At 34.5% G+C, this 144,179-nt stretch overlaps 5 protein-coding genes and 1 pseudogene across 9 annotated transcripts; 3 read left to right on the plus strand and 3 right to left on the minus strand.

Moving 5' to 3' along the window:
* The first annotated feature begins 29,141 nt into the window (after window positions 1–29,141).
* On the plus strand, window positions 29,142–30,156 carry LOC115955076 (dynein light chain 2, cytoplasmic). The gene is made up of 2 exons (XM_031073126.1): window positions 29,142–29,409; window positions 29,843–30,156. The coding sequence occupies exons 1-2, from the start codon at window positions 29,272–29,274 to the stop codon at window positions 30,032–30,034; spliced, it is 330 nt and encodes a 109-aa protein (XP_030928986.1). The 5' UTR covers window positions 29,142–29,271; the 3' UTR covers window positions 30,035–30,156.
* Window positions 30,157–49,752: 19,596 nt separating this feature from the next.
* LOC115956522 lies at window positions 49,753–55,254 on the plus strand (annotated as a pseudogene).
* A 3,872-nt stretch (window positions 55,255–59,126) lies between these two features.
* LOC115957360 (cyclic nucleotide-gated ion channel 4) lies at window positions 59,127–68,397 on the minus strand. Its single transcript, XM_031075585.1, has 7 exons — window positions 67,828–68,397; window positions 66,372–66,587; window positions 64,316–64,629; window positions 63,737–63,845; window positions 62,324–62,560; window positions 60,030–60,116; window positions 59,127–59,871 (listed from the first exon to the last, which is right to left on the minus strand). The coding sequence occupies exons 1-7, from the start codon at window positions 68,395–68,397 to the stop codon at window positions 59,356–59,358; spliced, it is 2,049 nt and encodes a 682-aa protein (XP_030931445.1). The 3' UTR covers window positions 59,127–59,355.
* A 25,208-nt stretch (window positions 68,398–93,605) lies between these two features.
* Window positions 93,606–94,079, minus strand: LOC115956523. Its single transcript, XM_031074873.1, has one exon. It carries the CDS (start codon window positions 94,077–94,079, stop codon window positions 93,606–93,608), a length of 474 nt encoding a protein of 157 aa, XP_030930733.1.
* Window positions 94,080–114,023: 19,944 nt separating this feature from the next.
* LOC115956524 (transcription factor ORG2-like) lies at window positions 114,024–116,482 on the minus strand. The gene is made up of 3 exons (XM_031074874.1): window positions 116,184–116,482; window positions 115,105–115,462; window positions 114,024–114,149 (listed from the first exon to the last, which is right to left on the minus strand). Exons 1-3 carry the CDS (start codon window positions 116,480–116,482, stop codon window positions 114,024–114,026), a joined length of 783 nt encoding a protein of 260 aa, XP_030930734.1.
* Window positions 116,483–117,831: 1,349 nt separating this feature from the next.
* LOC115955651 (double-strand break repair protein MRE11) lies at window positions 117,832–133,873 on the plus strand. Of its 5 annotated transcripts, none has more exons than XM_031073870.1 (23): window positions 117,832–118,134; window positions 118,458–118,535; window positions 119,878–120,013; window positions 120,526–120,683; window positions 121,267–121,357; window positions 122,563–122,682; window positions 122,765–122,833; window positions 122,926–123,017; window positions 123,181–123,283; window positions 123,384–123,491; window positions 123,593–123,655; window positions 123,723–123,794; window positions 123,925–124,002; window positions 125,122–125,184; window positions 125,281–125,341; window positions 128,523–128,605; window positions 128,918–129,031; window positions 129,446–129,523; window positions 130,215–130,286; window positions 130,443–130,690; window positions 131,949–132,066; window positions 132,503–132,697; window positions 133,324–133,873. In XM_031073870.1, exons 2-23 carry the CDS (start codon window positions 118,519–118,521, stop codon window positions 133,354–133,356), a joined length of 2,172 nt encoding a protein of 723 aa, XP_030929730.1. In that variant the 5' UTR covers window positions 117,832–118,134; window positions 118,458–118,518; the 3' UTR covers window positions 133,357–133,873. The 5 variants fall into 5 exon arrangements, 4 of the variants coding, with proteins under 4 accessions (XP_030929730.1, XP_030929729.1, XP_030929731.1 ...); XM_031073869.1 differs by having other exon boundaries at window positions 117,832–118,082; XM_031073871.1 differs by having other exon boundaries at window positions 117,832–117,979.
* The last annotated feature ends 10,306 nt before the right edge of the window (window positions 133,874–144,179 follow it).

Below are 144,179 nucleotides of genomic sequence, written 5' to 3' on the forward strand. Positions count from 1 at the left end.
AGCTATGGCAGCATCAGTAGGAGAAAAAAGGAAGAGACCAGATGGGAAGGTGTTTGAGGAACCACCGGTGATCCCATGTACAGCTGAAGAGTTAAGCCATGTCTTAGATAAATGGATCGGAGATGGGGTTGTTAGGCCATTCACTGTGTCCAGGCCACCAACTGAAGAAGAAAGGAAGAACCCTTTATTTTGCAGAATCCATAATTATGTCAAGCACTCCACCAAGGATTGCTGGACCCTTCGCAGACTCTTCCACAAAAAGTTGAGGAAAGGAACCCTGGAACTCACTCAGAAGGAGCCAAAAGTGTAGAGGAACCCCTTACCTAACCACAAAGGGAAAAGGGTGGTAGCAGTAGTAGTACATGGGAACCCGGCAGAAGCAGGAGAATCTGAAGGATCCTTCCACCCGAGCACGGTCAGGACCCTCCAGAAGAATCCCAAGTTCAGGTCACTATTCAATCAATTAGGATTCAGACTAGAAGCAAGAAGAGTGGCCACAGAATCTCTCATGAGCATAGCAGCAGATTCAGGGATGGAATGCTTTACAGCAGAGTCACATGCTAGTCGAGCTTTCCTGGAGACAACCAATGCAATAACCTTCACTGATAAAGACATGGAGATTGAGCACCCAGACTACTGTAGACCCCTTTATCTAATGGCCACCATAAACGGCGTTCAAGTAAGAAGAGCACTGGTGGACATGGGGGCATCGCTCAATCTCATAGCCTTCAGTACCTTGGAAGCTGTGGGCTTAGTTGACAGAAGGATCTTGGGGGCTCTCATGGAAATAACAGGATTTGGAGGATCGATGGAATCAACAGAAGGATACGTACAGCTAGCCTTAAGGGTAGGACCAATAGTAGCCTTGACAAGGTTTCATGTGATTAATACAGAAGTTTCTTATCATGTGTTGCTGGGACGCCCGTAGCTTCATAAATATCGCCTTATTCCATCCACGTTCCATCAATGCATTAAAGGGAGACTGAATGGGAGGCCCATAAGGATCCCTGCCAACCATAATCCTTTCAGCCAGGGAGAAGTGAACTTTGCAGAAACGATGTTCTATGATGAATTGGAGCCAGATGCTGAGAGCCCCGCCCCAGGGACCCCAGGGGCACCCATCCTAGAAGAAGAAGAAGGAGGAAGGGGCACCCGTGACCTGAGGAACCTTCTGGAAAGAAAAAGACAAAAAAGGAAGCCCAATTCTTCAGGATCCCGAGAATGTGTGGTGGTGCGGGAACCCAGAGGGTGGCTAATCTACCGTTTGTGAAGGTGCGCGGGACCCGAATGCATTATGCAGGAAGGTCCCGGACCGCCAAGCTGCATGATGGCCAAGAAGAAATTCCAGAAGAACCAGTTAAGGAGGCCCAGATTCAGCCTGAGGAAGAATTAAAGGAAATAGACTTGGGAACAGAACCGGGATCCCGAAAGCCTGTCTTCATTAGCAGTCAATTGGTGGCACAAGAAAGGGAACAACTGGTAACCTTGCTCCAAAAATACAAAGATGTGTTCGCATGGACCTATGATGAGATGCCTGGTTTAGACTTAGGATTGGTAGTCCATTCTCTTAATGTGGACCCAAGGATGAGGCTAGTAATTCAACCAGCTAGGGTCTTCCACACTGAGGTAGAAGCTCAGATAGTTCAAGAGGTCAAAAAATTGCTAACAGTTGGTTTTATCAAACCCATCCAACACCCAAAATGGCTTTCCAACATTGTACCTGTGAAGAAGAAAAATGGTCAGATCCGTTGCTGTGTCGACTTTCGCAACTTGAATAAGGCTTGTCCTAAAGATGAATTCCCCTTGCCCAATATCGACCTCCTTGTAGATTCAGCTGCAGGAAGCTCAATGTTCTCATTTATGGATAGGTATAGTGGGTACAACCAAATCCGCATGGCTGCCAAAGATGCAGAGAAGACGGCATTCAGAACTCCAATTGGGAACTTTTACTACACTGTAATGCCCTTTGGCCTAAAAAATGCGGGGGCTACGTATCAGCGGACCATGATAGCCATTTTCCATGACATGATGCACGAAGAAATGGAAGATTATGTAGATGACATTGTGGTCAAGTCAAAGACCAGAACATGACATTTCCAAGCACTTGAGCAAGTCTTTGAAAGATGCAGGAAGTATAAGTTACGTATAAACCCCATGAAATGCGCCTTTGGAGTGTCTGCTGGAAAGTTCCTTGGGTTTCTAGTACATCACAAAGGTATAAGTATGGATCCAGCCAAGGCCACAGCTATCGCCACAATGAGAAGACCAACTACTGTTAGGGAACTTAAAAGCTTCCTGGGAAGGGTCTCCTATATTAGGAGATTTGTGCCTGGTTTGGCCTCAGCTACAGCAGGTCTATCCAAGCTGCTGAAAAAAGGGAATGAATTTACCAGGGGGACGAAGTAGCAGGAAGCTTTTCAAAGAATTCAGGGCATCATGAATCATTTGCCCACCCTCCAGGCACCAGTACGTGGGCGGCCTCTACTGCTATACTTAGCATCAAACTCCTAGGCAATAGGAGCACTGCTGGCACAAGAAGACGACTAAGGAAATGAGCAGCCTGTATATTATTTGAGCAGGACATTCAAGGATACCGAGACCAGGTACCCCATAATAGAGAAAGCCTGCCTAGTGATCATTTACGCGTCCCAAAGGCTAAATAGGTACTTCTCAACTCACCAAATCCTTTTGGTAACCAAGTCCCACCCTATAAAAGCACTCCTGCACCAGCCCCTTCTCACGGGAAGAATAGCACAATGGCTAGTTTTGCTCTCTCAATATGATATAGGTATAAGGACTCCTAAGGCTGTCAAAAGCCAAGTCATAGCAGATTTGCTAGCTCAATTCCCAAGAAAGGAGGAAGGCCCGTTGAGCGAAGAAATCCCTAGTGAGGTAGCAGTAATGGAGATCCCAGGGAAGAAATGGACCATAAGGTTTGACGGGTCGGCTACAGCAGCTTCAAATGGGGTAGGAATCGTACTAAGTTGTGAAAATGGGGATGTCATACCCTTGTCTTTTAAGCTTGGTTTCTCGTGCTCTAATAATGCAGCTGAATATGAGGCATACTTAACCTAGTTGACTATAGCACTCAGCATAGGAGTGAAACATATGAGAGTGTTGGGAGATTCCAATCTTGTAGTCTCCCAAGTGAAAGGTGACTTCGCATTACGGGAACAAAGCTTAGCAGCCTACAGAACTTGGGCACAAAGGCTGGAGCTGGAATTTCAGACCTTTAGCATAGAGTACACTCAAAGAAGTGAAAACAGGTTTACTGATGCGCTCACCACCCTGGGATCCCAAATACCATTTAATGGGAGAGATACGTTGATAAAAATAGGAAGGCAGGAACATTCTATTGTAAGGATCCTCCAAGGGATGTACCCCGGAGAGTTCAAACAGTGGGATTGGAGGAACGAAGTCAAAGAAAAGATGAAAGAGGCAGGACCTAGAGGGAACATCAAAGAACTAATGGATTACACTCAGATAGAAGGGGAATTGTATAAAAAGCTGCCAGGAGGAATATTGTCCAGATGTATCACCGAGAAGGAAGGAAAGTCGAAACTAGAAGAATTACACACCCAAGCATGTGGAGTTGTAGAAAAGGTCAGCCTATATAGAAGGATGCAACGCATGGGGTATTACTGGCCAAATATGGACAAGGAAGCAGCAATTATACAGGAGAAAGGTCAGGAGTGTCGTTTGGCAATTGATAAAGAAGAAAACTACGCGGTGTTTATTGCAAAAGATTGGCGGGTTCCTTTCATAGGATACCTGGCTCAGGGGATCCTACCAACCGAAAAAAAAACTGGCCTACAAGCTCAAGAAGCTAGCAGGCAGATATTTCCTGCAAAACGACATCTTATTCAAAAAGGGATACCGTGGGGATCCCCTAAGGTGCCTAGGACCAAAGGAAGCTAGAGAAGTAGTTAGGGAAGTACATTCTGGAGATTGTGGAAGTCACCCAGGAAAGAGAAGGCTGTATAAGCAATTACTTTTGTTGGGATATTACTGGCCAACGATGAAAAGAGACTCTGAGGAGCTGGTCAAAACATGTCATGCTTGCCAAGTCCTGGGAGATGCAATTCACACCCACCCAAATGTTCTACAGGATATGACGACACCATGGCCTTTTCACACTTGGGGGCTTGATCTCATAGGGCCTATAAACCCTCCATCCAACAGTTACATATGGATCCTAGCAGCCACCGAGTACTTTACAAAATGGATAGAGGCCGTCCCTTTGAAAAAAGCCACTGGAGCAGCCGTAGCAAATTTCATTCGAAACCACATCATTACAAGGTTCGGGATCCTCAGAAGATTGATCAGTGACAACGGAACCCCATTCATAAACAAAGATATGAAGGGGTTAACTGAAGCATACCATATCAAGCATGGGAGATCTACCCCATACTACCCACAAGGAAACGGCCAAGCTGAAGCTACTAATAGGGTAATGTTGAAGATCCTTAAGAAAATGAAGCATGAGTATGGAGGGAAATGGAGTGATCATCTGGCAGATATACTTTGGGCATGTAGGAGCTCTGTAAAGACAACCACATGATTCTCCCCATTCTCCCTGGTCTATGGAACAGAAGCCATCAGCCCCGTAGAGTTAGTCATTCCTACACCAAGGGTAGTTCTAGAGGAAAATCAAGGAGAAAGTGAGGATACAAACAATGAAAGGAGGCTAGTAGATCTGGAAGGGTAGAAGAAGAAAGAGAGATGGCCAAGAAAAGAAGCCAGAGGTACCAGCAAAGAATGACTAAAGCATATGCATAAGCAGTACGCCCAAGAATGTTCACTGAAGGGCAATTAGTACTAAGGATCGCGGAACACGTGAGGAGGAACTTGCCAGGGCCTTCCAAGTTCACCCCAAAATTGGAAGGACCCTACATCATTAGTGCAGCTTATGAGAGCGGGTATTATTACCTTACCAAAGAAGATGGGACAGTCCTGACAGAACCCATAAACGGGAAATGGCTGAAACAATACTATGCATAAGGATGAGGGGATCCCGGTACCTCAGGATCCTTTTACTAGCTTGACAATCTGCTAAGTGTTTTTATTTTTATCTTTTTATTTCAGCCTTTATCATGAATTCTGGTCTAAAATGATTTTGTTCAGGAACCTATGATAGATTGACACTTTGTGGTCAATACTGCACTAAATGATTTTCCTTGTTCCTTAAAAATAACCATATTTTAATGAAGTTCCTTTTTTTTCTTCAATGTTTAAGTTTTTCTTTAAATACCGCAAAGTCCAAGTTTGGATAGATTTAAGGAAGGATACCTGAGTCAAAAAAAGAAAAAAGAAAAAGGTATGTAATACCCTTTACATATGGCCTAGGATTCACCTCACAGATAATTTCAGATACCCCATAGAGAGTTCCAAGTGCATAGGTCTAGGATCACAAGTAAAAGTAAAATACCCAAGATACCTAGCCTAGCACTTGGCAAAAGAGGGGAACCTGTCAAAGTTCATGAACTGGGACCGTATCTCAAAATATATATATATATATATATATATATATATAGGAAAAGATACCAGTGTACCCAGTTCAGTACTTGCACAATAGATCACCGGGTACCTGGACCAAAACTTACAGTGAAGCCTGTGGAAACCATGGTCCAGGACTCAGGAAAGAAAAGAGAAAAGTCATATATCAAAAAGAAGAGGAAAGAAAAGACAATATATTAAAGAGAAAGGCAGATTCACATACTAAGAAATTAGAAGCAGTTTTGAAACACCAAAAAAAAAAAGAAAAGAAAGAGGAAAGCAATGTTCAAAAAAAAAAACTTATACAACCCCAAATTGTTTATATAAATCTAAAGTAAGCTAAGGAATGAGTCCGGCCAACAGGGAGGCATCCGGAGGAATAACAGGCACAGTCGAAGCAGAAAGGAACCAGAAGAACCTTCGCCCTCAGAAGGACTGGGGGTACGCTCTCTCCTCTTTCGGGAAGAAGAAGAAGCCATTGGAACAACACGTACAATGAGAAGAGAAGAGATTGAAAGTGCGAAAAGGGGGAAGACCAGAGTAACAGAGAAGAAGAGAAAAAGAAAGAGAAACCCAAAGAATGAAAGACTCAGAGAAGCAAAGTGATAAGATGAAACGGCTACAATAAAGGTGCAAATAGCAGTTGGGGAAGACAGTGTATGGAAAGATGCGCCAGTTGCCAAAAAATTTAATTTGAAGAAGGAATCAATCAGCGGTTATTAATGAGAAGTAACGGGAAACGAGAAAAGTGGTAGAGGAATTTTACCTCAAATACTCAGCTACCACGTCCTGTGCAAAGAGGAAGCTGCAAAAAAAATAATAATAAGGGAACGCAACACACAAAAAGGAGGTGACCAAAAGCAGCAGAAAAGGGCCGGGATCCCAAGTAAAAAGGAAGGGAACCCAATAGAAGTTAAAAAAGGGAGATCCTACGAAAATTTTAGAAAACCTGAATCACTCACGCGTGGGATTCAGGCAACCCACGAGCTCAGGGGGCTAAATGTTGAGGTCTAAAAAGGATCATAGTGAAGGAGGCCCAAAAGGAAAAATCAAGCTAAGCCCAAAGTAGCAGATGCAGGAGACCTATGAAGGAATAAAAAGGCCCAGGGGATCTTGAAGCCCAGACGAAGAAGCATCCAAAAGAAAAAGAGAACCACGGCAAGGGATAAGAAGTAAGGATTCTCAAGAACCATCAAGAGGAGCGGATCCTTTCAGGCACAAAGACAAAGGAAGACTAGGACAGCTCGAAAGAAAAAGACAGAAGAAGAAAATAAGAAACAAAAGCAAAAGAATACAAGCGCCAGTAGAACCCAGCGACCTCTCATGGCACAGACAGAAAAAATCTCGGGGAACCAGAACAGGGAAGCACAAAAAAAAAGAATGATAACAAGCGGCTTTCAAGTTGGCAGAACAGGATTCCACCCAGATGGGAAAGAAAAGGGAAAAGTGGAAACTGCCAAAAACGGGGATGCCGAGGAGGGCATACCTCAGCACATCCCAAAGAAGATGGCCAACCAGGAACTTTCAAAAGAATCAGAGCTGAAAGAAGGAAAGAATGAGAAAAAACAGAAAGGGGACTTACCGAGTGATAGGTACAGGATGTGCTCTGTTTGCAAAAAGGTAAAACAGGGGAACCAACGGTTCCCCGGGAAGAGCAAAACTCCATTATAAAAGAAAGGGATGGGTTGCGAAGAAATGGCAGCGAAAAAAAGAGAGAAGCACAAAAAAGAAGAGATTTTCTAGATAAAAAAATTATCAGTAAATCTATGGTGAAGAGAAAGAAAAATACTAAGGGAAAACGAACATTGCTTCCCGGTATCTTGTAAAAGCCACTATTGCACATACTCGGATTCAAAGAGTATCAAACTTTGCAAGTTTTGAAGGCTGAAATAGCCACTCAAGACTATAATTTTTGAGCTTGATTGAACCTTGTATCACGTTCTAGTGAGCTTTCTGTAACTTAACAGACAATGTATTAATGAAATATGCCTCATTAATCCCAGGATCCCCTTAATGTTAATTTTGTATCACTTTGCTAATCCTGCTTCTTTCCTTTTGAATTTACCTTGTTGTTTTTTTTTTTGGCATTCTTCAATACGAATATCCTTGCTTGTCATTTTTTTTTTTATTGTCAGGAGCATCCCCTGTTTATCACTTGATTCTTAAACAGCTTGTTAGCTGCGGTGAGTCAAGGCCCAGTTCACCAAACCTTTTATTTAGGCTCGGGATCCTTGGGCCTAAGTGTCACAAAAAAAGGCACTCTCACAAGGTCAAGCCAGTGTGAGGTCTGCTCCTAGTGTTGCCTCTTCCTTGGAATCAGAAAGCTCAGAAGGTGAGTGCGAGCTGCTTCCACTGTGTTTCCTTTTTCTTTCTTTCTTTCTCTACCCTCTTTTCTTTTCCTTCTTCCATGGCGAAGCCCCTTGCATCTCTTCCTTCCTTTAGCCGTTTTGCCATTGGTTCTTCACCCTTTCTTCAACTTGCTTTATGTTCTTTCCCAGAATCTTCGGGGAAATCAGGGAATCAGGAAGAAGAGGCTCTGCCTCAAGAAGCCGGTACTGGTTTGTTTTTCCTTTTTTTTTTTTTTTTTTTTTTTTTTTTTTTTTTTTTTTTTTAAGACTAAATCTGTTCTTCCTTTTCCTTTTCTTTTACGAATATTAATACAGGCTTTAAAGATTCTGAGCCTGTTATCCCTGAAGGAATTGTGAGATCCGTTCGAATTGCTAATCTTCAGTCAAAGCAAAAGGCCGCAAGTCCTCCAGTCTCTGTAGGTGGTGACACAGCGATGGGGGACGCCTCGGGAGTGGCTACCTCAAATCTTGATTCAAGGCTTTCCTCCTTCCTAGCTCGCTTTGAACTCTTGGAGTTTAACAGCCTTCCTACCAGCCACTTCTATTCTTTTGGGCCTTCTTATGGCAACTTCCTGCGTTTCTCTGTTCCTGCTGAAGGCCTGCCACTGTTAGAGAGTCTACTCAAGAGTCACGGGAATTTCACCAGTGGCTTCAGGGGAGGCGTTTTTCTGGGTAATATTTTAATAGAGTTGTTATGCGCTGTGCTGGTTTCCCTGAGGAATTCTTCTGTGGACTCTTTGTCTGAAGAAAGGCTTTTGGAGTGGAGAAGGGTGGTCCAAGACCTTCTAGAGGCCAAGTTCAATTTATCTTTTTTGTTGGATCATTTGCGCCTGTTGGTTCATATGCTATTTTAGAGGCAATCCTCCAAGAGCATAGACGTTGAGATAGCTGCTGCTGAGGAAACTTTGGCTCGTGCTCACAAGGTTTTACAAGATTTGAAGGTCAAGTGACAAAGGATTCTTTCTACTTCAACTGTGCCTGTCATTCCTCCGGATGGCTCCTTGTTGGCTGGCCTCATTCCTTAGCTTACTTTAGATTTATATAAACAAATTTGGGGTTGTATAAGTTTTTTTTTTTGAACATTGCTCTCCTTTTTTTTTTTGCTTGTGTTTCAAAACTGCTTCTAATTTCTTAGTATGTGAATCTGCCTTTCTCTTTGATATGTTGCCTTCTTTTTCTTTTTCTTTTTGATATATGACTTTTCTCTTTTCTTTCCTGAGTCTTGGACCATGGTTCCTACAGGCTTTACTGTAAGTTCTGGTTCAAGTACCCGGTGGTCTATTGTGCAAGTACTGAACTGGGTACACTGGTATCTTTTCCCTTATATATATATATATATATATATATTTTTTTTTTTTGAGATACGGTCCTAGTTCATGAACTTTGACAGGTTCCCCTCTTTCACTAAGTGGTAGGCTAGGTATCTTGGGTATTTTACTTTTGCCTGTGATCCTGACCTATGCACTTGGAACTGTCTGTGGGGTATCTGAAATCATCTGTGAGGTGAATCCTGGGCCATATGTAAAAGGGTATTACATACCTTTTTTTTTTTTTTTTTTTTTGACTCAGGTATCCTTCCTTAAATCTATCCAAACTTGGACTTTGCAGTGTTAAAAGAAAGACTTAAATATTGAAGAAAAAGGAATTTCATTAAGTATGGTCATCTTTTAAGGAACAAAGAAAATCATTTAGTGTAGTATTGACCACAGAGTGTCAATCTATCATAAGTTCCTAAATAAAATCATTTAGACCAGAATTCATGACAAAAGCTGAAGGAAATAAAAAAAGATAAAAATAAAAAAAACACTTAGCGGGTTGTGAAGCTGGTAAAAGGATCCTGATGTGCCGGGATCCCTTCGTCCTTATGCATAGTATTGTTTCAGCCATTTCCCGTTTATGGGTTCTGTCAGGACTGTCCCATCTTCCTTGGTAAGGTAATAATACCCACTCTCATGGGCTGCACTAATGATGTAGGGTCCTTCCCACTTTGGGGTGAACTTGGAGGGCCCTGGTAGGTTCCTCCTTACGTGCTCCGCCATCCTTAGTACCAATTGCCCTTTAGTTAACATTCTTGGGCGTACTGTTTGTGCATATGCTCTAGTCATTCTTTGCTGGTACCTCTGGCTTCTTTTCTTGGCTAGCTCTCTTTCTTCTTCTACCCCTTCCAGATCTGCCAGCCTCCTTTCATTATTTGTGTTCTCACTCTCTTCTTGGCTTTCTTCCAGAACTACCCTTGGTGTAGGAATGACTAACTCCACGGGGTAGATAGCTTCTGTTCCATAGACTAAGGAAAATGGGGAGAATCCTATGGCTGTCTTTATAGAGCTCCTACATGCCCAGAGTACATCTGCCAGATGATCACTCCATTTCCCTCCATACTCATGCTTCATCTTCTTAAGGATCTTCAACATTACCCTATTGGTAGCTTCAGCTTGGCCGTTTCCTTGTGGGTAGTATGGGGTAGACCTCCCATGCTTGATGTGATATGCTTCAGTTAACCCCTTCATGTCTTTGTTTATGAATGGGGTTCCATTGTCATTGATCAATCTTCTGGGGATCCCAAACCTTGTAATGATATGGTTTCGAATGAAATTTGCTACGACTGCTCCAGTGGCGTTTTTCAAAGGGATGGACTCTACCCATTTTTTAAAGTACTCGGTAGCTACCAGGATCCATATGTAACCGTTGGATGGAGGGTTTATAAGCCCTATGAGATCAAGCCCCCAAGTGTGAAAAGGCCATGGTGTCTCATATCCTGTAGAACATTTGGGTGAGTGTGAATTGCATCTCCCAGGACTTGGCAGGCATGGCATGTTTTGACTAGCTCCTTAGAGTCCATTTTCATCGTTGGCCAATAATATCCCAACAACAGTAATTGCTTATACAGCCTTCTTTTCCCCGGGTGACTTCCACAATCTCCGGAATGAACTTACCTGACTACTTCTCTAGCTTTCTTTGGCCCCAGGCACTTTAAGGGATCCGCACTGTATCCCTTTTTGAATAAGATGTCGTCCTACAGGAAATATCTGTCCGCTAGTTTCTTGAGCTTGTGGGCTAGTGTTCTATCAGTTGGCAGGATCCCCTGAGCCAGGTATCCTATGAAAGGAACCCGTCAATCTTCTGCAATAAACACAGCGTAGCTTTCTTCTTTATCTATTGCCAACCGACACTCCTGACATTTCTCCTGTATAATTGCTGCCTCCTTGTCCATATTTGTCCAGTAATACCCCATGCGTTGCATCCTCCTATATAGGTTGACCTTTTCTGCAACTCCACAAGCTTGGGTATGTAATTCTTCTAGCTTCAACTTTCCTTCCTTCTCGGTGATACATCTGGACAATATTCCACCTGGCAGTCTTCTATACAATTCCCTTTCTATCTTAGTGTAATCCATTAGTTCTTTGATGTTCCCTCTGGGCCCTGCCTCTTTCATCTTTTCTTTGACTTCGTTCCTCCAATCCCACTGTTTGGACTCTCCAGGGTACATCCCTTGGAGGATCCTTACAATAGAATGTTCCTGCCTTCCTATTTTTATTAGCGTGTCTCTCCCTTTAAATGGTATTTGGGATCCCAGAGTGGCGAGCGCATCTGCAAACCTGTTTTCACTTCTTTGAGTGTACTCTATGCTAAAGGTCTGAAATTCCAGCTTCAGCCTTTGTGCCCAAGTTCTGTAGGCTGCTAAGCTCTATTCCCGCAACGCAAAGTTACCTTTCACTTGGAAGACTACAAGATTGGAATCTCCTAACACTCTCATGTGTTTCACTCCTATGCTGAGTGCTATAGTCAGCCCGGTTAAGTATGCCTCATATTCAGCTGCATTATTAGAACACGAGAAACCAAGCTTGAAAGACAAGGGTATGATGTCCCCATTTTCACAACTTAATACAATTCCTACCCCATTTGAAGTTGCTATAGCCGACCTGTCAAACCTCATGGTCCATTTCTTTCCTGGGATCTCTGTTACTACTACCTCGCCGGGGATTTCTTCGCTCAGCGGGCCTTTCTCCTTTCTTGGGAACTGAGTTAGCAAATCTTCTATGGCCTGGCTTTTGACAGCCTTAGGAATTCTGATGCCTATGTCATATTGAGAGAGCAAGACTAGCCATTGTGCTATTCTTCCCGTGAGAAGGGGTTGGTGCAGGAGTACTTTTATGGGGTGAGACTTGGTCACCAAAAGGATTTGGTGAGCTGAGAAGTACCTCTTTAGCCTTTGGGATGCGTAGATGAGTACTAGGCAAACTTTCTCTATTCTGGGGTACCTGGTCTCGGTATCCTTGAGTGTTCTGCTTACATAGTAAATAGGCTGCTCATTCCCCTGGTCATCTTCTTGTGCTAGCAAAGCTCCTATTGCCTGGAAATTTGATGCTAAGTATAATAGCAGAGGTCGCCTACATACTGGTGCCTAGAGGGTGGGCAAATGATTCATGATGCCCTGAATTCTTTGGAAAGCCTCCTGCTGCTCCGCTCCCCATGTAAATTCAGTCCATTTTTTCAACAGTTTGGATAGACCTACCGTAGCTGAGGCCAAACCAGGCACAAATCTCCTAATATAGGAGACCCTTCCCATGAAGCTTTTGAGTTCCCTAACAGTAGTTGGTCTTCTCATTATGGCGATAGCTATGGTTTTGGCTGGATCCACACTTATGCCTTTGTGATGTACCAGAAACCCAAGGAACTTTCCAGCAGACACTCCGAAGGCGCATTTCATGGGGTTCATACGTAACTTGTACTTCTTACATCTTTCAAAGACTTGCTCAAGTACTTGGAAATGTTCTGTTCTGGTCTTTGATTTGACCACAATGTCATCTACATAATCTTCCATCTCCTCATGTATCATGTCATGGAAAATAGCTGTCATGGTCCGCTGATACGTAGCCCCCGCATTTTTGAGGCCAAAGGGCATTACGGTGTAGTAAAAATTCCCAATTGGAGTTCTGAATGCCATCTTCTCTGCATCTTTGGCAGCCATGCGGATTTGGTTGTACCCACTGTACCCATCCATAAATGAGAACATTGAGCTTCTTGCAGCTGAATCTACAAGGAGGTCGATATTGGGCAAGGGGAATTCATCTTTAGGGCATGCCTTATTCAAGTTGCGAAAGTCCACACAGCAACGGATCTGACCATTTTTCTTCTTCACAGGTACAATGTTGGAAAGCTATTTTGGGTGTTGGATGGGTTTGATTAAACCAGCTGTTAGCAACTTTTTGACCTCTTGAACTATTTGAGCTTCTACCTCGGTGTGGAAGACCCTAGCCGGTTGAACTACTGGCCTCATCCCTGAGTCCACATTAAGAGAATGGACTACCAATCCTGGGTCTAAATCAGGCATCTCATCATAGGTCCATGCAAACACATCTTTGTATTTTTGAAGTAAGGTTACCAGTTGTTCCCTTTCTTGTGCCACCAGTAGACTGCTAATGAAGACAGGCTTTCAGGATCCTGGTTCGGTTCCCAAATCTATTTCCTTTAATTCTTCCTCAGGCTGAATCTGGGCTTCCTTAATTGGTTCTTCTGGAATTTCTTCTTGGGCCATCATGTAGCTTGGTGGTCCGGGACCTTCCTGCATAATGCATTCAGGTCCCGCGCACCTTCACAAATGGTAGATTAGCCTCCCTCCGGGTTCCCGTACCACCACACATTCTCGGGATCCTGAAGAGTTGGGCTCTCTCTTTTGTCTTTTTCTTTCCAGAAGGTTCCTCAGGTCACAGGTGCCCCTCCCTCCTTCTTCTTCTTCTAGGATGGGTGCCCTTGGGGTCCCGGGGGCGGGGCTCTCATCATCTGGCTCCAATTCATCATAGAACATTGTTTCTGCAAAGTTCACTTCTCCCTGGCTGAAAGGATTACGGTTGGCAGGCATTCTTACGAGCCTCCCATTTAGTCTCCCCTTAATGCATTGATGGAACGTAGATGGAATAAGGCGATGTTTATGAAGCCACGGGTGTCCCAGCAACACATGGTAAGAAACTTCTGCATTAATCACGTGAAACCTTGTCAGGGCTACTATTGGCCCTACCCTTAAGGCTAGCTGCACGTATCCTTCTATTGATTCCACCAATCCTCCAAATCCTATTATTTCCATGGGAGCCCCCAGGATCCTTCTGTCAATTAAACCCACAGCTTCCAGGGTACTCAAGGCTATGAGATTGAATGATGCCCCCGTGTCCACTAGTGCTCTTTTGATTTGGACGCTGTTTATGGTGGCCATTAGATAAAGGGGTCTACGGTGGTCTGGGTGCTCAATCTCCATGTCTTCATCGGTGAAGGTTATTGCATTGGTTGTCTCCAGGAAAGCTCGACTAGCATGTGACTCTACTATAAAGCATTCCATTCCTGAATCTGCTGCTATACTCATGAGAGACTCTGTGCCTACCCTTTTTGCTTCTGGTCCAAATCCCAATTGGTTGAATAGTGACCTGAACATGGGATTCTTCTGGAGGGTCCTGACTGTGCTCGAGTGGAAGGATCCTTCGGATTCTCCTGCTTCTGCCAGGTTCCCATGTATTACTACTGCTACCACCCCTTTCCCTTTGTGGTTAGGTAAGGGGTTTCTCTGCACTTCTGGCTTCTTCTGAGTAAGTTCCAGGGTTCCTTCCCTCAACTTTTTGTGGAAGAGTCTACGAAAGGTCCAGCAATCCTTGGTAGAATGCTTGACATAATTATGGATTCTGCAAAATAAAGGGTTCTTCCTTTCTTCTTCGGTTGGTGGCCTGGATACAGTGAATGGCCTAACAACTCCATCTCTGATCCATTTGTCTAAGACATGGCTTAATTCTTCAGCTGTACATGGGATCACCGGTGGTTCCTCGAACACCTTCCCATCTGGCCTTTTCCTTTTTTCTCCTACTGATGCTGTCATAGCTTGGGACACGGGCATTCTTTTTGTCCTCATAGTTTGTGCCGTCCTTTTGGTTCTCTATAACAGGTCAGCAAACTGCGTGATACACAGATTTTCAAGGTTGAGCCTGTAATCAAAAAGCATGTTGGCTACACAGGTTTCCACGAGCTCCTTTTCTTCGTGGTCCCCATAGCAATCTAGGGACACATCTTCAAATCTTTTAATGAATTGGACGGGGTCGTCTCCAGGTCTCTACCTTACCATCTGAAAGTTCTGGAAAGTGATATTGTCTTCACCAGGATAATATTTGGGATCTTGTCTTCACCAGGATAATATTTGGCGCATAATTTTTCCATCATGTCATCCCAGGTTTTGATGGACCCGGGTTTCAACGTAGTGTACCAAGTGTATGCCCTATCCACTAAGGATTTGGCAAATTACCTTAGACACAATTCTCTGTCGCTTGCATAGGGGCCCATAGTGTGGATGAACCTACTCACATGTTCCACAGCACTTCCAGTTCTTCCATTGAAAGGATGGAACTTTGAGGGTTCGTACCCCTTAGGGTATGGTTTTCCAAGGAGTTCTGGAGGGAACAGGGGATCCGGAGAGAATTGCTTGGGGATCCCTGAGAGTTTTTCCCTTTCTTACTCCAGGAGGGCATTGACATCTGCCAGTATTAAGTACTAAGGGTTGGCTCTTCCTCCCACTGCTGACCCTCCTTCTGGTTGCATTCCATCTTGGTGACCAGTAGGGGGAATATTGTCCCTGATTTCTTGTGTCCTGCCTTCTTTGAGAAGATGAACTTCTTGTTCCAGATCCTTCAACATTGCTGTCATCCTGGCCATGAGGTCCGGTTTCTGCCTTGTGTGTTTTTGTCCTGACACAACCTCCTGTTCTACTAGGGGTATCCCGCCTCTTTGCCTAGAAGCTACCTTGTTCTCTCCTACGGGCTCAGAGGCCGTAGGTGGCACATTAGTTCCTTTGCTGTTTCTTTGTCTTGGAGGCATACTCTGTGAAGGGATTGCTTCTGCCCTCTTCTTTGCCCAGTCCCCAGTGGAGTCCCCAAAATGTGAGAGTGCCTTTTTTTTTTGACACTCAGGCCCAAGGATCCCGGGCCTAATAAGAGGTTTGGTGAATCGGGCCTTGACTCACCGCAGCTAACAAGTTGTTTAAGAATCAAGTGATGCACAGGGGATGCTTCCTACAATACAAGTAAAATGACAAGTAAGGATATTCGTATGGAGAGGCATGCCAAAACAACAAGATAAATTTCGAAAAGAAAAACAGGATCAACAAAGAGGTACAAAATAATGTTAAAGGGATCCTGGGATTACTGAGACATATTTCATTAATATGTTCTTTGTTAAGTTACAGAAAGCTCACTAGGACGTGATACAAGGTTCAATCAAGCTCAAAAATTACAGTTTTGAATGGCTATTTCAGCCTTCAAAACTTGCAAAGTTTGATTTTCTTTGAATCCGAGTATGTGCAATAGTGGCTTTTACAGGATACCGGGAAGCAATATTCATTTTTCCCTTAGTGTTTTCTTTCTCTTCACCACAACTTTACTGATAGTTTTTTTCTCTAGAAAATCTCTTCTTTTTCTCTCTTTTTCGCTGCCCCTTTTCTTCGCAACTTACCCCTTCCTTTTATAATGAAGTTCTGGCCTTCCCGGAGAACCATTGGTTCCCCTGTTTTGCCTTCTTGTGAACAAAGCCTGTTCCGTGCCTATCACTCGGTAAGTCCCATTTCCCGTTTTTCGCATTCTTTCCTTCTTTCAGCTTTGATTCTTTTGAAAGTCCCTGGTTGGCTACCTTCTTCGAGATGTGCTGAGGTATGCCCTTCTCGGCCTCACCGTTTGGCAGTTCCACTTTCCCCTTTTTTTTCCCATTTGGGCGGAATCCTATTCTGCCAACTTGAAAGCCGCCTGTTACCATTCTCTTTTTTGTGTTTCTCTGTTCTGGTTCCCCGAGACTCTTTCTGCTTGTGCCATGAGAGGTCACTGGGTTTTTTTGGCGCTTGTGTTCTTTTGCTTTGTTTCTTATTTTCTTTTTCTGTCCTTTTCTTTCGAGCTATCCTAGTCTTTCTTTTGACTGTGTGCTTGGAAGGATTCGCGCCTCTTGATGGTTGTTGAGGATCCTGACTACTTAACCTCTTGCCGTGGGTTTCTTTTTCTTCTCGATACTTCTTTGTCTGGGCTTCAAGCCTCCTGGGCCTCTTTATTCCTTCGTGGTCCCCTTGCACCTGCTTCTTTGGACTTAGCTTGTTCTTTTCCTTTTGGGCCTGGCTCACTCTTTTTGGGCCTCCCTTACTATGATCCTTTTTAGACCTCAACAGAAGCTTATTCCTAGAGACTTGAATCCCGGTTCTTGCCCCCAACACACCACAAGCATTTATACTTGTGGAGTGACCACCGCACCAAGGGTGCACGGTGGTAGTGTTATGATTTTTTTTTTTTTTTTTTTTTACAAGATAGAATTTCTATATTAACATAATCTAAGTATATATGTGTGTGAAACTCCCTGCTAGAGATTTGAACTCCCGCCTTTGCCCTCCACCTTATGGAGTGACCAAAGCACTTAAGATGTACGGTGGTAGTGTTGTAAATTGTTAAGTAGACGTGCAAGACAATTCTTTTGGTGATAGACTAATGGTTGAATAAATGACACTCTCTTTTTGGTGATAGACTGATAGCTAGTTGAATAAATGGCAATCTCATTTATAGGGCTTGCATTAAATGTTCTATGGAGTAATGTCCAAAGTTCATTTAACAAAAATATCTAGCAAGATTCATTGATAATTTGATATAGATTTACTTTCAATATTAGAAAATGCTAATTTACAATTTTGCCCATACTTTAATATGGATCAAGATTATCTACAGTTACAAAGGAGAGAAACTGCCCATTTGAGGCAAAATTTGCCAAATAGTAGCTTTCCAGAAAAAATTTTGCTACATAGGATGCAGATGAAATATTTTAATAAGTTGGACTGCTTTTGGAACTCGAGTTCCAACCCATTCCCTCTTTAGATGAATTCTGACATGGATTAAAGAAAAAAAAAAAAAAAAAGGTGGAACTCGAGTCTAAGAAACTCGAGTTCCATTTGTACAAAACTCGAGTTCCGTGTGAAAAATCTTGGAACTCGAGTTTTAGAGACTCGAGTTCCATTTAAAAAAAAAAAAAATAGTCTAACTAACTAAAATGTTTGACGCACATACTATTCACCAAAAAATTTTCTAAAATCAATCTAAATAGCAAATTTTGCCGCCCATTTGAAGTTACTTTATAAGCCTCTTTTTTTTTTTTTTTTTTTTTTTTTTTTTTTTTTTTTTTTTTTAGATGTACAACTAGCCCATATCCTGCGCATTGTGTGGTGCATTTTGATAAATATTGTTTGTAAGAAATTATTTATGACCCATTCATGAAAACTATTATTGTTAGTCATAGATAATCTTTGAAGTTTTCTAGTAAAACTAAATACATTGGAGGAAAAATTCCTCTAATTCATGCAACCAATAAATAAATGTCACTAGATCACAGTTCACATTGTCACCTACAAACTTGTTGGTTCCTATGTGTCTTTCTTGTGTGATTTATACTTTATATATAGAATCTATAGTGTTAAATTTCTACATTTCTTATGCCACAAAAGTCTCTATCTCCACTATATCAACACCTACAATTTTTATGTTAATGAAAGTAGTTTTTCTTTAATTTCAAAATTGATATGATAGACAAAATTAAGGCACACTAACATTTTAATTGAAGAAAATTTTGATTTTCTAAGATCGTAAATATAATAGGGTGAAAATTGAAAGAAGGATTTCTCAATCAATTATTTATAAAATTGCTAGAATTTCATAATACAACAATAGAAAAAATAATGCCATAGTTACGCAATAATAGTACAATTTAACTTCCAAATTTTTATTGAACTAAAAACAAGCAAAATACCAAAAATACTACAAATCTTTACCAAGTATATGAATCATATGAAAAACCAAAAATCTCAATTGGCACATAATATGAAAAAAAATCAACCTAAACACATTACAATGATACATCAGTAAAAATGTATACATAAAATCTAAACAAAATATTTAAGATGAACATAATATTTTGAAAATTAACATACCTTTCAAAAAGAGAACCAAAGATATTGTGAGAGAAATTATGGTAGTTTAATTTTTAAGTCTAAAGAAAATTGGGATTTTATATTGGATAAATGTGGAGACAAATAATCATATTATCCAATTCATTGAATTCGACTCTTGCAATTTTGCATTGAAGTTAGTTTACGCAAAAAATTGAAAAGTTTTATTAACCCGTACATTTCCCATGACTTATTAGATCCATCTGTATCTATCCAAAGCATTTAAAGTTATAAATGTACTCTCTTTGTCCCAGTTTGTTTATCTTCTATTCCATTTTGGAATGTCTCAAAATATTGTCATGTTTTTAAAAATAAAAATTATTAATTTACTATTGTTCCTAGTATACTCCTATTTTATTTTCAAAACTATTTGAAAAGAAAACTAACAAATATTTAAAAAATCAATCTAATTGGGGCAACTTTTTAGTTGCCTCATTAAGAATAAATCTTTTTAAAAAAAAGCTGATAAATTTATTTAAGGGTAGTTTTGCAAACTTGTACATTTTTATAAGGCTGACAAGACAATAAATTATGTTTTCTTAAAAGGTTTGACTTTTCAAATATGATAAACAAATTGGGACGGAGGGAGTATACAAATTCTTTGAATTTTATTAATTAATACATTGAAGTAAATGCATCTACCATTATTAAATAGTTTGACATAAATCCTAAATTTGGATGAGGTGGAAGCTTAATAAAAAGAATGTCATACAATGTGTCACTTGGCAAAATCTCATGCTTTCTCACATGCGGTCTTTGCTTTTATATATATAATCTTATTGATTTTGTTTGTAAATAATTATTTATGACCCATTCATGAATACTATTATTGTTAATCATAATTAATCTTTGAAGTTTTCTAGTAAACCTAAATACATTACGGGGAAAAAATTCCTCTAATTCGTGCAATCGACAAATGTCACCAAATCACAGTTTACATTGTCACCTACAAACCTATTGATTCCTAGGTGTCTTTCTTATATGATTTATGATTTATATATCGATTCTATAGTGTTAATTTCTACATTTCTTATGCCACTAAAGTCTCTATCTCTGTTATATCAACACCTACATTTTTTATGTTAGTGAAAGTAGTTTTTCCTTAATTTCAAAATTGATATGAGAGGTAAATTTAGGGCACATGAACATTTTAATTGAAGAAAATTTTGATTTTCTAAGATCGTAATTATAATAGGTTGAAAATTGAAAGAATGATATCTTAATCAATTAGCTATAAAAATTGCTAGAGTTTCATGATACAACAACAGAAAAAATAATGCCATAGTGATGCAGTAATATCATAATTTAACCTCCAAATTTTAATTAAACTAAAAGCAACCAAAATACCAAAAATATGTCAAATCCTTAACAAGTATATGCATCATACGGAAAACCAAAAATCTTGATTGGCACATAATATGAAAAATTAGCCTAAACACATTACAATGCTACATCTGTAAAAATGTATGCATAACATCCAAATGAAATATTTAAGATGAACATAATATTTTGGAAATAAACATATCTTTCAGAAAGGGAACTAAAGATATTATGAAAGAAATTATGGAAGTTTAATTTTTAATTCTAAAGGAAATTGGGATTTAAATGTGGAGACAAATAATCATATTACTCAATTCATTGAATCCGACTCTTACAATTCTGCATTGAAGTTAGTGTATGTAGAAAATTGAAAAGTTTTCTTAATTCGTACATTTCCCATGATTTTTTTATTTTTTTTATTTTTAATACAAGATAGAAATTTTACTCTAACCTAATCTAAGTGTATATGTGTGTGAAGCTCCCTCTTGGAGACTTGAACCTCAACCCTTACCCCTAACACCCCATAAGCACTTATACTTATAAAATGATTACCGCACTTAGAATACGCGGTGATATTTCTCATAACTTTTTAGATTCATCCGTATCTATCCAAAGCATTTAAAGTCATAAATGTATACAAATTCTTTGAATTTTATTAATTAATACATTGAAAATGCGTCTACCATTATTAAATAGTTTGACATAAATGCTAAATTTGGATGAGGTGGAATCCTAAATGAGAAGGAGTGGTATACAATGTGCTACTTGACAGAATCTTTTACTCTCTCGCATAAGTTCTCTGCTTTTATAATATATATATATATATATATATTGAGTTTTTTAAACCTCACATTTTCTTACTTTTTTAAAGTAGAAATATAATTTAGCACGCGTTCAACAAAATGCTAAATAAGTTGTTTTCAAACGGAGACTAAATCTAACAAGTAAAGCCTTTTTTTCCCTAAAAAAAATTGTAAAACTTTTTCAAAGCTCACCTTTACTTTATAATCAAATATTACTATCAATTTTACTCATTGTTGTTTTAGATATAATTGTGTCTTTATTGGTGGTAATTTTTGTTTAAATTGCAAAATATATGGTCTTAATTTATATCTTAGTCTTCTCAATCCATGCTTTTGCATGATGATTCAATAACTCAAGGCAAAAGTTTATTCCTTTCATTCTAAACTAGGTTGTAACTCATGCATTCATGCAGAAATATTCAATGGTAATGATTTTGAAGTAGTTTTATATAGGGGAGTGAGAGTGAGGTGGTCATCTCGAATATCACATTGAGTATTATAAATGGGCCACTTGGTACCAAAAAGAAAAATAAACTGAACACAAGGTGTAAAATATTTGACGCTAATTAGAAATAATTTGGATACAATTTAGATTATGATTGTGCTTCAAGTTCAACTTTAATATAATATAAATGATAAAGGAAAGTAGAATACTCAATTTCTTTCCGGTCATTCTAAACACAATAAAACAAAAACAAAAAAATCTTTACATCCAATTTTGGAGAAAGTAAAGTTGGTAAATTTCAAGTATATTTATATTTTTAATTGGTCTTACAAGCAATAGGATTTAGTAGGAAAACTTCAAATTTGATATTTATTATGTTTCGTATTATCTTCTTTTCCTAGTTGTATCAAGAAAAATTCCTAACTACATTCTCAAGGCAAAACTTGTTGCATCATGCTTTTAGAAATTAAAGTGAAGCACATAGAAAAATGACGATGTTCTTGATAAAAGTTAAAATTACTTGTGAATATCTAGTAATATTGCCCTTAAGATTTTATTGTTTGATGCTTGAGATTAGATTATTTTTGGTGTTGCTACAACATTTCTGTGATTATATAACCTGTATTACGATATTAACATACCTTTCAAAAAAGGAACCAAAGATATTATGAGAAAAATTATGAAAGTTTAATTTTTAAGCACAAAAATTGAGATTTATATTGGACAAATGTGGAAACAAATAATCATATTACCCAATTCATTGAATTTGACTTTTGCAATTCTGCATTGAAATTAATTTATGCAAAAAATTGCAAAGTTTTCTTAATTGAAATTAGTTTATGCAGAAAATTAGTCTCTGTTAGTGTTTTTTTTTTTTAAACTTGAATCAGTGCAATTTAACATTTAAGTTTAATTTCTTAATTTTGGTTAAATTTGGTGATAACAAAGAAACAAAATATTTTCTTTTTATTATAATAGACAATACATGTGTGCAAGGCACTTACTACTCTCACTTACGGAAAAGAAAGATGATTTTAATGGTCATGTTTAACATGGCCTGATCCGCCCCTAGATGGACCAGAAGGCAAGGCTCCAACGTCCTTTAAAACGGCAGGTGAGGGCAATGTTTTGTGACTTTTGTCCATGGATAGTTCATTCTCTTTCTCCAACATGAATGGCTATCCAGCTTCTGGAGTGGCCGCAATGCACATTAAAATCATAATTGTGAAGAAAACTTTTGTCTGAAGGCAAGCCATGTCAAATGCTGATATGAATTGTTAAGTGAGTTTCGCTTACCTCCAGTACTTTTTTAATTGAATGTATCCTTTTGTTTTAAATATAAAATAATAAGTGATAGTGAGTTTTAATTTCCACGTTTTATTTAATTAGTGAATAATGTAACAATTTCTTATTAAAATAAAAAGAGATTTCAGTAAAAATAAAAATAAAAAAAATAAAAATTAAGTCAAACTCTTGTTAAGTAGATGAGACAACTCTTTTGGTGTTTAGACTGATAGTTGAATATATGACACTCTCCTTCCGGTGATAGACTGATAGCTAGTTGAATAAATGACACTCTCATTTAGAGGGCTTTTATTAAATGTTTTAGAGAGGTGTTACGTCTATAATATTTTCACAATAAATTATAGGTGGTTAGTTGTTATTGGTTTAAATTTAAACCTAACACTAAGATTACTTTTTTGCTCCAACAATAATATTCAGTAACAACCTAATACTTAAGATTTGTTATAAAAATATTGTGAAAATATTGAGGAGTTATCATTTTTTAATGTTCTATGGAGTAATGTCCAAAGTTCATTTAACAAAAATATCTGACAAGATCTATTCATAATTTGATATAGATTTACTTTCTATATTAGAAAATGGTAATTTACAATTTTGCCCATACTTTAATGTGGATCAAGATTCTCTACGGTTACAGAGGAGAGTAACTGCACATTTGATGTTGCAGTTTTTTTTCCTTTAGCCTGCACATTGTGCCATGTATTTTGATAAATTTTGTTTGTAAAAAATTATTTATGACCCATTCACGAATATTATTATTGTTAGTCACAGATAATCTTTAAATTTTTCTAGTAAAACTAAATACATTAGAGGAATAAAAATTCTTTTAATTCATGCAACCAACAAGATCACAATTCACATTGTCACTTACAAACCTGTTGGTTCTTAGGTGTCTTTCTTATATAATTTATACTTTATATTTAGAATCTATAGTGTTAATTTCTACATTTCTTATGCCAAGTCTCTCTCCACTATATCAACACCTACAATTTTTATATTAATGAAAGTAATTTTTCTTTAATTTCAAAATTGATATGAGAGATAAAATTAAGGCACATTAACATTTTAATTGAAGAAAAGTTTGATTTTCTAAGATCGTAATTATAATAGGGTGAAAATTGAAAGAAGGATTTCTCAATCAATTAGCTATAAAACTACTAGAATTTCATGATACAACGGTAAAAAAAATAATGTCATAATGACGTAATAATATCACAATTTAACCTCCAAATTTTAATTGAACTAAAAACAACCAAAACACCAAAAATACTACAAATCCTTACCAAGCATATGCATCATATGAAAAACCAAAAATCTCAATTGACACATAATATGAAAAAATCAGCTTAAACACATTACAATGATACATCAGTAAAAATGTATACATAAAATCTAAACAAAATATTTAAGATGAACATAATATTTTGGAAATTAACATACCTTACAAAAAGGGAACCAAAAATATTGTGAGAGATTTTATGGAAGTTTAATTTTTAAATCTAAAGGAAACTGAGATTTATATTGGACAAATGTGGAAACAAATAATCATATTACTCAATTTATTGAATTCGACACTTGCAATTCTACATTAAAGTTAGTTTACGCAGAAAATTGAAAAGTTTTCTTAATTCGTACATTTCTCATGACTTTTTAGATCCATCCATATCTATTCAAAGCATTTAAAATTATAAATATATACAAATTCTTTGAATTTTATTAATTAATACATTGAAATAAATGCATCTACCATTATTAAATAGTTCGACATAAATGCTAAATACGGATGAGGTGGAAACCTAAACGAAAAAGAGTGTCATACAATGCATCACTTGGTAGAACATCTTACTCTTTCGCGTGACGTCCCTGTTTATATATATATATTGAGTTTTTAAAACATTACCTTTTCTCATTCGTACCTATCCAAAGTATTTAAAGTTATAAATGTATCCAAATTCTTTGAATTTTATTAATTAATACATTGAAATAAATGCATCTATCATTATTAAATAGTTTGACATAAATGCTAAATTTGGATAGGGTGGAAACCTAAATGAAAAAGAGTGTCATACAATGTGCCACTTGGCAGAATATTTACTCTCTCGTATGAGGTCTTTGCTTATATATATAGTTTTTAAAATCTCACTTTTTCTTACTTTTCAAAGTAGAAATGTACTTTAACACACGTTCAACAAAAAACTAAATAAGTTGTTCTCAAACGAAGACTAAGTCTAACAAGTAAAGCCTTATTTTGCCCTAAAAAAAAATTGTAAAACTTTTTCAAAGCTTGCCTTTACTTTATAATCAAAGATTACTATCAATTTTAATCACTGTTGTTTTAGATATAATTGTATCTTTATTGGTGGTAATTTTTGTTTAAATTGCAAAATATATGGTCTTAATTTATATCTCAGTCTTCTTAATCCATGCTTTTGCTTGATGATTCAATAACTCATGGCAAAAGTTTATTTCTTTCGTTCTTAAACTAGGTTGTAACTAATGCATTTATGCAGAAATATTCAATGGTAGTGATTTTGAAGTAGCTTTATATAGGGGAGTGAGTGTGAGGTGGTCATCTCGACTTTCATACTGAGTATTATAACTGGGTCACTTGGTACTAAAATTAAGAAAAATAAATTGGACACAAGGTTTAAAATATTTGACACTAATTAGAAATAATTTGGATCCAATTTAGATTATGATTGTGCTTCAAGTTCAACTTTAATATAATATATATGATAAAGGAAAGTAGAATACTCAATTTCTTTCCAGCCTTTCTAAACACAATTTAAAAAAAAAAAAAAAAATCTTTACATCCAATTTTGGAAAAGTAAAGTTGGTAAATTTCAAGTATATTTATATTTTTAATTGGTCTTGCAAGAAATAGGATTTAGGAAAACTTCAAAATTTGATATATATATATATATTAATTATGTTTCGTATTATCTTCTTTTCCTAGTTGTATCTCGACTTTCATACTGAGTATTATAAATGGGTCACTTGGTACTAAAATTAAGAAAAATAAATTGGACACAAGGTTTAAAATATTTGACACTAATTAGAAATAATTTGGATCCAATTTAGATTATGATTGTGCTTCAAGTTCAACTTTAATATAATATATATGATAAAGGAAAGTAGAATACTCAATTTCTTTCCAGCCTTTCTAAACACAATTTAAAAAAAAAAAAAAAAATCTTTACATCCAATTTTGGAAAAGTAAAGTTGGTAAATTTCAAGTATATTTATATTTTTAATTGGTCTTGCAAGAAATAGGATTTAGGAAAACTTCAAAATTTGATATATATATATATATATATATATATTAATTATGTTTCGTATTATCTTCTTTTCCTAGTTGTATCAACAAAAATTCCTAGCTAGATTCTCAAGGTAAAACTTGTTGCAGCATGCTTTTAGAAATTAAAGTGAAAAGCACATAGAAAAATGACGATGTTCTTGATAAAAGTTAAAATTACTTGTTAATATCTAGTAATATTGCCTTCAAGATTATATTGTTTGATGCTTGAGATTAGATTATTTTTGGTGTTGCTACAACATTTCTATGATTATATTACCAATTGTATTACGATATTAACATAACTTTCAGAAAGGGAACCAAAGATATTATGAGAAAAATTATGAAAGTTTAAATTTGAAGTCCAAAGGAAATTGAGATTTATATTGGACAAATGTGGAGATAAATAATCATATTACTTAATTCATTGAATCTGACTTTTGCAATTTTATATTGAAATTAGTTTATTCAGAAAATTGAAAAGTTTTCTTAATTGAAATTAGTTTATGCAGAAAATTAGTCTCTGTTAGTGTTTTTTTTAACCCGAATCAGTGCAATTTAACATTTAATTTTAATTCCTTAATTTTGGTTAAATTTGATGATAACATTGAAACAAATATTTTCTTTATTCTTATAATAGACACATTACATGTGTGCAAGGCACCTAATACTCTCACTTATGGAAAAGAAAGATGTCATGTTTACCATGGCCTATTACGCCACCAGATGGAACAGAAGGCAAGACTCCAACGTCCTTTAAATTAAACGCCAGGTGAGGGCAATGTTTTGTGACTTTTATCCAGGGATAGTTCATTCTCTTTCTCCAACATGAATGGCTTTCTAGCTTTTGAAGTGGCTGCAATGCACATTAATATCATAATTGCGAAGAAAACTTTTGTAGGAAGGCAAGCCATGTCAAATGGTGTTATGCATTAATACCCCCGCGTTTTGTAGTGGCAGCAATCTTGTCTAAAAAATTAATTTGAAATACACTAACAAGAGTTACAAGACACACTTTTGTTTTCAATTTGCCAGCCTAAAACCTAGGCTCAATAGAATATTAACATGTTATTAGATCCATTATTTGATTCTGTAATTAACATATTGATTATATGCGTTACTTGATTATATCCATGCATGCTTAATTATGTTCTTCCACAAGAAATTACATGCTTACCCATATTTATCCATCTTAGTCATTTTCTATTTCCTGATTTTATCTTACGATGCTTCCATAAATAACATTCTGTGAACAATTCGACAGACATTTGGTCCCTTGATTGACTGAAAATTGCAAACTTATATAGGTAACATGTTTTGATTGAAGTCAATTGCCTTGGAATTCATACCCTAGTTTTCATTACATATAAAAGCTATGTTATTACAAGACTTCTAAAGGCAAAAATAGGCAGAATTCGTGCACTGAAAGAAAATCTAAGCCTTCAGTTGTTGAACCTATGAGTTCAGAAACAGAAAGCATTTTTTTTAGATGGACTTTGTTGTCATACGCATGGTCATGTTTGAAACCATAGAGCCATCAACCCTAATGTGGTTTTGTGGTTATCAAACCTTCAAGGAGGGTCCTTGGAGTTTATTAGAGGTTCTCGTCATGAACAAGAATGGGTCATTTTGTGAAGGGTCCTTGTACGAGGATTCAGATGTTCCGAAACAGGTTTGGATTGTAGCAATAAGCTGACTGATTAGTTGTATAGTCTAGGGTCAAGTGTTTTGAACTATATTATAATTTTTCTTCATATAGTAGATTGCCTTGTTTGGGATGTCACTCTAGGGATGTTCTCCATTGGTTTTTTAATTCGTTACCATATTTGTATGTCAATTACTGTTTATTACGTAATTTACAAATTTGGTACTTGTTGTAATTATGGTTAAATCATCATAATTCAAATAACTAAATAGGCCTAATTGGAAATCAATAGATTAATCTACTGCATAATTAAGTAACTAGGGGGTCTAAACAAGATTTTTCAATTGTCATTAAGGGTTTGAAATTTAAATTACAACAAGGAATCCTTCTCTTTTGACTAAATTAGTTCCAGGATTCTCGATCCTAATTGAGGTTTAAACACTCCCCCGAAGGCCTCATCTGGATGTATACTCTCAAGGAGTCATGTTGCTTCTTAGTCTAAATATGCATGGCCAGGGCAAGCATACATTTCATTGTAAGCGGCCCAGCTTCCATTCCTACTGTTTATCTGTACAAATTAGTTTTGCCCCTTTGAGCTTATTGGTTCTTGCTTACGCAGATTTATCTTTGTTAGTTTATGATTATTAGTCGCATGACAAACATTGACTCATAGTGGGTGCTATCTTGAATTTTCGGCCAAGAAGGTCATGAGTCTCAAAACTTCCAGATTGGTCTCGAGGAAAATAAACGACAGTAGAACTCGACAAAAAAAATATCAGGGGGCAATCATATAATTTTATCTTGCTGGTTTACACATGGCAAAATCTTGCTGACAAGCCACAAAGAATGAACCACGTGTCCAAGATAAGTAGGACCAAAAACAATCCTGGTAATCATTAATGCCTTGGCCTCGAGCAAGCTCTTCCTGCACCTTTAGCACTACCCCACGTGCTGCTCACACCTTCATGAGCAAGCCAGATCATCAAAACAATAAATTTATGGACACAATTTTTCAAAAAAAAAAATTTCGAGTAAAAGAAAAAATGGTTAGAGGGGCAACTATTATAGTTTCGTTAACTGAGCGTGACCATAGAAATATTATATCGCTCTTAGACTAAAATCTTACAACACAACCGCTAATAGGCTAAGTGAACAATTTACAGATCGGATGCAAGGAGCAGCATGTTAAGTGAGGGAACTCGGACTCATGCTTTGATGTATTTGATGCCCAATAAAAAAAATGTTAGTATTAACAATAAATACACATGATAGACACATGTGAAAGTGGTATTTTTGTCACAACTCACCAACTCTTACTCTAACAAGTGGGGAAAAAATTGTCTCCACTACATTTCTCTTATCAAAATGGTCAAGTCGGCTCACTGGCATAATTGTACAGCATCTTTTGGTAACCACAAAGAAGAGATCAAACACGTGGCTGACCTACTAGCACCAGGCCTATAATTCCAAGTTTTCAATAAAATCTCTACCACTCTCATCTTACCCTCATCCACAAACTAGTCTAAAAAATTTAGCTTTTTTGCTCTACTTTTCTCCCGATACCAACAGCAGCTCGAGCGTTTTCCAGAAAACCAAGTAGATCTCTCATTTGTTAGCCATGTTAGAAGGAAAAGCAGTGATTGGAGAGACTGATATGCTCCAAACCATGCAGCAAGATGCCCTTGACCTAGCATCAAAAGCGCTTGACATTTTCGATGTTACTGAGGCTACTGAGATTGCCCGCTTCATTAAAAAGGTAGAGTATCAATTTTAGGTCATCAAAATGTTCATATTTCATGACATGGATTTGGAACTCGCTAGCTTGTATGACAAAATCCTAGTCAAAAGATAAATGAAGTGCCAAAAAGGCTTTCTTTTTTCCTTTTTATATATATATACTTCCAACTCATGAGACCCCCCAAAAAAACCTCACTAATCATCATATGATTAATTGAATTTAGGATCTTCTGGTTTATATCATGCTTGAGACTAATCACCCAAGTGCCCATATTATTTCCAAAAAGGCTTTATATTTACCTTCAAACTGACATATTTATGCTATATATCAACTAATATCTAGCTGAACCAAGACTAGTGCAACTTCCCAAATGGTCTAGTGCAACTATGCAAGTGAAACTTTGGCTTGGCTATATTCTGGTCGACTGATTTGGCTTGTATCATCATTGCAGGAATTTGATACGACATACGGACCTGGGTGGCAATGCATTGTAGGGACAGATTTTGGTTCGTTTGTGACCCATTGCTCTGGCTGTTTCATCTATTTTTGCATAGGCAGCCTTGCAATATTGCTCTTCAAGGGCTCTGCGGCTCCAGAAGCTGAGACGAACCAGTTTGCAGCCTTGGATGCAGTGAAAGCGTGATAGTTTTCTTTTCTATTACTGCTCTTCTTGTTACCATATCTAAGTTGTGTAGTCTTGAAAGATCTTTTACAACCAAAAAAAAAGTTCTGAAGTCAATTATCTTTATTTTCATATTTCAAACATTTATTTTGGTGTTGGAACATGTTGATGCCTTGCACCAAGCTCTCTTTGGTATATGATGGACAGAACATGAAGAATAGCTAAAGCCTAATTAATGGTGATAATATACTCAATGATAATGTAAAGCATTGTTCACAAATTCTGGTTAATAAACGACACACATAAAAGTGAAGTTCCATCAAAGAGGATAAAAAATGGAAAACCAATTAATCTTTGATTTACCGATATAACACAAGAATTTAAAAAATTATTGAACATATCACTTTTACTGTATGAGTAGCTTCACAAGCAGAGATTTAGGCTGTTTGGATTGAGGGAGAAGGAGAGAGAGTAGAGGGGAGTAGAGTAGAGTTAGTTAAAAATAGGCTAATTTTGGACTAAATTTGTTTTACTCTACTCTATTCTTCATCTCTCTCCATCAATCTAAACGGTGTTTGGGCGAAAATGCAGAAGGTGGAAGGGGTTTATCTCCAATGTCTGGCAAAGGATCACCCTCGTGCAAAGGATCACTCTTGCGCTTTATAATCTATACCACTTTTCTTTCTCTTTCTATTAGACAGTAGGCCAAATCAATCTGAAAATGGCTTTAAAAATGTAGTATTAATTAACGGCTTTTCTTTCCTATGAGTTGTAGTTTATTTTTCTAGGCCTCTTGTGGGTTGTTCCTAAAGTGATTATATATTGTTGACCTAATTTAGATTATGAAATTTCATTTCATTTACAAAATAAGTTAATCACAACAAGAGTTATTATGTGAGTTCATGAATTGTAAGATACACCTATGAGTTGTAGTTTACTTTTCTAGGCCTCTTATGGGTTGTTCCTAAAGTGCTAATATATTGTTGACCTAATTTAGATTATGAAATTTCATTTCATATACAAAATAAGTTAATCACAACAAGAGTTATTATGTGGATTCATGAATCGTAAGATACATAAGTATGTATTGTATGATATATAAACATGTAGGTTTAAAATAGATTTTTCTTTTGGTTAAAATTTATGGTTTTATTTAAGTTAAACAAGTTGTTAGAGTTGTTTTTAACAAAAAATTATTGGTCTACTTAATTGAGTCCGATAAAATAACATTTCCATTAGTTTTATTTTTCTCTTTCTTTTTCTCCTACAAAATTTGGACTATAATATACTTGACACTTCACTTTCATACTTTGCAAATTTATTTTCTATTCGATGAATAATATACACACACATGAGCATATTTTTTATATTGTTTCTATTTAGATATTTTGTATGTGTGGACATAACAAACTGTAATTAAGCTTAATGATCCCATACACCTATCCCCATTCAATTTAGGAGATACTGAACCAATTTATTCTTCTATTTTGTGTTGTATTTAGTAAAATTTCATGGACAATAATAGTGAATTAATATTATGTATGTAATATGCAATAATGATTTTTAAAATTATATACATAATAGCAGTGTAATAAGAAACTTGGTGTAATAAATATAGTGAAAATTATGAGGAAAAATTATTTTAGTACCTCTAAATGTCCTAGTCGAACTAATATTCTATATATTTAATAACCCAGTTAACATCAATAGCACCACCACAATTAGAGACGAAGCTATTGTTGGACGCGGGGGGGGGGGGGGATTGGCCCCCTAGATTTAAAAAAAAAAAATTAGTACATATATATAATATTATTTTTAGCAATTTGTTTCAATAAAATTGCACTTTGCCCCTCTCAACAATATTATTGATATTTTTAAAAGCAATAAAAAAAAATTAGCCTAATAACAAAAATTAAGCCAAAACAACACCCCAAAACATACAAGCAAAAAAATCAAAGCCCCAAAATTTTTTTTTTTTTGGTAGAAAGGGAAATTCATTCGAACACTAAGCAACCAACAAAGTATGAGGGCAACACTTGTTAACGTTGCCCTGTTAACATACAGTCCAGAATAGTCAAAAAAATAAAACAGATTGAAGTTCTAGAGGGGAATCTTCATGAAATTAAAATCTACTAATTGCTACACTCCCATTCTGGCTAACTTATTAGCGCATCTATTCGCCTCCCTGTAACAGGGCCTAACCTTGAATTGGGGAATTTGTGCCACCATCTGCCTGCAGTAATCACGAATGGCAGAGATAGTAGCATTAGATTGGTTCGGGTTAGTTAGATGATAACGCCTTAAAAATGTATACTTGTTATATATTTATATGGGCGTTATTTCCTTATTATTATGCTTAATTTGTATAATTAAGCCATGATTTGCATTAGTCCCTATTATTTATCTTTACATAATTTCTTGAATAAAATGCTATTTATTGTGTGTAATTTTCTACTTTCAGGAAATTATGTGAGAAATATGAGTTTACAGAAATTTGTGAGAGAATGGAGGCCAAACTAGAATTAAAGTGGAGTTAAAGGACCATGCTTAAATGTCTAAGGAGGTGCAGCTGGAGTGCTTGGATCGTCTACCATAATTGGAAGCTTCAAATAAGAAAAGAAATCAAAGAAGCAGAATCTGAAAAGGAAAAATCTAATTTGAGCACTGATCAGTATTTTGGGCGTATCTCTCTCCTCAAAAATCCAATTGAACAAGGCTAGATGGGTTGGAACCGTGACTTAAATATCTACAACTTTTCAGTTTTGAGTTTTCTGGAATTCTCAATTTTTGAAGGCCGAAATTAACTCACAAGTTACCGCTGTAAACCTGGATGGAAATTAAAATAGTAAATGTTTTATTTTTTTTGGACACTTAGACATTAGGGATTTTGAAGGGAGGCTGGTAGAACAAATTTTGGTAGAGAAAACCTTGTATTTTTCTTTCTCTAATGGCAGCCTAAACTCTTTGCTAGGGTTAGGGGTTATGTTTCTTCTATACGGTATGAATATTCAATGTGATTCTTTCTAGGATTTTATCTACAACATATTTGATTGTTCAATTAGATTTCTTTTGATGTATTAGTTATTCCATGCTTTCAATAAGTTCAATCATGTTTTTCTTATTGTTTAGATGAATTTCTAATAGTTTTAAATAGAAATCAAGATTTAAAGTGAATGGGTCTTTCTGAAAACTTTTCTAACCGCATTATCAATCGAGATTATCATGCGTTCTTGAATTGTCTCAGTTCAACCGAATCATAAGTTTTTAATTGTATAAGAACAATCAATTATGAAATAGATATTTTCTTAGATCATAAAAAATTTCATATTGATATAGGGAAACACCCTGATGCCCTAGTATTTACATTATTGATTTAAATCAGTTTTTATTATTATTCTTGTCAACAATTACCAGACAAAAATTATTTTTCATCTTCACCAAAAGTTTTTTTTTAATTACATTGCCTTTGAATTTACCCTGCTCCTTGTGGTTCGACCTCGGTATTCCGAGAATTATATTGCAACGATCTCCTGCACTTGGGAGTGAGCAAGCATTAAAACATCAAAAATACTTTTTGCATCCAACTCCAACTCAACATCAGGAAAATTCCTATGAAGGCAAATAGATAAACCATCCTCTCACAGCCCATAACTCAGCCATAAAACTAGAGGCAATCTTAATTTTCCTGGAGAACCCAAACAACCAGTTCCCATTTTCATCACGGAGGATGCCACCACAGCCCGCTAGACCTAGATTTCCTGAAGATGAATCGTCTAGGTTTAGTTTAACCCACCCCCTATTAGGCTTCTCTCACCTAATGGATTTAATGACCCGCCTAGGTTCTACTCTTGGATTGAGACCGAAGTGAATGAATTCTCGAGCTCTCTGGATTATTTTGAGGTGAATGTTAGGAGGTGTGGACTTGTTTTGGAATATGAACAAGTTTCTCCTTTGCCATATTATCCAAATGGCAAAGAGGAAGATGGTATTCCAGTGGTGGGGATGGTCCACTTTAGCACTCTTAATCATCCACGGAGTAATCTCTCCTATGAAGAAGTCAGCGTCATTCCTTGTTATGCCCAGATTGAACCAAACTTCTTTTACTATCTTACAATCCCAAAGTGCATGAGTAATGGTTTCCACCTCCACTCCATACAAAGGACATAGTAGGTTCGTACTCATCCCCCTTTCCACGAGGTAGGACTTAACCCTAATACTATTAAGCATGCATTTCTAAACAAAGAATTTAATTTTAGGTAAAGCTTTTGACTTCCAAATCCAATCCCCATTGAAGTGGCAAGGCTCATTATCAGTGGCCAGATCATATGCACTTTTGAGATAAAAAATTCCTCGAGGATTATGGGACCAGGATAACTTATCCGCAGAAGGGGCAGCAATAGCATAGGGAGTTGCTTAGATTGTCATTTTCATACTCACAGGTAACTCCATAGAAATTTTTGTCCAGTCCCAGTTACCATCAGCTAAGACGTCCTTGACCCTTAATCTTTCTGTCTCAAGCGTTAAGGGACCTTGGATGGCACTTCTCAACGGACCCATATCTGACCACTTATCACTCCAGAAGCTCAGGTTGCTGTCTTTCCCGAGGGACCATCTAGCTCCTTTTAAAAAGGTGGCCTTTCCTTTCTTAATGCCTTTCCACACCTGAGAGCAGGGAAGTTTATTCGGGTTGGTGGAATTAATCCTTCTTGAACTACAGTATTTACTCCTCAAGACTCGAGTCCACAATGCATCTTGCTCCGTATGCATCCTTCAATTCAATTTAGCCAGCAGTGCAGTATTCCTGCCTTTAGCTATTTGAAACCCCAAACCACCTTTCTTAGACTTGGTGATTTTCTGCCATCCGGTCCTGTGAATTTTTTTACCCAACTCAGTAGATCCCCGTAGAAAGTTCCTATTCACTCTATCTATGCCACTCAAAATTCTCCCCGGAAAGGGGGCACACTAGATGACGTATACAGGTATGGTGGAGAGAGAGGATTGAATAAGGACAGCCCTACCTACCATTGACAATAAGTTAGCTTTCCAGCCCACAAGTTTTTGCTTCATTCTATCAAGGATAAAGTTAAGGTCCTGAGTGGAGGATCCGGGGTGCTAAATGGGAATACCTAGGTACTTACCAAATGAATGAGTAGATTGGAACCTAAGAATGTCACAAAGGGACTCTCTAGTATCTCTGTCTATGTTTGGGGAGAAATAGACCCTTGATTTTGCTTCACTCATTGATTGACCAGATTTTTTGCAGAACTCATCATTTACATCCCTGATGGTGGAGCAATTTACCTGGTTTACTTTGGCAAAAAGCACCAAATCATTTGCAAAGAACGTATGGGAGAAAGACAAGCCACTTTTTGTTGACTTTACAAGGGTCTAGAACTTCTCAGCACATTTGTTATCAATGAGTTCCCCTAGCCAATCCATACACAGAATAAAGTGATAGGGTGAGAGCAGATTTCCCTGCCTGAAGCCTCTTGAAGGGATAATAGGTTTCATGGCACCTCCATTAAATAAAATAGCAGTAGACACTAAAGATATGCAACTCATAATTATGTCAATAAGGTTAGGAGAAAGATTGATATGGAAGAGACGTTCCCTGATCAAGCTCCATTCTAGCTTGTCATAAGCTTTCTCAAGATCGATCTTTATCGCCATAAAGCCTTCTCTCCCTTTGGCTTTATAGATGGAGAGAACTAGCTCTTAGATAGTTATGGCATTGTCAGTCCCCCTCCTTCCTGGAACAAAAGCAGTTTGCATTAGGGAGATAAGGTTCCCTAACAAAGGTCTGATCCTGTTGACAATGACCTTAGACACAACCGTGTATTTAGTGTTGCACAAGTTGATAAGACGGTAATTACCAAGAGTTTCCGAACCTTGGATTTTTGGAAAGAGAGTCAAATAGGTTTTATTCAGATATTCTGGAATTTTCTTGGCAATGAAGACTTTTTTGACTTCCTTGTTTACTAAAGCACCCACTGTCGATCAAAACCGTTGAAAAAACCTGGCATGAAGACCATTCGGATCGGGAGCTTTGAAAGCTTTCATTGATTGAAGTGCCATTGTTATTAATCATCTGTAACGGATTGGTTCAAGTCTGCACAAACTGCTTCAGATAAGCTAGCTTGCCATTGTGAAAGGGGAGAATCCAACCGAGGGAAGCAATCCTTTGAAGAAGAGAACAGGTCCTCGAAGCCTTTCCCAATGACATTCATGATTTCCCCTTCTTCAAACACCCACTAACCCACATTATTCTTGATGGCATCAATCCGTTCCTCTTTCTCCTCATAAGAGTAGAGACATGAAAGAAAGATGTGTTTTTCTCCCCTTCCACTAGTCAGTTTATCTGAGACTTCAAAGCCCAGATATCTCTCTCCTGATTAAGTATGAAATCTAGCTCTAGCCACAACATTTTTTTTTAGCTCAATTAAGTGAACATTTGACCTAATGACCATGGCCTTTTGGACGCCATTAAGCCTGGCCATTATCCTCTTTTTCTTCATGAATACGTTCCCAAATTGGTTTTTATTCCAAATGGATTTGTCCTTAACAAACTTATCAATAGCTTCTCCTAAGTGGGTTGAGTGGCTCCAAGCTTGGAACACAATACTGGGGAAGGAAAAATCAGCTAGCCAATAGCTTTGGAACTTGAAAGGGTGAGGGAGATGGAGTTGGTTTATAGGCTTCGACTCAAGTAGAACCAGACAGTGATCAGAGTGGCAATGGGTGAGGTGGGATATGCTTGCTTCTAGATACATCATGCACCAATCTGGGTTTACAAAGAACCTATCTATCCTCTCTAGAATTAAGGCGCCAACCTCTCTCTTGTTTGTCCAGGTGAATCTAGGTCCCGAGAGACCTAGATCAATCATGTTGCAACTGTCGAGACATTCTTTAAACTCCAATGATCTAGAGTTACTAACTGCTTTGCCATTGTACTTATCCTCATTTGAGAGAGCCTCGTCAAAATCCCTAGCAATTACCCAGGGCATAATATGAAGCTCAGCAAACATACACAGGTTATTCCATAACACACGCCTTTCGGTTGCGAGGAGGTTCGCTATATGGAGTACGGACAAGAGTGGTTCCGATGACCAATGCAGCCATAGGAAAAACAAAGTCTCTGGATACCTTCATAATTGATGACTTGTTCTAGCTCACAAATCAAAATAGAAGTTATGAGAGGTTGTTCACATTGAGTTGAACACACAATCTTGCATATCTTCCCCATTCCTCTACCGTCGTGTGAGTATCAATTCTTACGACAGTGCCAATGGTTGAACCAATTTACTTAAGATTTTGAGCCTCATAATACTCAATTGGAAGTTCATTCAATCTAATCCATACCGCATTGGAAGTTACACTTGCAGAGGAAGGCTTGAAATTTGGTTCCCATGGTCTAATAGACAAGAAGTTCTCTCCTATAAACCATGGGCCTTTTTACAAGACAGCAGCGTGATCTTTCGTTAAGGAGAAATGGTCTAGATAAAATTCCTTACCCAGGTCTACATAATCTAAAGATCCCACAGGCTTCCATAGTGATTGGAGACAAGCCTAGATAAAGTTGTAGCTCATCGATCTTCCATAAATTTTCATAATGAGAGCTTTTGCCCATGGAGCTCTAATATGTTGCTTGTCCTTCCTATGATTCCAGCTCTATCCCCATGATATCCTTATCCGAAAAGTCTCCTCGTATTTCTTTAGCTTCTTCAGATGAATAGTGGGCCAAGTGATTAGCAATTGCTCTCCCCTTCATAGACTTCTAAGTCACATATTTAATATCGAACTCTAACAGAAGAAAAACCCATTTAGCTGTCTTCCCATCTTGCGTAGGCTTTTCTATTAGATATTTTAAAGGATCAATTCTTGCAATCAACAAGACTTTGAAAGCAAGCATGTAATGTATGAGTTTGCAGGTTGCCCATACAAGTGCTACACATGTCTTCTCAAGTGGTGAATACTTCTCTTCATAAGGCAACATCTTCTTGCTGATGTAGTAAATTGCATTCTCCTTCCTAGATTCCTCTAGATATTGAGCAAGCAAAGCCCCCATTGTTGTATCTGTAGTTGTGAGATACAACAATAATGGCTTTTCAGGTACCGGTGGAACTACTATTGGTGGCTTCATTAGATAATTCTTAATCTTCTCAAAAGCTTCTTGACATTGTTCATTCCATACTGTTGGAACTTCTTTCTTGAGTAGTCAGAAGAGTGGCTCACATGTCATGGTGAGCTAGGCTATGAACCTACTAATGTATTATATCCTCCCTAAAAAACCTCGAATCTCCTTCTCAGTCCTTGGAGGCTTCATCTTTACAATTGCCTTGATTTTTTCAAGATCTACTTTAATTCCCCTTTGACTTACTATAAACCCCAATAGTTTTTTGAATGTTACACCAAAAGTGCACTTCTTTAGATTCAACCGCAACTTATAGAATTGGATTCTTTAAAAGAACTTCTGTAAGGCTGGTATGTGCCCTTCACGGTCTTTAAACTTCACTATCATGCCGTCAACATAAACTTCTGCTTCTTTGTGGATTAAATCATGCAATAGAGTAATGGCTGCAAGTTGGAAAGTAGCACTAGCATTCTTAAGGCCAAACGACATGACCTTATAGCAATACGTCCCCTATGGAGTAATGAAGGAGGTTTTCTCCATATCTTCTAGAGCTATCTTTATCTTATTGTATTCCAAAAAACCATCCATAAATGATAGCAAGGCATGTCCTACTGTGTTATCAACTAAGATATAAATATGAGATAAAGGAAAATCATCTTTCGGGCTAGCCTTATTAAGATCTCGGAAGTTTACACACATTCTAAATTTCCCATCCTTCTTCAGCACCGAACCACATTAGATAACTATTCTGGGTAGTTGGCTACCCTCAGAAATCCCACATTGCACTGTTTCTCAACGTCTTCCTTATTCTTGAGAGTCCATTTGGGCTTCATTCATCTCAACTTTTACTTGACCAGCTTCATGGTTGGATCTGTTGGAATGTAGTGATGCACTATATTTGTGTCAATCCCAGGCACGTCTTCATATGACCATGCAAATACCTCCTTGAATTCTGTCAGTAGGGCAACTAATGCATCCTTCTCAAAGGATGTTAGGGTATTTTCTACTTGTATCATCTTAGGTTCATCATCAGTTCCCAGGTTAACAGATTAGGTTTCTTCTTTTATAGGTTCCACATACCTTTGTTTTAATTCCTTATTATTAAGAGTTTTTTTACCAATTTCCAAAATAAAAACATTCAGAGCCAACAAATAAGCAAAATCAGAAATCACATTATAAGGAAAAGAGTTCTTAACAGACTCTATAGAAATACGATCACAAACAAACTCAACAGGAACAATAATACTAGCAAAAATAGACTCAATAGGGGTAGAAACAATGTTTTGGCAAGATTCATTAGCTCGACGGTCTTGATCTTCTCGGTAGGAGTGATTGGCCCAACGATCTTGATCTTCTCCATAGAGTCTTCCATGGGGTGGGCAGCTCCCTCCCATGCCCAATTCTTCAGCTCGGTTATGGCTTCAACAATGGCGAGTGGCTCCCAACGAGTTCCTTCTCCCCTCAGCATTAGTACCATGAGGTCTTCATCCACATAATTTGTGCCTTCAATATCAATCTCTATATCTATGGGCTTGTCAGTCACATAAGCATCCAGGTGCTCTATACTATCCATCCACTCACCAAATAGATCTTGCCTTCCTTTGTTGCTCAGGTGGATGTATTAGGGGTGGTATTCTGACTCATTCCCTTCCATCTTCTTTTCTTCACCTTAAAGACTCTACAGTGTTAAGTTTCTGAAACTATGGATCATTAACTTTCTGTCTAGAGTGACCGATCTAGCATCTATGTCGTCTTCTTCCTCAGTGTATAGGGTTAATGAACCTAGTTCTGAATTGTGAAATGACCCTAACTTAGGAATCTCTCTACCATGCTTGTCATATTGCGGGCTTGACCTTGAGCTACCATTAGCAATGCAGCTCCAATCTAAGGGCCGCCCGTAAGGGTAATCATCGTAGTCTATATTGTCGGCCTCTTCAACCTTCTCTCTTATAGCTTCCAGCACATTTTCTAGCTCATACTCTTCACTTTTAATGCCATTCTCCATGTCTATATGTTCAACTTCAGCATCATCCTCCATATCTCCGTCATAGTAGTCTAAGTCATCATCAGAGTGGTCTTCATAAAAAGGCCCTATATCTTCATCTTTTCTATCACTAGGGGGTTCACCCTAATCATTGCCACTATATTGGCTATCATAGCCTTCACTATTGTTGCTTTCACTATCAATGTTGCTATCATCCTTGCTATCTCCATCGTCACTGCTGCTACTATCACTACTACTATCACTAGGGGCTTCTTGTCCTTCTTCATCTTCATCACTTGTTCTTGCTTCATATGGACTCTTCAATGCATGTTGACAAGCCTCCCAGTATTCTTCTTCTTCTATATTGCAAATGGCATCTCCTAGAAGCGTAGTCATTGCATCAAGGTCCCTGTAATTAGCCCAATCAGTAGGGACCCAATTTGTGTCTTCCTTGTTCAGCTCTAGAAGCATGTTGTTGTAATTTAATAATAGCTCAAATCCAGGCACCATTATTCTTGACTCAGGATCAAATCTCGATTCAGGGAATCCCCAGTAGTGTTAACTATCTCCAGTTTTTACAAACTTCCTGTTTAAAGTAGGAGTATAGGGCTTTAAGGGCTCTGGGGAACAAGGAAGTCCCTTGGCTTTGGCCTTGGCATGGGCCATTCTTCTCACGTATCATCAGTAGGCTTATAACTTAGCCCGAAAGGTGGTGTGGCAATGGGAATTATTGGGACTTGAGTGGTTGCCTTCTTCATAGTCTTCCCTAAGTTCTTCCCCAGAAGGTAATTCATTCTCCTCATCATTGCCACCACGTTGTTGTTGCTGTATGGAGCAAAGTCCATGGGGATCTTCTCCACTTCTTCTTCTCTTCTTCCAAAACTAGGCTTCTCAATTTCAAATCCATTTAAGGTCAATGGCTTCTTCTCAGAATCAATGCCAAAAATGGGCTTCGGTATGGTCAAAGTATCGCCATATATGGTAACTATGGCTCCTTCATGCAAAAACCAAACATTTTGGTATAAGGATGAAGGTACGGCCTCTGTGTTATGGATCCATGTTCGCCCAAGGAGCATTATTGAAGCACGAAACTATGTTTAGGACTTGAAATTCCACCTTCTTGACTATTGGCCCTATGCCTATAGTGAGCTCTAGTGTTACGGTTCCTAAGACCTCTCTTCTACTATTGTCATACACCCCCACATGCTGATTAGTTGGCACAAAATCTTCAATACTTAGGCCCAAGCAACTTGCAATCTTTAAAGAACACACATTTAAGGCATTTCCATCATCAATTAGAACCATTGGAATCCTCTTGCCAATGGCATCTACAGTAATGTGCAATGGGTCATTGTAGTGCTTCCTCTTCTTCGTCAAATTTTTGTCAAAGTAGGAAATTGTGAATTTCCTACTTATAGACCTAATCATAGCATTCAAATCTTGAGAAGTAGTGGTTGTAAGGACTTGGATTTGATTGAGAAGGTCAACTAGATTCTGGTGGTGCATGTATAAGGCCATGAGTAAACCCCATAAAGATATATTGGCTTGTATCTTCTATAGTTGCTTGAGGACCTCATCCTCTTCAGTGGGTGTTTGTTGCATAGATTTATTCAAGGCTTCTATCAGGTTGTCTATCTCCAAATGTGGGGATTTGAAGTGTCTCCCCCCTTGTGATGTGGGCAATTTTTTTTGGGTCATTTAGATCGGTATCTTGAGGTTTGAAGTGTCTTCCCCCATATGTGGATGTCGGGTCATTTGATTGGGGTTTGAAGTGTCTCCCCTCATTTGTGGATGTTGGGTAATTTGTGGCTTCTTTACATCTTCACTCCATATATCATACCATGCAATGGACACCATACCTATCAACTCTTCCCATGTCATCATAAAGTATTCAAGTAGGTCATAAATCAACTCAGATGGGTCCTCTTCACTTTCCTCTTTAGTCATCAAGCAATTAATCCTTGGTCCTCTCCCAAAATTATGGTTGGGCAAAGGATTATTAATGACGCTAGGCCTTGTAAGCAATGCAATCACCTTATTGTCTATCAGATCTTAAATTGCATGATGAAGGCCAAAACACTTGTCAGTATCCTGGCCAGGGCTTCGGTGGTAGGCACATCTCTTAGCCCATCAAATCTTATAGGCAGTGGGTTTGGGATTGGTCTTGGGTCTAAAGGTTTTAGTAACCCCTTTGCTTTTAGTTTTTCAAACACAACTCACGAGCATGTCACTCATGAAATTCCCTCCTAGTCCTTGGAGGTGGCCCTTGTGATATTGGTACTAGGGCAATAGGAGCAATAAGTTGGTAAGGATCATTTTTGTATATATTAGAAACTTCTACAATTTTAGAACTAGATCCTAAATTCTTTTTGAACCTTGGTGGGTCCTTATTCTTTATAGTGCCATTATTTATTGCATCCTTAATTTGGGTTCTAGCAGTAATCAAAGTTTTAAAATTAGGAAAATACTGGGAAAACAAATATTTATGTTATGAAGGTAGAGAAAGATTCTTTCAACTCTTGCTTCATGGTATCCAAATCTCTCCTTGTCACATCCACTTCTACGATGTACTTGTATTGATTGTGAAACTTGCAGTAGATGTCCTCCCAACTCCTTGCTCTAGCATCATCTAGGTTAAGGAACCACCTAAGAGTGGTCCCAATCAGAGTGTTTTGGAACATTTGAGCATGTAGTTCTTTAGTTGCCCTTAGGGGCTGCATGGCCCTCATATACATCTTCCAATGGGACTTTGGGCAGCCAGTCCCATCGAACTTGTCCATGGTTGGCATCTTGAACTTGGGAGGCAATCTCACATCAAGGAAAAGTGAGAGTGATTGGTAGTTCATGAGGTCTTCCATCTTGTGAGCTCTCTTGATCATCTCTTCCATCTTGTTTATTCTCTCATTGATCTTCTTCTCGCTCTCCATGATTGGAGGATTATGGTCAGTCTTGTTCTCCTCTTGGCCACTCTTTAGGTTCTAAAATCGTTGCACCATAAGGTTCATGTCCTCTCTCAGGTGGATTTGACTAGCCACCATGGTGTTTAGTAGCTCTTGAGTGTTCATGGGTTCTTCAGTGTTCGGATGTTCTCCCCCTATCTACATCAATCAACCAACCAACCAAACACACACAACATGCAATGCAATTTTAACATGGATAGGCCTAAGGGTAGGGTCTAAGTCATTACATTGTAGGGTGGGTTTGTTGTTTCACTGTTTCCCATAGCTAAGATGTTACACCCCCCCCCCCCAACTTGTAATGTAATGAACATTACGTTGGTCCAAATGGCATGGTCTATCCTTTATAGTCAACAAGAAATGATCCAGTGACTTTGGGCTATAAGTTGGTGAGTTCACCACTGGGTACCCGAATCTAATGAAGACCGGTGATCCATGGTTACTACCACCATATGTTAAGATGAGTGCATACATATTTTTTGTTTTGATGGCACACACTATGACAGTTAGGGAAAGCTCTTAACAATCAACATGGCAACACAAACAAAAAAATATCGTACAAACATCTCAAGACATAAATAAACAAACAAACAATAATATCATGCAAAAGACAAGGGTATATAGTTGGTCCCTTAAAATCTAACACGAAGCTTAGCCCTCGACATCCCAATGGAGTTGCCACTATGAGAGACCGTAAATTGGGGGCTCTTAAAAAAATATTTGGGTTCTTTTAAGGGCACCTCTTTTTTTGGGTAAATGGTGTGGAGTCGCCACTTATTTTTTATACCAAAAAAATAAGAAAAAACAAATACAAATTACATGTTCAAAATACTTCGAATGTCATTGATTGAATAAAGAAAAATACAATTTTGGTAAATTAACCTTACAAGGCTTTAGGTCCTAGTTACAATCTATGCAGAAGAATACATAGATTTGGTCCTAGTTACAATCTACCAAAATTAAAAGACAAAACACTAATCTACCTAGCCAAAAATCCAAAGCTCGGGGGCTATGTTATGGAATTGGAAGGTATTAGGCACCCATTCCGCCCAAACAGAGTCTAGTCTTCTAGACTCTAATGACTAACATACCCTTTTTGAATGATGTTGAATGATATGTTGAACACACATGATAGACACATAAGAAAAATTAACTTAAATAAATTTGCCTAATGAATGATATCCTCTTTTAAATATATATATATATATATATAGAGAGAGAGAGAGAGAGAGAGAGAGATTTGTTTTGAAAATTAAAAAATAAGACTTGGTTTGTAAAAAAAATCAGATCTATTTTTGTGAAGGGTTAAAAAAAAAAAATTTATCAAGAAAAATCAGATCTGTTTTGTGTAAAATTTAAAAAATAAGATTTGATTTGTTGAAATTAGATCTGTTTTTGTAAAAAGAAAAAAAAAATGAAATTTTGTTAAAAAGAATCAGATTTGTTCTCGTAAAAAAAAAAAATGATTGATATTAGGTTGCTAGAAACAAATAAAAAAGGCTTTTGAAAGAGAATCCACTCATAAGACAAATTTATTATGCATGCATCACATATTAAAAAAAAGACTGACCTAACTTTCAATCCCTTCTTTAAAATTTCAAAATCCACAATTCTATGACAAAGAGAACTTTTTAGAAAAAGAAAGGAAAAAAAAAAAAAAAACTAGATCTGTATTTGATGAAAATAAAGATCAGTTTTTTGAGTTTAGAAAAATGAAAGCTGTATTTAATGAAAATACAGATCAGTTTTAGGTTTAGAAAAATCAAATCTATATTTAATGAAAATAAAGATCTGTTTTGGGTTTTAGAAAAAATCAGACCTGTATTTAATGAAAATATAGACCAGTTTTGAGTTTTTTTTTTTTTTTTAATTTTTAATAGTCATTACAAATTTTGAAGTCAAAGAGAAAGAATTGAAATAAACAATCATCTAAAGCACCTAAGCATGGCAATTATATATTAAGAACAATTTATAATAAAACATGCTAATCATATTCATGCATCAAACACAAAAACATGCTAATTAATAAAAAAAGAAAAGAAAGAAAAACAGAATACCTCTTGCATGAGCATGCTCTTTTAATGAAAGAATATTTTAGAAATCAAAGAAGTTTATTCACTTCTTTGAGGTCTAAAATACTTTACTTACAAAAAAGAAGTTCCTAAAACAAAAGCCTCTAGAACATCTTTAACGTAAGGGGAGCAGAAAAGTCAGAAAAAAAGAGCCCCTATTTCTGATTTGTTTCCCCTGTTTATAGAGGTTGGGATGCTAAATGAGATCATATATGAATTGGAAGGCGTCCTTATCTCTAAAAAGTTGAAAAAGATAGGCTTTATCTCAATCAGGAAGTCCCTAGGCTGAGCCGAAAATTTGGGCCAATCGGCACTTGGGAAGTGCCGAATGGCCCTCTTGGGAGCCAGGTCTGCGTTTGAGTTTTGGTCCAATTTGAACTCCCTTTTTGAGGATTTTTTAGCCGAGAATCATACCTAAATGCATTTTTAATCTTTATTCTAAAAATTAATCCATTTTTCTTGAAATTCAAGTCTTTAAAATGATAATTATCTTGTAGATAAATATTCCAAAAAGACTTGATTATCCACAACTTCTTTATTATCTGATTATCCACTTTATTCTAATGCAAGCAGGCCTGTTTTTTACACTAACCAACAACCAATTACAAAATTATTTAATTAATTTTAATTATCTAACCAATCAGAATTAATTTGTATTAATCATGTGTGATCGGCTCCACCCAAACAAAATGCATGCAGACTATGAAAACTTGATCATGTGATATGTTGCAATCCAATAATCCGATTCGGAAATCGGACATACCGTCACGACCATTAGAATCTCAAGATCATTTTTATGATATGCAATAAATGAATTAATGAATGTAATGCAATTCTAAATTTTGGAGTATATGAATGGTCACTCTAGCCATCTTCCAAGATTAAATTATGGGTGCAAAATCGAGTGTCTACACTAGTATTAATAATTTAATATCAAATATAACAAGAGATATGTACAATAAGTACAAGAATATTATAGTGCTAGCTTAGCTCCTTTCCTTAGATTGGATGTGCTTATATCTCCATATATATATATATATATATATATATATATCAGTGTTTTGAATTTCATTTCGGTGACCGTTTCAATTTGTCTATTAAGCTAGAATCTTTTAGAGCCAGACAATTTCAGTGTAGCAATGTAAATCATTTTGGATATATATATATATATATATGTTTTTTTATATAAATTATATCTAATGTTATTGATTTATTCCGGCTAAAACGGGAGGAATTTCTCTCCTTTTGGTATTACATTATGTTCTACCTGGAATAGAATTTAGTTTCAGGCGTTTCGGTCTATTTTGGGTAATTTCAACCGGTATGAATTTTGGCAAATTTTTTTTCCCTTTTCCTTTTTCCCTTCTTGAACCTAACTACTTTGTCTTCTTGCTGGGTCTAAACACAAAGCCACACTGTTTCCCCTTCAACTGGATCTAAACTAAAGCCATTGTTTCTCCTTTAGCTTCATCTTTGAACCACTGCCTCTCTGTCGTTGAAATTTCCTTTGCTAGAGGATTGTTGGGCTCTTGCCAATGCTTGCTTGGTGTGAGGAAGCATTAAAATAGATGAAAGTTTGATTCTTCTTAAACTAAAAATTGAGAGAATGCATTAAAAAAATTAATAATAATAATAATAAATAAAAAATAAAAAAACCGGAGTAGTATATGAAGGAAAAAGGAGGAGATCTTTTTTGATGATAAGGAAAGAATAAATGAATGGAAAAATAATGGGTTCTAGTTAGCTCAACTGGTAAAGTCTCTGATAGTTGTATAAAAGATCTGGGGTTCAATCCCTGCCTACACCAAAAAACTGATTGGTGTCTTAGTTTGAAAATAAAGAGCTATTATCAGGAGCAGATGCTATAGGTTGAAACTCTCTCAAAAAAAATATGAATGGAAAAATACGTGTCAAGTAGTGAAGAGAGTAGGAAACTTCTAGGAAGCTTCAAGTTAAGAAAACAATTAATGTTTTGATAACTTTTTTCATTTCCTATAAAAGTGGTGTCAAAACTTTCTTAAAATGGATTGTTAACCATTGCCTTAAGGGCACCCGTTAGCATGACCCTTTAAAAAAAATAATAAATTACTCTTTTAACCTATTTGTGTTTTTAAATTTCAATTTATTTAATTAAATAATAAGGCTATTTTTGAGACTTTAAGAATTTGTGTGAGAATATTTTAATACCTAAAATGATAAAATCCAAATAGTGAATCTTTTTATTAATAATATGGATTCTTAAAAAAAGAAGAAGTTATTATTCATTTAATTTTTAATTTCTCTTTTTTCTCTCACTGTCCCCACCCCATGTCAATTCTTTCTTTCTCTTCTTCTATCTTCGTAGTCACATGTTTTCCCTATGTTCAATTATTTCTCTAAGTCATATCAAGAAATGCTAGTGTCACAAAAAGTTTCACAATTTTTGTCACTACTCATCACATGGTGAGTTTTGAGTAGTAAAACAAAATTAGTAGATTCATGAAAGTCTACATCTTCACCACTCACAACTTATCACGCAGTGAATTGTAACAAAAATTATAACGTTTTGTATGGCACTAGCATTTTTTAGTCTTATCCTATCACCGCAAATCCCAATATTTCAACACCCCAATTCTCATCCCCACCATATATTCAAAAATATCTTTTTTTTCTTAATTCTCTATCTCTCTTCTCTTCTATTCAAAAGTTTGATGACTAAACCTTCTCTCATCTCAAAATTGGAGTTGACCAAAATTGGAGAGGCCTCCAACAATATTTTCAACTCCAACAATGGCGTTAGTTCCCTAACTCCTCTCTCTCTCTCTCTCTCTCTCTCTCTCTCTCTCTCTCTCCGATTTGGTTAGCTCTAGCTTCGCTGTGCATTTTTGTTTTAGACGAGTATGTTGTGTTTTGTACCGGCTGAATCTTGAATTTTGGCCAGAATTTAATGAAATGACCCAGAACGACCAAAACACACCGAAATAGGCCAAAATTATATCGAAGGTGGAACAAGGGGTGTACCATTCCGATTTGCATACTAATACAAAATACTTCGTCCATTTCAACCAGAACAAAACGAAATTCATAACATTGCTATATATTATACAACTATTCATGTTCACTTTTCATTATTCCAAAATGCTCTTTATTGTTAAAAAATAAAATTTAAATTATAAAAAAGAAAAAAAAAAAAAAAAAAAACACTCTTTACTAAAAGAGAACGAAAAAGTATAATTCACCATTCAGGTTCAACCCAAAATTTTCAAACTAAAATTGAGTTTGAAAATTGCGGTTTTGGACCATTTTTAGCACTGCACTTTGCGGTGTGGTTTAATTAAAACCATAACTGCACTGAATCTTATTTTTGCGGTCGCATGTATGATGCAGTGTAGTGCGGTTTAGAGTTTAGTCAAAATCATAACTGCACTGCACCTCATTTTCACTTTTCATTATTCCAAAACACTCTTTATTGTTAAAAAATAAAATTTTAATTTAACATTAAAAAAAAAAAAAAAAAAACTAAAACACTCTTTACTAAAAGAGAACGAAAAAGTATAATCCACCATTCACGTTCAACCCAAAATTTCCAAACTAAAATTGAGTTTGAAAATTGCAGTTTTGGACCATTTTTAGCACTACACTTTGCGCTGTGGTTTAGTTAAAACCATAACTGCACCAAATCTTATTTTTGCGGTCAAATGTGTGATGTAGTGTAGTGCAGTTTAGAGTTTAGTCAAAACCATAATTGTACCGCACCTCATTTTCACTTTTCATTATTCCAAAACGCTCTTTATTGTTAAAAAATAAAATTTTAATTTAAAATTAAAAAAAAAAAAAAAAACTAAAACACTCTTTACTAAAAGAGAACGAAAAGTATAATCCACCATTTACGTTCAACCCAAAATTTTCAAACTAAAATTGAGTTTGAAAATTGCGGTTTTGGACCATTTTTAGCACTACACTTTGCGCTGTGGTTTAGTTAAAACCATAACTGCACCAAATCTTATTTTTGCGGTCAAATGTGTGATGTAGTGTAGTGCAGTTTAGAGTTTAGTCAAAACCATAATTGTACCGCACCTCATTTTTGCAGTCACATGTGCGATACGGTGTATAAGATGCAGTTTGAACAATTTAAACCATTTTTAGCACTACACTTTGCGCTGTGGTTTAGTTAAAACCATAACTGCACCAAATCTTATTTTTGCGGTCAAATGTGTGATGTAGTGTAGTGCAGTTTAGAGTTTAGTCAAAACCATAATTGTACCGCACCTCATTTTTGCAGTCACATGTGCGATACGGTGTATAAGATGCAGTTTGAACAATTTAAAGCTGGTATATTTTTCAAATTTTGAGCTTTTCCTACCCAACCCAAAACTAATTTTTCTCTTTGTTTTGGGCCAAGTTTTAAACTATTGAGTTAGTTTAATTTATTTTGGGTTGACTTTCCTAGTGCTAGGGTTATCAAACCTTTTTTTTTTTAAAACTAGGGTTATTAAACTATTAATAATATATTTAATATTAAAAAAAAATAAATATATTTATATAGAGAGTGTGCGATACGGTGCGGTTTGTGTGGTTTTCTTATTATAAAACCGTAAACCGCATTACACCATGCAATGCGATGCACTGTTACTTGCGGTGTGGGGTGGTTATGCCATATCAAATTCAAACTACCTTTTTTCAGGGAAGCATATAAAAATTCCAAGGAAGAGGACATGGGAAGATGCTTATGCTTTACGTATGTTCATGATTTAGAACCAGAACCTTTGGATCCCAACAACATACACCAACAATTTGAGATTCAACCGTATGGAAGAGGAACATTTGGACCTAGTGGTTTTGTTGCCAAATCAATAACACCAGATGGGATAGCTTCAAATTTCCTTAGAAAAAAAAGGGTGGAAAGTGCATACCTCAACTCCTCGTAATTTCCAGTTAGGTTGTGCACTAGGCGTAGACATTGCCCTTCGTGCTCGCTTTCCAAAATTCAACTTCCCACTATCATATACGAGCTCTCAAACAATAGTAGTAGGGAAGTGGTATTCTCTTTTCATGTTTATTAGGTGTTAGAAATACTGAATGATTGTATTGTATTTCTCAAGTCATAGAATATACATGAGTGCCTTTTATATAGAAGGCAAGGTGTGTAGTACAGTAAGTGTGTTATACAAGTAAACAAGGTGGGCCTAAAGCCCACATACGCTAATACACGTTAACAGCCCCCCTCAAACTCAAGGTGGATGTGAGACCAACTTGAGGTTGTCAACCAAAGTATGAAGACATCCCTTAAGATGTGACTTGGTGAAGATATCTGCAAGTTGATCTTTAGAGGAGACTGAGATCAGCTTGAGAGCACCATGGACAAGATGATAACGGATAAAATGACAATCGATCTCGATGTGTTTAGTTCGTTCATGGAAGACATCATTGTGAACAATATGAATGGCACTCTGGTTGTCACAATAAAGAGGAGTGGCAGAGGATGTGGACACACCTAAGTCTTTGAGAAGCCATCATAGCCAAAGGAGCTCAGATGTGGTATCAGCAAGGGCACGATATTCTGCTTCAGTATTAGAGCGGGCCATATGAGTTTATTTCTTGCTTCGCCAAGAGATCAAGGAAGAACCAAGAAGAAAGCAATAACCAGTGGTGGACCTGTGATTAGTGGGATCTCCTGTCTAATCAGCATCAGAAAATGCACGGAAAATAAGAGAAGACTGAGCAGAGTAGAAAAAGCCATGGAAGAGAGTGCCCTTTAGGTATCGAAGAATGCGCAGAACAGCAGCATAGTGAGTCGATCATGGAGTAGATAGATACTGGCTCACCTGGTAAACGACATAGGAAATGTCTGGACGAGTGACAGTGAAATAAACTAGGCTGCCAACCAAGCATTTGTAAAGAGAGGGATTAGGCAATGGTTTCCCTCCTGTGGAAGTCAGATGTGCATTAAGTTCAACTGAAGTGTTAACAGTCTTACTATCGCTGAGTCCAACTCGAGACAATAGTAATACTTGGCTTGAGTAATATAAAGTCCATCTGTAGAATGAGTGATTTCAAGACCCAAGAAGTAGCTGAGATGTCCAAGATCTTTCACCTCAAATTGCTGACTGAGAAAATTCTTGAGTTCTTGAATGCCAATAAGGTCATCACCAATTATGATCTTATCATCCACATACAGGAGAAGTAAAATAGTGCCTTTGTTAGTGCGACAAAGAAATAAGGCAAAATCATAATAACTGGCCATGTAACCCAAGTGAGAGATGGTAGAGCTGAATTTGGCAAACCAAGCTCGTAGAGCTTGTTTAAGGCCATAAAATGCACGTCGAAGGTGACAAACCTTGTTTGATTCAACAGAGAGACCAGGAGGAGGTTGCATGTAAACTTCTTCACTTAAATCTCCATTAAGGAATGCATTTTTGACATTCATCTGAAAAAGGTCTCATTTACTGGCAGCAGCAATAGCTAAGAGGGCACGAACAGATGAGATACGAGCAATCAGAGCAAAAGTCTCTTCATAATCAATCTCATACTCCTGTGTAAAACCTTTTGCAAAAAGACGAGTTTTGTAGCGCTCAATGGACCCATTAGAGCAAGTCTTAATCTTGTAGATCCACTTATAACCAACCACAGATTTCCTAAGAGGGAGAGTCACCAAGTCCCAAGTATGATTTTTAGATAATGCATCAAGCTCCTCTTTCATTACAATCTGCCATAAAGGGTTAGTGGAAGCCTCAAGATAGGTGTAAGGCTCGTGCAGTGTAGCAAAAGCAGTGTAACAATGATAGTCAAGAAAATGTGCAGGAATGAATCTTACCCGAGTTGAGTGACGAGGTGGAATATCTTATGTATGATCTTCAGGCTGAGCAGAAGCAGGGGACCCAAGCTCAGGGTTAGGCAGCTCGTCTTTAACTTCTTCATCTTCCACCTGTTCATTAAAGGGTGAACTAGGAAAGGGATCAAGGATATCCGGTGGTTGGACAGAGAAGTCTACAGGAGAATCAAGAGCAACTACAGGAGGATCAAGAGCAGGTACAGGAGGAATATATGCCTCATCTGGAAAAAGATCTAAAATAGAGGAGGAAGATAGGGAGGCACGGAATTGAGAGAGCTCGACAAGAAGCCAAGTTCCCAAAAGATAACATTGCGAGAAATATGAAGATGATGAGAGACAAGATCATAACACCGATACCCCTTTTGAGTTTCGCCATAACCAAGTAAACAACAAAACCTTGACCGAGGCTCAAGTTTGTTATGCTCATGTGGCTGAAGAAGAACGAAACAAGCAGAATCGAAGGAGCGAAGGTGGTGATAGTCTGGAGGTAACCCAAAAAGGCGCTCATATGGAGTTTGATTTTGAATAACAGAACTCGGAATGCGATTAATAATATGAACAGCATGAAGAGCAACTTCGCCCCAAAAAGGGGCAGGAACTTTGGCAGAGAGAAGGAGAGCACGAACAGTGTCAAGAATATGAGGAAGTTTTCATTCGGCTCTACCATTTTGTTGAGAGGTACCTGGACAAGTTAGTTGATGAACAGTGCCATAGGAATGCAAAATAGCTTGGAAAGCATATTGAGTGTATTCAAGAGCATTATTAGATCGAAAAATTTTAATGCGTTTGGAAAACTAAGTTTTAACCATTTTTACAAAATTAGAATATACTTGCAATAATTCATAATGATGTTTCATATTGAAAATTTAGCTATAGCGAGAGTAATCATCAACAAAGACAACAAAATATCGAGACCCACCAATACTAGAGACAGAGGAAGACCCCCAAACATCAGAATGAATAAGGTCAAAGCTATCAGTGGATATTGATTCACTAGTATTGAAAGGCAAAGTTGGTTGTTTTCCTAACTGGCACGAAACACAATCAAAATTTTTTGTAGACACTGAACCTAACAAACCTCTAGAAACTAACTGTTGTACCCGAGAGGAAGATGCGTGACCAAGTCAAGCATGCCAAAGAGCAAGGGAAAGATTTGAAGAAACTGTAGTAGCTGCAGCAACAGAAACAGGAGCAACAAGTGGAAGACGAAAGTTGTCCACGAGAAACATACACCAAACTCTAGGACCGGTCCCAAGCTCCTGTCATGTCCTCGAATCCTGCACAATACACCCAGAATAATCAAATATAATGCAATAACCCAACTCAGCTAATTGTCCCACAGAAAATAAATTGTAAGAAAGATCAGGAACATTAAAGACCCCAAGAACCAAAAGGTTGAAGATCGAAACAGAACCTATATTATGACCAGACATTGTGGAACCATTTGCTGTGCGAATATTAAAAGGGTGTGGTGTAGGTTTGAGTTCAAAAAATAAGGACGAGTGAGGTGTCATGTGATTGCAACAAGCGGAATCCATAAGCCAAGAGGAAGGAGACATACCAGATAAAGTTGAGAGAGAAGAGGAATAAGATGCATTACCAATCATACGAATGACATTGGTGATGATGTTTTTAAGGTCATCTGTGGACATGGTGAAAGTGTGTTCTAAAGACTTAGACTGTGTAGAGACGGGAGCCATTGGTTGGACACTCTCAGTGTTAGCAACAGTAACAACAGAAATTGACACAGCTGATTTGTTGCGATGATAGCAAGTCTCAATATTGTGGCCAAAACATTTGCAAAAATTGCAAAAACATTTGTTGGATTCTCAGCGACGATTATTGCAACAAGAAGAACACCTGTCCTTATTCTTCATTTAAAAGCAAAATATGCAAAAATGGACTGCAAAAATAAAATCTACGTGAAAAACTGGGCAAGGAGCACTTGGATTGCAAAAAGTCAACTCTGAGAAAAAGTCAATGGTTAACAGCCAAAGTCAAAGTCAACGGTCAACTACTATGATGACGTCAACAAGATGACGTAAGCTGAAGACCTCAGCTAGGGTTGACGTGGATGCTGACGTGTAATGATGACGTCAGCAATGACATCAGCAAGTGCACAACAGCACGTGGAGCGCGTGAGGCGCGTGAGTCAATCCTCGCCAGAGCTTTGGTCAACGCATGAGAGCGTGTGGGTAGTCCGATGAGGCCGATTCTTCTTCGGTGATGTAGATCGGAGAAAGACAATTCCAATGACGGCGGCGGTAAGTTGATCGGAGCAATACTGATGGCGCGTGAGGCGCGTGGAAAAGCTGTCGAATCTTTGATTGGCACGTGGCAGCGCGTGGATGATCAATTGATGATGATTCCAGCGGCTTTGTGCAGATCGGTTGAAGATCTACCCGATGATATGTCTTATGTCTTAATCAGAGATCCAGTGTGGAAGATCCGACGGAGGCAGCTATCTTGGTGGCGGTGATCGAGCTTCTGGCAGTGAAGATTCAACCTTTGCACCTCTGACGGCGGTGGAGCAGTTAGGAGAGGGCACGAAAAAGGTTTACTAACCGATAAAGTCGAGGCAGCGGAAAATACCAACAAAGACAGGACTGCAAGACATAAGAAAGTTAGAGCAATGGCTTTGATACCATGTTAGAAATACTGAATGATTGTATTGTATTTCTCAAGTCATAGAATATACATGAGTGCCTTTTATATAGAAGGCAAGGTGTGTAGTACAATAAGTGTGCTATACAAGTAAACAAGGTGGGCCTAAAGCCCACATACCCTAATACACGTTAACATTAGGGATGGAACATTGAACAATGAAATGAGTACATTAATGTATTACGAGATGAAACTTGAACAAAAATGGGAACAAATATTTGCATATGAAAAAAATTAGAATCAAGGCAATGTTGTAGTTGTGGATGTTGTTCTTCCAAGAGAAGTGATTTCGATTGCTGGGAGAGAAGTTGTGGATGTAAATGTAGCCAATGGAGTGATGTGGTTTAAGAGTTTTAATAGAGAAGGACGAGAAATAAGAGTGGGACTAAACTTGGAAGTCATTGAGAGAATGAAATGGGAGCAAGAAAGGGTTGGATGGGTTGGGGGGAATGATAGACAAGTGAGCTTGAAAAGAGTAGAGGAATTTGAAGGGACAGATCAATGGAGCAAATTTGGTTGTTATATTTTGGTAGAAAGGTTTGTGCTAAAACGAATGGACTGAAGCCTAGTATTAACTTATGATTTCAACCACATTGACAAGATTCGGAGCAAATGGGAATGATTCTTTATATCTTATATATAACACATTGTAATATTAATATAATGTTTTGTATGTCTGTACGTGTGATTATACATGCATGTAGTACATGTGTTTGAGCTCAGCTGAATTGTATTCCAATTTTGCTTACTTTTCATTCACATATTTAATATACTGTATGTTGGTTTAACCATTAAATTCTGGACTCTCTCTCTCTCTCTCTCTCTCTCTCTCTCTCTCTTTTCATTTGCTTTTACTTATTTACTTATATGACTCTTTTTCTTTTTTTCTTTTTTTGTTGAAAATATTAAGTATTTTAATACACACACAAGGAGAGAGAAAAAAAAGTCTTAAACAAATTAACAGTAGTATATATCTAAAACGGTCCCACTCTTAAATACACATCACACTTATATGACTTAGTAGTCTCATATTTCTCAAAAAAAATAATTCAAGTGATGGGATTTATAGTTTTTTTTTTTAACCGATAGGATTTATAGTATATACTACTTATGAGATTAATGAGATTGATATTTAAATATTTCATTTTAGATTGTAGTGATTTAACCCATTATCAGGCCACCACCTGATAGCATGTTGCCACCGGGCAATGGAAGCTAAAATTGCTTTAAAGCCCATGACTATTTATAGTGATGCAATTCTACTTTAAACCAGGGGCGGCTTGATGCATTTGGGGGCCTAAGGCGAAAATTGATCATCTTATTTAGATGCAAAATTACTACTAATTAACATGAACTACATAGAATTTTTTTTTTTTTTTTTTTGAATTTTTAAGACAAAAAAAATTTGACAAAATTTTTCATACTTGTTGATGTGGTAGATTGATAGTGGTATGTAAAACAGTGGTGTTAGTGGTAGATTTAGATGAAAACTAGTAAAAGTTTGCTAATTAAACTCTTATTATTATTCTTTTTTTTTTAGAAGTGCAACATTCACAATATTTTTTACAACAAATCCTAGATTTTAAACTGTTTTTTGTTTTTTATTTGAAAATATCACTATAATTATTTTTTTTCCATCAACAATAGGCTGTAATAACTTGCTACTTAGCATTAGTTGTAAAAGTGTTGTGAAAAATATTGTGGACGACGTTGCATTTTTCTCTATTTTTTTATTTGTTTTTCATATAATAAAAAAATTATTTTATTTATTGATTATAAATAATCCTATTGGTTAAAATTTAGGGGTCTTTTTTTTACTTGGGGCCTTAGGCGGTTGCATTTTTTGCTCCACCATAGAGCCGGCCCTGCTTTAAACGGATGAAAAAGGGTCAGCTTGCTTCAAGGGAATTTTTCCTTCAAAGAGCAAAAAATAAGCCACAAGCAAGAGCCAGGGATTCAGGTTAGGGGACATGATTAAAAGACAAGGTTAAAGTAAAACTAATTTGAAAAATTAATTGATATTAATAACAAAGTAAATAAACAACTATATGCAAATGCAATTGTCATACACAATTAAAATTTGGGTTTGTATAAAAAAAAACTTGGGTTTGAGGCTAAAAATGTTGGTAAGGAAAGAAAAAATTGTTATATAAAATGGAGGTGCTATAAATAGTTCTAGACCACAAATTATTTCACAATTTTTTTTTATCAAAACTCTGACATGGCAAACTGTGAATGGTTAACCAATACTAACACTTAAACCCACAATTTTTGCTTCAACAATTACACTCTGCCACATGACAATTATGATAAAAAATTGTGAAAATTTTGTGGTGCTTGACTTTTTTCGAGGTGCTATTTTTTTTTGTTCATAATTCTATTTGGCAAAATAATGGATCCCACCTTATAATAATATTATAATAAAATAAAACCACTTGTATAAGGATTTATTTAATTTCTCAATACTCTGCTATACAGAATATACATGGATTACTCTTTTAATTACTGACAACCAACTACTAAACCAAACAGGGAACTAAAAATAAATAAAAGGTATACATTGGAGAATTTGAATTAGAGCCATATCAATGGACGGTATGGACCATGCCAGATACAATTCTTTAAGGTTAAAATGCAAAACTGATCCTAAGTTCTTTAACTTTACTTTCGTTTATTTCAATCCTCTAAGTTTCAAATTTATTCAATTAAGGCATTTCCGTTAACTTTTATTAAAATTTTTTGAAAAAAAAAATCTGAAAAATACTTATCAATCATTAATTGAATTTTTTTAATTTAAAAAAATTTGAAGAAAAATTTATAAAATTGAAAAATTAACCACAACATATAACAAAAGTTGATGGAAAATGCTTAATTGAATAAACTTGAAAGTTAGAGGACTGAAATAAACAAAAGCGAAGTTAGAGGACTGAAATGAAATCTGAATAAACTTAGAGGATCAATTTTGCATTTTACCCATTCTTTACACAAAAAGTCCAAGATGGCTGCTAGAGCCAAGATGTTTGCTGCATATCAAGATGTTTGCTGCATATAAATCAAGTATCCATAACAGTACCAAAATGAACTTTCCTTTCGACATTTTTTGTCTAGGCTGGGTGCATGCATGTAGGTTTAGCCAACCTCAAGCTTTTTCTTGAATTTGGGTTCATGTAGCAAGCCTACTCTCCATACAACTTCATTAAGAAAGGCTGTGGCAGATTTGGGGTTATCCTTGTTTTTTCCCTGAGAGATGCTATGTCCACAACATATTTACAACATTTTCACAACAAATTACAGGTGGTTAGTTGTTATTGGTTCAATTTGAACCTAACACTAAGATTACTTTTTTGTCCCAACAATAATAACTAGTAATAACCTATTACTTAGGATTTGTTATAAAAATGTTGCGAAAATGTTGTGGACATATCATTTCTTTTTTTTTCATTGTTCTATCTAATGTTTTATTTACTCATTGTTTTATAGAGAAATGTTATATTCACAACATTTTCACAATAAATTCTAAGTGACAGGTTGTTACAAGTTGTTATTGGTGTGGCAAAAAAGTAATTTTACTATAGGTTCAAATTAAAACTACTAACAATTAATCATCTATGATTTGTTGTGAAAATATCGTGAAAATATCATGAACATTGTACTTCTATGGTTTATATGGATTAATATGGTCATTTTAAGTATATGAATGTTAGCCTCTATTTTCTCTCTTTGTTTTTGGGCCCATAATAGGATGGACGAATATTTTGGGCCCAAGAGGAAGTTCTTACTCTTACCCTGTATAAAGTAGTAATTGGTCCATTAAATTACTCTCACTCCATCTCTCTTCATCCTATACTAGGGTAGATAGCAGTTCTCCTCCCACACACACAAGCCAGTCTCTCTTCTTGCAGCCATGGTCAATTGATAAAACAGGGGATCTTTCTCAAGATTTTACATGGGGTGCTCATCATCATACCGTGGAGGTATGTGACTTCTTTACAATAACATCTTTTTTTTTTTGAGGGAATTACAATAACATCTTACAATAACATCTTAGAGTGCGTTTGGATTGGGCGTTTTCGCCCAATCCTGCGTCTGCGTTTTTCATATTTTTTTTTTTTTTTTTTTTTTGAGGGAATTACAATAACATCTTACAATAACATCTTAGAGTGCGTTTGGATTGGGCGTTTTCGCCCAATCCTGCGTCTGCGTTTTTCATTTATTGCGTATTTATTTTTTTTTTTTTCACGCGTTTTGGGTTTGCGGCTACTGTTCATGCACTGTTCAATGAACAGTAGCCGCAAACTTTGACTTTTCAAATTTTTTTGGACCAATCACAGCACATCGTGTACTGTTCACGGACCCACAAATTTCACTTTTCAGCAACTTTTTCATTAAAAATGGGTCCCACGATACTATTCACACATTTAAAAATTATTTCGCTACAGTGTTTTTCAGTTTTCAGTTTCAGTTTTCAGTTTTCAGCTGTATCCAAACGGACCCTTAATATGCTGTGATTCAGAAAGTGTATTTGGGTAATTTCCAACACCTAATACATAAAACCTTCCCCAAGTAAAGGAAGTACATAGCTTATACAAACTTTTAGCCCAACCCAAAGCTATACTTTGCCAAGCAAAGTGAATCCACAAACCATACAGATTTTGAATATTGACATCAAAAATCAAAATCATCAAAGTGAATCCACAAACCATACAGCTTTTGAATATTGACATCAAAAATCAAAATCATCATGATTTGGTTTTGGTGAAGTTAACAAAGCCGTATAGAGCCGGAGTCTATCTTCCCCCATTGAAGAACACCGAGACAACGGCCTTCGAGGCCTTATGAATGACAAAGAGGTTAGGGTTAACCGGTGCTTATACCTCCTCCAAGCCAATTGAATTGCCACTGCTGCCCAAGTTCTCCATCCAGGTGAATAATATCTAGCACTCCTCTTAACCTTCTCATTCACAAATGTGTACCGAAAATGTTGCGTAACATATTTCACATCATCGGCTTCGAGGCCAAATGCTTCAGTAGTTTCAAGAGTGACTAATGTTGATGAAGATGGTGGTAGTCTTTCAATAAAGGGTCTTCTTAGGCACCATGAAAGAAGCTCATCCCCACTGAAGTTTCCAGGGCCTAACATACAGCAACTTTTAAGCCCATCTCTAAGCACTTGACTGCTTTGTAAGTGACCCCTTACTACAAATAGCATTCTTTGAACTGGGTCACCCTCTCTTGTTATCTACAAGAAACTTAAAAGAGTTAGCTATCTTATCTTATCTACAACAATGTTCCAAGTGAACCCAACTTTAAGCTTCCAATTCTTGTTTTAATTAATTTTTGTACATTTTAGTATATAAATATTGATATGCAAAACTTTAAAATGAATTTGGAAATTACTGTTTCTCCCTTGGTGAATATGAGGGACTTCACGCGGTCACAAATGTTCTCTAGGACCAGATCATCCATGTGCTGGAACAATGGCACCTGAAACACAATCAAGGAATTTATCACTTTTGCTCTTTAGCACATTTAAACCATTACCTTTATATTTTCTTTACTCTTCTTCTTCTTCCTTTTATTTTTTATTTTTAATGCATAAGGACCAAGATTCTGTTAGTTTTGCTAACGGCTCATTTTAGTTCGGCCTTATTGTGCCACACCCCACTGGTACACTAGAACGGCAAGAAATGTAACGCAAACCTGGGCTTGACGCAACCTGACCTTGAGATCGAGAAGGGTTTTTTCAGTCCAATCTGGCCTTGTTGTGTTGAAAAATTCTCAGCCCAACCCACATGGATCAAGTTGGGTCAGTAGGTTGCACATACATATTTTATGGCTTATAAACAATTTTGACTTTATAAATTCTTTAAAAACATTTTTAATAAAATTATTATAATTTATATAATATGCTTAAATTATATGTGAATTTATTGAACTCATTTAAGATTTGAAATGGATGAATGCTTCTCAATTCTCAATGACATGATAAAAGATTAATTGATCATATAAACAAATAGAATAAATTTATATGATTTTATATTTATCCTTGCCATGTCCCAAAATATTTTTCAGAGATACTTCTTGATTTTAAATCCAAAAGAAGAGTGATTTATAAAAAACTTAACTCATCTTAATTATCATGTAGTAGAATTTTATGTTGTGTTTGGAAGGGAAGGAAGAGGAGGGGAGGGATTGTTTTTCTGTTGTTTGATTGGTTGGAGAAAAGAGAAAACAAAGCAAATAATATACACCGGGCCCACCTTTTCTAATCCACCTACATTGGACAGAAATGGAGAGAAAGGTGTTATGGGAAGATTAACCGCATTTTTTGACTTTTTATTACTTTTAAAATTACAATTTTGCCTATGAGCCTTTTACTCACTTGTCCACTTAATTAGGGTATAAAAGTATTTTTTTTTTAAAAAACATTTTTCTTCTTCTTCTTTTTTTTTCCCTTTTTTTTTTTTTTTCCTGTTTTTTTTCTTACCCTCCTTACTTCCAAACATATATAAAGTAAACATTTTCTTTTTCCTTTCTTTATCATTTCTTTTTTCTCTTAATCCTTTATTTTCTTTTCTCTTCCTCCATTTGCAACCAAACACAGTGATAATGTGGCACATTTGTTCCTAATAATTGAAGGAAAAGAAAAAGTGGCTCATTTATCTATAAAGATTATTTTAAAATTATTTTATATTTTCAACCTAATACTATTTTACACTTATACTTCTAAAAATATCACACTCCTTTAATAACTTTATATTCTAAAAAGTGGTTCATTTATCTATAAAGATAATTTTACAATTATTTTATATTTTCAACCGTGAGACTCGTTTTAATACTATTTTACACTTATTCTTCTAAAAATATCACACTTCTTTAAGAACTTAATATTTTAAAAAGTGGCTCATTTATCTATAAAGATAATTTTAAAATTATTTTATATTTTCAACCGTGAGACTTGTTTTAGTACTATTTTACACTTATTCTTCTAAAAATATCACTCCTTTAAGAACTTTAAAATTTTAATAGGGGAAATGCATTTTCACCTTTTTTTTATGTTTAGGATAGTTTACAATTCCTCATTTTATATTTGAAACCAACTAATTTCTCCTTCTATATTTGGAAAATAAGCAAATACCTCCAATTTGTTACTTTATCAGTTAAATCTAACGAAATTTTTTGAAGAAATTATTAGTTGAACACCATAAGGAAGAGAAAAAGTTGAAAATTGCACTGTTGTTTTTTTATATTGCATTTGTAATCATTGTAATTTCATTAGATTTAACTAAAAAAGTAACCGATTAAAGGTATTTGCACATTTCTCAAACATAAAAGGAAAAATTGGTTGATTTCAAAGATAAAGGGGGGATATTGTGAACTACGTCAAACATAGAGAGAGAAAAATGTTTTTCCCCATTTTAATATAATATAATTGCTAGCTTTTGTGTAGTGAACTCCTTAAAGAACTTCAAAATTTAATGTATGTGCTAGATTTTGTGTGTTCCAAAAATGTTTTAGTTCAATTTTGGTTTAACTTTTGTGTAAGCTAATATTAGGCTAGGTTGGTTTAATATAGAATGCAATTATTATTATGATTTTTGGAATTTTTCTCAAGAAATATTAGCAACACAAAAGTAGACTGAAAACTCAATTGAAATATTTTGGTGTTGGAAATATTGATACGAAGTTACCTGTCTAACCAAGTCCAAGCACAAATGGTACTTGATGTCCCTCCTAAGGCCCTCAGGGAGGTTCCGAATCATCTCACATTCATCAACACCACGCATTGCCGCCCATCGCTGCCGCTCATAGTTACGCACTCGTTGCCTGAATCCCTGAGGCAAGCGCCTCTTCTTCATCCACCACTCTACATTCCTCATTTTCAATTGCATTGCTTGCTTCTTTGACGTAGTTGCGTGCAGAAACACCTGCATACATAGCCATACATATAAGATTGTGCCGATGGTTATCAATTATCATCATAATCATCATAACCAAATAACTAGGTGCTGATCGCTGCAGTGTGCTTCAACTCAATGGGTAAATAGTGAACTAACATTTCCCATTTTTACTCATAAATAATCATCTTTATTCCCCATTGACACATAAATTTAAAGTCAGCAAGTCATCAATTTTTCCGACACCATGTTTATATATTAGCTAATTCAATTAGGAAGTTGTAAAAAGTCTGGTGAATCAATGGTATTATTCGATTTTTTCATAAAAAAAAACTTAACTTTGAACTTTGAATCCCCCATCTCCTATTTATCATAAGGATAGAAAAAAAAAAGGTCTTATAATGTTATGATAAGATGCCCTTCTTTTCAATGAATATGATAGGATTTAAACAATATTTAAGCAATATTTCCTCTTCACAAATGATGACATAATTTCAATTTAGAAGAGGTTTCTTGATATCCCATAGATTCAATGGATCTTCAATTGTTGTAAAATCTATAAAAAAAATTAAAAAAAAAAAAAAAACGTTATTTAAATGATGTTCTAAGCTCACAATTCTATATAAATTATTTATATATATATATATTTTTTTTTTTTGAACTGAGTTATATTTGGTATACTTTTTTGTTAATCCAATTAATAACTTCTTAATAGTTTGGAAATCTTCACACTGGATTACAAGTCTGCTGTACTCCTAACACAAACATTAAATTTTGTATCTCATAAAAAAAAATCAAATTTTGTATTAATTAATGTTATTTATTACTCAATCTATAAGCTAATTTTTTGTCAACAATATTAAAAAAAATTAATATTTAATATTTTGTAGCTAATTTTTTGTCAACAATATTAAAAAAATTAATATTTAATATTTTGTAAATGAGACAGTTATTGATGTGATTATTATGGTATTTTACAAATAAAGAGGACATAAAAAAAATAATTGATCTTCAAAATATCACGTGCAATAGAATTTTTTTTCAGACCAAGACACCAATCAGTTTTTGGTGTAGGCGGGAATTGAACCTCAAATCTTTTATACAACCATCAGAGACTTTACCAGTTACAATAGAATTTAACTAGATGATGCAACATCAATATAAAAACTATATAAAACTTACTGTGTAGTTAAACTTTCACATTACCTTGATATTTCCAATCAACATAGTCACCAAAAGGAGTCCACTAGTTAGAACGATGATATTGAAGACAACTTCTGACCATTCTGTAGTGCTCTCTAAGTTGCCAAAGGTGCTGCTCATAACGAAAAAAATTATTTTAATGATTTCAAAGGTTGATTTAGTTTACCATAATAAAAATTTTCAACAAATAAATAAAATAAAATAAAGAAATGCTTTGAAAAAATAAGCATTCTTGAAACAAGTTAATGTCTATCCTAAATTTGTGTCCACGTATGAAAAGCCACGCACATAAGCCAAAAACACACAGATGATTTGAGAGGCTAAAAAGCAATGCGAATAAGCCAAACCTCTAGGGTATAAAGTCATGATGATACCACTATTTCAAGGAATGCTTGAAATAATCGATTATGCCCCATTTTTTGTCATGAAGTACATAAAACGTGAAATTATTATATTCATAAAGAAATGAAATTGATAACAAGCTCCATCTTCACAAGCAAATCGTGAATGAAAATAAATTTAAAAAAGAAAAAGAAAGGACACTATCACCTAGTAGTAAAGAAGGGGGCAAAAGAATAGTACCTAAGAGTCATTAGGCCCCAAAAGATAGGAAAAAGTATCTTCTCCAAGCGGCTATCGTTTGTAACGAGTTGAACTGTCCATTGATAAGCTCCATAATCATAATTCTGGGAGTTTTCTAAGCATGTAGACCTTGCTTGTTTGTTCTCTGCCCAAGCCACCGTAGCTCTATCGCTCACCATGCGTGTTGTTCCATAATATATAGGTTCTCTACAAGATAGTATTCTCAAACCACAACTGTTTGTTGCTCTGCATTGATGTTTCAGACACTTTGCTGCTCTTTGGATTCCCAACAAGTACCAACATGCTCCTGCAGCCTGACACATATGGTTGAAGAACTTGAGCTTGAGAGATCAACTTCTAATATTTAAAAATAACTAAATTAATTCTCTGGGAATGAGTTTGATATAAGAAGTGGATATTCCAAAATTATAATATTTTCATAAAAAAAAAAAAAAGCAATTTTTAAAAAAAAAAAAAAAATTTGATATAAACTTTATGATTTGAACCCATGAATTTATTCCATAATAGTTCAACATGGTTCAAGATTATCAAAAAAAGAAAAAGGTGCTACATCATGTTTCCTATGTTGAATTGTTACCTAAATTAAGAGTAATGGACCACAATGATAAGACTAAATCCTAAATTTCTCAACATATACAGTTACACACACATGCAGATTCTTAGTAAGACATTGAATTTTTTTGCTAAGGCCATTGGACTCTAGTTCCTATTTTCAAGAGTTCAACAGAGAATAATTGCAAAATGACAATTGAATTTCATATATTAAACTTTTCTAGTGATTTTCGTTTTCTTTTTCTTTTAAAGATAAGTAGACTATAGAGGAGGGAGATGTGAGGTTCATACTATAAACATAAAACATTACAAAAAATGCATAACGGATGATTTTTATTTTTTTTAAATATAGGTGAATAGTACAGAAGGAAGATGTGAAATTCATAGTAAATAGACATAAAACAATATAAAAGATACATAACGGATGAGTTTTTAAACAGTTTGATGAACCCCTCTATAAATAAATATTTATTAGCCTTTCCATCAACCTTTTGGTCCTTTTCGAATCAATACAAGACAATCTGGCACGGTTGCTTAGGATAGAAGGCACACAATATTATTTGACTATTTTGTTTAATTAACGCAATTTGTTTAATAGGCAAGTCATAGCAAAGGGGAAACTGTTTCCCTTCACATGCTTCATTGTCCATCCCAATTGTACTTTTACCCATTGAGAATCATTTATTTTGTGTCACTTTTCTTAGTGTCTTGTTTATCTTTTTTTTACCTTTTTGTCGGTTGAATTGGCCTCTTCTTGTTTCTAGCTATAAAGAAAAAATTGAAGCCTTATAAACAACAAATTTCACAATTATATATTTATATTTATTTATTTTAAGGTAAAGATATCAATGTAATGTAAGTTAAAAAAAATTAAAAAATAAATAAAAATAAAGCAATGTTAAAGACACCATTTTTTTTTTTTTTTACAGTTTGTTAAGATAGAAAGTTATTATTGTATACTATCATTTTCATATGGATCCATTTACTAACATCATTTTTATTGTATATCAACCATAACTATTATCACAATAGTAAAAAAAATGTAAAAATTATTATGTTAAGTTTATTAAAGTAAATTCAAGTCTTACCTTTTGTGTTCTGATTAGTTTTTGTCCAATATTCATGTTTTTATTTGATAAAGTTTAGTAATAAGTTTATTAAAGTAAATTCAAGTCTTACCTTTTGTGTTCTGATTAGTTTTTGTCCAATATTCATGTTTTTATTTGATAAAGTTTAGTAAAAGTACAATTTTTTTTATATAATAATAAAAGTACAAAACTAATAAATGTGATATATTTTGTTAAAATTTCGAGGGAATGGGGGAATTTAAATGGATAAGAATATTCCCCTTAATCTTTAAGCAAAAGGCTAATCTAAATCTAATCAAAGACATGGTAGATATTCCGTAAAATCTAAGCGCCAAATTAAAAAGATTATAACTTTAACTAAAAGTAAGATACTGCACCTGAAAAGATCAACTTACATGCGAGGCTACAAAATACGCAATCAAGTTGAGGGCTATTCCCCACCAAACAGTTCCAAAAATATAGCCAGAGAGGTTTTGCATTCGACGCAAGAGACAGACTGAGTGGTAGATCTTTGGTAGATATTGGAACAGAAAGATGATTAAGAACACTGTCATCACGGTGGTAACGTCTCCTTTTTCCAGCAGAGAGGGAATCGCCACCCATAATACAAACTGCAATATTGTTCATTATTTTGTTAGAAGTATAAAGCATATTAATATGTTTGAATTATGGGGTTGAAAGGCAGTGTCTCAAAACCATTGAAGGAATTTATCGTCAAATCTCTCCCTATTTCTTCTACTTCTGCATCAACAAACACTACATATACATTTACTAGAAGTAAACACATACATATGCAGAAGAGCAAAATAATGAAGGACTAAGCATGTTATTAATTAGACTAAAAGTCTTCAATCTATACTTCATAGTATTTTTAAAGGAGATATTTAGGATTCAAATTAGTATTTAAGAGAATAATTTTAATTAACTTGAAGTTTACAATCTTCTCAAAAAAAAAAAAAAAAAAACTTGAAATTTACAGGACTTATTTATTCAGGATTAAATTTTATCTGTAAATATAGATCTTCTAGTAATTTCCTGATATTCAGTACAAATTCTTTAAGAGTTCGTCCATTGTTTTCTTCAATGCACGCAAGATCACAAAATACATTAATAATAATAAATAACTAGAGATAAATCATTTATGTTTAATTTTACAAATTGTGATTCATTTTTTGCTAATAATTTTATATAAAATGAGAAGGTGTATGAGTGATATTAAAAATAATTTCCTATTACAAAGGCCCGCGCTCAAAACCATTTCAAATCAAGTAATTTTAAAAATATTACAAATTTTATTATATAAATATAAAGGATCAACTTTCAAAAACACACTAAATAATTATATTATTTATTATATTTTGAGGTGGCAACAATAATATTTATTGTAATTAATGTTTTTTTTTTTTTTTGAAGGGGTAATTAATGTTATTTTATAAATTTTTATAATAAAAGTTGTAATTTTATCATTTTATTTTTCTATACACAACATTTAATCCTCACATATATTTATATACTTTCATATTTCCATTTTACCCTTGCTAAAAATGATTGAGGAAAAGACACAGACACATCACGTGTCTGACTGCACTGTAAGAGGGTTGTTCTGCATGGATAAAATAACTCATGTCACACACTTGTCATCCTCTCAAACACAAACACAGTCACTACCTTACAAAAAAAAAAAAAAAAAAAAAAAATGGTAAATGTGGTGGCAACTAAAAATCCTACTTGTAATGAAATTTATTTACTTATTTAGACAATAACGACGACAGTAATAATGACAACAACGACAACGATAGCAATTATATATTTTTATTATTGAACAAAGGGTGTACCTAACGAAATTCTCACCTGTGGTAGAGGAAGAATCACAAAGAGATCAAACAAAAATCCCTTCTTGCCTTTCAAGTAGTGGAGAGCCACAGAGCGAGCATTGGTGTCTCTAAGCCCAGTAGTTCCTTCCACAGCGAAGGACCGCTTGGCCATCTTGAGATGCAACCACATGTTCCACACGTGCAAAGCGTCAGTCATGCAGCGTAGCACGGTGACTGTGATGGCGAACCACCCATCTATGAAGAGGCACATGCACGTGTCGCTTATAGAGAGAGCGTAGAAGAAGAGAGGGTCTACGAAGAGGCCAGTGGCGCACACGAGGAGGAACACCCTGTTCCATTCTTGGACCCATTTGGCTCTTGGGTCCAATACTTGTCCCCATGACCACCTTCCCCTCCGGCGAGACCCGAACATGAAGTACATGTTTTCACAGGCACCACGAGAGCTTTCTTTTTCAATTTCATCGTCATCTTCATCATCCACTTCTTCTTCTTCTGATGCTAATTCTTCTTCTTCACTATTGCTGTTGTCATCATCGGTCATGTGGTGCATGTGTGAAGCATGTGAGATTTCTTGCTCACTAGCCATGGAGAGAGGGTGTTTGGTTGGTGAGAAAGAGAGAGAGAGAGAGGGAGGTGGTTTTTTTTTTTTTTTTTTTTTTTATAAGGGAAATAAAATATTGAGCAGAGATTTTTAGAGTAGTGTGGAATAGAACTAACTCACTAAGTACAAAAAAAGACTCAATAATTGGAGCAGAGAGATGGAACCCGGCGAAGATAGGAAGTACTAGTTAATGACAAAGTCTACTGAATGTACCAGATTGCCCTCCAATTTTGATCCAATCTGGCATTTTAATTTCCTACTACTTTATGATAAATTTATGGGTTGAACTTTAATGTCATTCTATATTCGAGAAGGTATTTACAGATATTTTTCATAAAATAATTCTAGGACACGGAAAATTATTAGATACTCCCAGAGTATCATAAATGCATAGTTTCTCCTCTCATATAAATGGTGGGTCTTACTATGAATTTAATTAATGGGACCCAACATTCATGTGAAAGGAAAGAGTACGCATTTATAGTATTCCGGAAGCATACAATAATTTCCCTTAGGACACCAATCTAACTGTACATGTAATTTACAATTTGCTGACCTATGTGATTGGGTTGGGGCATTTTTTTTCTCATTATTGTAAAATTGATTGTACTATTAAATTTGATTAAGCATGTCCGTACGCATACAGTTTGTCATATCCAAAATGTGGGAGCTAAAGGTTAAGAGAAATCTGATTAAGTTTGTTTGTACGCGTACGGTTTGTTATATCCACAACATTTTCACAATATTTTTACAACAAATCTTAAGTGGCAGGTTGTTACTGGTTGTTATTGTTGGGATAAAAAAGTAATTTTAGTATTAGGTTCAAATTTGAACTAATAACAACTAACTACCACTACCTATAATTTATTGTGAAAATATTATGAACGTAGCATCTCCCAAAGGTTAAAGCTTTTCACCTTCTTCTAATCTCGTGGGGAGAAAAATCAAATCAATTATCTCCTCATAAATAGCAATATAATAATAACTAGGCCCACAATTAGTTGGATTTATGATTCACTAAATTTTAAAGGTAACTTTACCGTACAGTTATTACTTATTAGATCCTATCCATCCATTTTGAAATCAATGGATTAAATTTTGCCACATCAATTACATTTTAAAAAATATTGACTATCACCATTTTGATAACTATTTAAACTAGGCAAAAAGCACATTTTGGTCCCTACATTTTCACACGATTCTCACTTTGGTCCCTATATTTTATTTTTACCGCTTTTAGTCCCTATTTAGAAAAACGTCTTCTGTTTTAGTCCTTTCCGTCAATGCCGTTAGGGCACTGACCTACGTGACAAACGGAATTATTAAAATAATAATAAAAAAATTTATTTTGTCATTAAAAATGCCAAGTCAGCATTTAAATTTAAAAAAATAATTTATTAATTTTAACTAAATAAAAAAAATAAAAAACAGAAATAAAAAATAGAATTAAAAACTAAAAATATATGAATTGAGATCTAAGTATGTCTTAAACATGAACACAAACCCAGATTTAAGTACACAAACCCAAAAATTAAAATTCAAAAATTAAAATTTTCAAAATCACCATTTTCTCAACCCAACAAAATCATCAAATCCTAAAACTCCAAACTACCAAATCAATCCAAAAATACATCACAATCAATCCAAACAAAAGAATCTCAAACTCAAAAAAACCCATCAACAACCACGTCTGAAGCAATCCACGAACCCAGGGACAATCACAGTGACCAAACCCACCAATAAATCACAAACCAAACCACAAATGAAGAACCAAACCACGAAGCAAGCCACAAACCAAACCCAGATCGGAACCACCAACGACCACCACCCTGACCCAAATTGGAACCCCATTATAATTGAACCCAAAAATCAATATATTAATATCTCAATTTCCAATTTTGATTTTTCTTTCCCTCCATTTTCAGGGAAACCAAACAAAGAGTAGTATTAACGAAAAAACAAAGTATGAAAGAAGAAACAATAGAACGAACCAGCGCCAGTGGATCCAACAAGGAGGCAGCGATAACCAGAGTGAAGAGGGAGAGAAATCTTCGATTAAAGGAGTGGAACCCGGCGGAGGATGACCCATGAACAATCAGACCCACCCTTCGATCCACGCTCACGACTGCTTCGATCCACGCCCCAAACCAAAACCCACACTCTGACCCACGACTCCTTCAATCCACGCAGACCCACGAACAGAGAACAAAGAACAGAGAACAGAGGGAGACCATCAGACCACATCGGACGCATGACTATCGGACCACCATTGCCGAACCAGAACCATCGTCGAACCAGAACCATCGCCGGATCACATCCATCGGGAGAGAGAAGAGAGAGAGAAAAGAGGAGAGAACTGAGTTCGGAGAGAGAGTTGTGAGAATAAAAAACTTTTTTTATTCAAATAGAGAGAGTAATGGATCTGGAAAGAACGAAGAAAAAGAAGTATAAAATGAGAGTGGGAGTGTTGTGCTGGTTTTATTTTAATTTTTTGGGTTTGTGTTTTGTGTTTGTTTTCATGTTTAATTCCTTGTTCAGGTTTAATTTGATGTTCTTATTTTTTGAGTTTGTGATTTTTGGATTTTAATTTTGTGTTCTTAGATCTGAGTTTGTGTTTTTGTTGTTCTTGCTCAAGACACACTTCAATCTTAATTAATGTGATTTTTTATTTTTATTTCTATTTTTTATTTTTTTATTTAGTTAAATTTAATAAATTATTTTTTTAAATTTAAATGCTGACTTGGCATTTTTTAATGACAAAATAATATTTTTTATTATTATTTTAATAATTCCGTTTGCCACGTAGGTCAGTGCCCTAACGGCACTGACGGAAAGGACTAAAACGGAAGATGTTTTTCTAAATAGGGACTAAAAACGGTAAAAACAAAATATAGGGACCAAAGTGGGAATCGTGTGAAAATGTAGGGACCAAAATGTGCTTTTCACCTTTAAACTGTTGATGAAATGGCAATATTCAATGCACTTATCTAAAATGGAAGAATAGGATTTCAAAAAAGTCATGGTGGAGTTGCCTTAAGAATGTTAGAGGAAGTTAATACAGGATGTTGTCAAAATCACTAGAGTTCTTAGGGTAATTGGATCATGGAGTTCTTAATTATTATTATTTTTTAATTTTCTTAGAACCCTATTTCATCATTGTGAAAATAATAAATTAAGATTTTTCTACATCAACAATAATTTAAATAATCATTTATTAACACTATTTTAGTACATATATGTGTAAAATATTAATGACATGATAAAATCTAGATCACTTATATCACAATGAATAAAGTAGATTCTTGGTGAAGTTTTTTTTTTTTTTTTTTTTTTTTTTTTTTTTTTTTTTGAGAAGGAGATTCTTGGTGAAGTTAAGCTAAGAACTAATTAAATTAATTGATTCTCATCCGAAATTGACATATATTGTAAACATCAACCTACTATATCTGCATATATATATTTTGTAATCAATTTCTACGGGAAAACCTTGTAAGCACACAAATGCATATTCATTGTGTATTCTTATGAATGGAAATTGATAATGTAAATAAGAAATATAAAGGAAGAAAATGGAGGATGTTCACATTGGAGCAAACACAATTTGTAAAGACATAACTTCTTACTATATAGTATATGATATGATATTTGTTAAGAAAAAAGTGAGAAAGAGAGCAAAAAGAAAATTATTTACTTTTGTGTAAAGACTTAACTTTTTACTGTATAGTATATGATATGATATTTGTTACTAATACCAAGAATTTCTAACTTATTTTCTTGAGAAACTTTCATACTTATAAAGACTAAAGTTCAATTTTGGTATCAAACTTTGGGGTTATCTTTAGTTTGGTCATTGATGTAAGAAAATATTTTGAGTCATTAGTAATATGACCGTTAAGTGTCATATAAGTGATACCCATTAAGTTATGTCACCCATATAATGGCAAGTATCACCAAATTATTAACAAAAATAGACAAAAGGCTAGTATGAAAAGAAATCAAATCTGAAAAATGAAAATAAAAATTTTGAAACTTAAATGACCTAAATGAAAATAACTCCAATTTTTGAAGAAAAAAATGTACCTTAGTCTATTTTGTAACAATAAATTTTATACATCTGTTAAAGTTAATTCAAAATCAATATTGCAGATATAAATTATTGAAATATATATAGGGATATTATAATATAGAGCATAGTTTTGGCCTACTATGGTTTGTAATACCAAACACCAGCTTCTTCTTCTTCTTCTTTTCTTTTTTTTTTTCTTTTTTTTTTTTTTTTTTTTTTTTTTTTTTTTTTGAGAATGGACCAAAAACCAGCTTGATTTTAAAGTTATTACATTAAATGTAACTCCAAACTATGTATTCTTATATAGTGTACATTGTATTCAATGTAATACATGGTTCAAAATAGTAAACATGTAGTATTTGAATATGTAAGCGGTAGAGTCCAACCACTTTAATTCTTCTTCTTCTTTTTATTGTTACTATTTTAAAAGAAACAATACAAGGTGTGTGTTAAAAAAATACTTAGTATTCTCAACAAAAAAAAAAAAAATACAAGGTGAACATAAATTATAGGCCAAAATGCAAATGACGTCATTTAAGTTTGACTGAAATTCATTTCAGTCATTTAGCTTTACTTTTGTTCAATTGAGTCCTTTAAGTTTTAAATTTATTTAATTCAGACATTTTTTTTTCTAATTTCATTAAAGAATTGCTATTAAAAAAATATTTTCTGACATGAAAAAAATTTGTAAAATTAATAAAAATATTTCATAGATTTTTTATATGAGAATTTTTTTCATAATTTTTTTTTTCATTATTTAATTGAATACTTAACTGATTTTTTTTTTAATGGGAGAAAAACCTAAATGAAAAAATTTGAAATTTAAAGAACTCAATTGAACAAAAATAAAGTTAGATGACTGAATGAATTTCAGTCAAACTTAGAGGGTACCATTTACGGAAAAAATTGGTCTTTGCCCTTTTTAGAAAAACAATCCAGTATTTTGTCTCATTTCCCAAACTAATTTAAGAAATGCCCCTCTTTTGAAATTTGACTTTCTCAAAATTGAGTTAAGTCCTATAGTGGCGTTTTAAGAAGCCTATCGTGATGTTTTAATGAGCTTATAGTGGCGTTTTGTAATTCGAGCTCTATAAACTCGAGTTATAGCTAAAAAAAAGGAAAAACTTGTATTGAACTTAAGTTCATGAAGATCGAGTTACAAAACGTCACTATAGGTCCTTAAAACGTCACTATAGGCTTCTTAAAACGCTACTATAGGCCTCTAGATTTTTTTTTTTTTTTTTTAACTTGATTTTGAGAAAGTCAAGTTTCAAAAGAAAGACATTTCCCTAATTAGTTTGGGAAATTAAGCAAAATGCTGGATTGTTTTTTTAAAAAGGGCAAAGGCCAATTTTATCCTACCATTTACATTTTAGCCTAAATTATATTTTCGCCAATATATATATATATATATATAATCATTTTCATCTCTTGAGTTAGTATTAATTTATCACACATTTTTGACAAGATACTTTACTTTAAAGAAAGTAGGAAGTCCAAAGCCGTAGAGCAGTCCAGTTTGCTATATATGGAGATGGCCTTCGGGACGTTGTCTTTGAGGGCGACACAGCTGGAGTTAAACAAGCTATTTCGAATGGGGGGCTGGCCTGTTGGTGTTTGGTCTTGTGATTGATGATCTTTTAGCTTCTTTTGATGTTACTAATTAATTAAGTTCTTTTTTAGTAAAATACAAAGTTTGGTTTCTCAAAAAAAAAAGAAAAAGAAAAAGAAAAAGGAAGTCCACTAATTACCCCGTAGCTTAATATGGTCATTTTAATTAAGCAATAATAAAAAAAAAATTTGAAATGAAAAACATAATAATAATAATAATAATAATAATAATAATAATCTATGTTAAATCAAAATATCTCACAAACTAAACCAATTAATCCAAAAAAATTAAAAAAATTCCCGGAACTTTTTCCGACAGTGAAATGACTCGACGCAATATATGTGAGTGGTGGAATGATTTGAACGTCTTCAAATGTATGCGGTAATAGACAAGCTAAGTTTTTTTTTTTTTTTTTTTTGAGACATAATTACAACATTCTGCTAATCCCGCAGTTCGAACCTTTTTCCCCTTAAACCTCTAAACACTTTGTATATAAAGAGGTATCAATTCAACTACAAAACCTTAACCTTCGTAGGCAAGCTAAGTTGAACTGCGGAAAAAAAAAAGTGAGTGCAGGCAGTCCAGTCTTATCAACACCTGTGCACTTTTAGTTCATCCTCCATAAAACGTAAGAGCTTTATTATCAAACTTTTGTTAACATATATATTCCTTTTAGATAGAGTTTTTCTTTCTCAAAAAAAAAAAGATAGAGTTTTTGATAACTTGCAGTAGCACCAATACCAATATAAAGTGTTTCACGTGGTTATCACTGTGATTTTGACACTTTTCCACTGACATGCAGTAGCCTTTTTTTTCTTTTTTTTTTAGAGAAAACCCGGCATGCAATAGCTGAATATATACGTAGTCACTGATTTTTTTTTTTTTTTTTTTTTTTTTTTTGAATATGTAGTCGCTGCATGCTCCAAAAAACTAAGAGAGCACTTGATCATACCAACTAACAATTTCTCTCTCTAAAAAAAAACAACTTAAAAAAAAAAATTATAGATACAATATATTTTCAGTTTAAGCGTTTGCTTCATAAAAATTGTTTTTTATTATCTAGTCAAGAGATCAATAAGTTTTTGCTTTAAGTCAAATTTGAACTCCAAATATCTTGTTCAACAAGAACAAATTTTATCAATGTAACTAACTAGAACCTATTATAAATAAACAAATTGAATATATAAAACTATGTAAACTCAAAAATCCATCATTATTACCCATAAATTTGAGGAAAATTAAGTACCAATTTCATAAATGTTGAAATTGCCTTATTGTGCGATTTTAGTATAGTTTCTGTTTGTTTCAATAGAAAACCTTGTATAAATATCATTTTTTGCATTTTACTATGTTTGGTAGTATCAAAAGAAAATTGATCAAAATAAAACTATTTACTAACTTTCCTTATTTGACTTGTCATGAGAATGAGATAGAATTGTTTTATACTAAAATTCTTTGAAAAACAATTATATCTCACATGAAATTAAATAAGAAAAAAAATCATTTGTCTTATCACTTATGCGAAGCCAAATAAGGAAAGTCAATTGATAGTTTTTTAAAACATTTTAAAAGTGCACCAAACATAGAAAAATTGGATAATTTTCTAAAAATAGTCCGAATTTGGTAAGAATGGGGTGTAAAACTCATATTTTACACCATCTAATAAAAGATTTTCATATCAGTTTTTTACTTAAAACTCAATATATCCTACCACACATAATAATATCTCACAATAAACTCATAGTTAAATTTTATTTTTAAATAAGTATTAGAATTGATTAAATGTGGTTGGGCCTATTTTTTAATATGCAATATGATAATGTGGCATATTGGAATTAGAGGGATAAAACTTGGGTTTTACACCACATCCTCATAGAATTTAATCTCTTCTAAAAAATGCTTTTTAAAAAGAGATTAAATTCTATAAGAACATGGTGTAAAACTCATGTTTTATCCTTCCAATTCCAATATGCCACATCATCTTATCATATATTTAAGAATAAACACAATCACACTTAATCAATTCTAATACCCATATATAAATCCAACTAAATTGGGAATCTATCGAGATGTTATTAGGTGTGATAAGATGTATTGAATTTTATGTAAAATGTTGATGTGGCAATCACTTATTGGATGGGGTAAAACATGAATTTTACACCCCATCCTTATAGAATTTAATCTCTTTTAAAAAATTATTTATGTTTCGTAAAATGTCAATCTCAATTATTTTCTTTCCTTTCTATATTATAAATTTCTTTACATTTATGAGAGTGATTAAAATTAAATTGAGTAATTGGCTACCAATTTACTCATGACTGGGATTACAATTTATTATTATTTATGTGTATGTTTGTTTTATCATTTGGAGGTAATTTTTTTTTTAATGAAAAAAATAGTTACGAAAGATTGAGAATCATTATGTGTATCTTTCTTGTTCTTCCTTTTGAAATCGCACAATGATAAAAATAAAAAGTCAACCAGATATGCCACGATTCGGGGGACGGAAATACGCATTTTCCTTGAGAGGGCCCCGTTCAATGGTGATTTATCTCGATTGTGCCACACATTGAAGACCACCTTTTGAATTGAAAGTTTGAAACACCCAATTCTAAAACCATCATGGAAGCCAATTACTTAAAAAATTAAAGGAAAATATATACTAAAATTATTATAAATTTTATTACAAAATATATACATATATGGTTAGTAAACTTCAAGAACCTAATAAAAAAAATTTAAAATCTCTTTTGTAGGATCAATTCTCGACCTTATTTGGTAAAATTCATAATATTCCTAGTATCATTTAAAACTAAAATCATAACAAGTAGATGTGTGTGGAAGAATATTATATATATATATATATGTACATTTCAATGTAGTTTTTTTTTAGAAGACACTTCAATATGGTTCATTGTTATAGAAAAAAAATATATATCAATAAAATTTTTAATGTTGTGTGTAAGATATATAAGGATTTGAAAGACAAATGGATCATGTCCAAATCGTGGTGGATGGCAATAATTAAAAGAAGTTAAATATAGTTACAGAATTCACACAAGACATAAATTGCAAACACATACGTCCCAATATATAAAGTCTTAAAAAAAAAAATTTTTTTTTTTTTAAATTTACATTTCAAATAAGAGGAGAATTTAATCTATGTTTATCTAAAAATACCATTAGTACTAGGGAAAAAAAGATCAAATATATTTAATTACATCCGTGCTACAAAAAGTCGTAAGGAAAAGTGAAAAGTGTAAAAGGTTTTGTAAAAAAGAGATTGGAATCAGCTTTTGTCTGTATAAGTAGCCCCGTGTGAGTGAAATCACTCCTGTCTGATTGTAAGGTATCATGATTACATAGGTAACCTTTTCAAAAAAAAAAAAAAAATGATTACATAAGTAACATATGTAATACAAAAAGGGTATTTCGGGAACTTGGGGGAAAGAGAGTAAAAAAAAAAAACAGTAAATAAAAAAAAGGTTGAAAAGGACTAGGTAGAAGAATGATCTCATTCACATTTCATGTACGTTCGGAAAACCGAGGTTCGATGCAGCTTCGTTCTCTTGTTTGTTTGTTCATCAATTATCGACAAAATCCATTTGCTTGACCTACCCAAAGATGCATACGTGACAGTCGAGGTCCTTTCACTTCAAGTCTTGATACTCATCACTACCTTCTAGACTAGTTTGCAATATGGAACCTCTCTTTCTCTCTCTCTCTCTCTCCAGAAATAAAATAAAATAAACATATTCGTACATATTATTATTATGGGTTCTTAGGGCACAGTTATGCATATATTAATCATTTATTTTTAAAAATAAATTTAAAAAAATTTAAAAATTTACCAAAAAAATTAATCATTTTTTTACTTTCTTATAAAAAATTTTAAAATAGTTTAATATATTGCATCTTGCTGTGAGAAAGCTCCAATAGTACGGATGTAATCATTTTTATTGTCCAATTTCATAATTTGCTTATTATAACTTGTGTGACAAAAAGTATTAGATTTGTACGGACAAAAAGTATCTCTCATTTGTTATTGCACAAGTCAATAAGTTGGTTGTGAAATTGAGTACAAAATTAGATGTATTTTAAGAATTATCGGAGAAAGTAGCCTATGTAATGAAAGGTAGTTGGGTGTTAACGTTAAAGGAACATGAATATATAGGGTTTATTTGATATGTGTGTTTAAACAACAATTTTTATTTTTATTTTAAAATATGTGTGGAAGAAAAAATGTGTAAAAAAATGTGTAATATTATTTAAAAACTGAAAACATGTGTTTGAACTACGAGGCCATAATCTTTAAAGAAACATGAAACAGCTTGAGCTTTTTTCAAGTTCTTAAAATAAAGTCTCTGTGAGAGAGAGTGAGAGAGAGAGATGTTCTAACTTCTAACTGAAATAAATAATGTAGGAAGCTCAATAATGATGGGGCAGCAAGAGCCAAACCAGTATTCATCCAGGGCAATTCTCATCAAGGGATTTATGACAGCTGGTTAACATCATATACATGGTTTTGTAGTTGTGCGGGTAATTATGGATAGGAGAGCCACAAATAGTAGTGATGGCACTCTTTGCTCATCTGTGGTATGGTATCCATTTGAAATTTTATAATTTTTTGTATTGCCGACAACAATTATAAACATAAATAAACTTAAAATCTTGCATTATATGAGCATATTTAACAGGAATGGTTACGTTTTGAGAGACATGAATCAATACAATGAAAGAATGTTATTGTTAATTTAATAGGCACATCAATGAGCTGGTAGAGTTAGGATTGTAACTTCTTTGTTCTCTATAAGTATTTTTATTTTTATGTAATTCCTACGGTTGAGACATGAGTGATTTGAAATTTTGATATCTCAACTAATTAAAGATATCAATAAGTACAATAATTGAGTTACAAAATTCTTATAGGTCATGTTAATAAGTATGCTTAAAACAATTGTTAATAAATTATATCTGAAAAAATTTTAACACCACTTTTATAAAAAAATATTTTCTCATTTTTTCATAAAATATTTTTTTTTCAACACCACTTTTATAAAAAAATATTTTCTCATTTTTTCATAAAATGTTTTAAAAAATATTTCATAAACTAATGCTGTTATTAATTAGGCCGCTGTAATATATACACACATATGAGAGAGAGAGAGGGTAGTGAAAATTGTAGGTACCTAGGTTGGCCAAAACGCAGAATAGGACGTTCCCCTGTAGGCCATATATTGCATGCCACCAAATGACACTGTTTCTTTGAAATTAAAGTATTAAACACAGATGCATGTGATTCACGTAGTGGGGCTTGTGTTTGGTGCATTATTCGATATGGCCGTATGTGATCAATGTCTCGGGATGTTCACGTACGACTCACAAGACTACTCTTGTATTCCCATGTGAAGTGAAGAAGAGGGTGAGAAAGAGAAACACAATATCCTCTCTTTTTTCTTTTTTTCTTTTTCCTTTTCAAGCGGAAGGTGTTTGTGCTAAAATAAGTTCAATACATAAGTACGTAGTGTTGGTGGATATATGAATAAATATAATAAAAATTACAAAAATTTGAGATTTAATTTTTTATTTTATATTATTTATGTGTCTCATTGTACTTTTTAGTACTATTCTTAAGTTTTATTGTATTATTCAATTAACTTTTAACTTTTCTTTAAACACTTCCAACAAATAGTTTACAATTTTAACTAAATAAATTGAACTCATTTCTCTTGCATTATAATTTATACCCCCAATAACAATTAAAACATTTATTAATTAATAAGAACTCCCTCTTTTATCAATGTGGTTTTTAGTAAAAAACTAAAAACCCATTTCATCACTTAAGAATCATTAACCAAATGAAAATCTTACTTCTTCTCATTTAATTTACCAACTTATTATTACTTGGCAAAAGTCTTGTAGCTGAATTGACATCTTCTCATGCACATAGTGCTTGGGGGTTTAGGCGGAAAGGGTTCGAACTGCAGATTATTTCTCAAAAAAAAAAATATTATTACTTAATAATTAGTTTTTTAAATTACATTTTAATATTAAAAGGTTCCAACACAGATTTTACTGTCATATGTAATTAGTCTGTATACTCTAGAAAGCTGTATCTGACGAGCTTATTCTATTACTACATTATTTTTTTATGATTCTCCCCACAAAAAATAAATAAATAAAAAACTACAGTCTTGTTGATCTTGAAGTCATGGAAATAGTAAAAAAAGGAATATTCCTTTCGTTTTGATCATTGGTTTTAAAGAGAATTTTTGTGAACCATACTACTGCTAGAGTCAAACCAAAGGGAAGGGGGAAAATTTAGCAAATTTCCTTATCCTAAAATTATACACCGCCATGCATGATGGCCAAAGCTTCAAGTTCCCCAAAAAAAATTTCAAGATAAAATAATCTACGTTCTTGCTGCTATGGCTATTGTGGCATATAGAAATTTAGGTTGCATACGATTCACATACATGATTTAATTAATTTAATTAGACACTGCTCACAAAATGTTCAGACGAATGCTCAGTCATAGATACACTCGAGCTGTAACATTATCATTATTGTTTGTCAGCTAAGTTTTTGCATTACGATTAATTTAATATATGATTTTTTTTTTTGAGAAAGAATTTAATATATGATTTATTGTAAAACAAAAAGGGAAATGGAAAGCATCCTATATATATTAGTGAATATATAGATGGATACTTATCCCACTTTTGGGGATTAATAGGACCAGTCTATGTCATGTCATGCCCTTGTAAAGTTGGCCGCTAGAAATTATTTTTTTCTGGATTGAGTCCTCTTTACTCTTACAAATATAGACATATCATGGGTCCAGGCTCACACTACTCCAAGAGGAGAGCTCCTCTCGTAAGATCAATTCTACTACTATATATTGCCACAATTTTTACTATAGTTATCATATGTGTTAAATTATGACTGATTTTTTATTATTTTTACAAAAACTTACAACTCTTTTTTTAACATTTATAATTTGCTATGTAAACAGTTATAGCATAAATTATGCTATTTTATTTAGTCTTAAAATTTTTTTTCTCATAAAATAAATAAATTCTTTTTTTGGAGTATGTGTGCATAATTTTTTTTTTTTTTTTCATACTATTATTGCATATAGCTTTTTTTTTTTCTTTTTTTAAATCTGCTAGCCAGAGCTACAAATAGGCCCGGCTCAAGGTCTAGTCTAAGGCCGTACTTGTCTCTCAAAAATTTGAAGGGGTTTTAAAAACCCCTGTTGCATAAGCGAAAAACCCTCAAAATTGTATAAAAATATATATAATTGTAAAATATTAATTCTTTTTTAAGAAAAAAATATAGGTAAGTTTTGCACATTTCCCCACCTCCATGAAGGCTCCAAAAAAATTGTGCCAATAAAAATATAACTCAATTAAAACTATAAACTTATTTTCACCCAAAATAAATTATTATGATCGAGTGCTGATTATGTATCAATAAAATTTTCCTAACACTTTGTAAAAGAGATGTAATACAACAACAAAATTTAATTAACAATTTTACATCTCGAAGAGAAAAACGGCTCCAAGGCAGAACATGTACAAAGTCAAATAAATAACATTTAATTGATATTTAGAGAAAATCTTGTATGTCTAGAATGAAAGCACTTGATGATTCCCCTAGAATCTAGATTAAGGACATGAGGACAAATTTTCGGGACCACGCACGAAAGGACAGTTTGGAGTTTCTCTCATAATGTAGCCTAGAAGATTACTGATTACGTGTTATTGTGTTTGGCTGTATTCACATTAATATTTTCCGGGAAAATACTGAATTTCCTATGACTTGTTTTGTAGCTCAGTACACTTGTCAAAATAGCTCCGTACACCCGTCTCTTTTAATAATAAAAAAATTCAACTTAGAATCTATTTTTCCAGGTCCAACCATTCTACTTTTTTAATCTGTCCTTTGTACGAAACTGAAATCATAGCAAGAGAAAATTCATTTTGTTCTTATTTATTATCAATTAAAATTATTGATGTTTAAAATAAAATTAATTTCTTCTTTATATAATCTTCTCTTAATTTGTACAAACCATAATAAAAGAAAATTTACCAGAGTAATTGACTGATTTAGTTCCCTCCAAATATTTTGTTAAGTTTATCTTGTTCCCTTACCTATTAGTTGTGTTAATTTAACCTTTAAATTTTATAATCAACTAAATATTATCCCTTTAAAACCAAGTAAATTAATGTCTCAAAAATTGATTGATTTTTAATTTTAATTTTTTGATGATTCGATAGTTACAATAAAGGTGGAAGATAATTTGAATTTTAAATGTTTATGTTAGAATTCTCAAGAAAACTTCAAGGCATAGAAAGTAGCTAAGGGGGCTCAAACCCAACTTCTTGAGGTGTTGACCAAGAAAACACTGAAAAATTTAGCGGGCCGCAGGGTCAAGTAGAGCCCAAATGTTGATTTAGAAAGTGATGACACAACATGGGCTTGCTTTACATGGCGTTAGACACGACACTAAAGGGCCGAGTTATGATGTGGCTTGATATTGTGTTACTTAGGGTCGGCATGACACATGGTAGTGTGTGTTTCGACATGTTTTTGACACATGTTGGTGTGTGGAGAGCTCCTTCACTGCTTGAGCCTATGAAACGACAGCTTTAAGAGTTTATTTGGTTGAAGAGATAGAAAAGTAGGAAGATATAAAAGATTTTAATTTCCTTCTTTTGTGTTTGGTCGGGAGTAGAGAAGTTGAGGAATGGAGAAAAAAAAAAGTTTATTTAAATTTACTAATATGCCCTTGTTAAAAAATGATGCACAATTAAAACAAAAAGTGACAAAAAAAAAGAAAAAAGTAATCACACACATTTATTAAAAAAAGAAAATCATGCCCTGAAAAAAAAAAAAAAAAAAAAATCACTTCTAGTTAAATCCAAAAACAAAAACAAAAACAAAAAATGGCAAATAACAAGTCCAGGAAAGCGCCAAAAAAAAAAAAAAGAGGAGAAGATAATTTAGTCACTGACTGCAACTATTTCCCTCTCCTCTATTACCCCAACCAATGGATCCTAATACTCAATCGGTGCATACGAAGTCGAATGGGGCTGATTCTGGCAACATCAGCCTATAATCTGTTCACTCGTGTGGTTGGTTTCTCGTGCAGACACATAGTTGGGCTTGGTTTTCTAGGAACAGAATTATAACATAGTTGCGGCTGATAAAGGACGAGTCCTTTTTGTTTAGAGCCTAGCATATATACTTTGTAATGGATGCTTTTCTTTTCTTTTTAATCTTTTTACAAATCCATTACTTTGTCTTCATATATCATACAAAACAAGATTCAGGATTATAAAAAATAAAAAATATCTAATTTCTATAAAATGTTAAATTTTCAATTTTTTCCATTCTAAAATTTACAAAAGATATGGGTTTATGGATTGATCGTATAGCAAATAATAACGATTTGACATGAATTTTGATGTTTATATTAAGAACAAATCAAATGTATAATTCAACAGTCAAAATTTTAAAATATTTGTCCAATAAAACTTGTTAAATAAAATAACATTAATAAAACATTTTATCATTGTAAGGACACAATTTGGTTCCTAAACCCAAAAGGTTAAATGATTTAGGTCCAAAAAACCCAATACAATGAATTTGTAAATAATGAGTTAGAAAAGTAGGCTCTAATGAGTTGGGTAACACTTATAATGGATCCAGATAATAACAAAGTAAAGATAAACTAGTTTTATCTAAATAAAATCGTCCTCGGCACAATCTGAGGAGATCAATTCTTGTATATATTTCTTGAATTTGATTCAAACACAGTTCTTATTGCTACAGTATTTTTTTTTTTTTTTTTTTTTGATCCCTTTCCCTTAGGGTCTTCTTTCTGTTTTATACTATCTTCCTTCTTTCATCCTACCATCCACGTGCAGATTAGATTACTAGTGTTGATCCTTGTCCATCAGCACCTTCCTGAAATCTTTGGGGAGCAGCTGTAAGGCTGAAAATTACTGTTTAGGTATCACTTCCTCATTAATGTGGCCAAAGAGTTAGTTACGGAGCATTCAATGCAGTTGTAACAGCTTTCTCTTAGATATTATATGGCTTTCCTCTGTCCTGTGCTTCTAGGATGTTTGTCCTTATCACCAAAGGCTCCTAGAATATTGCCCTGGATGGCAGACCACACCTTCGGACCTCGGCTTTGCTCAGTCGAGGATGCATTCATCCTCAGACCACCTTCTTGGGCTCTTATGACCAAATCTCACCTCTTCATTCACTAACACGGACTCCCATGACAGCATTTTACCCGTCCTTAGACTACTTAATGTCCTCAGATTGGGCCCCCAGCTCAATATGTACATAAATACATACTACTGGGCCTATCACCCCTATAATAGCCTCTCAAAATTCTCCTCTTTGACTCCTCAGGAAGAAATGAGGATTTCGATGTCACTACAATTGCCCCACTCTTATCATGCATCATCTCTACCTGTGCAAGTACCTTTTTAACCGCCTAACGCAGGCTTTTGACGCTTTGGCATCTGAGACGTGCGTTCATTAAATTTCTACAGCTCCATGTTCCCCGCATTCTACGATGCGATGCGGATCCAACGGCTAAGGATTCCATTGGAACTCGAGCAGGAATTTTCTCGCTTCTCTCTCTCTCTCTCTCTCTCTCTCTCTCATATAAATATCGCTTGAACACTCAATTCACTCCACTTTTGCACACATTTACTTCACTTGCGCACTTATTCAATTCACTCATGCCCTCACAAATACCAAGAGCTAGTCCAAGGAGAGTTTTCTTCGTTGCTTAAGTCTTTATAAACCTTTCCATTTACTTTTCCTTCTACTTTTCTTTTCTCCATGTTCTTTTCTCCTCAGCCTTATTAGTTTCCCCTTTACCATCCTAGTACCCCCAACCCTCCTTTAAATATGGATAAATTTGCTTACTTGGTAAACTTCCAAAGAGTATAGAGAGCTTTAAAGCCCAATATAGAATCCCACCAGAAGTCTCCATTAGGTACTATAAGGAAAGGGACTGGCATACTAATTGGCAGGAGGCAGAATTGGTCATCCCTATAATTGCCTTTTTAGAGGGAGGGATGAGGATCTCTATGGGCACAATTACTAGGAATTACCTAAGGGCTCATAGATTAGCTCCCACCCAATGTGTCTCGAATATGTTTAGGATTTTAGGAAGCATAGACACCCTTAACGAGAAAATGGGCTTAAACCTTACCCACCATTATGTCAATTAGGTTTATAACCTCCATCACCTAAAAAGGCAAGGTTACTACCTAAAAACTAGGTACCCGAGGTTAGGCTCATTTCATGCCTCCCTGACTCCAACAAAAGTATGAACAAGGATTTCTTGATTATTTCAGGGGAGTGGCACGATAGCCTCCCCTACCCAACAAGAGAGGGGAATCCAAGTGGGGTTTTAAGTATAGATTTATTACTTGAAAGTCACCTCTTTTCCCTTGACACATTTTGTACCCATTTTCTATGTTTATGCTTGCAATTGGATTTTTTTCCTCTAATTTGTGCCATTTTTTGTTGATAATGTTCCTTGTTTTCCGAATGGTTTTACAGATAAGCACGCTGCCAATCCGAGCTTCAACCTTATCAATCAGCAGAGCCTAGACAAGATCCTTAAAGCCAAGTTGTTCGTTCACAGTGACGGCTAACTAAGAGTGGCACACCTAATCCTAGGCTACACTCCACTCTTGTCCAGCTTTCAAGCACCGAAGTGTGTGATAAAGGTAAAGGACCCACACCTGCAGCTGATCAACATCGCCATGCCTAGCTTTCTCAACCCATGTCCGAGACCATAAGGTGTGCTGAAAGTAGAACCAATCTTTTAGTGCAAGGCCAAGGATGAAGCGACCCCCTCACAGCCAATCACCAAAGGGGAAAAAGAAGAAGAAGAAGAAAAAGTAGTTAAAATTTTTTATTCCAAGGACAATTTTGAGGTGTTCAATCAACCTTAATCTCCAGAAGCTTCCATTGGTGACTTTAGTCACCTGCCTTTTGCCAAAGTAAGCCAGATACAAGGAGACTCCTCTATTCCTTAAGCCATGGGGATACAACACAAGCCCAGGACGGGTCTTCAGGAGGTTATGGAGCCTCAATCAGGGAGCAAGGTGCCAAAAAAGACTATTCAGGCCAACTTCCTCCCCCTCCACCTACTCAACCTCTCCGATCTAACCCTACCAATTACAAAAGGAAGATGGATCAAAAGAGTTAAGAAGTTGTGGAAAGAAGGAAGGGCCCCTTTCCTAAGGAGGCCAAGCTCTAGAGGGGAGCCAAGTAAGCCAGGGTATACAAACCATGGCAAATAAGAGAGGTGACTCTCAAGTTAGGGTCCCTGCCTGGACAGCCACCTTGGTGCTAAACGGAGCTCCCTTGCCAGTTAATGCCTCAATCAGAAATTTCCAGCAAGGGAGGGCGAGATACGTGGCCAATGCTGTGGAGCAGGCCTTACTGCTACTCGAAAATATGGCCGACTTAAGGTCAATGAGGAAGCACGAGGTCTTTCTCAGCTTGAAGAGGGACCTCGCCCTGGTGAGTTCCTTAACTACTCTCTCTCTCCCTTCTTTTCTTTTTAATATTCATACTTATTTTTATTTTCTCTAACCTTCATATTTCTTTTTTCTTTCTTTCTTTAAAAGGCTGTCCAATCCGCGCATAGGGCCGAGGAAATAGTAAACATCTCTCATAATATGATGAAGGAAGAAAAGGCCAAGCGCATAGCTACCGTGGAGGCCTTTAAGGTGGTAGATAAAAAGTCCCAAAAGCTAATCACTAAGCTGATCAAAGCTGAAAGGGACAGGAAGAGTGTTGAGGCAACCTTGGATGGGGCAGAGAAGCAGGCTGAAGCCTAGTGCAAGCTGCTCCGCCAAGCCGAGGCCAATCTCGCCGCCGCCAGAGATCAGATTAAAGCTCTATCAAAGAAACTGGAGGAGGCCGAGAAGGCCAAGGATCAAGCAGAGCAAGATGGGTATGAAGTGGGAGTGGCAGAGACTGAAGAAGCCCTTTGGGCTGAGGTCTTAGAGGTGTGTAGGTACTATTGCCTCCAAGTGTGGAACGAGGCCCCCAACCAAGTTGGGGTTAAGGTCTCCTCTGCCAGTAGGAGAGCAGAAAGTGTGCACTACCCTCCAGCCATTCGTGCTTCAAGCTCCTCGGGCTCCAAGGCTGACACTGCCTCCAAGGAGGCAGATGCTGGCAAGAAAAGCCCAGCCAAAGCTCTTCCTTCCGTCCAAAGCCCATCCAAGGAGGCAGAGCTCCCTGAGGTTACTGAGAAGCCAGCTGAGGTGACCAAGGAGGTGGCCCATGATGCTATTCAGCCCCCAGCTACCCCTAAGGACCAATCCAAGGAAAAAGAGGCCTCCCACAACATGGAGATTATGCTGGCAACTCTCCCTATACCTACCAAGGAGGACCTCAAGGGTAAGGGCCCAGCATCCTTCATGGCAGCCTCCACCCAGCCTGGCAAGACTCCGAAAGACAAGCTTGTAATAAAAATGAAGCTCTAAGTTGTCTGGTCTTTTCTTACTTTTTTTTTAAAAATGTTATTTCTATTTCCAAGATTTGTAATTAGCTTGATCTTTTGTAACTAATCTGCCTTTTTCTAAGACTTTAATAAATGAAAATTATGAACATTTCCTTTACTCTTGTGATATGAAAATGACATACAGTTCACTTAGATATCTGTGTAAATGATAATGTGTTTGAAATCTCAACAAAGTATATCTTTTACTCCAAAAACATACACAATGGTAGAGTGTCCATACATGTTTGACTCCACTTAATCCCCCACTTATTAGTAAGTCTAAAGGATTGGAGAGACAATCAATTCTCAAACAGATAATAGATATACTTGATATATTTACAAATGCTTTAAGTGATGCCCATGAATGCCTATTTACTCAAGTTACTACCATGAAGGTCTCTGCCATTCAGCACGTTGGCTCTATTTGATACTTAAACAAATAATAAAAAAATATTAATTTACCCAAAACATGTAGTCCGAGGAGCCAGACATGATTAAGGTTCTGTTTAACATTTAGAAAAATAATAGGAAGTATTAATTTACCGAAAGTATATAGTCCGAAAAGTCAAGCATAACTAAGGTTTTGTTTAACATTTAGAAAAATGATATGAAGTATTAATTTACCCAAAGCATGTGGTCCGAGAAGTCAGGCATGACTAAGGTTCTGTTTAACACTTAGAAAAATGATATGAAGTATTAATATACCCAAAGCATGTGGTCCGAAAAGTAAGACATGACTAAGATTCTGTTTAACACTTAGAAAAATAATAGGAAGTATTAATTTACCCAAAATATATTTTCCGAAAAGCCAGGCATAACTAAAGTTTTTTTAATATTTAGAAAAATGATATAAAGTATTAATTTACTAAAAGCATGTGGTCCGAGAAGTCAGGCATGACTAAGATTCTGTATAACACTTAGAAAAATGATATGAAGTATTAATATACCCAAAGCATGTGGTCCGAAAAGCCAACATGACTAAAGTTCTGTTTAACACTTAGAAAAATAATAGGAAGTATTAATTTATCCAAAGTTTGTGGTCTAAGGAGCTAGGGATGACTAAGGTTATATTTAACACTTAGAAAAATAATATGAAGTATTAATTTACTCAAAGCATGTGGTCCGAGGAGTCAGGCATGACTAAGGTTCTGTTTAAGACTTAGAAAAATGACATGAAGTATTAATTTACCCAAAGCATGTGGTCCGAGGAGCCAAGCATGACTAAGGTTCTATTTAACACTTAGAAAAATGAGATAAAGTATTAATTTACTCAAAGCATGTGGTCCGAGAAGCCAGACATGACTAAGGTTCTGTTTAATTTTAGAAAAATAACATAAAGTATTAATTTACCCAAAGCATATGGTTCGAGGAATCAGACATGACTAAAGTTCTGTTTAACACTTAGAAAAATGATATGAAGTATTAATTTACCCAAAGCATGTGGTCCAAGGATTCATGCATGACTAATGTTCTGTTTAACACTTAGAAAACTGATATGAAAATACCAATTTACCCAAAGTATATGATCCAAAGAGTCAGACATGACTAAAGTTCTATTTGATATTCAAATAAATAATAAGAAGTCTAAAGCATAATGTAATAAACAAGAATATGGCTGAAAAGACTCTCATTAGTAGTAATACCTTCGTAGGTTATTTACATTCTAGAGGCGTGGTACAACATTTTCATCTAGATCTTCAAGATAACATGCACCTATTCCGGCCACTAAGGTGATGCGATATGGCCCTTCCTAGTTGAACCCTAACTTTTCCCATGCTAGGTTCTTTACAATACCCATAACTTTTCTTAATACCAAGTCTCTAGGTGCTAATGGCCTCAACCTCACGTTGGGTCATACCCTTATTTGAGCTTATGTTGATAATATGCCAATTGAAACATGGTATTTTCCTTTCGCTCTTCAATTATATCTAAACTCTTCTCTAACAACCCATCATTGCTGCCCCGAGTGAAAGAACTCATTCTCAGTGTTCGGAATCCGATCTCTGAAGGAATCACAATTTCGGCTCCATAAGTCATTGAGAAGGGGGTCTCCCCTATTGACCTATGAGGTGGAGTTTGGTATATCTAAAGGACGTGTACAGCTCTTCCAACCATTTTCCCTCTGCATCATCCAATCTCTTCTTGAATCCATTCACTATGACCTTATTGACAGCCTCGACCTGTCTCTTGTGGATAAGCCGAGGTGGATACCTATTCGTAATGCCAAGGTCACAACAGTACCTCCTGAAGGCTTTGCTATCAAATTGAAGGCTATTGTCCGAGATGAGGGTATGAGGAATCCCAAACCAAGTTACAATATTTTTCCAAACAAATCTCTTGGCATCCACGTCCTTGATATTTGCCAGTGGTTCAACTTCAACCCACTTGGTAAAGTAATCCATACAGACTAGCAGCCATCTCTTGTTCCCTACAGCCTTAGGGAAAGGCCTTACAATATCCAAGCCCCATTAAGCAAATGGCCAAAGGCTGGACAGAGGATTAAGGATTCCCCCTAATTGATGAATGTTTAGGGCAAACTTTTGGCGTTGGTCACACTTTTTTACATACTCTTTTGCTTCCTTCTGCATGTTCAGCCACCAATATCCTTGAATGAGGGCTCTGTGAGATAAGGATCTATCTTCTATGTAGCTTCCACAAATCCCTTTATGTAACTCCTCCAAGAGTAGTTCTAATGCCTCAGGGTGTATGCATAGCAAATATGGCTCAGAAAAGAGCGCTTGTATAATTTTTGGTCCTCTGACAACCAAAATTGTGGAGCCTTTCCTTGCTCTTTGTCAGCCTCAGACTTCCACTCGGGCAAGATATCCTCCTCAAGGAGTAGCACAATAGAGTCCATCTAACTAGGTCCCATTCTAATTTGATGAATTTGGACCATCACTTTCTTGATTACAGTAGGTTTGCACAAGTTTTCAACAAGGATAACTTGAAGTAAGCTCTGCGCCAAGGAGGTTTCAAGAGTGGCCAAAGAATCAGCATGGTTGTTTCCGCTCCAAGGGATGTGCAATAAGTTAAAAAACTCAAAACCTGATTGTAAGTGCCTAACCTGATTTAAGTATTTTTGCATCCTCACATCCCTGGCCTCCAACTCTATTTTCACCTGGCCTACAACCAACCTTGAATCAAATAATATCTTCATTGCATTTCCTCCCATTTTCTGAACCATGGTCATCCCTACCAATAGAGCCTCATATTCAACCTCATTGTTTATGGCCAAGAAACTCAATCTTAAGGACTTCTCAATAGTGATCTTTTCAGGAGATATTAAAACTAGTCCCACTCCAAATCCTCTTTGATTCGCTGCACCATCAATGTATACCTTCCAAAATGAAGGATCTTGTAAGGAGACCAACGACAATTGATTTTCCATCCATATCTTGCTTCTTTATATCTTCTTCTAATGGAGATTCGGCAAACTCGGCCACCAAATCCACGAGGACCTAGACCTTGATAGAGGTGCGAGGCATATACTTGATGTCAAAAGCCCCTAGGATTGTACCCCAATTAACAACCCTTCTAGTGTAATCAACGCCTGAAGCAGTGATTGAAACAGAAGTTGGGTTAAAGTAACAACTGTGTGGGATTGGAAGTAGTGAAGGAGTTTACAAGTAGCATGTACAACTGCCAAAATGGCCTTCTCTAATGGTAAATGACAAACCTCGGCTTCATGCAGCAATTTGCTTACATAGTAAACTGGCCTATACATACCACTGTCAACCTATATTAACACCAAGCTCACGGCATGGGAAGCCACAACAATGTAAGCAAACAAGACCTCGTCCACCTAGAGCCTAGATATAACAGGTGGCCAAGAAAGATATTCCTTAAGCTGCTAGAAGGCCAATGCGCACTCTTCGGTCCACCCAAACCCTTTCCATTTATTTAGCAACTGGAAAAAAGTTTTGCACCTATCCGTCGACTAAGAGATAAACTGATTCAAGGTGGCAGTCATTCATGTTAATTTCTAGACCTCTTTGGGATTACAAGGTGGCTGTAAATTGCTAATTGCCTTAACCTGATCAGGGTTTACCTCAATTCCATGATGAGTGACCATATAGCCCAGAAATTTTCCTGATCCCATGCCAAAGGAGCACTTGGAAGCATTGAGACGCAGTTTATATTTCCTCAGTATTTCAAAGATATTCACAAGGTCTCCCACTTGCTCGGACACCACCTTACTCTTCACCACCATATTATCAATATAAACTTCAATATTTTTGCCTAATTGTGGTTCGAACATCCTGGTCATCATCCTCTGATAGGTAGACCCTACATGGGCATCACCTTGTAATGGTAATTTCCAATAGGAGTGACAAAAGCTGTCTTTTCCTGATCATGCAGAACTAGTGGTATTTGGTGGTATCCCTAGAAGGCATCCAAAAAACTCATTTGAGGATGACCCACCGCTGCATCCACTAGCTGGTCTATCCGAGGCATAGGGAAAAGATCTTTTGGATAGGCCTTGTTCAAATCTATAAAGTTCACACATACTTGCCACTTTCCGCTCTTATTTTTCACCACTATAATATTGGCTAGCCACTCAGGGTAAAACACCTCTTTAATAGCCCCAGCCTGCTTAAGTTTGGTCACCTCATCCTTCACAACATCAAAATGGTCTTTAGATACACATTGGGGTGGCTGCTTTTTGGGAATGATGGATGGATTGACATTCAAATGGTGGCAAATGAAGTTCGGATCCACCCCAAGAGTTTTGTAAGCACTCCATGCGAATACGTCAATATTCCTCTTAATAAACACTATCAGCTCTTCCTTTTCTCGAGGAGATAGCTGAGCTTCGACTTGAAAGAATCTGTCTAAATCATTATCTACAAAAATCTTCTATAACTCCTCACACTTTGCCCCTTCTGATGCCTCATCAATGGGTAATACCAAAGTCCTTGATTGCTATAAATCCCTATCAACAAAGGCCGATGACCCAGCTTCAGATTGATGCATAATTATAGCCACCAAGCATTGCCTAGCCACAAACTAGCTCCCAACCAGCTCCTCGATTTGATCCCCGGATGGATATTTCACTTTCAAGTGGAGGGTGGAGGAGACATCCCCCAGGGCATGAAGCCAAGGTTTTGCCACAATGGCAGTGTAGGGAGAGTAAGCATCTACCTCTTAACTTGCCTGTACGGGTAGTCTAATCTGTCCTTTCGGAACAACAACTTTTCCATCAAAGCCTAACAAAGATGAATCATACACTGTTAAATCCTTAAGTTTAAGGTTTATTCCTTTCTACAAATCAAGGTACATAATCTTTGCCCCACTGCCCTGATCCACCAACACCCTCCTCACATCATACCCCCTATCTTGAAAGTGACCACTAGGGCATCATCATATGGCTATATGGTGCCAACCTTATCCTCATTTGAGAAACTCAATACTAGTCAGATTTCCATCCTAGCCCTCTTCGGCTCAGAGTTGGGATCCTCAACAGGTGGCCGAGCTACAGACATCACAGTGAAAGGATGGGAACCAGTTCTCCCCAGAGCAGTGAAGATGACATTAATTGTGCCCAAAAGTGATCTTGAAGAAGCATCTTTTTGAGGTCCCAACACTAATTGGCCCCCTTGTCCACTAAGCTGATGTAAAAATTGCTTTAACCTCCTTTCTCTGACTAGTTGTTCCAAATGATTCCACAAGATTCTGCAATCTTTCGTGGTATGTCCGCACTCATAATGATACTGGCAATGAAGGCTTTGATTGTGCTTCGTAGGGTCTCCTCCCATCTTATTTGGCCATTTAAAGTATGACTCATTCTTGATTTTTTCTAAAATTTGGTGCACTAGCTCTCGGAATACTGTGCTGATCACTTGAGTAGCAGTAGGCCCAGATTGCCCAATAAAATCTCTTCAGGGTAGATTATTGTTGTACCTGTCAAAATTGAAATCCCTCTTATCTTGAGGGATAACCTTCGCCTTTCCTTTCCCTTACTGCTGGCCCTCCTCAACCCGCTTATACTCATCTATGCGGTCTATGAGCCGACGCACATTCCTTACAGGCTTCTTGGTTAACGACTTTCTCAAATCATGTTCAGTAGGTAGGCCAACCTTGAAAGTCCTTATGGCCACATCATCAAAGTCCCTATCGATCTCATTAAACATCTCCCAGTACCTGTCTAAGTACATTTTCAAGGTCTCCCTTTCTCGCATGGCCATAGACAATAAGGAATCTAAAGGCCGAGGAACTCTATTGCAAGTCACAAACCGAGACTCAAATGCCCTGGTGAGCTCCTTAAATGAGCTAATAGAGCCCTCTCTCAAACCATCGAACCACCTCATCATCACAGGCCCCAGACTAAATGGGAACACTTTGCACATCATGGCCTCATTCTTGGAATGAATGACTATCCTCTGGTTAAACTGGCTAACGTGCTCCACTAGGTCCGTTCTGCCATTGTACATGGTGAATGTTGGCTAAGTAAACCACTGAGGAAGTTTTCCACTTTCAATCCTACAGGTAAAAGGCGACTTGAAAATTTAATTCAAAGCCCTACCTATAGCGTCATTGCCCAGACCCTGGCGAGATGGACTCTCCCTTCTCCACCTATAATGACAATCCTAATTACATGAAAAGGACTCAGTGGGAGGAGTCCTGGACCTAGGACAGTAGTTATTATCACTATCATCGTCAGAAGAGGGGTCAAAGCTTGAAAGGGTTCCTCTACATCGCTCACAGCGTAATCTTCTGTGCAAACGATCAATCTCCAGTTGCATGATCCTTGTATTCTTTTCATGAGAGAGGTGACTTTCACCTCAAGACTAACTTCCACCAATGTGCGTGGTATGCACGCTGAACTCCCGGACCTTTCTTCGCTCGAGGTTAAGGAACTGATCCTGACATTGGGAACCTACAGATTCCCCTTGGTTTGGCCCCGAACCCACTATAGTTGGACGTTGAACTCCAAAAGCTCAAGTAATCTCCATAGACGACGCCAATTGTAAAGACACAATTTGATTCCTACACCCAAAAGGTAAAAGGATCTAGGCCCAAAGAGCCTAATATAATGAATTTGTAGAGAGTGTGTTAGAAAAGTAGGCTCTAATGAGTTAGGTAACAATTATAATGGATCCAGATGACAACAAAGTAAAGATAGACTGGCTTTATCTGAATAAAATCATCCTCAGCACAATCCGAGGAGAGCAGATCTTGTATATATCTCTTGAATTTGATTACAAACACAGTTCTTGTTGCTACAGTAATTTTTTTTTTTTTTTTTTTTCTGATCCCTTTCCCTTAGGGTCTTCTTTCTGTTTTTATACTATCTTCCTTCTTTCATCTCTACCCTCCATGTGTAGATTAGATTGTTAATGTTGATCCTTGTCCCATTAGCATCTTCCTAAAGTCTTTGAGGAGCAATTGTAAGGCTAAAAATTACTGTTCAGGTATCACTTCCTCCTTAATGCAGCCAAAGAGTTAGCTACAGAGCATTCAATGCAATGGTAGCAACTTTCTCTTAGATATTATATGGCTTTCCTCTATCCTGTGCTTCCAGGATGCTTGTCCTTATCACCAAAGCCTCCTGGAACGTTGCCCTGGATAGCAGACCACACCTTTGGGCCTCGGCTTTACTCAGCTGATGATGCATTCATCCTCAAACCACCTTCTTGGACTCTTATGACCAAACCTCACCTTTTCATTCACTAACACGGACTTCCATGACAATGTTTTACCCGTTCTCAGATTACTTAATGTCTTCGGATTGGGCTCCCGACCCAATATATACATAGATACATACTACTGGACTTATCACTCCTACAATAACTTTAATTATGATCTTGCCCTTTAATAAAACTAACAAAATAGAAAGATGTTTATGTGTTACGAAAGAGTTTTAGTATTTGCATGAGCTTGTTTATATATATATATATATATATAAAAGTTATTAGTTACAGTGTGGATCTAAAGTTAGGGAAAATTGGGTCTAGGGCTGGCCAACTTAACTTATATCATAGCATTGTCAACCCAATTGGCTTCAGGTCAATCAACTTTAAATGCATCAAATACAAATTTTTTGTGTTCTAATTTATGTTCCACCAGTCATAACTTACTATGTATTTATTTTATTTTCCTTATAAAATAACTAAATTTTCAAATAGAAAAAAAAAATACATAACAAGTTGTGATTGGTAGAATATAAAGTGTAATACAAAAAATGATATAAATGACTTGTATTCGCATGTATCCTTCTTGTGCTACCATTGGTAAATGAAGATGTTTATGCATTTAGCACCAAAAAAAAAAAAAAAAATGAAGATATTTATGCTAGACCAATATAACACACAAAAAATGTGTTACGTAGATATTCAAAATTTTTAGGAATTATGAAGAAAACAAGCTCTGCTCCTCCTCTATGAACTAATTTAAAGCTCGTCCCGAGATAAAATTTTTCGCTCATATTTTTCTTTATATTTTGGCTAATTGTTGAAAAGAAAATAGTTTTTATTTATTAAATAATTAATTTTGAGAGAGAGAGGGTGCGGTAAGCTTAAGAAAAAATATTTATTTTATAGAAAATTGGGTTCATAAATAGAAAAAAGATTTTCCTCATCAAGAAAATGAATGGGAAAATTTTACAAGAATGAGTCTCTCAATCCCAAGAAACATCATCAAACAAGAAGATGAAGCAAAAAGCAGTAGAGAACCAATTGCTATGAAAAATGTACAGATTCCCATAATGCCAAGAACAAATTATCACATCTTTAGTCCTTACCTATATCATATTATATTATATTATATATAATAAAAGTTGGGCTTATCTCTCCTTCAGATAAACTCTTTTCCAAGAGATACTAATCTTAACTACACATTTGGGAATTAAATTCCTTGACCAGCCCTATAAAAGAAGACTTTAATTCCACCGACTGGAATTAAGTTCCAAAGAAGGACGACTTTTGTCGTACTAACAGGTAAATTTCTCTCTCTATCTACTTCTTTTTTATCAGCCACAATTTTTATATGAAAAACCATCTTGGGAATTTTTCATTGAACTTCTAAGTGCACATGTATTTGAATAATTGTATTTGCCTTTTGTTTAAGCTAATTTCCTTATGTTTTTCTTTTTTTGAGGGGGTAATTTCCTTATGTTTGATCTAATTCATATGTTAATAGTTTGATCCAATTTAATTATTTTTTTTTCCAATATATATGTAAGTTGATAGACTATTAAATTTACATACAATTTTGCAATTTATATGGTACCTTTTTTTTCTTCTTCTTTTTTTAACTCTGTTTATTTATTTTATTTTTTATTTTTTCAGGTTTGTCAAAAAAGATTTCAAGCATCCTAAGAAAGGTTTGTAATCTAGATGTAGAACTTTGCAATTTTTTTTTTTTTTAAATTAGAACAAAGGTTTTATTCCTCAAATAGTTCTATCTTTAAAAAGTGGCCAATTTTATGTTACTTTGTCTAAAGATTTTAATCATTAATATTATTATTAACAATACTACAAATCACTTATATTGTAGATTCATTAGATATAAAATTCATATGCTAATAGTTTGATACATCTAACTACAAATGATATTATAGCACAATTGGTATGTTAGAAGATAATTTTGTATTAAGGTGCTATCATTTTATATTTGATGGTTGTTATACCAATGTAATTTATTCATTTCATTATAATAATTACTTATTTGGTTATAATAATTATATATATTCTACAAGTTTTAACATAAAACCGTGCAATGCATGGGCCTAACTCTATAGTATATCATATTATATCGTATCATATCATATACTATATAATAAAAGTTGGGTTTAGAAGCCATGGTTGCGCTAAGTGGCTTCACCAAATAACATAAATTTTATTAAATTTTTAGATTTTTAAAGAACTAAAAAGGAATAGTATACTACCAGGACTTTAATTCATTCTTATCTCTAATTCAAAAAATCAGGACTTTAATTCATTTTTATCTCTAAAAAAAAACTGCAAAAAATAAAAAAATAAAAAAAATTACTACTTCACGTAAGAATTAAAAAAAAAAAAAAAATCTAATATCAATCTAGCTAATAAATATAAATTCTTTTTGTTGTTATCTTCTTCTCCTATAATTTCTACATTGATTAAAAACTTTAATTTGATTACAATCCAAATTCTTCATCTAATCCCTTTCTTTACTTTTTTATTCTTTGGATAAATACTAAAATTTAATATAGAATTATGATTAACGTTCATGTAGAGTTTTAACTAATTGATACACATGAGGCCCAGGCCTACGATAATTGATATAGATGACACATTTTTATCTAAAAATTTTCAGATTAAGTGCCTGAAATATTTTTAGAAAAAATTGTAAATAAATCATCTTTAGATAACTTTAAAAAATAAGTTACATTGAGTTTTACTTCTTCTTCTTCTTTAGATAACTTTAAAATTCTAAACTGATTATAACTTTTTTTTAAAAAAAAAAATCTATCCTATTTCCTTATTAGCATCATTCACCTTTACTTACTTCTTCTTCTTCTTCTTCTTCTTCTTCTTCTTTTTTTTTTTTTTTTTTTTTTTTTCATTATTTTTTATTATTACTTACCTTCATGTCATTGTTGTCAACATTTTTTTTTTCATTCAATCTATATGACATTTTTATTTTGTGTATAAAACATATATCCTAAATTAACTCTTCTTCTCTTATAATTCCTACAGTGATTAGAAATCTAACTTCCTTACAACTAAAAATTTTCTATATGTATTCTGTTTTTCCGTGTATTCTTATATATTCTTAAGCATAACAACTTCTTCTTCTTTTCTCTCCCCCATTATTATTAATAATTCTCATTCTTTTATATAATTTCTACGTTGTTTAATAATCTAACTCTCCTTTGTTTTTTGGTTTTTTTTTCTTCTTACTTAGGCAATTTGATGTTTGTGAAATCCATGGTAGAAGTTTTTATCAAACCTACCATCCAAAGTATTACAGGTATGTATTTCTCTTCTTTGTTTTTGTGTTTTTTTCCAGCAATGGTGGACAAGTACATATCTCATGCGAGCATACGTGAATTTAAATTGCCTTTCAATATTTTGAATGCTTTATTATTTGCTAGATATGATTAGGCACAAAAGTATATGCTTTATTTTTTTTGGATCATTTAAATACACCACTATTAAGTTAATAGGATTTTTATATAATTTTTTTAAACAAAATGAATTTTTTTTTTTCAAATTGGATTTATTCATGTTGTTCCCTTTTTCTTTTCTTTTTTTAGATTTGTATTTTGAATATTATCACTTAATACTTATTTATGTAAAGTATGCATAGTATTATGTATTGGTTTGCAACATTAATTAATATATTTTTCTAATTATTAGTATTATCTTTTATTTCCAACAAATTTTCATTAATTCTTTTTTTTTTAATTGTAAAATTTTGGAACTTTAATTCCTGAATTTTCATAATCTTTAAAAAGTCATCATTCTTCCAATATCAATTTTTTTGTGCATTGATTATTTTTACTCTGGAGCCATCACTATAAAATAGGGTTTTTTTTCCTTTGCAATTATCGAACTTGTTTGACTAAAATAGTAAAATCAAAGTTGAAATGAGCTATTTTTAAAAATTTTATTTTAAAGCCATCATAGACTCAAATGCAACTTTACAATTTATATAGTTCTATTTTTTTTAATTCAATTTAATTTTATTCTTGATTTTTTTTTCCAGATTTGTCATAAAAGATTTCAAGCATATCCTAAGAAAGGTTTGCAATCATATGTAGATTCATTATATGCAAAATTCATATGCAAATAGTTTGATACATGTAACTAAAAATAATATTATAATACAACTAATAAGAATTATTTATTTATTCATAAGAATTATTTATTTTGTTATAATAATTAGTAAAATATAATAATAATTTTTACATATATTCTATAAATTTTATCATAAAACCATGCAACACACGAGCCTTTAATTAATTATATATAATAAAATTTGGGCTTAGACGCCGTGGTTACGTCACATGTCTTCACTAAATTGCAGAAATTTTATTAAATTTTTAGATTTTTAAAGAACTAAAAAAGAATAGTATACTACCAAGACTCTAGTTCATTCTTATCATTAAATAAAATTAGATTAACATTATTTTTTTTATTTGTTAGGATATATTTCTTAAATTAAGGAATAATATTTAACATACAAAAATTTAATTTAGATAATATATATCATCTAATTAACATTATTTTTTTTATGTGTTGGATATATTTCTTAAATTAAGGGATAATATTTAACATACAAAAATTTAATTTAGATAATATTTATCATCTAAATTTTCAAAATTTTAATTCTACTCTAATTAAAAGTTTATTTCAAAAAATTTCTAAATTTAAATCTCATCCCACGTTTTTGTTGTTTCTATTTTCCTCAAGTTGCAACTTAATTTTATTAATTATTATTATTATTAAATTAATATTATTTTATCAAAATATCAAGTTACAAAACTTGATTATTAAGGATAAGCAAAATCCAAATTCTTCAAGAGGTGATTAATATAAATCTATCCCAAGAAATCTTATATATCTCCATTAATTTGATAATCTTTATCTATGCCAAAAAACAGTATATATCTCCATTAATTTGATAATTTTTACATTGATAACATTTTAAACCAAAAAAAAAACTATCAAAATAAGAAGTCTGAGAAACAGCCTCCAAAGGAACACAAGAGGTTTGACTTGCAGAAGCTTTCATGCGAGGAAAGGAAGGCCAAATTGATTAAGAGATTGAATGTTTTTAATTTCGTAGCCGATGATGATGAGGATGATAGAGTGAAAGTAGTGTTGGATTTAGTGCTTAATATTTGTTGATTATTTGTGATACATTTTGTTATTTTGTCAGCATAACTAAGAACCTAGCCATGTTTTTCTTTTTGTTAAATTTGTCATTTTTGCAGGTTGTCTTTCATCATCTTGATGTTTAACTAGATATGAATTTTTGCATCATTTATATATATATATATATATATATATATCAACCACGTTATCTTTTTCTCTTTATTTATTTATTTATTTTTATTTTTATTAGCATTACATTGATTCTTCATCTCAAAGATGAGGCTTCCATTGCTACTATGGACAGATATGTATCTTAAGCAAGCATATATGAACATAAATCGCCTTTCAATATTTTGAATGCTTTATTATTTTGCTAGATGTGATTAGGCTCAAAAGTATATGCTTCATTATTTTTCTAGATCATTTAAATGCACTAAAACTAAGTTAATAGGATTTATTTTATATAATTTATCAAACAAAATGAAATAAATTTTTTCAAGAATGATTTATTCATGTTGTTCCCTTTGTACTTTTTTTATTTTATTTTGAATATCAGCATTTATTTATGTAAAGTGTGTATAGAATTATGTATCCGTTTGCAACATTAATTAATATTTTTTTTTGCTAATTATTAGTATAATTTTCTATTCCCAACAAATTCTTCATTAATCTTTTTATATATTTGGTTTTAAATTGCAAAATTTTGGACCATCATTATAAAATAGGTTTTTTTTTTTTTTTTCCTTGTGATTATGGAACTTATTTGACTAAAGTAGTAAAGTCAAAGTGGAAATGATATCTCTTTATAGAAAAAATATATATTTTAAAGCCCGGTATTAAATGGTCATAGACTCATATACAATTTTCCAATCTATATGGTTCATTTTTTTTTTTTTTTTTTTTACTCTGTTTAATTTTTTTTCTTGATTTTGTTTTCCAAGTTTGTCATGAAAGATTCCAAGCATCCTAAGAAAGGTGTGTAATCTATATGTAGAGCTCTGCAATTTTTTTTCATTTACACGTAGTGTCTCTCTTACAATTCAAACTCTTCATTTTCTTTTTGTTTCTCAAATAAATTTTCTATTATATGAATTTATGTATAAAATTGTGTAATGTCAAGAAGCAAAAATTATGACAGGTTCTATAGTTAGAACAAATTAAAGGTTATTATTCTTCAAATAGTTCTATCTCTTAAAAGTGGCCAATATTTATAATACTATGTCTAAAGATTTTAATGAAGAACAATGAAGAAAAAGAACAAGAATACTCTAAAAACATAGTATACAAATAAGTATTTAAAAATTTTCCAAAGGAAAAAAAATACTTCTAACATTTTTTAATCATTGATATTATTTTTAACAATACTTCAAGTCACTAACAAATTTGTACTTATTTTGTTATAATAATTATTAAAATATATAATTATTTATACATATATTTTATAGGTTTTTTCATAAAACTGTGCAATGCACGGGCCAATAACTAGTATATATATATATATAACCGAAGTCTCTGAAACTCTCACAATTTTCCACATCAGCACAATATTTAAATAAAATTATCATTTTATTTAAATATATATTTTTTAGTTTAAATTTAACTAGGAGTTAAACTCTATCTCTCTAATAAGTCCAACTTAAACTCAAACTCATCATTATCATTTTTTTAAAATAAAATTATTTTTTATTTTATCAAAACTTAATAAGGAGTGAAACTCTATCTCTCTAACAAGTCCAACTTAAACTCAAACTCAAACGTTGATAATCTATATAAAAACAAAAATTATGATAGGACTAAAAAAAAAAAGACTAACATTAAAAGAAAAGAGATTCACGTTGATAATCGTGGGTTTGGTTTTTGGGTTAAAATTTCTACTAATTATTATTTTTTATTGTACATGGCAGATAAAACATCTTTAATTTTTTGGAGAAAAATCAAAGATGTAACCTATGTCTTCCAACCTAAGGAATGATAAATTTTTATTTGGTATGTTATATATAAATTTGTTGAATTTGGTTTGGTTCTAAAGTAGAATTTGGGGATCTTTAAATTTTGAAGTTTTAAGTTTTGGGGTTTTTGGTATTTGCATATCAGTAGGTTGATTTTAATTCTTTACCTTAAATGTTTTTTATTTAGGTTCATGTGATTTTTTGTTTTCTTATTAAAAGCTATATTTTTGGTTGATTAATTATTTATTTAGATTAATTTCAATTTATTTTTTTTTCTCAGAATGCCTATTTACTCATTGTTGGATTTTTTTTCAAAATCAATATTTTTTCTGTACATCGCACAGATTAGCAACTAGTTATATGAAATCACGAAGCCTCTAACTATCATTACCACCTCAAGCTGAAAGCCGACACATATGTTTCATGGGCCTTTTCCATTGCAGAAATGAAATTGATGTCAACAACTAACAGATCCAAGAAGGAACACAGGCCCAAATTTAATTGGAAGCCTTTTGCAGAAGACAAACGTTCCATTATATTGTACATTGGGCCTTCTTCTTTTCAAACCACGTCGTGAAGCTTTGGGCTGAAGAAAAGTCCTAATTCTTTACTGTAAAAAAAAAAAAAAAAAAACAGTTGCTGCACAAGGGTTCCCCAAAGAACAACACATGTGGTTAATTTAATTTTTATAATTCAATAGCTATAACTTATAAGAGGGTAGGAGATTTGAATCTTAAATTTCTTTGTTAGAAATATTAAGAAGTGAGAGCATCCACAGCAGAAAGGCTGTATGCCAAATGTAAGCCTATTTTACTATTCAGGCACAAAAGACCCACTCCAGCAAAACTTGTAAAGTTTAACTATTGCAAAAAAATTTGCAATTGTGCTACAGTGTGATTCTACATTTAGAATCACACTATAGCTCAATTGTAAAAGAGATATTAATATTTTATGCGTAAATATCAGTTCTCTCTCTCTCCACGGTCTCTCATCTCTATCTCTCTCTTCATCGTTGAAACTCTTTCTCACACCAAGCCTCTCTCTTCTCTCTCATCCCCTCTTTCTCTCGCCATCGTTACCAATTCACCCACCCATCTCCAAATCCCTTTAATCTTGGGCTTTTCTCTCTCCACGATCTCTCATCTCTCTCTCTCTCTCCATCGTTGAAACTCTTTTACACCAAGCCTCTCTCTTCTCTCTCATCCCCTCTGGGTATTTTTTGTGGTTTCTGACAGTGGAGATCAGCGAGTGATTTGGGTTTCTAGCAGTGGAGATCGGCGAGTTGTGTGGGTTTCTAGCGGTGGTGGGTTTGTGACTAATGTGGGCGTGGGTCAGGTGGAATAGCAACGGCGGTGTGGGTTGGTGGTGGGTTTCTGGTTTTGATTTTGGATTTTGGATTTTGATTTTTGATTTTTGATTTTGATTTGGATCTGAGATCGACGAGTGATTTGCTATGGATTTTGGATTTTGATTTTGGCTGGATTTTGCTCAACAAAGGTGGGTGGTGTGACTAAGAATTTGGATAGTGGTGGTGGGTGGTTGTCAGAGTAAGAGAAAGAGAGATCAAAGAGAGAAGTGAGAAATATTTTTATATTATTTTAATGTTTAGTATGGTAAAATAAAAGTTTGGATGCTGGGTATATTGTAAAATGGTATTGTATAATTAATAAAGTAACTTTTTAGGATGTTAAAATAGGATGGAATGGCATGAACCATTGTGGATGCTTTGATAATTAAACTCGATCATTATCCTCTCATGTTACAAGAATTTGTACGTAACTATCATGCCAAAAGTGTAGAGTGATATGGAGAGTTAAAAAAAATTAATGCCATTGGTCACAAGTTAGGGTAATTATTAAGTACTCCCGAAATACCATAAATGCGTACTCCCCCCTCTTACACGAATTGTGAGTCTCACCATAAATTTAATTAGTGAGACCCACAATTTATGTGAGAGAGAGGGAGTACGCATTTATAGTACTTACAGAGTATTTAATAATTTTCCTCAACCCCTTAGGGTTGACATTGCCTCCTCCCTTTACTTAGATTATTTGACTTTTGCCATTTTTTTTTTTTTTTTTTTTGAGAATGAAAATTTATTTCATTTTTTTTTCGGAAGAACACGAATCATATGACTTTTGTGTTACGCATTAAATTGTGGACTACCCACTATTTATCTATCTCTAGAATTCGTTCATTAAAAATCGTGATGCATCATATGAATATCATCTTAATTTATAATAGCAGATGAATGCGCAGGCGTTTATAGTACGTTACATCCGGTTCATCATGTAGCTCTGATAATTAAACTCGATCATTATCCTCTCACGTTACAAGAATTTGTAGGTAACTATCATGCCAAAAGTGCAGAGTGATATGGAGAGTTAAAAAAAATTAATGCCATTGGTCACAAGTTAGGGTAATTCTTGAGTACTCTTGAAATACCATAAATGCGTACTCTCTCCTCTCACACGAATTGTAAGTCCCACTATAAATTTAATTAATGGGATCCACAATTCATGTGAGAAAGAGAGAGTACGCATTTATAGTACTTCCGGATTATTTAATAATTTTAAACTCTAGGGTTGACATTGCCTTCTCCCTTTACTTAAAATTATTTGACTTTTGCCTTCTTCTTCTTTTTTTTTTTTTTTTTTTTTTTTTTTTTTTTTTTTTTTTTTTGGTGAAGAACACGAATCTTATGACTTTTGTTTTACGCATTAAATTATGGACCACCCACTATTTATCTATCTCTAGAATTCGTTCATTAAAAATCGTGATGCATCATATGGATATCATCTTAATTTATAATAGGAGATGCCTGTGCAGGCGTTTATAGTACGTTACATCCGGTTCATCATGAAATATATATATATATGTGTGTGTGTGGGGGATTTTTTCCCACGCATGCTCTTTGTCCATTTTGGGGAGCCAAGTCCGCACGGTTTTGTCCTCGACCCTAAGTATGGGAAGACTTTTGAGTGCAGTCCCACATCGGTTGGAGAAGTGCTCCACGCATGCCTTATAAGCCCTTGGAGCAAGGCATGGTGTAAGGAGTGCATATAGAATGCTTGTTGATAAGGAGAACCAGTCGCTGCCAAGTTCTTCTGCTCCTAATGGTGATGGTTCGATGTGGAAAAAAATCTGGAAGATCCGGGTTCCTCATAAAATTAGACATTTCTTGTGGCGTGTTGCAAAGGATTCTTTGCCCACAAAATAGAATTTGGTGGCTCGGCATATCCCTGTTGGTAATGTTTGTGATGGCTATGGTGATCATTCGGAATCGGTGTTGCATGCGTTGTGGCTTTGTGATCAGGTGTGTTCGGTTTGGCTGAAAGATTCAAGTTTTTTGTTTCTGGTTCAAGCAAAGTGCAGGACGTTTTTGGAGCTATTGGAGGTTTTATTTAATCATGGTTCATGCAATCGTGTTGCACTTTTTGCTACGGTGGCATGGTGTCTATGGCAATTCCGTAACAGGTTGAGAGAGCGCCAGTCAGTGTGGCCGTTGCATGAACTGGGTGAGCGAGCTCAAGACTTAGTTGATGAGTTTTAGGAAGTTAATCCTCACGTGCAGAGTGAGCCAGTGCGTCGGTCCCTGGTGCGTTGGTCTCCTCCCCTTCAGGATCATTACAAAGTGAACTTCGACACAACTTTATTTGCAGAAACCGGGTCAACAGGTGTTGGTGTAGTTGTTCATGACTGTGATGGGCAGATTATTGGAGCTTTGCGGCAGAATATTGGCTCGATTCAGTCTGTTGAAATGGCTGAAGCTTTGGCAGTTTGGAGGGCGGTGATGTTTGCTGCAGAGTTGAGTGTGTTTCGACTGATTATTGAAGGTGATTGTAGTCGGGTTATTGCTGCGTTGAAGGGCTTTGGTCGCTACAGTACTTTGTTTGGTCACATTATTGATGAATCTAAGCGAATTGGAGGAACGTTGAGGAGCTATTTGTTTCAACATGTTCGGCGTGAGGGGAATAGGTTAGCTCATTGTTTAGCTAAAAAAACAGTTTTATTTGTAGATACTGATGTATGGATAGAATCTCTGCCTGAGGTTGCGGAAGATGTTTTCCATTCTGATTTTCCTTGAACTTGTGGTGTTTTTTTTAGTTTTGGTTTTTCTTTATAATATTTCGCTTACCTTTGTCTCAAAAAAAAAAAAAAAACTATTGTGAAAATTATTGTATATTTAGCATTACTCTCCCTAGTAGGCTTTAATGGTTCAAATTTGAGGTCCAATTTTATGCTCATTAACTTTGCTAAAGCTAATTTGATACAATGCATGGCTCCACACGTAATATAGGTATGTCTCACTCCTATTTCCTAATAAATAAATAAAAACTTTTAAAATAACATAATTATTGAAGAAAATATAAAATACAATAATCACCTTCAAACGTTTACTTTGGTTTGAGGTAGTTTGGCATTTGATGAAAACGCCATGATCAGTTAAACATCCTATAAGAGCAGTGACTGTGCTTTGTATCACACTCAAGGCTATCACCTTAGAGAAATGAAAGCCTACAATATAGAGCTGAGCGTGAGAGAGTGTGTGGATCGATCCTTGCTCTAGTACATGATACAAGAGGAAATTGAAGCCCAGTTGGTTAAATCTAGGTCGGACCTTTCATGATCAAGGAAATCTACTTATCAACTTGCCCAATGGACATAAATGGAAACTTGTTTATGGTATAACTATAACCCATCAATTGGACTAACTCAAGAAGTATTTTGTGAAAAAGCCCTCTAGGTTGAAAATCCAAAACAACGGCCTACTTGCCATGTATGAACAATTAATGGCATAAATTGACGTGAGAGAAGCATAGTTGCCCACCCGTTACGTGCAAGTAAAAGATGTTAGTAATATTAAGCCTGGCTAAACCCAATGAGTATACCCATAGTTGACTCGAACCAATCCAAAATATGGAGTTTTGAATCTTTGTGGAATTGTGTAACTCTTGATAAAAGAGGGTAAGTTATGGTAAAGGGTTACAACCATGGGCGGAGCCAAGGGATCAAGAGGCGGCTATGCTAGTATTAGTTTAGTATAACTTACCCTAAGGCACTTATAACATATACTATATGATTCTTTTTCTTTTCATTGGTGAATTTTTAATGTATTATTTTGTTAATACCATTCCCTATTATATGAATAAATGGTTTTGGGTGAGTTTTAAACTAAAACCCTCCTCATATAGAATGAATTTTTCAATTTACTTTTGGATGAGATTATTTTCATTGGCCTATTTTATTAAAAAAATTAATTGGATAAATGTACAGGGGTATCTAGAAAAGTTAAGTTTTTTTTTTTTTTTTTTTAATAAAAAATAAAATATCTATACATTAGTTAGAGATAAAAATAAGTTGGCATGTCAATCTAAAATAAACAAACCAATACTATAACTTTACCAAAATTTCCCATAAGTTGTAATTTTTTTTAAAGAAAGTTTCAATTTATGTCGTCCGTTCCTGATAATAACTATTTATCATCAGACCAAGATACTAATTGGTTTTTGCAAGACACCAATTAGTTTTTGGTAGAGACGGAAATTGAACCTCAAATCTGTTATTCAACCATCAAAGATTTTTGAGCTAGCTAAAACCTACTCCCGTAAGTTGTTATCTATATATATATGTATATATATAAAACCGCAGCCTTTGAACCTCCCACAATTTTCCACGTTAGCACAACATTAAAAAAAAAATAATAATAATAATAAACCAGACACTCAAAACAAGAAAACCAAAAAAAAAAAAAAAATGTAATACTAATAACTCGATACTCCCGATGCTCTGAAAAATTGATACTTCCCAAAGATGTAACTCAGTGAATTGCATTTGCAATAGATGATGAAGTTAGCTGTTTTGTAATTCTAGAGGAATTTATTCAGCTGTTTATGTGACAGTTATTGGTTTCTATAACTTCAACAGTTTACTGTTGGCTTATTATTTTAATATGTATTGTTTTAGCTGTGTTTCTTTTGTATCTATAATTGAGTTTGTGCACACACTTAGATAAGTCTTAGGTTTGAAACTTTGTAACTGAGTTTAGTAGTGTATTTTGACGATAATATTTTTTGAAGTGAGTTACATCTTCAATATTTTAAATAGATATTAAAATGGTGACAATCAATTTGAATTTTTTTGTGTGGAAACTGAGCTATGTGTTTGAATTTGTTTAGTGGAAACTGAGCGAGGTGAAGTTATCAGCTTGCTTTCATCAGACAACATTCCTGATAATCTTAGCGAAATTGGTGTGGAGTACATTGAGGTTAGTTTTTCAGTGTTGTTGAGTTTTTCAGATTTGAATATTGTATTGCTCAACAACATTATTTTTGTCTTCAAACACATGAACGTATGGACATGCAAGGTATGATGCAGCTGACATTGATTAGATAAGATACATTATTAGATAAGATACATTCAAATATATACTTGCAAGGCTGCAAGACTATAACTGAAAGTAACTGCATAAAACAAAATGGAATTCTTAAATCAATTAGAGGACTTAGTTTAGGCTTTTGCTTTTAATACCTGGGTTCCTTTGCCTCTATAAATTACTGGTCACTATGGAAAAAATGAATTAAAGTTAGCTAACAGCAGCAACTATGGTGATGCAGGTGATTGTTTTTTCATTAGATAGAATCATTGAAAATTTTATGCTAATCTATTTAATTCTTGAAAAAAATAACATATATAGGAAGAGTTCTCATTTTTTTTTTTTTTTTTTTATGAAGGTAAGCTGCCTGCTCTCACAATCAAATTGTTTCATGATATGAAGGAGATTAAAAAAGAAAAATTTGCACTACACTGCACTGTTTCAAACTTTTTGCACAGCACTATTTCTTTTCTATTAATGTTTCTTGGCTGAAAATTGGATTTTTACTGTTTTGCAGGTAGGGATTTAGCATTTTGATATCTGGCTTATTTGGTAATACAACTACAAGACGAGGAAAGTCAGGTATTTACCAATCTTTCCTTTATTCTGTACTGTTTATTGCTTATTTATTGATAATATGTTTGTAGAAAGAATTTGAAATTGGAATATGATTGCATATTTAAGTTTCTTTGTTATCTCAAACTTGGTTTTATGTTTGGTTTAATTGTTTCATCTCAAGATTTCCATTGTTTTAATTACTTCTATGTACAATTTGTATTTTATCAAATAATCATGTTTTTATTTTTTTTTTTTTTTTTTTTTTAATTCTGAAGTTAGTATGTGAATGCTATATTTTTCTTCAATTAAGAAGAAAAATACAACTAAATGACTAAAATCTCAAGTATGGATGGGAACTCTACGCTATCAAGAAACTTTTTGACTCTTTTGAAGAAACTAACAAAGCAATTCAAGCTTGATAAAATGACACATTTAGGTATTCTTTAATTTAACAAAATTACAAATATGATATTTAAGATGAATATGTTGTAGTACATTCCTCAACATGTTCTATTGCCAGGCTTACACCAGTGATACTTCAAATGAATGTAGCAACAACTTATCAACTAAAGAAGATGGTGATTGTACAAAATTTCAAAAACTTGATGTTCAAAGTAATGTGCAACTCACACCAACATCTGTACTCAAGAAAAACAAAAGGGCATATTCAGGGACTACTACAAAGCAACAAAGGAAGAAGATACAAAAAACACTTTAAAGTTGTCTTTCAATCTTTAAGATTTTCTATGCACAATTTGGTTGTAATGGATTTGTGATTTTGGTACTAAAGACATATTGGAACAAAGAAATTTTTTTTTTTGCTTTTTTGCACAATTTGGTTTTAAATTGAAACATAGAGGAATTAAACTCTTTTATTTAGTTATTTGAGAATATAGCTTTACTTCAACGTTTTTTTAAATATAATGAATACATTGAATATTTAGTGGAAGTCATGAAATAAATGAAAATAAAAAATAAAAACAGCCATAGCAAAAATACATGGTATTGGGACTTATGTGTAAATTAAAAAAAAATTAGTAGCATACCCATGCGATGTTCTTTTGTAATACTTATTAAACCAAATGTAAGAGCATATTATGATTATTGTAATATATTACTTCATAATATCTGTATTTATCTCATTTTTAATATTACTTCATAATATTACATGTTTCATCTTATATTAGAGTCAATTTAGCTTTCAATAATTGAAATTAGAGAGATGTTTAAATCTGAATGTGTTAACATTTGATTTAAAATTATTCCGTACATCGCACAGGTTTGTGACTAGTTGATATCTAACAATTGAATACCTTTCCATATTAAAAAATTATTAGTTAAAGATAAAAATAAGTTGGAATGTTATTCTGAAGTAAACAAACCAATATAGCTTTACCAAAATTTAATTTTTTTTTTTTTTTTTTTTTTTTTTTTTTTTTTTATAATAAAAAAATTTACTTGAGTTGTCAATGAATCTAACAGCTAAAAACCTTTCCAAGTAGAATTATGACTTGAAAAATATGGATTATTCATGTGAATTTATATTGTTGATTTTCTAATATAATGAATATGTCATTTAAATTGTGGATTTTCTTGTATTCAAATATCTTAGCATTCACATGAATGAATTATTGTTTTTCAAATAAATCTTAAGTATGATATGTATATGTTTGCATACATGTGCATCCATACGCATGTAAAATCTAAGTTTTGCGCGGCTAAAGTGAAATTCTAGCGCTACCACTAGTAATAACATTTGGCAAAGATCAAAGCTATTACGAGGCTAGCGGGGGATGGTTCAGTTGGTAAGACTTGGACACTTCGTCTAACCTACCTAGGTTTGAGTCCCGCTATCAACAGTTCTTTGTTGGTGGGCATTCACAAAGGTTGGCCTACGGGTCTTAACTTGAGTGCCCTGCCCGAGGGTCGGTGTAGCTTAGCTAACCCCCATTTTTTCTTACCAAAAAAAACTATTAGGAGGGTTGTGACCTTTCATGAAGGGATGGACTTATGTCTATAAATACAACAATAGACATTGTAATTAGATAATCATTTTTTTTTGGGTAAATGAAAAAATGGGTAGATGGCACGACTTGAGTTGACGTTTTACATCTAAGCATTATCATAGTGGCACCCTATCTACTGGGCTCAAACTTGCGAGAGCAGGGAATCCGAGTAACTAGATTGGTGTAGTAAAGAACAACACATAAGAATATATTTTTCTCAATTGTCATCAATTTCTATTAGTGCATTTAGGATGTGGATATTGTGTGTTTTGTTCTTGTAACAAGCATCACCATGCAAGTCTCGTTAAGATTTTGTTAGTGATAGATAATATGTGACAATATAGAACACTTACACAAATCTTGTGTTTTTTTTTATCATTTCCATTATCAATCGACTTGGTGATAAAGGTCAACTATAGTAAGTTGTACAACATAACTAATATGTACATTCTTTTTTGGAGGGAGCTTCATAGATTAAATATAAATAGTAGAGTTAGGAAGACATAACCTCTCATAATACATGCTCAAATTGTCATAAAGCAACAATATAGAGATGTTCGTGTTAGGAGTAGTGCCCTAAAATCTCATTTGTGTGACATTCTTTGATTAATAAAAGTGTTTTATTTTTTTAGACTATTTGTGCATGACCTTTTTAGACACTACATGTAGTCCATGAGATGCATTGTATGTGAATTTAGGTTTGAAAATGAGATTCGCATATAGAAGATCTAAATCACAAGTTCCTTATAAACTCATAAATCCTAGTTCGTAGTCAATGATAAAATTGGGTATTTCATCAGTGAATACTATAACATGTCAATTATGATAATATGTTTTGATTATAGAGGTGGAGACTTCTGATTGATATGCTAGTGTGTCTCAAATGTTTGGGATACACTAAATTGATCACTGTGAGATTTTTTGTTCTACCAACTACTATCACTTAAACAAATAAATCTTATGACTGCTATTTGCATTAACTCTCAATCTTGAAAGGAATGTGAACTCAAGTGTGAAATGTTGGTTTGATGTATGTCAGAGTGAGATGTTGTATAGTCAAAACCTCAGTGCATTGAATAATCGCATGTAGTGTGTTAGGAACATTGTTCCCCAAAATAGAATCCATAATCTTAGTAAGAGACACAAAACATCCCATTGGGATAGATTTAATAAGAATTGATTATTTAGAATGTTAGGCCTAACAATTTTAGTAAGGAGTTATAAAATTTTATATTCAATAGAATTAGATTCCACAAGAATATAAGATTAATCAAGAGATTAAATTAGGGACTCAATGACTTAAAATATAGTGATATACAAAGTGACAATAACTATTTACTTTGTTTCATTATAGATAATTTCATGGAGGGGTTAAATGCTATTCAATAGTCTTTGGATGATTTAAGAAATCGTATAAAAATTTAGAGTGCAGCAATAATTTTATGTTGGAATAAATTATAGTTAATAATAACTTTGGGTCTGTCACATGACCCATTAGCGCTAGTGTTTTTTTTCCCCCCTTGGCCCTACTTCAAGCCACATGACTAAAGCTTATATAGGCTAGCCCATTAGCTGGTCACCAATTTCTAGCTAGCTTTACTCTACTCTACTCTCCCTCCTTACCTCCCCCTCAATCCAAACTGGCCATAAATGAGAGAGAGAATAATTATCTCTCCTCTCTAAGTGATACCCAACTGCTAAGGGAGAAAGAAAATCATAATTTCAAGTTTCTCCAAGAGGTACACCACCAGGGGCTGGAATCTCAACAAGGAATAGAGCCCACTCTTTCAGGCAATTGGTTATCATTAAAGTGGAGATCAAGTTGTTGGGTTTTCTAATATGCTTCATAGATTCAAGGTTTCTTGGTTTGTATTTTAATATAAATCTACCAAAGGTATGATTCTCTAAACCCTAATTTGAATGAGTGTGTTCTTGCATTATAAAAGTAGATCTTGATTTTTTTTTTTTCCCCCGCTGCATAATTTCTTGGCTAGTTTGTCAGCTTAATCTTCACTTGAAGAATTTGGCCAAAGAGGTTCATGCAATCCATTAAAGGAGTTGCATAATGTAAATTACTACTATAGTTATTAAAAACCCAATCAAAAATTACTTTTGCATCAATCTCCACTCTCCATCTCAACTGCCAACTAGTTCAAATTAATACACATTAATAAATTATCTCTTAGGGTCTGTTTGGATTGAGGGTGAGTGGAGGGGAGTAGAATAGAGTTGGCTAAAAATAAGCTAATTTTTGGTAATTCTACTCTACTCTACTCTACTCCCTCTCGCTCCCCCTCAATCTAAACAGACCCTTAGAGGCCAAAGTTCTGCATTGACGCTAGAATATAAGTTGGGTAAATCCTTTGATCCATAGGTCTCTATGGTCATGGATCACTCCTCCACTTTCTAGCCAAGGATTGCTCAAAGATAAGCAATCTGTATTGAGGCTGTAACAGCCCTCCTCCGATTGTTCCATCTTACTTTAACTACATGTTTCCTTTTGTTCCATGTTTCCAAAATGTACATATGATTCCATTACCTTTTCACAGTGCCATTACCTTTCACAGTGATAGGTATGCACACGTGCATATAAAGCGTTTGCTATTATCAAAGTCCCTTTGAATATATAGACCAACACACCTAGCTTGTCCTAGTTCCATTAATATATTCATAAAAAAAAGTTCCATTAATATAAATCATCATTAAAATATATAGAGCCAAGATTTTCGTAGTTGATCTCTTCCCCCCTTTCGGAAAATGATAGGAGCTTCTCACTCAAAACCTCACGCTTCAAAGCATAAGTCCTTTCCGCCTGTTGAATCCTCAATGGACCATGAAAAATACGTATTAAAATTCATTTATTAAAAAAAAAAATAGAAAGAAAGTATGAAGTTTTAACAGAAAAATAAGGTTAAAGAGAGAGAAAAAAGAGTTACCTTTCAAAAATGTAAATAGTTTTCAAATTTTGAATATAATAATTTATTATTTTCATAAGAATGAGTGTATTTTTCAAATTCTTTTTGTAAAGTTTGAGTGCAGAAATTGTACTTACTATATGATTTAAAATGGTTATAATTTAAGCAAAGAATGACTTAAGAGTTAAGATATGCTAGAGATTTATCTAATTACTAAAAAGCAATCCATGAGAATCATAAGTGAATTTTGTCTATAAAAAAAATAACAAAATGGCTTATTCATATACAAAACCCTTACAAATAATCACAATATAATGAATATGCATGCTATTTTTTATGGGTTTTCTACATTCTAATAATGCTATTTTGAATTCACATGAGTGACATTTAATTATCTAGATTGCTCTTAAGTATTATATATATGTGTGTGTGTGTGCGCGCGCACTATGTATACATGTGTCTCTACGTAGGTCCATAAGTGTATGAAAGCATATGAATGATATAATAATTTTTACCCCTTGAAACTAATTAAATCTTGGCTCCGCCACTGATTTCTAAAGCGACTCTACTACATCATTTTTAAATCGAAACGATCAATTAACAAATGAATGGTTTAGATTTCATTTATCATTAATATATATATATATATATAGTATTTAGATTTTGATAAAGCCGTAAAATCTGAAGTACTTATTTATTAATGAATGATTAAAAACCAATTTTATCATGGAGTTATCATATTGTTTATATGTACTTTGTCTATGGTTCTCTGTAGACCTTTTATGCTCATATGATCATCTATTTACTTCATGACAGCAAAATTAATGAACAAATAATATAAAACATATATACCTGGAGATGCAAATTATAAAACACCCTTCCTCCAAAGGACTCAAAAAATGAAGCATTTAATATTAGAAACCCGTCCTTCTCCAAATTAGGCAAGATCTCAGCCAATGGACTCTTATGAACATTATATGTGGATATCTGAATCATAACTTCTCTATCATTAAGCCAACTTGCCGAAACAGCAGATAAAGAGCTCCGACTTGCAATTTGTCTCTGATTTTCTTGATGAATTTGTTCACCTTGCCTACAAATCCTTGATATAAGCTCTTCCTTCTTTTGAATCAATTCATCCACTTGTTGTTGTAGTTCTGGTATGTATTTGACCATGCGCGAAACTGTAGCTGGAATGCTTAATTTTTCGTGTAACAAAAACGCAAATGAAGTGAATTGTTATGGGAAAGGATAGTGATTGGAAATGCGTCAAATGCTACTATGTCTATGAGGATTAACATCATGTTCAACTTCTATTATATTTCTTATGCCAAATATGAACTGTAGTTTGTAGACTTATATAAATTCAGATTTTGAAGTGCTATTCACCATAATTTGTCAAATACATATATAAAACACTAAAGAGGATGAGCTCTATTTCACAAAAGCGCTACAGTTAAAGCTTCTATTTCTTAGGTCAACGACTTAATACCAAATGGGTACTAAAGATGCTTAAAAAAAGGCATATGCATAGAACATCTGATAAATTATTAACAATAATCCTAATTACTCTTTAGACATCTATCATATATAAAAGCAGCAATTCCCACCTACTTTATGTGAGAATTATGGGCCAAATTGGCAAGTTTTATTTTATATATAAAAGTGAGGGATTTGAATTTGGACGGAATTGGAAACGCAAAAAAGTAATAGTCGTTGACCATTTTTTTACCCAAGAGAGTGAAAACAGGCCAACAATAGAAATTTCTCTATCTAGTAGCTGCTAAGAGCCTAAGAGCTATTCTTTCTTCAACTAGTTTCCTATAGGAAACTCTCAGGAAAGCAATAGAAATTGAAGTGTTCAAAGAGCTTTGAACATCCTCGTTTCTCAAAAGAAATTCAAATGAAAGCAAATATTTACTAGTAATACCGCTTGATCAGCTGGGGGAAGTAGCGTATGAAGACTGGAGTACAAAGTATTAATCTTCTTGCGACGATCACGCTCGCTAGCATTGTGATAAAGCTTCTTAACCATCGTGGGGCTACTGCCAATTGAAGTGGAGATGGTGGAACAATTGGGCTCGAGTTTTGGCTGAGATGGAGGGTAATCTTGAGCAAATGACACTGAAGCTTCAGTCTCTCTATAAACGTAGTTGCTATGCTCAGCGCTCATGGGATTCTTTAAGGGCCACGCAATGGTCGAAAATGAAGTTGATGGTGATGATAACATATAGAGATTAGTCTGACGCAGTTGGGGCCTGGTGTGACCTAAAGAAACTGGATGATCATGAAGTGTATATATACAATTTACCAACAGCCTCCATATATATATATATATATATATATAAATAATTAGGAGAGGTGATTAGTGACTTCCTCATCTAGACGTTATTATAGTAGCCCCTAACTACTCTTGAGCTAAAACCTTACATTTTGATAAAAAATAAGGAGCAACAAAACATCATATACATTGTATTTTGATAAAGTATAAAGAGCACCAGCACATTATTAATGGGAAAATGGTGACTTGACCACCAATCACGTTATCGCAAATGGATGAAAAATGATATTTCCGCAAATATATGTACCACAAGGCACAAGCTCAGCAAATATATGTATATATTTGTTTGACATAAAACTACATTACAGGGTCTATAATTGCACCAAGAAAATGACATTTCCGCAGCTCCTTGGTTTGATCACTGTAGATGGGTGCGCATGTATCGCTGTTTTTGTCGTGTGTCGTGTGCCTATGTAAGAGAGAGATAGAGAGAGGTGGCATCCTATGACCATTAAAATGTATAAATAAAGAGAAGACTTTGACTTGTAGAGGCCAGAGGGAGGGGAAAAAATTCAAAGACTTTGACATCTTTTTATTTATTTATTTTTTATACTACATATCATATGCTAATAAGATAGGAATTGACTTTCAATATATCATTTACTATTTTACACAATAAAAATTACTTGTTTCAAATTCTCTGGTTACATAAAATGGATACTCTATTTATTTTTTTCTCTTTTTTCCGGTATTTTAGTTACGTTACCTGACTCATCATGAGTACATTAAAATTATTAACATGGTTTTCTTGTAAAGAAAATTTTATTGTCAACGTATACTGCATTAAGGGGAGTGATACTCTCTTTAGTAATAGGATATCTAGATTTTGCCTACCCCTAGCTAAATATTTAAAGTTCTAATACTTATACATAATATAAAATAAATTTTTAAAATTTTGGGGGGCCTTGACCCCCCTCCCCCAAGCCATGCTATAGCTCCACCCCTAAACCCCGCTCTTGTCCTTACCCCTTTCCATTTTTTACAAGCATTTATAGAGAAGTCTGAATAATGTTATTTGAGTGTTTTTAATATACGTATAGATAAAAAAGTGTGTTAAAATATATATAAAGTTGTTTAAAATGTGAAAATAATTGTTTAAGTTACTGCTGGCCATTTTTCTCGTGGAGTGCACATTCCATCAAAATTGTGATGCGGTAAAAGTATCAATTTGAAAGTCAAGATTCAAAACTGAAAAAAATATAAGGTCGAGATTTTGCCAACTCACTCGAAACGGAGTGTCCAAAATCCCACAAACGACTGAAACGAGTGTGTTCCATTTCGCTTGCGTTTTCTTCTATTATACTCTGCTCTTTTAAAATTCCGCGCCAGCTTTCGGCGTTCCCTTCTCTCCCGAACTCACTGAGGCAACTCGTTGCCTCTATCAATGTACGTCCTTCGCCTCTAAAACCTTACTCCCCGTTTGGCTCCGAGAAAATACAGGAAAAAAAGAAAAGAACACTTGGTTTTCTGAGTTGTTGAATCTTCTTCTGTAAGATTCTGAGTTCTCATTTCCATTACAATTTCTAAGCAACCTAAAAACGGTGCGGTGCCTACAATTGTCACTCTCACACTAACCCCTCACTTTTTTCTTTTTCTTTTTTGTGGGTAATTTCCATTTTATAATTCTTACGCCGATAAACCCTATTCTAGGGTTTTACATTTTTTTTCTTATTTTTTATTCCATTTTTAAAATTTAATTTTAAATTTTTTACCCTGATCGGAATTTGACGTTATATAAGTTCTTCAAGTGATTCCTGCGTTTTTTAGGGTTTCGATTTGGATTTTTTTAGTGTTAAACTACTTCCAAATTTTGAGGCTACTTCATTATACTAATTCAAATTGCTCTCTTCCTCTTACTGTGTAGCTCTATCATTTTACATAGTGTTACTGAAATTTTGGGTTTGAAGCGGTGCTAATCATTCACCATGGGAGACTTGTCCAGGTAAAACTTGTTTTTTCTTCTACTTTGTATTTTTACTGAGAAATACTGTTTAAAAAAGAAGGGTTTTTAGCGATTTACAATTATTGTTGTATGTAAATTGTTGTATATTTTGATGGGTCTTCCAAATTTTTTGAAAAACACATTAAATTAAGCCAAATTGTTGTGCTAGGCTATGTCTGAAGGAGATTTTTGTTATCTGGTTTCCCAAATTATGTATAAAATAGAAAAAGTCAAGTATTAGTGGAAAATTTGTCAATTTGTCTTATGAAACATTGTTTTTGCAACCAAACAGAGCATAATGTGGTGAATTTGTGATGGCCATTGTGAGTTTGTGACGAATGTGATGAATTTTTCTTTTGTAAATGTATAAGTGTAAGACCATATTATATATATCTGTTCTGTTAATACAGTCATAAATAATGAAGTGAGAATTTTAAAGCAATTTTTTCCTTGCATTAGGAGGTGTGCTCTATGTTCCAATTTCTGCAATAATTTCTTTAGTGGTCCTAAAAATTTCTTAGTTTAAAAAGATAGTTTCTCATTTGTGCTTATATATTATGTGCTATCAATTTTGATGATTAAATAACATTCTACTTGATCTTGTAAACGGAGTGTATGTTGAAAAGGAGTTGAACGGTTGAAGAATGCCTATTTTCCAGATTATCAGGTGTTGCTCATTTTGTTGTACATTCAGACAACTTGATTTATGATCTTGCCGAAAGTATTTTCTCACTAGAATTATGATTCAAGAATTCCATTTCAATTTACTACTATTGTATTTGGAATTTGGGTTTGTAGTTTGATACTTTACACCCTTTGATGTTCATTAGTGTGACAATTTTATCTTGTTTTTAACACGTCAACTACTCTCTTATAAAATATAGGGTTCCTGGTCTTTCTTCTTCTTTATATGTGGTGAAATGAAGTGTCCTTTTATTATGGTACATTCTTTGCGTGTACCTGCAGTGCAGTAGCATTTATGTAATGCCCTTTGATTTCACCTGTTTCAGCCTGAGTTAAGATTAACAAGCTCTTCATTACCCAGTATAGAATAGCCACTTAGAATCAATTACCACAAGTGAGAACTTCATTCATGTTGAATTATTCGTCAAACTTACTTACATAGAAGTTCCCTTTGGAACTTCTAGTGGAGGAAGTTCTTTTCGTTTTATTGGATGCACTTGGTGAGTGGGTCTGTAACAGTATGTCCCTTTGGCATACATTATATACCCATTCATGTGTTGTCTTGTCCAATAATGAGAACCTTGCTAGCCTTGTAGTTATCATTTAACATAGCTGAAGTGAAAATCTAATTCAGTTGGACCCTTTTAATCTGATTCAGGGAGGAGATCAGCAATACACTTCGGGTACTTGTTGCTACGGATTGTCATCTGGGATACATGGAGAAGGATGAAATACGGCGACATGATTCTTTCCAGGCATTTGAGGAGATATGCTCAATAGCAGAGCAAAAGCAGGTAGCAGGTTATAGCCTATTATCACCTTTTTCTTGAAAATGAATGACTTATCAGTTATCAACCCAATAAGGAGGGGGCAGAGGGTATTTCTAATATTCTTTCTTCATATGGAGTGAACCTCCTCTTTGTGTATTTTATGCAGACTAGTTTGTAAATTCTTCCAAAAGCTGGTACCTGTTATCTTTAGCAGAAGGGCCTGCTCCTACTAATATTTGTCTATGTTGCTCATCTTCCCAATGCCAACTTTATTATTTAGCCACTCTTCAATTTATACCAGGAAATTTTGAAACATTGCTCTTTCACTTTTGCTCTTGTACAAGTTTTTTTGAATCTTCCAGTAGATGATAAATTCCTTTCATTTTCAAGTCTAAATTTGAATAAAAGATCTGTATCAGAGAGCTTGGCTTGGTGTGAATCATTTCTCTTCCTGGGATATTGTCTTAGCCAAGTATATAACTTAGTATTTATCTGTACATATCAGAGACTACTCACTGATGCCTATCTGCTATCAGGTTGATTTCTTACTCCTTGGAGGTGATCTTTTTCATGAGAATAAGCCCTCAAGGACAACATTAGTCAAGGCCATTGAGATTCTCCGACGTCATTGCCTCAATAATCAGCCAGTGCAGTTCCAAGTCGTTAGTGACCAGACTGTGAATTTCCCAAATACGTAATGACATAATGTGCACTAGCTTAACACTCAATAAAAATTGTTGAGTTTCTTTTTTCTTTTTTTTGGTTCTCGCTTTGTGTGTATTATGTTTGACTTATGGTTGCTAGCTTCATGTCTATGTTCACATCTAGCTTCTTAAATAGGTTCCTGCCATGTAAGTAACAAGCCTCACTGTACAGTTAAGTTTAGGAGTATAATCATGCTACCTGTGAAAATGTTGCAAGTCTAACTGACACCCACCCCCCTTCCCCAGGGGCATCAGATTTTCTTTGTATGATAATCTTCCTTTTTCTGCATTTTAATAAAACTTTTCCTTATATAAAAAAACAAAAAAAATTGTTTTCCCTTAGAGTTGTGTTTGTTTAAAATCTCTAGCTAATCCTTTCCCATGTGAAGTTAAGCATGGTAAACTCATGTTCTGTATGCACATGCAGGGAGGATTGTACACAATACAAATATTATGTATTTGTTGTATTTGTTGCACGTGCGTCTATGTCAGAAGCATTATTATTACTTTCTTATTTAAGAATCTGCTTTGGAATGCACCCTTCACTTCATAACAATGTGATACTTTTAACAGATTTGGTCATGTAAATTATGAAGATCCCCACTTCAATGTTGGCCTGCCAGTATTCAGTATTCATGGAAATCATGATGACCCTGCTGGAGTGGTATGGATGTTATGGTAAAATGCTGTAGGTTATTTTCTATTTTGTATGTTTTAAGCACAAATACTAATAAGGCAGTTTTCACCAGATTTTTTTATATGATTTTTAACATCCCTTTTGTTTTAAGCACAACCTTAATCTGTTGCAAATATAGTCTAGCTTTCTGGTAAAGTTCAATTATAGTAACTAGTAGGGGTAGAACCAAAGGCCAGGGTTCAAGTTCCTCACAAATAAGTTTGTCCTTTGGCCATGGCTTAGGTGGTGAAGGTATAGTATGGGGTTAGGCTAGGTCTTAAGTTCAAATATTATCAGTACAGAACAAAAAAACAAAGTATTTTGATTTGAACCACAACAGGAGGTGGCCTTCTTTTAAGGGTATGAAAAATAAAGAAAAGGAAGACACAAAGAGAGATTTCAAATTTGCGAATGGTTTCCCATGAAAATTGCATCAATTACATGCCAATATCTCCAAGGACTTGCACTTTTTTGTTTCATCCACAATACCTTTGGTAGGAAGATTAGAGATCATGCAGAGAAATATCTACTGTTCTTGAAAATAGAGTGAGGAACCCTGATTTGGTGGATTTTCCTAACCCCATTTGTTATCTGTAGGAGAAACATAATATGAGCTTGCCATCCTGAAATGGGTTGACCGGATCAAGAAAGCAGTCAGACAGCTTCCTTGATACTTACTTCAGTTTGGATAACTTATGGCTTAACTGAAGATCTGGCTCTTGCACACTGAGGTGTGGCATATTCAAAAGCCAAATAGTAGGGACAGGGGCTTCTCAATACCTCAGTTAGGCCTTGGATTTGTTGTTTACTTGTTTTAACTTGAAATAATTAATTACAGCATGTTGGCAGTTGAAATGAACACTGATGGAGCTGCACTTTCTATTGCTGGCAGTATTTTCTAAATGCATCTAGAAAAAACTTATGTTTCTCATCTAGCCGCAAAGAAATTTTCTTTCTGCCCTTCATTTTGTTTGATAAATATATACATGAATCAATCTTCCTAGACTGTGTTTACTTCAGTTCTTCAGTTTTGTCTAAATGCATCAAGGAAAATTAATAATTCGTACCTAGCTGCATTGCTTTCTGCCCTTCAATTTGGTTGATAAATATATACATGGATCAATCTTCCTAGACTGTGTTTTCTTCAGTTCTTCAAACCATGAAATTGTGTTCCTTATGTGTGACTGTGACAGGACAACCTTTCTGCGGTGGACATTCTCTCAGCCTGCAATCTTGTTAACTATTTTGGGAAAATGGTTCTTGGGGGTTCTGGTGTCGGTCAAATTGCTCTTCACCCTATTCTTATCAGAAAGGTTTGTCAGTGTATTTTATTAGCATCAGACTTGGTAGATAAGTCTCTTTGTTGTGCAACTAATAACTCCTAACAAATTGTAGGGTTCAACAGCTGTAGCTCTCTATGGTCTTGGAAACATTAGAGATGAACGGCTAAATAGAATGTTTCAGGTACTTTATACAGCACATTTTTTCATTCCATCTTTTGATTGGTGACTTCAAGTATGCTGAGATAATTTTTGGTTTACAATTTTTTTGTGCAGACACCACATGCTGTACAATGGATGCGGCCTGAAGCTCAAGAAGGGTGTCAAGTGTCAGATTGGTTCAACATTCTAGTTCTTCATCAGAACAGGTGTCTGTGTGTTTTTTTGGAGAGCATGTATTGTAAAAAATGGTTGCTTTATCTTAAATTCTTGTTGAACTCTTCAGCCTTTGAACACTTACATGGTCTATATTATAATACGATCGGTCTTCATTATATGTGAATATTGATCTTCTCCTAATGTGGTTTGCAGAGTAAAGACCAACCCTAAAAACGCAATAAATGAGCATTTTTTACCACGATTCCTTGACTTCGTTGTGTGGGGACATGAACATGAATGTCTTGTGGACCCTCAGGTACTGCAGAATGGATAGCCTTTTCCCTGTAGTTGCTCGCTCTCTCTCTCTCTCTCACATTGTGTATGAATGAATTCAATGTGGATTTTGATTTCCACAGGAAGTTCCCGGGATGGGGTTTCACATTACACAACCAGGTTCTTCAGTTGCAACATCACTAATTGATGGAGAATCAAAGCCGAAGCATGTGCTTCTTTTAGAAATTAAGGTTGCCCATGGACAAAACTTCAAATATATTTTTGACAAGCAGTTTCTATCACTTCTTTTTAAATCCTAGTGCCTTTTTGATATTGATGAATTATGATACAGGGGAACCAGTATCGTCCAACTAAGATACCTTTAACAACAGTGAGACCTTTTGAGTATACAGAGGTAAGTCTGTGTCATTTTTTTCATATATGTAGTAATTTTAGTAATTACCCAAATCTTTGTAATGCAGATCATATTGAAGGATGAACCTGACATTGATCCCAATGATCAAAACTCAATTCTCGAACACTTGGACGAAGTGGTATTTATTAGTTCCTCATATTAGCAATTGATTTATACCTTTTCAATTTTCCTGTCCTTTCTTTTCTTTTTTTGGGTTGCAAGGTGCTATTTGTTTATGAAGATTTTTATTAGATTTTGACTTTATTCAGGTCAGGAATTTAATTGAGAAATCTAGTAAAAAGGCTAGTAACAGATCAGAGCTCAAACTTCCATTGGTCCGAATAAAGGTATTTTCTGCGTCTATTTTTAAATGATAGTACCATAAAAGATAATTGACGCATCTGAACATCACTTGTTCCTCTTGCCAAAAAAAAAAAAAAAGAAGCAAATCCCATTCTTCACCTTTGGAACAATTGAACCTGCATGTATCATTGTCCTGATTTGAAGTGTTGAAGTGTTTCTACTATCATGTTTAGTAGAAGCCTTGACTCCCACTTTATGGTGGGATTCATGATTCCTTGTTTTGCCATTGAGGTTTATTTAGAGCCATATTTTCTATTGACTACTTGGCTATGTGTCTTCTCTCATTGCCTCTACTTTTGGTTTTTGCGTCTTCTATCCTTTCATTTTCAAATCAAATCAATCAGCACTTTTGTGCCTATGCTTATGTTACTCTTCAGCAGTTATTGGCCAACCATCTCCAGCAATGATTCTTAATCTTATTTTTTTCAGTTAATCATCCATCTTCACATCCTTGATAGATATACATCCACTTCCACTATGCTTTGGCCGTTTAGCTAGTCTCATTGCCATATATCAGTTGAGTTCAAATTACACTTGGCGTAACTTTAAGCAATATTACACTACTTAATATTTTTTAGTGGATGTGAATTGGACAAATCTACCATTGGATTACATTTTCTTCTTATATCTTCTATGTTTGCAAAAGTCAAAAATGACCAAAGATCAATAACTATAATATCTATCAAATTTTTAAGTTTCAAGTTTTTGTATTTTAAAATCATGCATAAAAGATGATTTCATGAATCAAATAGTAAATAACACTTGATTGACACAAAATTTGGCATGCATGTTTAGAACATTCAATATAGAGAGCATGTAGTCTAATGGTGGGATTTTCAAATTATTAATCCAATAAAAATTTATTATGCAGTGTAACATTACTTAAAGTTACACTTGAAATTTAACTTGATCCTAACTCTGCATGCACGCGCGCACACATATAATTTAACTAGCATGTTTTTAATGATTTTAAATCTTTTAATTAATTTCCGTATCTAAATTCCATTACAGTCCTTTTGTGGATGATGATGGGTGTTTTTTGCATAGCAAAATGTTTTAGTAGCCTCATTGTGGCATTATAATTTTTGTGGTTGATTTGGCAGGTAGATTACTCTGGGTTTATGACAATAAATCCTCAAAGATTTGGGCAAAAGTATGTGGGGAAGGTACCTTCAATCACCAGTCATCCTAGATCAGTGTACTAATGCTGATTTATCTTGAGCAACATATTTGAGAGAATATTAATTCTTAAGTTTTGTTAGGTCGCAAATCCCCAAGACATTCTTATCTTCTCAAAGGCTTCAAGAAAGGGTCGCAGTGAAGGTAATTCAAATCATCTATGTAAAAGTTGTTGTCTACCCACTCTTGACACTTTGGTTTTGTTAGAATAGTGGATAAATGATTAAATTCATCATTTCTTAACAGTTTAAGCTTTGAGACAAGGTAGTTTATCAAGTTTCATGTAAATTCATCTATATTTTGTGCATTTCTAGGATATGTTTTGATTTGTCTTGTTTTGGAGGTCTAAATATTATTTTGAATTATAGTTGTAGGTATGGTACCACAATATGTTGTTATGGTGTGAGATCTACACAAAACATGCTGCGGGTATATATATCAATGCAATTTTAGGTGCACTATCTTAACCTAGATCAAACCAGGGCCACCCATCACTTGAGCTCACTTCAAACACAATACTTTCCAGCATTACTTCCAGATCCAAAGAGATCGATGAGAACAAGCCTACTACACTACAAATGTCCCCCCCCAGAGCCTCAAATTGTTACCCCTCCAAAGTAACAGCATGACTAACAAGAATCCATTGACATCCTCCATAAATTACAAAGTCCTAGTTCATCTTCAAACCTTTGACTTCATTGACTCATAAAGAAAATGGGTGATAGTGATGACAAGTGATAAGATAAAAAATGGCAAGGATAATAGCTAGCAGAACAAAGGACAATAACTGGTCTAAGGGTATTTGGAAAGTTAAGATTCCTAAAAGGGTGGCTTTCTTCATGTGGACAGCAACTCATGGTCGGATACTTACCTTGGATAATCTGATGCTCCGGGGTCTCTCTTTGGCAAATCAGTGCCGTATGTGCTGCTGTAATGAGGAATCTATGGATTATCTTCTCCTACATTGTCCTGTAGCTTACTCTTTGTGGGAGCAAATGTTACAGGTATTCGGGATCCAATAGGTCATGCCAGGTTCTGTGGAGAGTTTGGTGTTTTATTAGAGTTATTGGCTAGGGAAATTTACTTCGGATATATGGAATATGGTTCCTGGCTGTTTGATGTGGATTGTTTGAATGAAAAGAAATCGGCACTCTTTTGAAGCTAAAGAGAATTCACTTGTTTAGTTACAAGCTCTATGCCAAAGTACACTTTTTGATTGGTCTAGGTGCTGGGGTTCTTCAAATTGTTCTTCCATCATTGAGTTTCTTACTTCCCTTAGAATTGTCCCTTAAGTTGCTTTTTCTATCTTTGTTGCTGTTTGTTGCTTTTTCTTGTGTTCACCATCATGAACACCTTGTATTTGCTTTATTTGTTTTTTCTTCATGATTAATACTATTCTTATTACTTATCCCAAAAAAAAAAAAAATTGTTCCACTTGGGGATTAAAAAATCACATGTTTCATGGACTCAGTTGAAGTTTTGGATTTGATTGTCTTCCAAATGGTTCCACTGTTGTCCAGCTACCCGTAAACTTTCCCACGTCAGTTTGTAGCAACATGGCTGCGACAGTGTAAAGTGAGTCCAGGTTTTACCACATTTGATAAACTTTCATGAACTAATCATATGCTAAATGAGAATTTCAACAGTAGTTTTTTACCCAGATATAGTTTATTTTTTATGATGTCAAAACCTTCACTTGATATTCCGTGAATCAATTTCCCATTAAATTAATCTGTCAGAAATTTTTCGCACTTTGTGTAAAATGTTCAAACTATTGAAGCATAGTTATTTATTTATGGTTTCTTAGAAGATTTTTTTTTTGGGGGGGGGGGGTGGGGGGGCGGGGAGGGGGTTGGATTTAACCATCTCTTGTGTAAATATCTGATAATTAGGAATTTCTCATGGTAATAGTGTTCCTGCATCCAGAAAACTGTGCAACCTTGGTTCCTAATTTCAGTAGCATTGAAGCCGTCAAGATCTAATTTTTTTTCATACCTAATTAGCCCTAAAACCCTTTACATCAAATCCAACCAACATCCCATAAGAGACCTAATTGCACTAAATTCCTAAAGATCCTGGCATCTTGCATAAGATTTGGTATCAGAGCCTATTAGTCCTGTCCTACGAAACTGTGTGTGAGCACACGTGCATGTATGTGTGTGTATGTTTAAAAAATAGTTGGGGAAAAAGTACTTTCCCCCTCTATTTTTTTATAGGCAATAAAAATTTTATTAAAAAATTTAAAAAGTACACTGGCAGTTTACTATCAACTCAACAAGCTAAGATCTATAGTTGCAAAAATCAATAAACTTGGATAAACTAGAAAAGGAAAACATCCCAGAGCTGTCATCCATTCAAGGAGGGACTTCATAAAAAGTCCTTTTAGCTTTAACATGTTCTGCTCACACCCTTCAAAGCTTCTTGCATTTCTTTCGTTCCAAATACACCACATCAAGCAAGGTGGGATAGCCTTCCATATTTCAACACTCCAATGCCACCCAAAGTGGCCTTGCCAATAATGAAGTAAAGCAACAACCCTTCTTGGCATCACCCATTGGATTTCAAAAATGGTGAAACCCATATCCCACAATTCTCTAGCCAAGAGCAATGCAACAACAAATGCTCCACTATCTCTTCATCCCTTGGGGTTAGTTCACAATTCACCCCCTTTGAAACCAACCACTATGTTTGGGAAATGAGCAAATACTCTCCACTCCAATAAAAAAACAATGCAATCCTCCTTGTGGTGTATGACTAATACTTTCTTCAAAAGATTTCATTGAATTTAACTGAGAATGTAACAAATTGGGGGTATTTGCTCATTTTCCAAACATGGAAGGGGAAATTGGTTCATTTCAACACTAAGGAGGGGAATTGTGAACTACCCCAAACATAAAGGAGGGAAAGTGCCTTTTTCCCAAATTATTTTTAATATAATGAGTAACTGTGCATGTTCACAAATTTGAAGGGAGATTAGCAATGCAAATTGGTCAAGTTGTATGGGATTTTCTCTGTGCTTCCTGCAGCTGGCTTCCTTATGAATGTAAGAAGTTTGACTCAAATGAGATTAGGGTTCCTTTCCAATGTAGTCCTTAAACTGCTCCAGGCTACATAGTTGATTTATACACTTTTTAACTTTACTTGGTGACTAGGGTTCTGATTCTGATGGCATTATCTTAACACAAAATCTGTTGAAGCTTTAAATTGTGTTAAATTTCCGTCTGAGATATTTTGTACCTGCTTTGCATTTCCTTTTTTACATTTATGTAATTGTCCAAAGTTATTATCTTGGAAATGGTATAATTTTAGTTCTTTTTGGATGTAGCTAAAATTGATGATTCTGAACGGTTTCGCCCAGAAGAATTAAATCAGCAGAATATAGAGGCTTTAGTTGCTGAAAATAATCTGGTATCTGAGCCATCAAATTTTATTTTCCTTTTTCATTGCCTATGGTTTGCATACATAATATATTAAATTTCTTGAAATCTCAACTGAATTTTACTGAAGCATAGGCATGTATTCCAATTATATGTTATAACCATGGGTTACATCTTCAACAGACAAAAGCTCTATTAAAATATTTAATCTTCTCTTTGGGCCAGTAGGCTAAATGGAACTTGCATAACAAAACTGGAAATGACAATAGAAATATTTATGTGTTGCATGGTAGGTTTTATTTTGTTACAAGTCAAGGCCTCATGGTAATTTATGATTGTGCAGAAAATGGAAATCCTTCCGGTCAATGATTTGGCCGTTGCATTACAAAACTTTGTTAACAAGGATGACAAAATGGCTTTCTATTCTTGTTTGCGCTACAATCTTGAAGAAACACGTGTGAGTACCATATATCATAATCGCTATTAAGAATATCAAATATAATCTTGTGTTGATATCATAATCGCTTTTAAGAATATCAAATATAATCTTGAGTTTTTATATCATATATGTTAAGTGATTAAATTCATCATTTGTTATTAGCTTAAGTTTTTGGGACAAGTGTAGTTTATCATAATATCATAGCAAGCAGTCTTAAGTTTGAACCTTGTCTTTGTTCTCCTCCATTTAAATGTTAAAATGCCACATTGTGGGCCCCCTTATTGAGAAGTCTGAGCCTATGCGTAAGGGAGTCTTTTAGAATTAAGGTTAATTTTTGATTTATCAATTTATCAATATACAAATGATAGCTTTTATTGTTTTTGCTTCTTTTTTTTTTTTAAACTAATTTTCCAATTACTTTCTACTCCACAGAACAAAATTGCCAAGGATGCAGATACTCTAAAGTTTGAAGAGGAAGACTTAATTCTTAAAGTTGGAGAGTGCTTGGAGGCAAGAATATTAAGTTTATTATATTTAAAATTTATCATTACATTAAAGGTCAAATAATATATATATATTAGTCAAAATATCACCTACCTGATTCCATCGATTTTTTTGGAGAGCAATGCTGACTTTGGGGCTAATGGAGTGACTATTGTTAAAGGCTTAACAGCCACGTTAGGCCCTATTAGAATAATGGTTAAATGATTAAATCCTCCATATTTTAATAGTTTAAAATTTTGGGATAATTAGTAGTCTATCATGTATCAGAACAGGTGGTCTTGAGTTCAAATCAGTCTCCAGTCTAGCTCCCATTTAAAAAATAAAAAACCCCACATGTTGGACCTCATTTATTAAGGGGCAGTATGGACCCACACATGAGGGGAAGTGTTAGAATAATAGGTTAAATGACTGAATTCTCCATTTCCTAATGGTTTAAGCTTTTGGGACATTGATAATTTATCAAGCCCCTTGAAACCTTTTGGCAATAAATCAACTATTGCTACAGCTACAGTTGGTACATATGGGTCAGAATAAAAATGCATTCATTTTATGTATGTTGTAAAAACAATATTTTTCTTCTTTCACATGGGTGCTGTTCAGGAATCACAAGGGCATGTAAGGAGGGTCACTTTCTAAATAGCTTGACCATCATGCAAAATTTCATATTGCTTATAACCATATTTATCTTTTTCTGTAGGAACGCGTCAAGGAAAGGTCTGCACGCCCTAAAGATACCGCGCAATTCACGTCCACTTCTCAGTCTCTTGGGGTAACTCTTATTACAGTCCACTTCGTTGACTTTGTTAATTCCATGCTGGAAGCTCTTTAGGCTGTTCTTCTTCCTTTCTCTTTTCCGGGGGGGTGTGTGGTTGTATATTTGCATCCATTCTCTCCATTTTAAGCTTGTGTTTTCAATTTCATGTAGGAGTCCAGAAGCAGAAGTACTGCCGGACTTGGAAGTGCAGTTTCTTTTAGTGATGATGAAGACACAACCCAGTTATCTGGCTCAAAGTCTAGTACTAGAGGTCGGAGAGGTTCATCTAGGTCGTCTCGTGATGCTACTGAACTTGGTAAAAGTAAAACTTCAACAAGAGGAAGGGGTAGGGGCAGAGGTGCCAGTAACTTGAAGCAGACAACTCTTGATGCATCTTTAGGGTTCCGCCGTTCTGAAAGGTTACTAGTGGACCTAAATTTTGATAATATGAATGCTAATTTATTAGAAGTTAAGGAATATCCTCATGCCAACAAAGTAACTCGAAATTCAAAAACCCTTGTACACTAAGCTGCAGAGGTAGAGTTTTGGTGCGATGGCTAATGTCTTCCCACCCAAAGCAATAGGTCGCAAGTTTGAATCCGGGAATCAGCCTCTTTCAAAAAAAAAAATTTGGGGGTAAGATTCCTACCAAGACCTCTCTCAAACCCCGCAAAAAGTGGGAGTTTTGTGCACTAGGTACAACCTCATACACCCAGCTGCAAGTTTTTTGTCTAATTACACTTGAGGATAGGTGAATACGCAGGTAATATGTTCTAACTTCTAAGTATTAATGGCATGTGTTATTGCTATAGACTCTTTCCTAGTGAGGCTGTTCAAATGCAAGATGCCTGGCTTTTGTTTGGTAATTGAAATGTTGGCATCAGAGACAGTCGGTTGGGGACAATGCCTCATGAAGTGGAGGTTACTAGTTTGAATCTCCTGTTCCCCCTCCTCCCTTTGGGGCCAAAACTTATAAAAAAAATGTTGGCATCAGAGATTAACTATATTCGATATTTTATTTAAAAGAAGTGAAGCTTGGGGGATGTCCATCACTATAAGAGATGAGAAAAATTGGTCTAGGATCTAACATAGTGGCGAATTGGCAACTGATGCCTTCTCCACAACCCAACCTTTAATTTCTCCCCTTAATATTAAGCTATACTACTCTCTCTTTCTCTCTCATGAAGGTGTTGTGTCACCCACAAATATTGTCAATAAGTTAGATGGGGAAAGGAAACAAAGATGGAAATTCCTTTATATTCAAGTGTTAAAATTGCAAGCAGTTGATCCCGTCTAATTTATCCGACTTGCTTTTCTTTGTGTCACTTCCACATTCTCTTCATTAGAGTTGATGAGCATGAGGTGAATCCTAAGCCTGGACAATGGGAAACGACTAGCATAAAGGAGAATCATCCAAAAGCACATCATAGTTAAGATTTTGAAAGAGACTCTTAAAGATTTGAATTAGAGAACAGGGGGGGTTAGAATAATGTCTAAAAGAGGCAGTTTCTTACCTAGCCACTTTTATTAGAAAGGAATGTATGAAGTGTATCGAAAAGGGTGAATTATTGAATGTATGCAACTAGACATCTGCTGCACCTTCTGATATATATTTCATTAAAAACATTAGACTTTCATGTTGCCAGTGTAGCATCTTAAGTAAGATTACAATTGCAGATCTGCATCAGTTGCTGCAACAGCTGCAGTCCAAAGTATTGCTGATGACGAGGATAATGTGGATTCTGCTTCGAGTGAAGAAGCTGGGAAATATGGAATTGAAGAAGTTGATGACAGTGTATGGATTCTTTATTTGTTGACTTGATACATTTATGTCAGCAGTACATTTATCTTTTCCAAATATTGATCTTAAATGCATATCTTTCAAATTGCTTTTCTTATCTACATTCTGAAATTAATTATATGAGGGGTGTGTTTGGATACCGCTTATTTTGCTGAAACTGAAAAATTATTGCTGAAAAGACTGTAGATAAAGGTAAAAGTTAGTAAAAATAATACAGTGAGACCCATGAATAGTGTCAAAAAGTGCAGTGAGACCCATGAATAGTAGCAAAAATAAGCTGAATAGTGAAATAATTTTAATTTATAATTCCTTCCCAAACGCACGCGAGGTCTCTATAATTTGACATATTGGTTATACATTTTAGAATTGAGACACATATACTTTCTCAATATACACATTGTTTAGATTTAAACTGTCATTTTTTTCCCAGGAAAATGATGCTGCAAGTATACAAGGGAAAGGACGTAAAAGGGCTGCACCCAGAGGAAGAGGTAGAGGATCTGCACAATCCTCTAAGCGGGGAAGGAAATCAGATAATACTACGATTCAAAGAATGCTCATGAGCAAAGATGATGACGATGACGATGATGATGCAGTGAAGAGATTAAATAAGTCTCAACCTCGGGTTGGTTTTACTTTTTCTTTTTGGTAGTCTCTTTTATTTGCAAGATTTTTAACTGAATATATATCCAACAGTGTGCAATTTGAATGCTGCTTTCTGCTTTTGAGGTTGAAAATCTTCTAGCTATAATAAAATAAAATAAAAATTATGAATTCTCCCTTGACATTAGATGATCAGAATGTGTTGCTCTCGTTTAGTATTTTGGTCAAGGATCCAATGCAATATCTAGGATATTGCGCGGGATGCAATACCCATTAAATGGTTGAGACTTGAGATGAGCCATCCTACCAGTGAAGGTAAAAGGTTAAATTATCTGATTGGAGGGCTGAACTTTTCATCTTGGCCATCCATAATCCCGTGCAATACACGGGATCTGGATCCACCTTATGATATCATTTGAATAGCCCACTGTCATTCGGCAACATATGTTATAGGAGAATTTTTAAACCTGCGAATAAAAAGTCCAATGACACATTGCTCAGCTCTCATTTACCAGGACTTTTCAGAAATGTCAATTAGTCCACTGGTTATTTTACCACATTCTTATTCATTCATCTCTTATAATTATGTGGCTTTTCTCCATCCTTGAAATTACATAGTTGGATCTGATTGCTCCTCCTTGTTTGTAGGTGACAAGAAATTATGGGGCTTTAAGAAGGTAACAATTAACAAGGTTTGGTATCACTTCATGAGATACTAGTTATCGGAATGTTTGGTATTGTTCACACTTATGTGGAAGTCTTCTTCTGATCAATCTCGTGAAGAATTGTAGGATGAGCTAAATATTTCAGAGCAGTGGGAGCAGTTAGTTCAATGTCTTCAATTGAAGTGTTTATTCGTCTTCCTGTTATGAACCGCAATGAAATGCCGGTACACATATGATCTGATTTCTAGCTTACGCTTATTATGCCCACTGGCTTTGGTTTGTCTCTGTACAATTTTGAGCTTGTATAGTAAATGATGCTAAGGGATATTATTTGTAAAATGAGACAGTACTGAATCTGGTTTTTTTTTTTTTTTTGGAATAATTGAAGTAGAGTGCAGGGTTTCTTTGGATTGAGAGCAAAAATTGTGAAATGAGAGAAAAATATGTAGTTAGAGCAAGGTTACTTATCAAATGTATTTGGAGACAGCATGAGAACTTTTTAATTGGGAATCTGGTCTGAGTAAGTTGAAATTGACTTATGGATCAAATTCCATTTGGAAAATCCTATCACTCACAAGATTCAGCTTGGCCAATCTGCTTAATTTTCTGAATCACTTGCTTGCATTTTACAATTAATTCAAATAGCCAGATTTTCTGTATAGGGGTTAATACTAATTTATTCACATGAAAGAACGAAAGAACATGCTAACTCATATCTTTATTTTTGCAATCTTCCAAAAATATCAATTTCTAGCAGCATGCCTTTACGTTAATAAAAGTTATGCAATGGAGAATCATACTCCCAAGGCATCTTTACACTCTGTTTTCTGTGTCACGTGAGTTTACTAGTATTCATTGTGAAGTTAGAAGGTAACCTTGTGCCATTCAGGCGCACTAATGCAAAGCTGCTTACTCCTACTATGATCTAGAGTAATAATTTCTCTTTTAACTTTTGTTGATGCCTATACTTTCTAGAAGCCCACACAAAGCAAGCCCAATTCTCTCTGGCGTATTATTTATGTTGTATTTTATTTAAAATTTTAACATTTAAAGAGAATTTGGAAATGCAAAGGATTTACTATAAAATAAATTACCATCGCATATTCTTGGCATAATGGTCAATTTTACAAGTATAAGCGTTTGTAGGGGGTAGGGAGTAAGGTATAAGGTTGAAGTTCTTATGAAAGAGTTCTAGACACATACACTTAGAATTTATATCATAAATGTATGTCATATAAAATAAACTTGTTTTCAGAAACAAAGTATCATAATAGATAAAAATAATAATTAAAAATAAACTGTGAAGCGTCTTTTAAAATTTTCAACAATTGAGTTTTAATTAGAGTAGCATTTTAGTTTATTAAAGAGATTAACTTCGGTCAGGAGATGGTGCAAAAGTGAGATCTTACGCCACCAATGAATAAATGCCATGTCATCACTTTGCTGAAAAATCAATACACATTAGAACACACAATCATAACTCAATTACACCTTACAATCCGCAAACACGAATACACGACAAACCCGAGAAAAATGGAAATTAACCCTGATTTTCAAACATTATAATTAGTAGGCTACGTTTTCAAACTATATTTTTTACTAGCATCTCGAGTCTTTAAGACTCGATTTTGGCCTATAAATTGAGTCTCAAAGACTTGATTTCCATGGGTTGATCACGTCTGGTGGTATTTTTTTCCACGTGGCGTCTACATGGAAATCGAGTCTCTAAGACTCGATTTATAAACCAAAAAAAATTTTTAAGTCTCAAGTCTCTCAGCCATTCCCAGAAATACCAAAAAAAAAAAAAAAAAAAAATCCAAGAAACGCAATCTAGCACAATCAGATCAGAGAGAGAAAGATCTAGAGACCCAGATCAGATAGGAGGCAGCGCGGCCTGGGCAGGCACGACCCTGGGTAGCGCGGCCTAGGTCGCGCAGCTTGGGCAGCGCGGCCTGGGTCGGCGACAGCTTGCATCTCCATTTCTTCTTCTTCTTCTTCTTCTTCTTCTTCTTCTTTTCTCTCTCTCTCTCTCTCTCTCTCTCTCTCTCTCTCTCTTTTTCTTTCTTTCTGTGTTTTTGGTGTTTCTGCGTCTTCTGGGTATGTAATTATAAAATGGGTTATAAATCGAGTCTCTAAGACTCGATTTCCATGTAGACGCCACGTGGAAAAAAATACCACATCAGACGATCAACTCATGTAAATCAAGTCTCAAAAACTCGATTTTTAGGCCCTAAATCGAGTCTTAAAGACTCGAGATGCTAGTAAAAAATATAGTTTGAAGACGTGGCCTACTAATTATAATGTTTGAAAATGAGGGTTAATTAACCTGAAATGCTCGACAGACTTGAAGAGCTAAACGCCTAAACCCCAAATCTCATTTCCTCCTCTCCTCTTAGCACCGGAGTTCCATACGCCGCCACACTTGACATTTCTAGAGCTGGGGCCGCTACACCGAACCTTAAGGTGTGTTCTTTTATGATTTGTTATTTCCCCAAATTTTGGATTTCAAAATTTTAATGGGTTTGGGTTATTTTTTAGATATCAATCACTTGATTTGGTACGGGTTTTGTTGATTTGGTATGGATTTTGTTATTTTCATAGGTTTTGATTGAATTCTTAAGTGGTAGGTTCAAACCCTAAAAAAAATCTGATTGTTTTTTTTTTTCCCAGCTAGCCTGGGTTCTTATGATTTTTCTTTCGGCTCAAAATCATGATTCTTGTGTGCTTCTTTTTTGAGTTATGAAATTTTTTTTAGGCTTTCTATGTATTTGGATCCCCTGTATTGCTCTGCACGTTGTTCTTTTGGAAGGATTAATTTAGTTAGTTGAATTATTCTTTATGTGGAGTTGAAAAATATGACAAGTTGACAACATCAGACGGAGAATATATGTTCTAGTACTTCATTTTCTAAATCTTTTAGTAAATGGTGCTAACTTTAGCTTGTGGTTCAATCTTTTTTCTATCACTATTATTAATTTTGTTGTTGACAGCTTATCTATCCATCTAAACTTTTCAAATGAAACCTTTTACACCCATATGAATGATGTTTGAACTCAAGCTTCCTTGTAAATTCATAATAGGCTTTGGGTGCTGAATCAAAAACAGGAAAAATATGGGTGAGAAACTGCTGAACTGATCAGGGTAAAAATGGTTTTTCTTTTCACATGTTGAATAGCTACATTGTTGTCTTCCACTGTAATCGCCTCTTGAATTCATAAGATGCCAGTTTATCACTGTAATTATTCCTAGTTACTAAATTTTTTTTTTTTTTTTTTAAATTCAATAGTTGGGGGAGGGAGACTTAAACTTTGGACATCACCTTTAGGAATACTAGGAGTCACTAATTGAGTTACAAGGATCTTGGCTAAATTTATTAGAACTGTTTTTCGGCAAATGCCTATAATTCATTCATTGTTTCAGATATGATATATCTCTGGCATGTCTAATTCACTATGTAACATTATCATTGTCGTTGGCATCTCATAATATGCTCAATGTGTTGTGATCAGATAACACCTTCTCCCACCCCATATATAAGGTTTAGAAGGTGAAGTCATGAGTTCAAATCTCCTAGGTTTGTGTGAGTTGTGTTTGTAATTCCTTGATTTTCTCAAACTTGTAAATGGTTCATTGTCCTATTTTTTGCCCAATACTAATAGCAATAGCATTGATTTTCTGTGTGTTAATTTAAGGGTGTTGTGAAATTCTTTTTCTCACATCTTTTCCTCTACATTAATAGGTCATAGGAATTGCTGGTATCAAGGGAGCAAACAAGATTGATTTACTTGACCTGGAAACATATGATCTTACTATCCGGGTTGCTCTGGGGGAAATGCAAATGACTACACTGATCAGAAGACCTTTACAAGATGTTGTGTTAGTGTATTGTTTTTAAAAGAAATTGGAAAAGGGATGCTGTGAATAGAAGCAACCATGTGTTGTTCATGAACTTGTCTTATCATTGTTCTGATTGTGTACAGGCCATTTTGATTTTATTATTTTGTTCTCTGGATGTAATGGATTCTATTTGGGGTGTGCAACACTTGGTTTCTGTTAAACATATGCATATAATGATTTCAATCTATATCATTCATTGTCTACAAGTGATTTTTTCTGTAGTTCAGAGAACAGTTATGCTGTCATGATCATGGGGCTTGCATTTTTGTAATTTCAAATGAATGTCATATCGATCTAAACATTAAAACTTCAATGAGAGGAGTAGCTGTTTTCTGATTTTAACATTACTAGAGGGGTCCTTTCTCAATCCCTTGAACTGAAAAAATCTTAGAGCCTAGCCAATGTCTTTTTTAATGTCAAGTCTATCTCTTTGTACATACATGTAGGGGATTTAACATGATGCCTAACAAATCAAGAATTTATTAAAAAAAAGAAAAAAGGATTGATTGAGATTTTCTTGATTGAAAGTTCATAACTTTCTAGTTAAATAATATAGAACTTTGTATCAGGTTTAGATAGAAGTTTAGGTCTGGTTGCATCCTGTACAGCTGTGATTTGTTTGGATCATGTGAATCTTTGAAAGAATGCAAGGTTTCAGATTGCCTTCTCATCTGTTTACAAAAGTTAAAAGTAAATGAAAGGTTTGATCTTCATAGTCTAAAATATTTTGCTATATTTTTTCCCTCACCTCTTTGAATGTGTGTGATGGAATTTAAACTTTGTAAAGGGTCTATTGTATGATATTTGGATTATGTGCATGTTCATAACTGTCCCCAATCAAATAAGTGTGCTAATGGGTTTGCAAGCTAACCATCTCCTCAATACAACTAATCAAGATTCTACAAATAACAAAATTGGAGTATTTTGTGAATTTCATTATATGGAGAGCAAAATTTGACCCCCCCTAAATATGGTTATTTATTTATAAGCAATGAAGAGTTGTAATAATAATAATAATAATAAACACATTTGAAAGGTGACTTATACCTTCATTGCCAAAGAAAATACACATTTTAAAGGTCACTTATGTTGAAACAAACACTCTAAAATGTTGCTAAGGCTCTCTTGTTTTTCTACAAAATTTTCTAGTAAACACTTTTTTTTTTTTTTTTTTTTGCAATTGTTTCTTGAGCGAACAACCCTTCTTACCCGAGTAAATTCTTCAATAATAGTAAAAAAATTTCAGACTAAAAGTCTCACTTATCCCTCACTCAAGCAAGGTCTTTACAGAAAGTTTGCTTGTCCTTTGCTGGAGCGGAACTTAAATCGCTTGAGCAAAACTAAATTTTGCTAGAGAATTTAAATCTTGATCAAGTGAGATTTTGAAATTTTGAAATTAATTTTACATTACAATACTCTCTATTCTTCTAATTACAACCATGTATAACTTCAATGTGGTAAAGGGTAGGAAATATCTGTCCAGGATAGATTATAGTATCATACAACTCTTACATGTTCATAATCAATGACAATGCTTTCTGTGCGTCCTATCAACAGTCCTTTCCAGCAACACCAATAACTGCTCCAACTTCAGTCTTCCTTATTGCAAACCAGCATAAAGAAATAACTCAAGTTAATAAACAAAAGTGGGTTTAGAAATGGACTTACATCTAATTACAAACATCTAATTTAGATTGAATTAAAACTCAAATTCAAATTAACTCAGCTAGAACCACTTTTTCTTAATTAAAGTGACATACATATGAAATCAACCAATGGTTAATCCAAGATAATATAGGACACTTAGAATATAGTATGCAGACTTTGGAAAATTTGATCCAAAAGAAAGTTAAACAGAGCAAATACATCAATTTGGATATGATAAATTTTTGGTAACTGTTAAAAGTATTTGTCCATCAAAATTTTGAAAAAAAAAAATTATACATACTTAATACACACACACACACACACACACACAATATTTTATTAGAATTTTGCTCCCTAGCCCTAACATAGATCTGCCAATGCAGATGCCATTATAGCAAATTCTGGAAGCAGGACTAAGTTTACTAAAAGACTCCCAGCAAACCAACATGTGAGGCCAGCTATGATAAACCCAACTGGTTGTCCTGATATGATGGGGCTAATGAACTAAGAATATAGGCAGAATATTTCCTATATTTTAATTATTCTGCTTAAATAAAATACTTACAGCCCTCTCAATTACAATAATGGGTACTCTTCAGTACAATCCTATTAATGATTTGGCTTTTGTTGATTGTTGGGGTTGTGATTCGGTGGACTAAAAGTGACATAAAACTATAGGTTCTACTAGTCCATAAATATTGTGCAGAATGCAGTTTTTGAGTTTTGGCCTCAATACCTTTTACTCTTATCTTTAAATGGTCACACACCCTGATTGGCTTAATCAACCTACATGGCTATAAAGAACAATTCTACCAACTAAGGTGGCGTTTGGGTATTGCGTTTCTTGCGTTGCCTTTTCTGCCCTCTTTCTTTTTTTTTTTTTGGACGTGCATCTGGCACTATTCATTGTCCATGAATACTGATTTTAGGCTTATGAACAGTGCCAAACGCGTGAACAGTAACTTTTTTATTATTTTTTTTAATTGTTTTCAATTTTCAATTTTAATCCAAATAAACGATATCCAAACGAACCCTGGATGAATCCTTTCAAAAGAACAACGGGCAGAGCAATATAAGGGATCCACAATACATAGAAAACCTCAAAAAAATTTCATAACTTAAAAAGGAAGCACAGCAGAAATAAAAATCATAAGAACCTAGACTAGCTAGGGGGAAAAAAATCAGATTTTTTTTAGGGTTTGAACTTACCACTTAAGAATTCAATCAAAACATGTGAAAATACCAAAATCTAGCAAAATCCATACCAAATCAACAAAACCCTTACCAAATCAAGTGATTGATATCTAAAAAATAACTCAAACCCATTAAAATTTCGAAATCCAAAATTTGGGGAAATAACAAATCATAAAAGAACACACCTTGAGGTTCGGTGCGGTGGCCCCAGCTCTAGAAATGATAAGTGTGGCGGCGTATGGAGCTCCGGTGCTAAGAGGAGAGGAGGAAATGAGATTTGAGGTTTAGGCGTTTAGCTCTTCAGGTCTGTCTTGTATTCTTGTTTGTGGATTATGGGTCTGTTTAGATAAGCTGTTTTAAAAAGTGCGTTTTTAAAAATGAGCGTTTTTAAAATGTGCGTTTTTAAAACCATTTATAAGCGTTTGGCAAAACTTATGAGAACATTGAGAAAGAAGTTTTTCATTGTCAACTAAGCAATTGATCTATATTTGTCTAAAATTATTGTTTGAGCGTAAATTACTAAAATAAGACACAACTCTAACACCAAACTACACTCATACAGTCACCTCACCACTATAGTCAGATTATAGTTACCCCACCACTATAGCTGTCCACCAATACAGTCACCTTACCACTATAGCTGTTCACCACTCAATAATAATATAACTTTCCCAAATCAGGCCTACCATCTATTCTAAACCACAAAAACAAAATAGAGTTGAAAAGTTGAAACCCAAATCACAAATAACGTAGTGAAAAACTAATGGGAGAGGCAGAAAGAAAGAGCTTGCAGCAATGGCGTTCTCTATTTGTGGTGATTGAGCTTGCAGATGGTGCAATTGAGGCTCTACCAGTGCGTCTTCTTTCTACTTCCAATATATAATGCTACATGCGATTTGGGTACACTAGGTCTAGAAGCCTCTACCCAGTGTGTCAATAGCTACCATTGGAGATTTGCTGTGATGTTGTTCTGCAACTTGCATAGAGAACAACGAGAAGTAGCAGGTACAAGTTGTCATTAAACAATAATTTCGTCATTAAGCAAACTTTTGAAGATATTTTAGGTATTGACACCCTTCAAATTTGGATTGTGATGAGTTTTTAAAATTGCGGTTTCGAAAAAGTTTGACTGTATTTCATTTCCAAAACACCAAATTTGGCATTTTTGAAAATGCAATAGCTAAAAAATTGCAATGCCAAACGATGGAAATTTTGCGTTTTGATTCAAAAATGAGCGTTTGCGTGGTGTAAACGCTTATCCAAACAGGCTATGATTGAGTTATGATTGTGTGTTCTAATGTGTATTGATTTTTTAGCAAAGTGATGACGTGGTGTTTATTCATTGGTGGCGTAAACTTTTGCGCCAGCTCCTAACCGAAGTTAATCTCTTTATTAAAACTAGTCAAAAATCCATGCGATGCGCAGGAAAACTTTGCCTAAAAGTATGTTGATCTCAAGCTTTGCATAAAAAATATAACTATATTATGTTGATCTCAAACTGAAACAATAAATACTACAGGAAGACTTAAAAAATTTATTTAAAAAAAAAAAAAAAAAAGGTATGCATCTAACTAAAAGTTTTTATAGTCCTCTCTAGTTTCTACCATATGGGATACCAAATTATTTGTGGCTAGAATCTTATAAATTGTTTACATTTTCAGAAGGGACAAATGCTATCATAATATATGACCGCAGTATCTCAATTGTTTGTCAACATCTAAACTTATGATCATCTTTATCCTCATGATGGATCTGGTACCATAGCATCGTAGACAACTCAAAATTTAATATGAATATAATTGAATGCAATATGACTATTGGTGACTATGCCATATCGCATATCATGTGACATCTTCTTTAACACAACAAGAGAAGCACTCATTATCTTAAAAGACAATCTTTCCAATGTGTAACCCATTTTTTAAGATTGAATATTGTCTTCAATTTGGGGAATCCTAATATACCACTCAAAATGAGTGAGTGAGAGAGAGAGAGAGAGAGAGAGAGAGAGAAGTTTTGGAAGAGGAAGAGAAAATAGAGTGGGGGGATTGTCATGGTTAGACTATACATTTTTTTAATAATTATTTTAGAGTAATTGTATATCTTCCTTGACCATACATCTCTATTAGTTTACACAAAAGGGCTGAATTAAACTTGAAAAATGAGTAGGAACATTGGTTTGGTTAGATGGGATCACTGAATTTGGACTGCAAACCGTTGTTTGCAAAAAGAAGTTGAAGAGTGTGTGTAGTCTGAAAGGAAGCTTGTACGAAGGAAGAGAGCTTCTAAGTGAATCAGGGTCTTAGCTTTCAGGTTTCATCTACATGTGGGGGAGAAGAAAGAGAGTTTGTAAGTGGGTTGGGGTCTTGGCTTTCATCTACACATGGGAACGGATCATGCTTGGGTCATAATATGTAAGGGAATAAGTGGGCTTGGCTTTTCATAAGGTTTGATCTAATTTGGTCAAATTTTCAACAACAGGTCATCTTTTAGATGATAGTAAAAAGAAGTTAACGTGATTTTTTGGGTAACAGTAAAAAAAAAAGTTAGTGAAAAGAGGTTAAAAAGGTTAGATGTAAAATTAGAGCATCACATGACAAGACCTTATACTCTCCATCATGATGTCTCTGCTTTTATATATAAATATTAATTTTTGGTAATAAAGCTTCACTTAGGTCTCGTTTGGGAGGAGGGAATGGAATGGAAAGAATAATTTTAGAATATTCTTCCATTCCCTTGTTTGGGAGTTTTAATGAAGGGAATGGAAAATCCATTCCCTTGTTTGAGAGTTTAAGTGGGAGAGAATAGAATGGGTAAGAGGGAACACTCATTCCTCTCTATTCTCTTAAAACCTCAAATTTTCATTTCCCCCGAAATTGGGAGGAATGGGAGGGAATGAAATTAGATTTAATGAAATTTTACTAAAACTCCTAAAATACCCCTATATATTCAACCATTTATTTTAAAATAAAGGTCTAATAGTAATACTGTCATAAAATGATTCCATTCCATTCCCTCTGTGTTACTCCCAAACAAGATTACTTACGTTCCATTCATTTTCATTCCTTTATTTTAAAACATCCAATCAAAGTTACTTAATTCCATTTCATTTCATTCCATTCTTTTCTATTCATTTTCTTTACTTAAATACTTTTCATTCCCTTATAATCATTCTATTTCATTCCATTTCATTCTCTTATGAATTCCCAAACAAAGCCTTAAAGTAAATTATGTTACTAATTTAAACTACAACATCAAAACAAAGAATTTGGGGTAAAGAAGAATATACCGTATATAAAATACTATTAGTTTATTTACTTAGAAAGATATAGGCAAGCAGAATATTTTTGGATTAATATGCACTATGCAGTCTTAATATCTTTTTTTTTTTAAATATATATATATATATAAATATTTATTGTGAATTAAAAATAAAATAAAATACTGTTAAAATTTTGATAAGAGCAATTAGAATTTGATAATTCATAATGCAAATGAAAAAAATAATAAAGATAAAAATTGAACGAACTGTTGTAGGAGAGAAAAATGAGTATAATCGTAAAAGGATAAAAATCCACTATACCTTTAACTCGAATAATAACAGAACAGTACCTATGTTAATCTTGAATTGAAACATTTAAAGATAATTTGGAAATATGAGGGAATTAATATAAAATAAATAGTAAAAATAAAATAATAAAATTTAATTTAAATTTATACAATATCGTGTAAATTAAAGTTGTTTTCAAAAACGGTTTCCAAAAAAAAAAAAAGTTGTTTTCAAAACCAAATATATACATTATAAAATAAAATAAAATAAAATAAAATAAAGAGTGAAGCGTCTTTTAAAATTTTTAACAGAAATCATAATGCCTCTTTCTCATCGAAGCCAACATGGCAACCACCTTAGGAGTCAAACCTTCAATGGACCTCGATTGAAGGTAGTGGACCTTTTATAACTATTGGTTAGTGTACCAGGCTATACTTTGAAGCTTCGGATACAGAAAGTGATACCACAGCAGTCAGGTCCAACCTAGATAGCTTGAATGAAGATAGACCTGAAGTCCAATGCCAAGGATGGGATAAGGGTGGTATACCTGA

Source organism: Quercus lobata, chromosome 8 (assembly GCF_001633185.2).
Source record: "Quercus lobata isolate SW786 chromosome 8, ValleyOak3.0 Primary Assembly, whole genome shotgun sequence".
NCBI lineage: Eukaryota > Viridiplantae > Streptophyta > Magnoliopsida > Fagales > Fagaceae > Quercus > Quercus lobata.

Excerpts from the sequence above, each read along its gene's own strand:
- LOC115955651 (XM_031073870.1), top strand. Across the intron at positions 123,018-123,180 it reads CTAGTTCTTCATCAGAACAG|AGTAAAGACCAACCCTAAAA; the intron begins GTGTCTGTGTGT and ends TGTGGTTTGCAG. Across the intron at positions 129,524-130,214 it reads AAGTTGGAGAGTGCTTGGAG|GAACGCGTCAAGGAAAGGTC; the intron begins GCAAGAATATTA and ends CTTTTTCTGTAG.
- LOC115955076 (XM_031073126.1), top strand. The coding sequence starts at position 29,272 with ATGTTAGAAGGAAAAGCAGTGATTGGAGAGACTGATATGCTCCAAACC. Across the intron at positions 29,410-29,842 it reads TTGCCCGCTTCATTAAAAAG|GAATTTGATACGACATACGG; the intron begins GTAGAGTATCAA and ends TCATCATTGCAG.
- LOC115956523 (XM_031074873.1), bottom strand. The coding sequence starts at position 94,079 with ATGTACAATGGCAGAACGGACCTAGTGGAGCACGTTAGCCAGTTTAAC.
- LOC115956524 (XM_031074874.1), bottom strand. The coding sequence starts at position 116,482 with ATGTTATCATCACCATCAACTTCATTTTCGACCATTGCGTGGCCCTTA. Across the intron at positions 115,463-116,183 it reads CTTCCCCCAGCTGATCAAGC|CGAAAAATTAAGCATTCCAG; the intron begins GGTATTACTAGT and ends GTTTTTGTTACA. Across the intron at positions 114,150-115,104 it reads TTTATAATTTGCATCTCCAG|GCGGAAAGGACTTATGCTTT; the intron begins GTATATATGTTT and ends AGGATTCAACAG.
- LOC115957360 (XM_031075585.1), bottom strand. The coding sequence starts at position 68,397 with ATGGCTAGTGAGCAAGAAATCTCACATGCTTCACACATGCACCACATG. Across the intron at positions 66,588-67,827 it reads TGATTCTTCCTCTACCACAG|TTTGTATTATGGGTGGCGAT; the intron begins GTGAGAATTTCG and ends ACAATATTGCAG. Across the intron at positions 64,630-66,371 it reads CGTATTTTGTAGCCTCGCAT|GCTGCAGGAGCATGTTGGTA; the intron begins GTAAGTTGATCT and ends CATATGTGTCAG.